A 142,913-nucleotide genomic window follows, 5' to 3' on the forward strand; every position below is an offset into this window, starting at 1 on the left:
CCACAACTATGCCCCTACGTTGTTTACTGCAAGAAGCCCCTTCCCATGTGGCTTAGGCTGACTTGCGAATGACCATTTACTGAGGACAAGCCCAGGCACAGGCCTTTAAACCCCCCCATCTCTGCCTTATAAGTGATTAACTAAACTGCCTGTTCCCACTGATCAATCAGGACAAAACGCTTGTTAGCCAAATCTTGGTTCCTCCTCTTCTCTCCTTACCCGAACCTGAGTCCCCTCTGAGGAAACCTCTGATCCCCAATCAGCCACCCCATCGCTTGCTTCCCCAACCACTTCCTCCTGGCCTTGTTTCCCCTTCCCTGTGAAGGAGGGAGCAGTTCTGGCTGCTCTGAGATGCTGGGAGGCCTGCCGTTGGAGCAGTGGGCACCTCCCACCTTGAAATGGTTCTTCGTGGTGCAGTTGCACCTAGGTAGGTGGACTTGTCTTTGTTGCCTTCCACAGAGGATGGTTAGGGTGGGCAGGAAAGAATTCTCTGCTACAAATCTGCATTCCAGGCTGTTTCCAGAAGTGGGAATTCTCATGCCCTGAAGTCTGGGAATGAATTTCTAGTTTCCCAGCTTCAGGTGGAGTTGAAAATGAGTGAGGCAACCCACCACACCCATCTGGAGCCAGGAACTAGAGCCGTTTTTAAAGTGGCAGTTTCTCCATAAGATTAGCAAAAAAATGCACTCAGCACATTTCTTTCTCATATGCATTTGGCCATCTGAAATGGGAATGGTGGTTTTTGAAGCATGGATGTAGTTTTAAATTTTGAGTATTATAACCCTTAATGTAGCTTGTTAGAATGTTGACCTGATTATCTGGAGATTTACTAAACCTTTGGAGTGGTAATAATGAGTTGATCTATATGACTTTGCTTTCTAGGATGCAATGAAAGTACTATAATTAAAACCTCTGCAGTTGGGTGCAGCAGGCGATTGGCCAAAACAAATTCTTCCTTTTGGTTTTCTTTAACCAAACAAGGAAGTAGAGTGTAGGCTGAAGTGGCAAATTCATTTCAGAGCACGCCAGAGCCCTCAACGATAGAGCAGCCTTCTCAGGTGAACGTGTAACGTGCCTTGAGTCTTGGCAAGCCTGGCTACTGATGTGTGCACGTGACACCACGGAGCCACACCTAGGAAGATGTGGTTTCTGTAGCAAGATTTGGAAAACCAAAGTGCAACTTAATTATCCAACTTTGTTACAGAAAGAGCTTTGACCAGATGGCCAAAGACCTGATTCTCTTATGATCGAGACTTGGTTATAAAATTGCCCTTACTTGGTGCCAATCAGTGTTGGTCCACAGTGGTACTCCTCCAACCTCACTGAATAGTTTGGAGACTGAACTGAGACTGAAAATCTCCTTAAGTTGAAAAGGGCTCTGGGGCACCCGGAAATATCCGCACACCCGTGGCCATTCCCCTTTAAGGTGGAAAGGACTGCTGGGTCACGCGAGAGCATCCGCACACCCGTGGACGACCTCTTTAAGGTGGAAAGCGCTGCTGGGTTGCCCAGCAATATCCGTACACCCGTGGCCATTGTGGCTGTCCCTCTTTCTGCTCAGTCACCTCTGTGTTCCTGCATTCAGGCTTTGGGACACTCATGAGCAGCTTGTCCCCTGGGCTAGTGAGGAAGGAGTGGGAGGTTGTTCTGAGGCTCTGTCACCATCTGCCCTGTCGTGAGCTGGGCAAGGCAGCGGCAGTGACCCCGGAGGAGACTGGTCAGTGAGGGCTCCAGCAGGAAGTGCGAGGCTTGGGGTGGCTCTGCCAGTCGTAACCAAATGTCTTCCCTCTTATTTCCATGATTCCTTCTAGTTCTGCGCCTTGCACTGCAGAGTCTCTGTGTGTCTATAAATACACATTAGTTACGATACAGGTGCCTCTTTCCCCTCTGGGGCTGGGCCTGGGGAGTAAAGTGCAAGACCCCCTTACTGCTGGATGCCCACCAGCACGAGGCACTGCCTGCCCTGCTAACTAATGCCTTCAGCGAGTCCTGGAAGTCCCCTCCTGAGCACCTGGCCTGTTGACAGTGTACACGGGAGACAGATGAGCTCCCCTTGCCCCACCCTGAGCAGAGACTGGGGAGGCGGCGGCAGCAGTGTCCCCCATGGTGTATCCTCGGTGCATGGAGGAAAAGTCTGTTCATGCTTAAAACAGCCCATCCTCTCGAAAGCAGGGGGACAACCACATTTCCATCTGGAATCTTAAAAAAGGGCCCTTCTCTTTGAGAGAAGAAGAATGTGGCATGTATGTGTGTACCTCCTTTTTTGTTTTTTTGTTTTTTTTTTTTTTTTTTGAGACGGTCTCCCTCTGTCACCCAGGCTGGAGTGCAGTGGCGCAATCTCAGCTCATTGCAAGCTCCGCCTCCTGGGTTCAGGCCATTCTCCTGCCTCAGCCTCCCGAGTAGCTGAGACTACAGGCGCCTACCACCACACCTGGCTAATTTTTTGTATTTTTAGTAGAGATAGGGTTTTACCGTATTAGCCAGGATGGTCTCGATCTCCTGACCTCGTGATCCGCCCACCTCAGCCTCCCAAAGTGCTGGGATTACAGGTGTGAGCTACCGCACTGGGCTGTATGTGTGTACCTCCTTACAAGTCTTGCCCGACCTTTGCATTTAAAAATTATTGAAAAACTTAAAGATGTAACTGACAAGAACTTTATAGGTTTCTCCAAGTAAAAATTTGGAAAAGTTAAGTGAACCCATAATGTGTTTATTAGTCCCACACTTGGATTTTAAAGGTGGGTAAAACATCTCCCAGTTCTTCAACCTGATTTCTGTGGAATCATGAATGAAACGTGCTGAAGTTGCCGTGCGGATTTTGTTATGTGGCGGTGACAAGTGGGGCTGGTCACTAAACAACTGGAGGGATCCCTGTCCTTTCTGTGCTCCTGTTGGACACTAGGCACGTGCTTGGCTGTTTTCTGTGTGTTGTGTGGGCAAGATGAGGACAGAATTTTCAGAAGCTCCACACGGTGGTATCTTCTCCCTTTTCTGTTAAAACGTGTCTTCTGCTGCTTCTACATAGACCGTGTTTCTCTTGCCTGTCTACGTAAACAGTGTTTAACAAAAACTGTATTGTAGACTTGTGAAGCTGAATTCCACATTATAAAGCAGATAGAGATGACTGAACATTGTTTTGTGGAAGGAAGGTTTAAAATGATTTTTAGCTTTTTCCCTGAAAGAGGGAATAATTTTAACTTTTTCCCTGATATAGGGAATAATGAAATGGGAAAATAATTAAATTTTCCAATGTAATTGTTAGATTATATTTAATTATTTGTTAGATTATTCATGTATTGCAAGGGATAAAGGAACTAGATCACCTCATGCACCCAAATGAAAATTTAAAGGGTATGGGCGAATTCATTTGAACTCTTTTAATCTTTTTTTTTTTGACAGTCTCACTCTGTTTCCCAGGCTGGGTGCAGCAGTACAATGACAGCTCACTGCAACCCCAACCTTCTAGGCTCAAGTGATTCTCCTGCCTCAGCATCCCCAACTGCTGGGATTTACAGGCATTCATCACCACACACAGCTTATCACCTCTTGGAGACTAGCTTTGAGTTTGGGCATTCAGTGAACTGTATTTTGGTTAATTCCCAAAGTTTCTCACTGTTTATCTTTAATTTGCTAGAAATCTAAATGTATTGTGAAATGCATCACATTTCCTTAGCATTCACGGATTCCCTGTTAATGGGGCAGAGACGGAGAAGGGCAGAAGGCATTCGGACATCAGGGTTGCAGTTGAGTGCTTGCCCCGAGCACACTGGAGCTCTGGGCTCTGTGGCCCCACGGGGGTCCTCTGTCCACTGAGGGGGTCAGGTTACCTGGAAGGTCCCTCCAGCCTCTGCGATTTTGCCCTTTTCAGGTTAACATCTCGTCTTTGTCCTGGGCAGCATTGCCTTTCATTCACTGACCCACGACTGAACAGCTGGTCAGTGGCCATTGCTGCTTCCTTCAGCTGGGAGTTGGTGACGTGATTACATTTCCATGAAACTTGGTTCTTGGTGTATTAAGGGTTCAGTTGTGTCTTGATTTTTAATCTGCACCTCTGAATTGGTCTTTTGATTGCAAAGAGTTTGCTTCCTGGATTTGTTTCTGAATATTTCTTGGATAAGAGAAGAACCTCGCTTATCTGTGTGTTCCTTTAATGTGTTTTGGCAGGCATTTAAATGGGTGTCTTAGCCCTTAGCCCATTTTCTGTGTGTGGTGGATTCATTCGAATCATTTATGGGAAGTCTCTCTTCCATTAAGGCCAGAGGACGTGGGGTGCTGTCTCCCTACACTAGGGGGAAATGGCATTGTTCTGCCCTCCTCCCTGGGAACCCTGGGGTTTCCAGGTCTCTGGGCTTGGCTCCCACACTGCGAGAGGGGCTGTGGCTTCTGGAGCCCGTTTTGTGCGGAACTGACTCCTTCACTTGCTTTATTCCCCACCATCTTTGCTGCTTTATGACACAGGGATGAGGGAGTCGGGCCCGGGGGCCACGCCTGTGCCTGAAAGGCTCGATGCAGAAACTCCTCATGGGAAGGATGTTTCTTGAGGGCAGCTTGGAGTCTTTTCCTACTTTTAACAGAGAAGTAGCTATTCACATAGTTCTATTCTGCTAGTGATGTTTCAAACTAATTGGTGTAGAGTTATGAAGATGTCCCAGACACCCATGATCCACTCCAGGCCAGTGCCGGGCATTGTGCTCAGATGCCTTCAGACCACATTCAGATGCCAAAGATTCTTGCTTGGTTATTCTCAAATTTACGAGAATCTAAAACAGGAGCCACGGTGTGGATTTTCTCTTGAGCCCCCATGCCTTTGCTTTGTATTTTGGGAATGAATGACTTCATCAAGGGGAAAGAATTTGAGGAAGGAGCCTCTGAAGCTAGGGAGGGGGTGGGGGGGCAGGGAGGCAGAGGGAAAAGGAGCTGTAGGGGGAGGAGCCAGGCTGGGGCTTCTCCCCATGATGCTCCCCCACCCCTGGCGCGAGGCCCCAGGGATGGATTGACTTTCCCACAGGAAATGTGTATGAGGATTGCGTGTCTGTTTCATGGGCTGGCCATTTGGATTGAGGGAATGTCCGTCTTGTGATTCCTTATTGATTCGAATGTCGAAAAGCTTTGTGCTCAATACACAGGGGTCTCTTGGTGCGATGGGAAATGTGATCGCAGCCGCCTTCGGGGTGGGAAGGGCCCTCGAGACCCTCAGTGGTGGCCGGTGCCGGCCTTCGCCTCCCTGGGTGAGCTGCCCTCAGGGTGGGAAGGGAGGTCCTCGGTGGTGGCCGCTGCCGGCCTTCGCCTCCCCGGGTGAGTGCTGCTCCATCCCCAGTGTCTCCGACTCCTTGCCTGGCACCTTCCTGGTTGAAGGCCGTGATCCATCAGCCTTGTCCACGCATGTCCTGCAGACTAGTGCTGACTGCAGGTCCAGGGGTGGTCAGAGGAGGCCAGAGGAGGCCCTGGTGATGCGAAGCTATACGTTTAATGGTGGCGCTGCTGAGTGCATGAGCCGCCTCAGCCCAAGAGTCTGGGTAGGAGCGAACCGCGGGGTGGAGGGAAGACTGGACAGATGGGTGGTTTCCTCGGCCCTTGGGAGCATGGCCAGGTCCATGCTCAGACCTCCTGGCTTCTCCCATATTTCCATAAATAGCAAGGGAAGGACTCGGGGCACCCAGGGACCTCATGTGTATAAGCTGTGTCCTCGCGTGGCCCCAGCTGCAGCCAGTGACGTTATTCTCTTTAACCTCAGGCTTATTTTGTATAAAAACACAAAGGAACAGAAGTAGTTCAGGGGCCTCTAAAGACTTATGTAATTGTTAATAGGCCTACTTTTATGATTTCTTATGTATTAAGGGCAAATCATGAAACAAATTCATTTCTGTTTGAAGAAATCTTTACCGTTCTCATTTTTGTGGCAAGCAACATTGATTCTTTGCTTAGAGCGTTAGTGCCCTCCTGCCAAGCGCCGCTGCCTGGCGTGTCCTCGGCACACACCTCTGTCCATTGGTTTCCGTCCACCTTTCCGCCTAGAATTGTAGGAGGGGCGCTGGGATCTTAGGGCTAGAAAGAAACTGTGAAGACCACTTTTAGGGGCGGCTTTTAGTCAGGGCTCTCCAGAGAGACAGCCGGGTGTGTGTGTGTCTCCAGAGGGAGGCTTGCTGCAGGGGCTACAGAGTCCAAGAAGCCCCAGGACCCACAGCCTGCAAGCTAGAGCCCTGGGAGGGTGTGGCTTGAAGACTTGAGAAGCGGAGGGTGCACATCCCACCCGGGTCTGAGGAGCTGAGACCCAGGAGCACGGGCGGCAGAAGACAGATGTCACTGGCCCATCAGCCAGACAGGTGGAGTGAGCCCAGTCTTCCCCGCCTTGCTGTTTTACTCGAGCCCTGGGTGGATAGAGTAGTACCCTCCATACTGGTGAGGATGGGTCTCCACTCAGTCCAGAGGCAAACATGCATCTCACACAGAAATAATGCAGAATCAGCCATCTGGGCACCTGGGGCATGCTCAGGTCAATGCACAAAACCAACGCCGCGCGTGGCCCTGATGTCTGCGTGTTCACATCATTCCACGCACATTTCTCAGTCATCTCCTCGGTGAGTTTGTAAGGTCGTTGTGTGGTTCTGGGGGTCTTTGCCCCGGGTGGTGGTGGTGATGACAGGCTCCCCAGCGTCCCAGCTCAGGTGCGGTAGGTGATGCCACCAACAGCTCCTTATTTCTCAGACACTTGAGCGGATGCTCTGTGCAGCCAGTTCCACCTGCAGCAGCATCTGTTCCCTACGCTGATTCCATTCGGAGTGTGTGCCTGCCTTCTGTTGGGGTGCAGCCTTCTTTCAGGGAGGAACTGTGTCCTGTTCGCCTATGTCTCCTGTGGTGTATCTCATGGCTGAATAAGTACCTATAGGTTACCTCAGTGGCTGAATGATAGGTTCATTGGAAGGAAAACTTTATACTTTTTTTTCTTTTTGAGATGGAGTTCCACACTTGAATACCTAGGCTGAAGTGCAATGGCACGATCTCGGCTCATTGCAACCTCCCCTCCCAGGTTCAAGTGATTCTCCTCCCTCAGCCTCCCAAGTAGCTGGGGTTACAGGCGTCTGCCACCATGCCTGGCTAATTTTTGTATTTTTGTTAGAGACGGGGTTTCGCCATGTTGGCCAGGCTGGTCTCAAACTCTTGACCTCAGGTGATGTATCCACTTCGGCCACCCAAAGTGCTGGGATTACAGCCATGAGCCACCACACCCAGCAACTTAATTCCTTTTTTTTTTTTTTTTAATCATAATGGGCTTGTTAAATGCTTAAGTTAATGTTTATTTTTAAAAATGTCATCTGTGACCTTTCAGCTTTTCATAGCACTTCTCATGTGAATATTTAAATAAAGGCCCTTTAGTCATGGGGGAGAAGGGGTTATCCCTTTCAGCAGAGGGAGATGGAGGAACGGGCCCTGGTGTGTCTGAGCACAGGCAGTCACCCCAGCCTTGGTGCTTGCTTAGGTCTGTTCTACGTTCACCGTAGCAGCGCCCACTCTGATTGTCAGCTTAAAAATAAGCTTTTTCCTCTTTCTAATCAGAACAGTTAGTTTGTTAACCATCACGTTAAGGTATTGAGAATGATGGCTTTCAGGCCTCAGTTATGACACAAATAGTAAATGCAGCTGACCCTGAACGACATGGGTTTTGAGCTTCGAAGGATCACTTATGTTAATTTTTTTTCTAACCTAACCCTTATTGAAAAAACCTGGCTTTGTGGAGGGCCGAAGTTTCCTACATGCGGTTCCATAGGGTGGCCGCGGGTCCTGTGGATACGAAGATTTGGGTAAACTCGGGGGGTGTTCTGGAATCCATGTCCCTGTGTATACAGAGGGACAACTGCAGCTTTTTAAAAGTTTGTGTCCTGCCTTGTCCTAAAAAGGCTCCAAGGTGGATGCAAAATTATTTCATTCTTTTGGTTTTCTTGGTGGGATACTGATGTTTATTCTTCAGGGTCTAAAATCCTGAGTGAACAGAGTTAGTGCTTCAGGAACAAAGCCAGTCTGGAAACACATATTGAGATATCCACCTTTTCTTCATGGTTTCACAAAAGGTCGTGATCATGTTTTATTCGGTTGAACCGTAGGAAACTGCTAATATTTGCTGTTTTTGGCCTACAGAATGGCAAATTCGTACGATATTAAAAAGAAAGGCTTCCTGGATGGGGAAAATAGGAATCAGTAAGAACCTGAAGTTGTCTGTCAGTTGTCTGTCATGGCCTCTGAGTCACAGGTAAATAAACCTGCGTGAGGGGACGTTGGCTGTACAGTATTTTCCTTCTGTTTTAAGACTGTCAGAAAAAGGTCAGTTCTATTGCGTTGGGTCCCTGCACCTCACCTTTGCTGCAGAGGGGACTTGCCATTATACCTCTTGCCCCCAGGGCCCAGGAGGCTGATGCCACATAGAAGACCTGCAAGTCAGTGGACATGAACAGGCACCGGACACGCTGTGCACCTTGGGATGCATCTGAGAAGTGCATGCTTGCAGCAGGTCTGGGGTGAGGGCATGTTCCCTCTCCTCTCCCTTCTCTGGCTTTGCAGGCCTTTGAAATTGGTCCTGGAAAGTGAAATTAGTTAATGCTGATCAGCTCGAGGTCAAAGCCGGAATCAGGCTCATCATTTCCTGCAGTGATCACAGCAGCAGGTCCTAAACTCAACGTGACCTGAACCCGGAGAGTCGAGGTTCCGCCCTGCTTTGTGACTCGGTTGTGTGCGGTCTTGAGAAAGTGAACAAGGATTTTCTTGACTCTGAGGGGACCGAAGAGACCCGCCCTTCACTAGGGGTCTGTGTGAAGCAGTGGACCCTCCAGTCAGGAGGCAGCAGGGACTCAGGAAAGCCCCACATGCCCTCCAGTTCCCCTATGTTGAAATGGTTTGTACTCGGCCATGCCGGGTCATTTTGGGAGGTAAGTGGGCGGTTCACATGGGGGTACGCAGTATTCTTAGGTGTCAGGTGCGAGAGTTGAATTTGTAGAAGCTGTGCAGATAGGAAAGGGCCTGGCAGGGAGTGCTGTTTACACAGAGCCGATTTAATGCGAGGTCTGCGCTCTCCCTAGGTCCGCGTCTGACTGGTGTCTCCCAGTCTGCAATGGGACGTTCACGTGACTCGGCGCCATCGTCCCACTCTGTGTAGACGTCTGAGGATCTGTGCGTGGCTTCTCTGTTAGAGTGAGTTATGCTAATGAACTGAGAAACAGTGAACAAACCCTGAATTGGTCAGCACTGGTTCCACGGCCAGTTCTGCCGTGGTTGGAGTCATTCATCATAACGTGTGCTGGACTCCTATGCTGAGCTCTGATTTTCAGAGGCCCTTTAACTTGGCAGCTAACCAGCGGCTTCCTTCAGAAGACATTTGAGTCCCCTTTACCTGCCAGGGTGACCCTGGGAGTTTGAAGATGAGTGAGACAAGCCCTCCCTGTCTTGTGGAATTTACTGTCCAGAGGGGAGACAGATGTAGATGGTGAAGGAGGCCCTATCAGAGGTCAGCGCATGTCGGTTTTATTTCTGTAGCACTTGCTGTGTTCAGGCTGTGCCCCGGGCCATGTGCAGAGCATCTGGGGACCCTGCCCATGGCATCCCAGGCACAGCTAGCATCTGTACCATCTTCATACTTGACCTGAGTTTTGGGGGAAGTACCGAGGATGGCTTCTACCTTTGCTGGAGAGGGTTGGAAGTCAGGGCAGTCCTCCACACGGGAGATGATCTCCAGCTGAATCCTCAAGAAAGAGAGGTGGTTCCCACAGAGGCAAAGCAGGGCAGCATGCACAGACCTGGGTGTGGGGTCTGGGGCAGGTGCATCTGAGTGGGGTCTGCTGGGAGACGGTGCGGGTGAGGTGTGAAGGCAGTTCGAATTTACAGGATATATTATCACTAAGGCGATGCTGGGGAAACAGATAAAATCGGGACTCTAGGGTAAACGTGGACCTAGGGTTACCCTGGGCGTGGGTGTTTTCAGGCTCTGAAGGCAGAGATTTAGGAAATTGGGCAGAGTTGAGCCCCAGATGAGGACGAAGGGCTACCCTTGGGGGGGATGTTGAATGAGACAGGGGTGGAAACCCAGTGAATGTCCTGGGGTCAGTCTGGTAGGAAGGCAACAGAGGAGACCGGTGCCCTCAAAGGCCCTATGGGTCCTGCCTCTCAAAGTGCTGGGATTACAGGCATGAGCCACTGCTCCCTACCGTTACTGGTAAAATTTCTAAGCTACTGTCTCATACCCACTCCCATATATTTTTTTTTTAAACCAGGTTTATGGCTGTATTTTTTCCAAGGGAACCAAACAGTTACCTGTTTGAAGTACAAATAACACGATGTTTAAAAACCAAAAATGTCAATTTGCACAGAAGTTTCCAAATACCCAGTTGGTTTGAGCCTTGCATTGCAGTGCCACTACCTGCTCTTAAATTTCTACACGATGTAGAGATAGCGAGGCAGGGACGACTCGTACATCTTCAAGTTTTGATTCTACTAACTTGGGTATATTTTCAATTATTTTGGCACACCTGTGCGTGTGGCAAGCAATGCCAGGGTATTTATTTTGAAGCTTGTCAAAGGAAGAGTTGGGAAGATTTTCACATTTTTAGAATTTTCATAGTAGTTATAATTTACAAAGAATGTAAAATTGTGTAGTCATTATTTTGCTTTTTTTCTAGATGTGTCCCTAAACAGGGTTGATAACTAATTCTACATCACAGGATTCAGAACTGTACCCTGTTGGAGCTGATGCCTGTAATGGAGGAATTCTGCCTAGTCAGTTCACTTTAAGCGTGTTTAAAAGGTTTTCTTTATCCTAGTTGGAACCTGTGGCTATAGTTTGTTTTCACTGCTGAGGAATATTCCATGATGGAAACCGTAATTCATCTGTTTTTCATATCGATGGGCATTTGGATTATTTTGGGAGGGTGTGTATGTCTATTCAGCCTTCATTTTTTCAGGATTTTTTGTAGAAGATAATGTAACAGTGTAACATCCTCTGCTAGGGAGCCAACAGGGACCCTGATTACAGCCACACAGACACTCACGCCTTGTTACCAATACACAGAACCATTTTCTTAAGTTGAAACACAGTAGCAGAACCTGAAGCCATGTGAATGGGTCCTCCGATCTTACACTTGGAATTCACTTTTTATTACTCTGTCTGCTAATTGGGAAGCATATCAATTATACAGAAATCTGAGAATGTATAATTATACATTTATAACAGAAGAAAACTTATTTTTAATACCCCAGAACACATGGCTATGTTTTTCCCTCATGCCCCACCACTGTTTTCTTTGCTTGAAATGCGAAATGACACTTGAATGCAGTTTTCTAGTGACCGTTAGACTGGCATAGTTCTTCAGAGACAGAGGATGTAAAGCACATGGAGAATTTCTGTTTGTGGAATGTGATTTCCTGGTGGCCTCATTCAGGCTGCCGCCGCCTTCCCCTCTGGCCGCCTGCACCGTGGGATGTCTGAGGAGGTCCCTGTTTCATCCTCTGGAAGTTCTGAAAAGGAAGGAGAGGAGGGCGTGCGGGGTGTGGTACCTTTGTGTTGGTCCTTCGAGCTTTTCTTTGGAGTCTCGGCTGCCTTCCTGGTTGCTGCCTTTATGTCCCTAGCTCGTGGCTTTGTCCTTGTGTCTAACAGGCAGACAGATGGAAAGGGAAGTTGTATTCAGCCAACAGCTTGATCTTATTCTCAAGGCTGAAATCGACTGGGTATTTGGAGATTTCTATGTAAATTGGCATTTTTGGTTTTTAAACATGGTGTCTTATTTGTACTTCAAATGGGTAATGGGTTCTCTTGGAAAAAATATAGCCATAAAGCTGGTTTAAAAAAAAAGGGGGGGGGAGTGGGTGTGAGAGAGCGGCTTAGAAATTACACTAGTAATCACGGGCCGTGGTGGCTTATGCCTGTAATTCCAGCACTTTGAGAAGATGAGGCAGGTGGATCACCTGAGGTCAGGAGTTCAAGACTAGCCTGGACAACATGGTGAAACCCCGTCTGTACTGAAAATATGAAAATTAGCCGGGCATGGTGACACAGGCTCCTGTAATCCCAGCTACTTGGGAGGCTGAGGCAGGATAATCGCTTGTACCCGGGAGGCAGAGGTTGCAGTGAGCCGAGATCGCGCCACTGTGCACTCCACCCTGGGCGACAGAGCAGAAACTCCATGTTAAAAAAAAAAAAAAAAAAAAAAAAGAACCACCCCGGTGATGGAAACCTGACTGCATCATCTGTGATGGAGATGGCAGATTATGTCGTTTTTAGTGACAGGATGAATTGGATATATTTGCCTTCCCGTCTGAAGCCCCAGCACCTGGTCGGGGCACCCCTCCCTTCTGAAGTCCCCAGCACCTGGTTGGGGCCCCCCTCCCCTTCTGAAGCCCCCAACACCTGGTCAGCGGCGCCCCTCCCCTCTGAAGCCCCCAACACCTGGTCGGAGGCGCCCCTCCCCTCTGAAGCCCAAAGACCCTCCTGGCCTGTGGTGCTGCTGCTTCAAATGCTGCCCTTGGCTGTTTTTGAGGAGTCACTGGCACCCCAGCAGTCTGTATGTGTCACTTCTTCATGGATCCGGGGTGAAGTCGGTGAAGCTCATTTGTCTCGTCTTCCTCCTCATGTGCCACATCTCATCTGTTGTCTGTCCAAGTTTGTGTGTGTGTGTGTTGTGCATTCTCAGGCTGTACTCAGTGCTTAGGTGACAAGAACGTCTTAGAGCAACGGACTGTCTGCTCCTAAAGAATGCTGTATGTTAATCGAGACACGGTTTACTTGTGGGGTTTAAATTTCCTGGGTGTGTTGGAGGCAATTAGGGGGAAACAAGGTCTAAACAAAGCCCCTGGGAATGAGGAAGGCAATAATGAAAACAATAACTTTATACACACTTAGCAGTTGATTTAATTTGAAGGTGAATTTTGCATTTTGGGGACTCCTAAAGCTACTGTTCGTAGGGATTCCTTGATGAGCTTCTTGTTTTCTGTCAAGTAGAAAGTAAAGTGGATCGGTTTTGCCTTTAATTCTGACTAGAATCTACTTCCCTTTCCCCCCATTCACATTAGGGTGGGGATTGGACTAGAAGAGCTGTAGGATCTCTTTATTTCTGATGTTAAAATGAATTTTTTTCTTTACTCTTTTTATTGGTGAGCTGCTATTTTTTCCTTCAATGCACTGTTCTTTGGTTTGGGAAATGTGCTATATTTGTACCGTGCTTGAAATGTACACAATGGTTCTAAATTGCTACTTTAAAGTTAGATATAACAAAATGTCATCCATAAATCAGGCACAGTCTGAGGCCTGGAGAACCCCTCTTGTCACTTCCAGCCGTATCTCCTTCCCTGGCCACGTTGCCGCTGGCCACGTCTCCTCCCCCCACCATGCCGTGTCATCCCCCCACCATGTCACCTCTAGCCACATCACCTCTGGCCTCCCTGCCTGCCTCCCTCCCTCCCTCCTGGTGGCCTCCGTGGCTCCTGCTGACTGCCCTCCCGAGGGTCTGTTCAAGGCTCTTTCCTCGTTTTCTGCTCCTGAGTGGGTCTTGAGGCCTGGATATTTCACAGGATGCAAAGTTTTTTCCCTTCCAGCCGTGGGTCTCTGGGCAACAATTCCAGAGAGGGCACTAAGCTCTCCTTACCCACCTGGGGGCCCTGAGCCCTGACCGCCAGGGCTTTTCTGCAGGGTGTGGGGCAGACTCATGCATGAATTGGACTGAAAAGGTGCTTCCAGGAATGCTTGTTTTAAGTGCACTGGAGCAGAGATGGGGAGAGGGGATCACTTGGTTTGCTAAGAATTTGGTCCTGCTCACAGCCAATAAGGCAACATAAGCACCTCCTAAATGAAGCATTCCACAGACTGATTTTACACATGACAGTTGTGGTGGCTGGAAAAGGCTTCACACAATGAGTGAGGTTGAGCTGCGTTTGAAGGAAGAACAGGTCCCTGCCGGTGGAAATGAAAGATAAGGGTGACCCAAGCCAGCAGCAGCAGCGGGGCTGGGGTGGTGTGGACTCCCCATGGATGGTGGGCATCATGGATGGTGGGCATGGCTGAAATGCAGGAGAGGGCAGGGGTGTGAAGGAACAGCAGGGCGGCATTAAAATCCCCCTGCAGAGAGGGGACTTGACTGAGATACTATCACATGTATACAAGACAGATGATTTGAGGATTTCTGGGAGCCTGTGGGAAGAGCACGTGGTCATCATTAGTTCTCTGGATCTCTTTTTATGAAGTAGTGAAAACAGTCATGCCTCTGCCTATCTTGTGAGCTGTTGCCAAGATCAAATTGGATAATCTTTAGCGAGCCTTGTAAATGCAAAAGGTTATGACAGACTGTTCCAGCCCCCTTGTCTCCACGCTCCTTTCTTCCTCGGTAACGTGAACCCTGCTGGGTACCTCACTATCTGCCTGACTTCCCCTCTGTAACGTGAGCCCTGAGCACTTGCTGGGTACCTCGCTGTCCACCTTCCTTCCTCAGTAACATGAGCCCTGAGTATTTGCTGGGTACCTCGCTGCCTGCTGTACAGCTGGGTGTAGCCTTGTCAAACGCACTTGGCTGGCACATAAGCAGAAGTGCTCGCCGGGCCTTGGGAGTGCTTTCTGACATGTGGGTGCCTGCTTTTCCCTGCTAGGCTGGAGCTGCAGGAGCCCTCCTAGACCAGACAGAGGACCAAGGCTATGGCCTTGGGGTGGCGACTGGGGGAGCTCCCTGGGTTCATTGTGTGGGTGAGAGCAAACTTCAGTCCCGCTGCAGCACCGGGATTCAGGGTTCCTTCTGGAATGTTCTGAGTGAGAAACAGGAATGGTGCACAGGTTCATCTTCTGAGGATTTTATGGTTATCTAGGGAGAGCACTGGTGCCTCTGAGCTATGAACCTGCAGAACCACTTCTTCCACTAACAGCTTTCTTTATGTAAAGAAAGACGTACAAACAATGCCACTTCAGATGGAGGTATTTCCAGGTGTGGCCTGAAAAATGAACAAAATGACTTTCATCTCCAGGAAAGCACCTTATTCCCAGTGATAGACATTTGAGCTTTCCAGTGAATATTAAAGTATAAAAATCTTGTGTCCACCACTTTCTCATGTGATCAATGGTGATATTGATGTGGGTTGGTTGGTTTTTTGGTTTTTTTTTTGACACATAATGAAATGTGGAAGCTGCTCATAACTCTGAACTAGTGTTTTCTAACCAATGTGATTACAAATAGTGTGCTGGTAAAAGCCAGCCAAGTGCAGGACGACTTAGAAGGAATTGGGGCAGAAAAGCCCATTGACCAGAGCACAGACTCCGCATTGCAGACAGCCTGTACGGAAGTGCCGCTTGTTACATTTGGCAGCAGAGAATACCTAAAATGTTCTGAAAACACAATGAAAATACTTCGAATTGTATATCAGCATGGGGTCAGACTTTCTTCATAAACTTCAACCACGGCTCTGCTACGCACTGAATGCAGATGCAGGCATGAGAACCCTGCTGTCTGAGGTGCAGAGATGTTAGGGGTTTTCACAGCAGCACAAACTATTGCCACACTGCTGCTTATTTTGGAAAATGGTTTCTTCTTTAAAATTGTTAAGATGTAATGACTTTATCATTGTAAAATGAACTAAATTATTTCTTTTTGTGACCGAGTCTTGCTCTGCCACCCAGGCTGGAGTGCAGTGGTGTGTGACCTCAGCTCACTTCAACCTCTGCCTCCTGAGTTCAAGCGATTCTCCTGCCTCAGCCTCCCTAGGTAGCTGGGACTACAGGTATCCGCCACCATGCCCGGCTACTTTTTGTATTTAGTAGGTTTCATCATGGCCAGGCCGGTCTCAAACTCCTGACCTCAAGTGATCCACCTGCCTCTGCCTCCCAAAGTGCTGGAATTACAGGCATGAGCCACCACTCCTGGCCTCATGAGAAGGCTTTTTGTGATCTTCAATAAAGTGCAAAGGGTTCCTGAGACCCAAAAGTTTGAAAACCACTGGCTTAAACCAACAAAATTGTCCACGATTCTTCAGTGTGTCTTCTGTTGATGGAGAAAGGACGTAAGGGTTGCTTTGCTTTTTTCCTTTCGCAACTCAATGGTGCTGGGACAACTAGGGTATCCACATGGAAAAGGATGGCCTGGACCCTTCCTCACCCTACACACAAAGCTCAAAATGGATCCAACGTAAGGAGCCGATTGTGAGGGATCAGGGCCTACTCTTAAGATCTTGTGGGACCTAAATTGCCAAGATAAAGGACCTGTATCTAAATATAGTGACATTTTGAGTTTCTGGGGTTGTGACTTTAACATGGGAATCTGAGGCATGAGGGGCAGTTCAGCCTATGACACCTTTAGGGGGCGAATCCTGGTGAAACTGTTACGATGGATTAGGCAATGTTTCCTTAGATGAGACGTCTAAAGCATAACAAGCAACTGATGGGAAAAAGACGGTATCAAAATTAAAAATGTTCATTTCAGAGGATACTATTAAAGTAAAAAGACAACCCACAGAACAGGATACATTATCCCAATAAGGGCCTGATATCAAGAATATATTTTAAAACTCTTAATAAAAAAAATCCAATTTAAAAATGGACAAAGGATTTGAATACATTCTCCAAAGAAATAAATGCCTTAAAAAGCACATGAGATGTTTAACAGAATTCATCTTAGAAATGGAAATCAAAACCACCGTGAGATGCCGCTTCACAACCACCAAGATGGATAAAACCCCAGTATTGGACAGTGACATGTTGGTGAATTTGAGAAAACTGAAATCTTTAGTGGGAGGGGAAGTAAAATGGTACAGTTGCTTTGGAAAAGTCCGGCAGTTCCTCAGAAAAGTTAAGCATAAAATCACCATACGACCCAGCAATTTCACTCCTAGGCTTATGCCCAAGAAAATTGAAAACATTTTTACAAAAAAAATCTTATGCAAGAATCTTCATAGCAGCACTATTGGTAATAGTAGAAACAACCCAGGTGTCAACAGATGAATGGATGAAGAAAATATGTACACAATGGAATATCACTCAGCCGTAAAAAGGAACAAAAGAACATGTGCTCCAACCCGAACGAGCCTTGGATGTGAAAGATGCCGGTGCCAAAGGTCGTGCACTGTGAGATTCCACTCACCTTGGACGTGAAAGATGCCAGCACCAAAGATCATGCCAAAGGTCACGCACTGTGTATGATTCTCCTCACAACAGGTGTCCAGAATGGGCAAATCCAGAGAAACGGAAGACAGCTGGCGATTGCCAGGGGCTGGAGGAAGGAAGGAGCATGTGCTGACTCTTAATGGGTTCAAGGTTTCTTTGGCCGGTGGTGAAAAAGTCCCGGAACTACATACTAGTGGTTGATTGTTGTGCAGCTTTGAGAATACACTAAAAAGACTGAATTGTATCCTTTAATATTGGGGCTTTTATGCTTTGTAAATGGCATTTCAATTTAAAAAGGAACTCCAGAACTTCTTTGGTGTTGATATTTAGAATGTGAAAGAGACAGTATCCAAAACATGTTACTATGTAACTCACGTCCCCAGAGAGTTAAACTTCATTAAAGGGTGTGTTTGAGCCTAGGAGACACAACGATCCTATACTATACGTTATAGCTCATCTCACTGATTTCTATCTCACATAACAAGCATATTCAGGGAAAACGGACACGTAAACGTGAGCTGAATGCTATGCAGAGGCACATTCCTCTTACCGGGATGGTCTTTAGTGGTGCAGTAAGAGATGCAGTCATAGCAACATTAGTTTAATTTCCATGGCAACAGGAATTTGGCACATTGATGAGTTAGATGTCCCTGCACAGCTCCTAACAGGGTTGCCCATTTCTGTGTGGTGTCTGTGTACATTCTTGCTGTGGAAATAAGTGATAGCACCTGCACAGACTCTTGCTCGGAAACGCGCACGAAGCTGGTGAAAGCAGAGGACAGGGGAGAGGGAAGCATGGCTCAGCCCTGGCAAAGGAGACGGTTATTCCGAATGCGGAAGATTCAGGAACACGATCCTTGGGAAGACTGGTGATGTTCGTGGATCTCACCGCTGTCGGGTTGTATCTGCAGCCAGTTACTGGAGCTGTCAGAAGCGCATGTGTTGATATCGGTGTCATCACTCAACGCTTCTGACTTCCTGTTGCTGAGGATGATTGCATGTGGTGGAAGCAAAGTGCTGACTTAGCACAGATCATCAGATCCCAGTTCTTTTCTATCAAGGGGGGCAGGGTTAGAACCTCCCTCCCCACTCCCCAATCCCATTGTTGAAAATAATAGTTAGCTTGGGAGGGTTTTTACTCCAAAGGTTGAAGCTGTGCATTTCTAGAGCCTGGGCTGTCAGCTGTGCTGGCTGGGGAATGCTGGGGCTGTGGTCGTCTGGCCGCTGGCAGCCCTGCTGGTGGGTCCTGCTTCTGACGCCGTTCATTTCTGAAGCTTGCTTTCCCTGGTGTTGGAAGTAGCAGCACTGGAGGAACGGCCTCCTTCCTACAGCGAAGCTCTGCCAAGAGAGAAGACACGGAGCGTCTGTTGAGGGATGTGACGTTTGGGTCACCGCACCATGCGTTCTGCTTCTCAGCGGTGCCTCCTGGTTGATGTTACCATCACCTGGCATTACCCAGGAGGTAACTCGCAGATGCCACACTGATGGAAAGCTACGGCAGCGTGGTTCGAGTCCAGGGCCAGCTGGAGCATATCAGCAAGGTTGGGCTTGGACGTATGTGCTCTACCCAGTGGGTGGGTCTGTGGAGCTGGGGTGTCGTGAGAGCCAGAGGGTCCTGGTAGAACCCTGCCAGACGACAGGAAAGAACCAGTGGAATCGAGGCAGGGAGCCGAAGGAGCTCAGGAAGGAGCGAGCCGTCACAGGGCGGGAGGCTCAGGAGCCAGCAGGTGAGTGGGATGTGGCCTCAGGGTGCTGCTGGGTTGGTGAGGAGCCTTCTGTGACTTTTCTGAGAGTGGAGTCGGTTGTACGGGTGGGTGCCGGCTCCCGCAGATAGAAGAGCCAAGCGTCCTGCAGGAGACCAACATGTGCACTGGGAGTTTCCAGGTGCGTGTCCTGGCACGCGGCCCAGAGGCCCCTGACAAGGTTCAGTGCACCAGGCACACAGTGGACTGTTGGTGCCTGACCCAACGAGGGAAGGAGGGAGGGCCGAGACACAGGTGCGGAGATGCACGGGACGGGGTGCAGTCAGGTGGAGAGTCATGCTGTGGGGTCCGGGAGAGACGGGTTCGAGAATAAATGGGACGGGGGTAGAGTCAGGTGGAGAGTCATGCTGCTGGGGCCTGCGAAATGTGTTTTTGCTTCCATCTGAGAAGCTGGACCTGAGCATGTCTGTGCTTTGACATTTAATCTGTGCACTATCCTCGGCAGGGTGTGTATCTCTGTGGCAGAGGACACCCTGGGCACAGTGGATGTCAGTGGCCGTGCCTGGACTCGGGGTCCGTGAATGTTGCGTGATCGAACGTGTTTGGTACATTCTCAGCTCCTGCCCAGGTGCCTCCCAAACCTCTGGTGTTGTGGCTCCCCACGCCTTTCCCATCTGCGTGTAGCATGACCACCACCTTCCTACCATGTGTTTGTCCTACCACGGCTGCCGTGTCTAACGGACGCTTTGCTCTCCAGCTACTTTCCTATAATCAAAACCCTTGACTTTGCTTGTGTTTCAGAGACGACAGGGTATTAGTCTTTCATGATTGCTCTGAGGATTTCAAAAAGCAAATATACCTTACAGGATGCAAGATATTGGAGACAGTAATTATAGATGACTTTTCTCAGTCTTTTGATTGTGGTAAACTTACATAGCACTCGAACCATTTTTAAGTGTATGGTTTGGTGGCATTAAGAGTGTTCACACTATCATGCCGCGATCATCGCCATCCATCTCCAGAACTTCCCGGTCTCCCCACGCTTGAAACTCGGTCTACCAAACACTAGGTCTCCTCCTGCCCCAGCTCTGGTAAGCACTACAGATTGCTTGCAAAATAGGCTTTCTCAGTAAGAGAAGGGGCAAGGAGAAGAGCTCTCAAGACTATCTTGAGATTTGAGGAAGTGTTTTAGGTTTTGCTCACTGGTTCCCAGTGTAAAGAAACTATTGAAGACGTGGGATGACGAAGCTGGGCAGCTTTCCCACTGTGATGGGGGCACTTGCCCTCAAACCCACCTGAGATAATCACTTGAGGATGGTGCTGCCTTGTGACGGCTCTGAACTTGGTCTCCTTGAACGTTGCCAAGTGCATAAGCTTTGGCGGTTACCGTCTAGTGTCTGCGGGAGACCTAGAATTTGAATGTTGTTGCCTTTAGAACACACTCATTCTTATAACACTCTACCTATTCTCATCAATAGGAAATATGCTGTGTCTTTTTGTTTTTTTGGTTTTTTTTTGCTTTAATATTCTGTGTTTCAGTAGCAGTAGTTGCAGCGGACGCTACTTCTAGTTCATGGTTATTGCCAAACACAAGCTTCTGGAAACTGTGTGAAAAATGAAGGGGGAAAGTGGCTTTCTGCATAAGGCTTTTTTGAACATCTTGTTTTTTTCTGGAATATCTGTCGTGGTGTAAAACATTTCCGTATTTAGGGGTTTGTAATGTGTTTGATAGTGGTTGGCTTTGAAACCCCATGTTTTTGCATGTCGTGGGGCTGCTTTATCGTGTTATTCTATGATATAGCTAGTTGTCAAAACTATTGGTTATTTCACTTTAAAAACCAAAGCAGCTTACATTATGAGTGTGATTCCTGTAAGAATGTAATTGTAAAATTGATTTGTGTTCAATAAACTTACTGGAATGACTAAGTTAGATCAGTGGATGAAAAGATGATAAGAACATGTCAGGTCTCTGGGCCAGGAAGGACTTCCAAATAATACACGTGATACACAGTAATTTCTTAACAAAAGATTAGATTTAGTACATAACTGTTTAAAACCTCTGTATTTTCTATTATAGCCATTCCACAGTGCCCACGGGGTTGGGTTGCAGGACTGCCTATGGATACCAAGGTCTGTGGGTGCTCAGGTCCCTGGTATAAAACGGCATCGTGTTTGCATATGACATATGCACATCCTCCTGCAGACTTTGTTATGTCAGGGTTGCTCGTAACACCTATACCATGGATATGCCATGCGAGTAGTTGTTAAACGATATTGTTTAATGAATAATAAAGTCTGAATGCTTAGTACAAACACCTTTAAAAAGTATTCTTAAACTATGGTTGGTTGAATCCACAGGCCTGGAACCCTGGGATAGAGTACAAACTCTAGAAGCAAAATGAACAAATAAAGAACTTGAGGTCAGCAGTGACGGGTGTGGGATCACACTGAATCTAGTGTGTTCTGCTGTGTCACTACGGAGTCTAAATGGAAACCATTTTTAGCTTAAGGTAAAATAGGTAACAGGAAACACTACAGAATGGGCACGAAGGCTCGCCCCTCATTACCACGTGTTACAGCCAAGTGTCTGCCTCCTGGGGAAGGATCTGTCCTGTGAGGAGACTAGACGTTGATGATTTCCGGATGTGTGAAGGGAAACGCCCTCCGAGAAGCGTGGTTTTGGCCGGAGCACATCAGACGAGAGTTAGCGTGGCATGGAGTTGCCACAGTGCCCCTCATGCCTGCTGCTTCTCTCCTCCTCACCGCTGGCCCTGACTCTCACCAAGGGAGGAAAGTTCAGCTCCAGCTGAACCCCACACAGGGCTTGTCGGTCTCTAGGGCGGGTGCTGCCTTCTCCTGAACAGGCTGTGGCAGAGGAAGGTCTGGCCGTACTTGAGCTGTGAGAGATGCTCTCAGAGATCCAGCATCCTACAAACCCAGGTGCTGAAGGTTCCTCCTCCACCGTCCTGCAGGGAGAGGGGTCTGTTCCTGCTTCCCCTCAACCTGAGCTGACTTCTTGTCTGTTCTGTACACCTAGCTCTTAAGAGCATTTATTGTTAAAAAATAATCATCTAGCAGACAAACACCATAAGGTGACAGCCTGGGAGGGTAGATGGGGCTTGGAGGGTGGTTTCCTGAGCAACAGGGTTCAGTTTTCTGTTTTGGCGTCACTCGACCCAAGGCCCCCAGATAATTGAAATATTGTCAGCAAAACACCCATGTTGTATCTAAGTTTTTTTTTTTTTTTTAAAGGAATGGGTGCAAACTTCTAACAGGGACCTGACAAAAGAGGAGGATTTCTTCTCTGCAAAGTGAAGGTCGGGGCTGGTTGGCATTTGCCATCTGTGACTAGCAGGGACCCAGGCTGCTGCCCGACTCCTGACCCTGCAACTCCTGCCCCTGTTCCCACCAGCAGGAAGAAGAGCGGGAAGATGCCTTTTCCCCTTTAAGGGGATGAGGTGAGAGTTGCGCCTGCCATTTCGCTGGTCCCTGGGGTGATTCTCCAGCATGGATGGGAGTTGGGTTTGGTGGCCTGAGCCCTGTGAAGCTGGGATTGCTGTTCCCTGAGCAGCAGAAAGCCTGGACTCTGGGAAGTGGGGTCAGAGGGTAGCCTTTGCTGCTTCCACAGGAGGGGGCCCCTCATTCCAGTTGACATCATCACTGCAGAGGGGGGTGTGGGCTTTCATTGTCCATTGATAAATAGAACGTTCTTTTTTTTTTTTTTTTTTTTTAAAGCACATCAAACCCTAATTCTTTCAGCCTTTACTAAAGTGGCATTTTGTAATTCCACATGATTGCATTATACATGCATGAGAGAATGCTTCCTGTAAACCAGAAGCGTCTGAGGTAATTCTTGGCCCATTCAGTGAGTTCATTTTCCCAAGGTTAAAAACAGCCTCAGGAGGGGTTGAGGACGCACTGTGACAGTCTCAGGAGGGGTTGAGGATACAGCCGGGACACAGCCTCAGGAGGGGTTGAGGATGCACCGTGATAGTCTCAGGTCCTGGACATGTGCCCAAGGTGTTTGGGGCACAACTTGGTCTTACACATTTTAGGGAGATGTGAGACATCAATATATGTGAGATGTACGTTGGTTTGGTCCAGGTTTCCAGGTCACAGGTAGATCAGAGACAGATGCGTTTCCGGTGAGCCTTTCCGGAGAAAGCAGTAAGACCCGCATTTATCTCCGTGTGCAGATGGTGACTTTGAGTTCTGCCCTCTGTCCCTGAGGAATTTCCTTGTGGACCAACGGTTGTGAGGGAGGTACATGCCTTTTTTTTCTTTCTTTTTTCTTCCAGTCTCTGTTAGGAGCCTGGGAGGCAAGTTTGCCCTAAGCCGTTCCCCACCTTGTCTTCCCTTTAGCTTAGTGATTTTGGGGTCCTGAGATGTACTTTCACTTCACACTTCTGAGCACACTGGCACTCTAAACAGTGTTGTACGAGGCCGTCTAACTGATTTAGAAGAAGAAACTATTTGGAAGGACTTGAGAACCTTTGTCCTTGAGAGAAACAAGCCTTTGTTTATTTGCCCCGAGGCTGTTACGCTGTCCCAGGGCGGGCGGCCTTAGAAAGCTGTGCCTCTCTGAGCGCCTGCCTGTGGAATCTGGTGACTTTGAAGTGAATCCAGCAGCTACATGTTTTGGAAAGCAGATTGTCTCTTAAAGTGTTGGTGATTATGATTCTAACACCGGAATTTCAACGTCTACTTTCCACCCTTCTTTCTTTGTCTCCTCATACCCTGAGGATGCTGCTGCATTTGCCCTTAGGCTTCATTGAGGGAGGGTCAGTTCTGGCCCTTTCTTTAGATATTGACCTTGAATGGACAGAATCGAGATTCAGAAAAATCCTTGAGCTGTGAGAGTGTGCGGATATCTATGTAAGTGGAATTCATGTGTCAAACTCAGTAAGAGTTTAAGAAATATCAATTCTAGGCTGGGCATAGTGGCTCACACCTGTAATCCCAGCACCTTGGGAGGCTGAGGTGAGTAGATTGAGTTTTGAGCCCAGGAGTTTGAGACCAGCCTGGGCAACATAGCAAGACCCTGACTCTACAAAAAAGTAGATAGTGGTGGTGTGCACCTGTGGTCCCAGATAGTCGGGAGGCTGTGGCTGGAGGATCACCCAAGCCTGGGAAGTTGAGGCTGCAGTGAATCGTGATAGCACCACTCTACTCATGGTACACTGTGCCTGAGTGACAGAACAAGAACCCCTGCCACCACACACACACACACACACACACACACACACACTATCCTAAATGGACAAAAATGAGACCTTTTAAGTGGAAAAACATCCTGTTTGGTTGCTCTACTTAGGTAACTGTTGACTCACTTGCCAGTAAGAAAGTGCAGTGACCAGTTCTGCTGGGACCACCTGTTAAGGCTACTCTGGGCCTCATGGTTTGAGAAGGGTCTGTCCAGGGGAGAGTGGGAGTGGCTTAAGGGCCTTAGAAGCCAGTTCTTGTGGTTCAGCGTGACTGCGGGTGTGGAGCTGGGGGCAGGGCTCTCCAGGGCATGAGTGGGTAAACGGATGGGCTTCCAGGATGAGCCCCTGTGACTTTGCCTGGTTTACATCCGTCCAATACAGATCCACAGGCACTTACTTTAGAAGCTTCTGCCCGGGCTGATGGACTGGCCTGGGGCCAGAGGGTGCCTTCTGGTTTAGCAAGAGCACTTAGTCACCTAGATCTAGGATTTATGGCACTACAGGGGACTCGTCACACTCGGAGCAGCAGCTATCTGCATTCTAGACTTGGTTCTAGGCAAAGTATTTTGAGGCTGTTGGTACCCTGTGTTCTGTTTATCTGTAAAACAAGTTAGAGTTGTAACTAGTTAAAACCTATTTTTAAAATTTTGCCACAGAATATGGCAGTTGTGGTAGAGCTTGTCCAGAGGCCCCAACACTCGGACGCTGCCACGTGCTGGGGTTGCAAGCTTTGCCTGCATCGGCTGCTCCTCCTGGCGTGTCTGTGTTCTTGACACAGGAGCCCATCGAGGCTCGGCCTGTGGGACTCCTGCAGCCATTTGTCCTTGTTCCTCTGAGGTTCCGCAGACTTCACGGTCCCATGGCAGAGCGTACGGTATCTACTTGCATCCTGATTTCCCCAAACCCCAGGACAGGCCAAGAATTCCTTACACACAAATGCAGAGGGCCCCGTGGTGTGGATTTGCGAGTGACACAGTCTTTCCCCAGCTCGGCCTTCGCCTCCAGAGTTGGCTTTAGGGCGATAGAAGCTTCCATCAGACTGGGGGGCCCTGAAGCTTTGGTGGTAGGAATTGGGTGACCAGCACGGATGATACCCCATTTATATTTGTAGCAATAGTTGTTAACACGACCACGAGATGTGCAGAGACAGGAAAAAAAGGAGGTTTTATTTTCAGAGTAAGTCTGTGCTTTGGGAAATGTGGTCTCGGGGGAGCTGTAAGCACGCGCCCCTCAGGAGCGGGGGAGGTCGCGGCGTTAAACGTTCCGGTTTTTGTTCGCTGTGTGTGTTCATCGGGTTCATGGAATGTCTGAACGTTTACAGGGAAAATGGGGTTTCTTCATGCGGTTCATGGAATGTCTGAATACTTATTGGGAAAGTCTAGCACACGCATAATGAGTTAACCTGTAACTTCCATGTTTGCCTTGGGGCTAGCGTAACGTTTGAAATGAGGTGGACTCAGCGTGTCATGTACAAAGGTGAGCTTTGGGGCACAGACGTTTATGCGCAGCCTCAGTCACAGCCAGGACTGGCTCAGGGTCTGCAGCTTCTGGCGGGAAAGGACACGAGGCCATTCTGTCCAGTCGGGGCTGCCAGCAGGGTCCCAGGGTGGGGTTGTCTGGTCGGCCAGGGTCGGAAGTCCACCCGGGTCCCGTGGGCAGCGTTCCTCTAAACCAGGCTTCTGTCTGATGGCGGAGGAGACTTCAGGCTGATTAACAAACTGTACAGGAGTTAGTGTCATGGGGCTTCAGGGTCGACCTTCCTCCCTGTGATGCCGGTTACATTTCTCTCCGGGCCTCATTGTAGCCACAGAGAACCCACCTCGTCTGAGAGCAGGGGGTGCCATGTTGACATAGTAATTTATTGTATTAACCTTTTTAGTACTATTTTAATAAAAGCCTTTTTTTTTTTTCTTTTTAAAGAGATAGGGTCTTGCTGTGTTGCCCAGGCTAGTCTTGAACTCCTGGTCTCAAGCAATCCTCCCATCTCGGCCTCCCAAAGTGCTGGGCTTACAGTTGTGAGCCACTGTGCCCAGCCTACAGCCATGTTTTTAAAACTTGGCAGTTTAAAAACATTACTCCTTTCACCCCCTCCAGCAGGCTGGTTGGCCTTGTACAAACTGGGGTGTCAGGACCTTGGTCCTCCTCTTATTTTTCCCTTTCTTTGGCCTCAAGTTCTGATGAGAACAGCAGTTACAAAATGGGCATTAGGTGATTTTTCCTGTTACTAAAGCCAGAATTCTCACTAGTTAGAGATGTTTGTCCCCAGGATCCCAGAAAGCTGTTTTTGAATCAAGCCCATAGCAAATAAATAAGGAACTAAAGCCTCGGTCCTCTGTTTAGTATCTGGGGAATGTGTTATTGTTGACACCCTTTGATCTGTGCTCACGTGCTGCATCTCGTCACGGGAAGCAGAGTAGCCCTGTGGAATAAAGCCTGGCTCACGGTGGCACGTCGGGATGCTCCGGGCTGTCAATCCCTTAGACGGCGGCAGACATGGAGACTCGGCATCGCGTGCAGAGCCCGGGCAACCGTGGTGCATCCTCCTTAGAGACCACACAGCCAGTCAGCAAGGTGGACATCCAGGCAGATGGCCCTGACGGGCTCACCGCGCGGTGGTGAATTAGGAATTTGTTAGCAAAGAAATGAAACTCGCCTGTGGGTCCCAGCTACTTGGAAGGCTGAGGCGGGAGGATTGCTTGAGCCAGAAGGTCAAGGCCGCGATGAGCCATGATTGTAATACTGCACTCCGGCCTGGGTGACAAAGCGAGACTCCGACTCAAAAAATAAAAGAAAGCAAGCTAAACCTTACTCTCCCTAGCAGGAGGGAGAATTTATCAAAGTAACTGCAACAAAAATCTTAGATGATGATGTAATTTCAGTGGCTAAGTGAGCTGTCCAGCCCACGTGGCTGGCTCACAATGCAGCAGACAACGATGCTGCTGCAGCTGCCCTCCCACCCGATCGCTCGTGTACATTTTGTGTTTTCCCATATCTCTCTTTTGGATACGTAGCTCGCTCCTTTATAGCTAAGCATCAGTAAAACGGGTTGCCTATTTTAAGACCTAACTATTGTGTCTTTTAAGGACAGAAAATGAAGCAGGTGACAGGAGCTTGGCAACGTGGTGAATGGAATTAGATGAATATTTAATACTTGGTACCCCTCGGATCCCTTCTTCCTCTCTCATGCTTAACTACAACTGCCGCCTCCTAGGACAGAACACTTTCAGTTCTGTGAGTAGGAATTAAACTTTTTCTAAATCAGAAGTTTCAGTTCAACAGTATTTTACATGAATGCCCAGTCCCTAAGTGCTCACTGTACTGGTGTGTGGTGTAGAGGAAGGAACGTGGGCTTGGGGCTGGGTCTATGGTGCAGTGTCCTGGTTCCCACCTGTGAGATGAGGACCATGAGATGGCCTTAGAAGGTTCAGACTTGTGGGATTGAATGGATCTGCCCACTCCTGGGAAGCCTCGAGTCTAACTCGACTTGGCCTGGTTTTAGGGAGATGCCAGCAGCGCAGTCCTCACAGGTCACTGGGAGGGGCTCTGGCACCGTCCCCTTCAGGTATCTCATGAGCAGCCCAGCTTGCCCATCTCAGAAGCTGCTGGTCGTGTTCTCGTTCCTGTTGTTTCTTGCCTATTACTTAGGTTCTGTTCATGTGGGGACCTAGGAGTTCCACAGTGAGAGGAGAGCGGCTGAGTCGCCTTCCTGCCTGGACGCCAGCCCCACGGAGGACCGTAACTGCTTGAGGTTGGCTTCTGCCCCCGGCCTCACCTGTGGACGCATTGATGCAGTGGTACTTTCTAAGCTCTGGGGCACACAGCGCGGTTGTGTGGATCCACAGGACACTGTAGCGTCCAAGCACGTGCTCCCAGAGGAGAGGACCCTGTGGGCGCTGATGCTGGGAGCTGGCCGAGAGTCCAGCGGGTGAGACTCCCTGGGACGTGCACAGCTGCCATCTGCGCAGCCCCTCCTGACGCCCAGATGGTCGTGCGATAAATGCACAAAGTGCATCTCCAGCAAGAAGCCGCCAAGTGTCCACATCCGGGATATCCACCACGGTGGCTTTTTGGTGTTAATACGATGAATGTGAGCAGCAGGTGGTCTGCGTTCTGGGTGTGTGTGACTGTGCCACTGCAGTTTTGTTCTCATGTCTTAATGAGCATGAACGGCTCCTGACGAGGGTGGGTAAGGATGCCGTGATCAGAGACTCGGCAGTATTGTAGCTTGAGGAACCAAGGAGGTTTTCTCTCTTGCCAACCCTTCAAGGGGAGGAAGTTCCAGGCTGGTGACTACTCCATGAAGTATTCAGGGATCCAGGTTCCTTCCAGACCCCTGCTTTGCGTTCCCAAGGACACGGCTGTCCTTGCTGTGGTTGGGACTGGGTGATTACCACGCTGCCGGGGTGGGAGGTGGGGGAGGCTTGGCTTAGGGTGAGAGTGGCCATGATTTACCTAATCTACATAATGACAGGGAGCTGGGAGTAAATTGTAGCCATGTCCTGGAGGATAGATGATGGATGTTGGTGAACGACTGGCTGCACTCACCGCAGCTGGCCCAGGGATGGGAAGGATGGCTGATTGTCGTTCAGCGGTACCTGGTTCTTTCAGATTTGACTTCCTTATGGATTTTCTGCTATAAAGAGGAGAGAGCCTGTGGTTCTAGGCCAAGCATCTCATCTCATCTCATAACATCTTGTATCCCTTAAACCAACATTTATATCAAGTTTTAGAAGTTCTACAAACTGGCAAGCATTTCTCAATCTGGTTTAACCATTGGATTTTATATCTGTGTCTGCATCTCTATTTACATCTATGTGATTATTTGACACTCTGTAGTACATTTGTAATAGGTTCTATTTGGTGGAAGTTACTTTCAACAAACCCTTGCTGCTACTAGAATTTTCAAGGTTACAAGTTAGAAAGGAGAGAATAAAAACCACATCTTCTCTAATTTTAAAATTTGCTCCTCAAATCACACCAGAATTACAAATACTACAAATTACAAAAGCAGCCAGATTCAAGGTTAAGAGATTTCTGGGTGATTCTGGCTAATCAGCAGTATTTGCTGAGGTGTGTGCAGCAGAACAACATGCCAAGAAGCCCGGGATGGAGGAGAGTTGGGAGGCCAGGCTGTGACTTCAGAGGTGCTGTTGCCTCAGGGAGAGGAGCTAGATGCAGAGAGGATAAGTGGCCGCAGGTGCGACCACTGCCGTCCTTGCTGCGGTACAGGGGGCCTTAGTGAACTGAGTTAATGAAGTAGGTGAAGTCCATGCAGGTGTCAGAGAATCCAGGCCAGACGCGACGGGTGGAGGCTTGGCGGAGGTGAGGAGCCAGACAGCCTCGCTAAATGTGCAGTGGCTCACTGCAGACAGCATCCATCAGTCGCCAGACAGACGGGCTTGATGTTCAGTTCTTATGACAGCTGCCCTTATCCTGTCTGCCTCCACCTTCTGAGGCCTATAGGCGTCGCAAATGTGTGTTTTTTAAACAGATTTGGATGACTTGCTTTCTGCACAACACACCTGGACAGACGGAGGCTGGTTCTCCACAATGGCACCAGGGACTTGGCAGGGACTGGTGGGACAGATCCTCAGGGCACAGCACCAGCTCCCTGGGAGAAGACGGTGCTTGCGGGATGAGGAAAAAGAGGCATACAGTGCTGAGGCGTGAACTCTAGGTTGCTCTTAGACATGACACACATGCCTTCTGGAAGTTTCCACGAAGCACCGTTAAAGCCACCAGTGTGGACGGGTCCTGAGATCAGGAGACCCAGAACATACTTGTATTTGAAATCCTTCAGGTACTGCAATCTCTTCAAAGAGGATCACAAGTCATCTCTAATAATGTTGTAAAATTATTTTTTTATTAAGTGCCATGGCGTTTTTTTTGTTTTTTGATTTTTTGTTTTTTTGGTTTTTTGTTTGTTTTTTTTGTTTGTTTGTTTGTGGGGTAGGGCTGGTGTGTGACAGTAAAACAGATGCAGTGACACAGCTGGTGGGTGTTGGTTCTGGGCCCCAGTTGGGCAGTTGTATGAAAAGAAACTGAAAAGTCTCCACAGTGGTATGAACTGAAATACCTGGATTACGTGTTTTCCTGTATTTAACATAAATGCACACGTTTGTATGCGAAACACACATTTTTCTATACGTAATAAAATTCACACCTTCAAGTATTTAGCATAGAAACAGCTGTGCAGCATCTTCTCCCTGCCTACAGCCACCCGGACGTTCTGAGTGGAAACTGCGCTGCTGTGGGCTTTGTGAGTGGTGAGCCGTGCACAAATATGTGCTGCGTTTGCTGTGTCCGCTGACGTGAGCCCTGGTCATTCCTATTTCAGGTGGATGCTTTCCCTTGTAGTTCCCTTCTCTTGTTCTGTTGGTAAGTTCAGTAAACTCGGGACCAATGGTGAGAGTAGATGTAGAGGAACACGGTGTCGGCAATTAAGGAAAATCCATGCCAGGCGTCACAGGAGGAGGAGGCATATGGGGTTCTGCTGCCTGTGTGAGCCATGACTGGTGAGGGCATCTGGGCAGTAACTCATCTGGGCTACTTGGAAATGCAGATTCCTGGGCACAGACCTGAGAGGCCCTGGAGTGACCACCCTCCAGGGATTCCGCCCAGACTTGGCTATCTTGTCTCTTGGCAGGTCACCCGTGTCCGGCTGTCTCATTGACATGCCCGGCCATCGCAGTTAGCTGAGTCATCTGCATAGCTGGTGTGGGTGTGCCGATGGGTGTACGGGGCTGGCCCGTCTTCCTTTCTCCCCCTATGAAGTGTTTGAAGGTCTGTATCCTACCCTGTTCTCTCCCTGTCCTCAGTGGACAAGCAGGAGGTTCATTTTCACTTGCAGATGAGGAAAATTCTGAAGTCTCGTAAAGAAGCCAGGATCTTCTTCAGAATCTTCTTTGTTCCAATCAGCTCTGATATTTTCACTTGGAAAGACTTTTCCTCAAACACTTTGCCTTCGTTCTGTATGAGAAGTGCTGTAGACTTTCCTGTTGTTTTAGTAATTGGTATCTGTTCTGGTGTCCATCACAAATGTATATATTTTCATTCTGAGACACGCTGAGTCAGCCTTTGTAGTCCAGAGGGATTCCATGTGCATTCATAGAAGCTTCCATCAGAAACCACATTCCAAATAGCTGTGGACATACAACCTGCTTGTGACTTTGGGAATTGCCAAAGTCCAATTCTATCCTGATTTGAGGCTTTAGGACCTTTAGAAATTTTGAAATTACAAAAAGAAAATGTGACAAAATTAAGTGTATTTAAAACAAAAGAGATTTTATACTGTGGGTTTTAAGGGCTGTGATGCACTATTTGGTTATCTTTTAGGACGTCATGTTCCACTCAAATTACAAATACATTAAATAAAAGGCGATGCCTTCAGAACATCTTGGATTTCGTCTTGGTCTTCTGCCATTGAAAATGTGATTTCTTTTTTTTTTTTGAAAATGTGATTGTCTTAAACTGTGTGTCTAGACCATCTCATCTGAATTGCTTTGGAAACATCTGCACGGGCATCTTTCTATTCTTGGGTATAGAGAGAGAGACATCATTATGCTTTAAAATAGCAAAAGTCCCATAGAGCAGTTTTTCTTGAACTAATGAGCTATGATTGGAAATCAATGTGTGTAGGAAGTTATAGAATCTCTCAGCGAAAGTGATTATTTAAAATAGAAATTGAAGGCCGGGCGCGGTGGCTCAAGCCTGTAATCCCAGCACTTTGGGAGGCCGAGACGGGCGGATCACGAGGTCAGGAGATCGAGACCATCCTGGCTAACACGGTGAAACCCCGTCTCTATTAAGAAATACAAAAAAACTAGCCGGGCGAGGTGGCGGGCGCCTGTAGTCCCAGCTACTCGGGAGGCTGAGGCCGGAGAATGGCGTGAACCCGGGAGGCGGAGCTTGCAGTGAGCTGAGATCCGGCCACTGCACTCCAGCCTGGGCGACAGAGCGAGACTCCGTCTCAAAAAAAAAAAAACATAAATAAATAAATAAAATAGAAATTGAGAGAATGGAGTACATTCTTGGTTTTTAAAATAAAATGCCAATAGAGAACGTTTTGTTCGCAAGAATGTAAAATGTTACGTCCTTATTTAGAATTTAAGAATAGTAATTTGCTTGTGAGATCTTTGTGACTGAGGTTTGAAATCTTAGCTATGGTTTATCATCAATGTTTTATACATATGCACGTATACATATGTATGTAAGGTACATAAAAGGAAAATAAGCATGTATATATTGACATTTATATACACTTCTATAATGTGTATACTTCTAGCCACACATAGGTCTAAGTGACTATGATTTGATGACCATGAGGGTAATTAAATAATTTTCCTGCACTTAGCCTTGCTTTTGCATCTGAGCAGGGACTCTGTGAAGTGCACCTCCTGCGTTCCAGGCCTCACACAGCCTGTGCCAGGTTTTGGAAGCAGGAGTTTGTCTGCAGCCACTTCGGAAAGCAGGTGGTTACCAGGATTGCCTAGAGCTCCAGGCTGTCTCCGGTCCCAGCCTCCCTGGGGTAGAAGCTGCCCCACCAGGGGCCTGGACATGGACGTTAGGGCCTGGAGCCAGGAACTGCTCTGGAAGGGAGGGCTCCTGTCACTGCTGAGCATGAGAACCGAGGACAGGAGCTGGAACCAGTCTCGGGCCACTGCACGGCCTCCCGGAAGTGCTTGCGGGAAGCCCCAGCTGCCCTGTCCTGACCCCACAGCCGGCACCAAAGTCTGTGAGATCCCCTTGGCCCACCCCTCAGGTTCTTAAAATGGTTAGGGTGTCCTGGGCTGTGAGTTTTTAAGTCTAGGCTAAAAAGTCCTGGGACAGACTCACAGGGTTCTTTATGTAGAAACGATGAGTGTGCTGGTGACTCAGAGCAGGCACTGCACCCTCACTCCAGGGTCCTTTGCGCCAGGTGGAAACGAGCGTGTGGGTCACGCAGAGTCCCTGCATCCTCACTCCAGGCATTGCTCTTTGATTTCTTAATTAAAAGCCTTGAGAACGAAAATGGGTTCTCCCCAGAGTAGAGTTTCCGGTTACGGAGGCTCACCTGTAAATGCCGTGCCAGGTCAAATATGCTGAGATCTAGGCCAGGTCCTGCTTCCTGCCCATGGCCAAGGCAGGTACTTCATTTGGGAAGTGACCTGGAGAGACATCTGAGAGGCCTGCGTGTCCCCGAGGGATGAAGCTGCTGGCCTTCTCATGCTGCTCCGGCCTCCATCAGCTCCTTCCTACCTGCAAACTGCCTGCTTTTATGTTGCCATCATTGGAGACATGTTAGGGACTTCGTATGGAGCAACCCCCACAGGACCAGCAGATCGTGGAAAGGTGGGAACCAGGGCTGGGAGGGTGGTGACCATGGCCAAAATGAGAACCGTGATGGGCTTGGAGGTCCATCTTCTGTCTAAAGTGGTTTTTTTTAAATAAAACACTGTCTCAGGAGCAGGAGAGGGCAGGGAACAGATGGGGAGAATGTATCTGTAAAAGACTCATCTGATAAAGGCTGTTATCCAAACCATGCAGGACACTCTCAAAACTCAACAAAAAAATGAACAACCTGATTAAAAATGGACCAAAGACCTGGACAGATACCCCAACAAAGAAGATGCACAGATGACAAACCTACACGTGGAAAGATGGCCCGCATCTTATGTCGTAGGGCGAGGCGTCACTGTGCACCCAGCAGCCTGGTCAGTACTGGAACTCCCACACCACCGCGTGCTGGCGGATGTGTGGGCATCAGGACCCTCACTGATTGCTGGGGGAAGTGGGGCAGCTGCTGTGGGAGGTAGCATGGTGGTTTTCCGTGGAACTAAGCACTCCGACCACAGGAACAATCACAGTCCTGGACGTTTACTCAGAGGAGCTGAAAGTTTACTTCCATGCGGAAATGTCACACAGATGTTGACAGCAGCTTTATTTATAATTGCCAAAACTAGAAAGCAACAAAGATGCGCTTCAGTAGGTGAATGGATAAACTGTGGTATGTCAGAAACTGGGATATTAGTCAGCGCTAAAAAGAACTGGACCACTAAGCCATGAAAAGACACGGATCTTTTAAATGCATGTTGACAAGTGAGTCTCCAATCTGGAAAGGCTGCCTGCTGTCTGAGTCCAACCACAGGACGGTCTAGAAAAGGCAAAGCTGTGGAGACAGTAAAACGGTCAGTGGCTGCCAGGGGCTGGGGAAGGGAGGGATGAATGGGAGGAGTGTAGGGTGGAGAAGCAACTCCGGGTAGGGTTTTCATGGGGGAATCCATGCCGTTCCACGTCTGTGAAACCCACAGAATGAGCAGTAGCAGGCTCTGAGCCCTCTTGTGTGCTGTGGACTCTGGGTGGTGGTGCTGTGTTGATGCGGATCTGTCAGTCATAAAGACGTGCTGGCCTGGTGGGGGCAGGAGAACGAAGGAGGCTCTGCCTGTGCTGGGGAAGAAGATATGTGAGGACTCCGTACTTTCCTCCTGATTTTGCTATGAACTGTAAACTGCTTTTAAAAATATCTACTGAAAAGGCAAACAAAAAAGAGTGCTAGCCAGATAACATCTGTGTGAGGGTGTGGCCTGTGTTCTACGTTCAGGATTTTCCTGTTAGGATACACGTATCTAAATTATTCAGAAGTTAAATTTTGCCTTAAGTAACTCACTACAAAATTAATTACAGTATCAGCTTGAGCACTGCCAGGATAGCCAGGATCCTGTATCCTGACCAGCTTCTCCCCTTACAGGTACAGTGACGCCCATGGCCTCACCCCAGTGAGCAGCAGGGCTGGGACCAAGAGTCAGGCTTTGAGGGCCAGAGAGGAAGTGAGATCGAGGAGCCCGTGGCAGGGAGCCAGCAGAGTTTTTTTTTAACCAGTTTTCCTTATCGCTGAGGCCTTCTTAGACTTGGGGAGTCGGGAATCCCCACTCTCAGGCACCTCAGAAAGCAAAGGCTGCTCCTAATCCTCATGTTCCAGATGCCTCAGGGGAGGTACCTGGGTTGTTGGGTGCAGTTCCGTTATTTGCTGTTCAGTAGAATTTGCCCGCAGCATTTCTGGTTGTTTTTAAGAGCTGATGCTTGAGCTGCTTAAAATCACATATGGATATTCATTTACCTGTAAAAGTTAAGAATGGAATTTGAGTTCAAAGATTTGTGAAAATGCTCAAGTTTGTGTACTAATATATACATTACATTTGTGAAAATATCTAAAAGTCCAGGATTTTTATTGAACACTTCTCTTGATTTTTGTAATGTCTACTTGTCATATTTCCATTTGATTAATAGATGTCAAAGGGCTTAAATTTTGAGTGCCTGAATTCACCGAATTTCAAACTCCTTACATCAAATGTAATTAAACTGACTATAGCCAACAGTGCATGCTTTTATAAGTATTGATTAAAATATATATAAAAACACATATCCATGAACATGCAGATGGGGGCAACATATTAAATCATGAAAGTAGAATTAGTGTTCTTTGTTTTCTGAAAAGACAAATTTTTAAAAAACAAGGGAGTCTTATAACTTTTTAGTTTCCAACTTATTTGCCCTAAAGCGAAAGTTTAGCAGCAGAAGATTGGCAGCAGCAGAAGAGGAGATCCTGGGCCAGTGCAGGCTTGGGGAGCAGCCAGGTGAGTGCCGGAAGGAGCTGGCTGGAGGCAGAGCAGGGAAATGCTCAGGCAGGTCAGGATGGCCTCAGGGCTCAGCGAGTGAGAAAGGGTTCACATTTCCTGGAGAGCCCTCGTCTCTACCCACGGAAAACCCAGACTCCTTCCAACTGGGATGTGCATCTCATGTAAAAGTAGTTACGCCCAGAAAGAAAGCCAGTGGATATAGAATTTTTTTGTATGCAGAAATTACTTTAAATTTGTTTCTAACCTTATCCTTTTCTTCCCCCATCTTAGCGTCTAGTAACTTTCTGCAGGTAACGCACACATCTTAGGAGAGCGCTGTATTTCAGTTGCTGTTGGCTCTGATGTGACTTTGTGGTGTCTGAGGTTCTGCCCAGAGCGTGGCACTCTGCTGAGCATTGCTTGTTGAAGGCCCGTGTGGAAACTTTCCCTGTAAGGTTGTCGACCCCAGCAGTCTTGGTTCAGAAACGTTTGGACTTGCTGAGACTTCACACGGTCTTCTAAGCTTTCTTCCGTGACCTTTTCATTTTAGTGTTCCCCATAATTCAGATGTTTTCCAGAATGTAAGTAAGCTGCTGAATTCAGGGCAGTGGGTGCCCTCCATTGGCCCTGGGGAGAAGCATCACTGTTTCTCCGGGTGGAGCTTCCTGCCCGCCATGGTGTGCTCCAAGATGGAGCAGAGTTCTTTGGCAGAAGTAACCGTCAAAGGCCCGTGTCTCAGCGGCAGTGTGGCTGTGGGTGTGCGGCCTCGCGGCCATACCTGCCTCTTCCCGTCAACGGCACCAAGGAGAGGAGCATGGGGGGAGGCCTGGGATCTGTGCTTCCAAGACTGCGTCGTCCGTTTGTAACTAGACATGCCCAGAAAGTGTTGGAGATAAGCAGGAGACTGTGTCTGTCCCTAATGAGCTCAGGCGTGCCCTTGAGAGGGTCAGGTTTCTGTGCGGTTGATCTGAATTCAGCCTGGCTGTGGCAGTGCAGATGACTGCTGGGCTTTGGCAAGGCTGCACCCACTGTCCGTCTGAAACGACCCCCTTCCCAGGCTCGTGGTGCCAGCTGGGCGCCCAGGCCTGCCTTCCCGCCAGGACGGAGGCCCCGTGTATGTGCGGGGGGGGGGGGAGGTGGGTGGCCTGCTTTATTGCCATATCCAATGCCACGCAGGGTCAGCACTCAGGAATCATGTGCTGTGTGGGTCAGCGATTGAGTTCAGAAACCTGGAAAACTCAGCAGTGCAGGCTTTGGGCATGACCCGTCCAGCCCTGGGGCTCTTTCTCTGAATTTCCTTCCATGGCATCCTCCTCATCTCAGGGACCCCTGTCCCCGCACAGCTGTTGGCAGCTTCACAGCTTCCTCTGCCTCCCCTCCCAGGCCCTGGTGTGGCTGGGGCAGCTAGTGGCTGTGCAGACCCCACAGTCAGTAGATCGTTGGTGCCAATGTCTTGGGCCTGGGTTACCTGAGCCAAGGACTCCAGTGCACGGCTGAGCTCACCCTGAATGGCTGGATCGGAAGGCCTTGGGTTGCAGAGAGGGTGGTTGGATATTGAAGGACAATCTGCAAAGGAGAAGGGGAAATGGGTGTGCTGGATGGACAGCTGGAGAAGTCTGTCCAGAGCCTGGGACCCAGTGCAGACGCAGAGCTGGCATGGGGAATCCGGTGACACGGCCACCGTGGAAGTGGGCAAAGTCAAAGGCTTCAGACAGGCATGGAGGGGCTGGTCTAAAACGATCCTCCTTTTCCTTTAATCCTAGCAACTGCTGGCTTACGGGGTGGGGGAATGAGATCTGTGGTGGCGGCGAGGAGAGACAGGGATTTTAATTAAGCCCTCTTTCTGGGAGAGGGGAGTAGCCGTCTCTGTAGGACGGTGAGCATTGTCATCTCAGGCAGCTCAGGCTGCTGTAACGAAACCCCATTGACTGAGTGGCTTATGAACAACAGGAATTTGTTTCTCCCAGTTCTAGAGGCTGGAAGGCGGGATCAGGGTGCCGCATGGGGGGATTCTGGTGTGGGCCCCTTCTTGGTTCGCGCACGCCTTCTCTCTGGCCCTGACACAGTGGGAGGGCAACGGATTTGCTGGGCTCCTTTCTGAGGCACAAACCCCATTCACGGGGCTCCAGCCTCGGGACATCATCACCTCCCAAAGACCTCCTGACAGCATCACATTGAGGGTGAGGATTTCAACCTGTGTTTTGAGGGACAGGCGGGCAGTTCGTAACCGTCACCCTCTTTGTGTATTTCTGACTCAACATTGAGTCTGCATTCGGCTCTCCAGGGGACAGAACCTGTGTGGACACTGAGCGAGGTCAGAGCTGCAAGCATGTACACATCGCGGGCAGGGGAGCTGCCAGGGGTGCGAGAACGGGGTTTCAACGTCAATCGGAGCTGCTTTCCTGGCAGATGCACTCATAAGCTATCCTGGCAACATTTGCTTTTCACAAAGAGTCGATCAGGCAGTGGGGGCAGCAGATGGTATTGCCAGAAGCTTGGAACTGATGGGCAGCAGAGAAGGGGCAGAGGCCACGACCTTGGGGTGGGCAGCAGTGCCAGGTGTCTGCCCTCCAGGCCTCACGCCTGTGACTGTAGAGACCAAGCCGACCGGGGCTTGCCGGCCAGTGTGGCTCTCATGCAGGTGATTATTGGGGCTTTCTATGTAATGTTCCCTCAGCCCCATTCCCACCCCACCAGTTTCTGTGCCTAGCAGAAATCATGCTGTGTCTCCTTGATGAAGCATTGAGTTTCCTATGAAGGTGTAGAAATAGCACGATTTGGCTCATGTCAAAATACTTTGCAGTGAAGCTGCACAGAAGAGGATTCTAGGCTTCCATTTGACGTTTTAGACAATGCCTGAGTGTTACAGGACCCTTTTGCTTGTTAAAAAGCACCAGATGAGAAAGGCTACTGGTTAATAAAGGAGACTTTTTACATTAGCGCAGAGAGGGTGGCTTGAGATAAATTCAGCGTAACGTAGGTGTGTTTGTAAGCCGTCTAAAGGACCATCTCTCTGCTGGCGACACATGTTTTCCGGTATTGGTTTTGTTCTGAAAAAGGATGACTGGCATTCGGTAGAATCATTCCAAAATTCACCTGCAAGGCATCTACATGGTGCCTTGTTTTCTTCTGACATTCTGGACAGCACAAGGAATTATTCTTGTCTTCAGCACTAGCAGGAGACTTCTCCTGAACTCCTGCTCCTCTTTGGCGTTGTAGGTGTGAAGGGGTCAGAGTGACCCTGTCTTCATGGAGCTTTCAGATACCATGGGGACAGTGTGGCATGAGTGTCAGGCTCGGGTGGGACGGAGGCTTTCCCCAGAAAACAGCTGCCGGTTCCAGGACAGTCCTCGACCACTCCTCCCTCTGTTCCTCCATGTCATGTCTGAATTAAGGCTCTTCTATCATAGCTGGGGTGTCATGTTAACTGGAAGTGTGCTTTTGTTCTGGGAAGTAAATAAACTAATGGTACATTTGCCAAGGACTGAGATTTGATTTGATGAATCCAGTGGGGAAAAGGAGAAGGGGCTTGGCTGGGTGGGGACGTGTGTGATGGGAGTAGAAAGGAGGAGCCATGCAGGCTGGTGGGATGTAGGGGCCACGCCCGCATTTCCATGGGATCCGTCGATGTTTGTGCCATTAGACCTGAACCTCTGTGTCCACTTCTAAAACCTGCATAATGAGGAAACCCCTGATGGGCCTGAGTTGTTACTTCCCACAGCCATTGCTGGGAAGTGCCCCAGACGCCTCTCCTGGCTGGTGACGGCCCCGGACCTGGACACTGGGTTCGTCCTGAGCTCTGAGAGGGGCTTGGGCTCCACGCGCAGCAGGCACCTGTGCATCCCTTTGGACGTGAGATGTTGGCACTCGGCTTGGAGGCCACCGCGATCTGGGTGTGGTCAGGACTGGCTCATCCTTTGGGGAGACAGCACCTGCCCGGGGGCCCCTCTGAGGTGCGTAGCCCTGCACTGACCTCACAGGATGCCCTGTCCTGCGGGGACTTCCTGCCATTCCCCTGGACTCTCAGGCGTGGGAGCCAAGTGTGGTGTGTGTGTCCTGCTCGTGTGAAGACCCGAGGCACTGCGTGGGTTCGTTTCCAGGGGGCCGTTGGCATCTGGGGGCCTGTGGGTGTCTTTCCACTGGCAGGAAATAATGGGTGGCCCATGTTACCTTTTTTGTCTATTTTTGCCAAAAAGCCCTAATGCCAATGTCGCTGTCCCACTGTGGGAACCGCCCGTCTCAGGCTCACTGGCCCTCCTGTTTCTGGGCTGTTGCAGGGTTGTGTTGGGATAACTGTGTTAACTTCGTTTGAATTTTCTTCTTGTTCCTTTGGAATAAGTGTTGATAGCTTGTGCTGCTTGTTCACCCCAGAGGTGACGGTGTCCTTTAGGCCTGGCAAAGCACAGCGGTGCAGGGAGGTGCTGGGCCTCAGCCTCTCGTGTCGTCCGCAGCCCTCACCGCACGTCTGCTCTTCGCTCCTCGTGCACACGGCCGGGATCACGGGCTGCTCGCTCTGCTGTTTGAGATCCTCAGAAAAGGTGGTGTTTACACTGAAGGGAGAATTGGCAGTGTGCGGCTGATTTTAAATAGGAGGAAAAGACGGTAACAGAATGAGCAATGCTTAGCACTTAGTCTTAGGCTTGAGAAATTGTGTTTTAGAAGCAAGGTATCCTCAACTCCGGTTTTCTTCAAATTAAATCTTTTAAAGGGTTCACAAATATAGCTAAAGCCTAAAACTATGCAACAGAGGGCCTAGAGCCCAAGCCACTGCCACCTCTGACTCCAAGACACCTCAGAAACTTGGTCCTCCTCCTCAGAGAATCCCCCATCTGCTCCTCCCTCCACACTCCTCTTCCTCCCCCTCCCTTTCCCTGGACAGTCCTCCCCTCCCCCCCCCCATTCCCTGGACAGTTTTCTTCTTCTTCCCCCCTCCCCCTCCCTGTCCTTGGGCAACCTCCTTGGACCTCTGCTTGAAAGTCACTGGTCTGTGGGGCTGCCCATTTGACAGACGAGCATGCTGAGGCCCAGGCACAAGTGACTGACTCAGACCCACGCAGAGGCTGACCCAGCGCGGATGCCGTCTCCGGCCTCCCGTGCCACCGGGTTGTCCCTAATGGAAGAGAATCAATGCTGCTGCTTCACTGATCTCCAGGGAAAGCTGGTCGATAACAGGTTATGAACATGGGAATGTTTTGGAAAAGCCGTCGTCCACTTGTCAGCTCCATCTCTCCTGCCCAGAAGATGTAGGGAGAACCTGCCTTCAGCCCACCCTCATCCCGTAACAGAACAGAGGACAAAGGGGCAGTAGTCCCAAGTCCTGTCAGTGTCCTCTGGAAACCCCCGTTTCCCTCCTCATGGTGGAAGTGGAAACCATCCCGCTGGATGATCTTCCCGGGGAGACCCTCCACCCTGAAAGCGAGGAATCTGGTTTGAGCACACACATTCTTGGTGCCATCACTTTCTGCAGCTGAACCCTGCATACGTGGCCCATTAATCTTGCTCGTCCGGTGTTACTGGGTCCTGGGAGTTTCTGTGGGCTGATGGCAAGTGTTTACCATTGTGTTTAGAGAGGAGAATAGAACTTTATTGTGTCAAAATCAGATGATAACCATTGCCATGTGATTCCTTGGGTTGGTTGGGGCAGGGGATGCTCAAGCTTCTTCTGAGGGCTAAGTGCTTGTTTGAGAGAGTCTCACTTTGTCGCCCAGGCTGGAGTACAGTGGTGTGATCTTGGCTCACTGCAACCTCCGCCTCCTGGGTTCAAGCAGTTCTCCCTGCCTCAGCTTCCCGAGTAGCTGGGATTATAGGTGTGTGCCACCACGCTTGGCTAATTACAAAAATTTTTAATATAGGCAGGGTTTTGCCATATTGGCCAGGCTGGTCTTGAACTCCTTACCTCAAGTGATCGGCCCACCTTGGCCTCCTAAAATGCTGGGATTACAGGCTTGAGCCACCGTGCCCGGCCTGATCCTGACATCTTTTAAAACTGCCTTCACCTACCAAAAACCAGTCTATGCTTGAAAATCAGGCTTGAAGAGCCTAGGAAGGAGGAGAGGGATATAGTTCAGCTAGGTAAATAACTATGCGTATGTTAAAAATAGGGGCCAAAATCTACCCCAAATGTTAACTCTTCCGCTTTGCCTTTGCGTTTTATATCCATTTATGGTTATCCATTCAGTATCAAGATTTCTGAAGATTCTTTTGATAATTATGGACAAATTACTGTTAAAACTCAGCTGCATTTGTAACACTCTAAAGAACTAATTGGATGACATTATTTTTCTTGGAGGCATTTTGGATAGTTACATAATTAATGTTTATCTCTTTGCCAGATTTTTTTTTTTCCAGAACAGAAACCTGAAAAGAAACATTCCCTTGCATTAAGAGCTATTTCACTGTGTGACAACCAATTTTTGAATGTGAGAACAAGATCATCGTGTATTTTTGGGATAATTCTTGCTTAATAGTGATAATGCCAAGTGTTAAAATTATGGAACAATTTGATTCTTTGAAAATTACTATTTGCCTGCTCACCAGGTGGGAGCTGATGAGAACGTGGATGTAAAAATTAAACTGTTTTTAGCTTGTATAAAAAAAGTTAAAAAAAAAAAAAAAACTGTTTTGTGCTACTACTGAAGTTGCTTAGCTGTGGAAATGAGGTTATTGCAGGCACCTAGAATTTTATCTCCTTCACTTCCACAATGGGAAGAAATTCTCCAACAAGCACAGGAATCTGACTTTCTGATATTGAGACTCCTAGGCATCAAGCCCCATGGAAGGGGTGGTGATTACGTGAGCGTTGATGTTGATGTGGGCATCCTCTAAGCTGGACGCAGGGAGCAGGGAATGGCAGAAAGAATAGGCCCCTCAGGAGCCATGGGAAAATAAAGTGTTGGCAGCAGTGGTGGTGAGGGTTGGTGTCAGGGGCCAGGAAGAGGTGGTGAAGGGAGCATGTGCCTCAAGGCAGCCCTGGAACCCGCGGTCCCTGCAGTGAAGTCTTGTCTGCAGGGGACGTGGACTGCCATGCAGCGAGGCCCACAGACAGCCTAGACTTGGCTGCCTCAGAACTCTGGTGGACGTTGCAAATGGCCCCACAGCGTTGCAGTGCACATTCTTCAGACAGAAAGAAGACGCTTGGAACTGTTCCCGGCACAAAGCCAGCACCCTGTGAACAGTGGCCGCTGCTGTTGTGACTGAGTGCCGTCCAACTGGGGGCATTTGCTCTGCTCAGTTCACTTAATTGGGCCAGGAATGGGGTTGCCCGGCCTTCAACAAGTTTGACGGATTGAACGAGGACTCAGTCGATAATGTACTCTGTAAATATGCTCTCCCGGCTAGAGTGAGCAAAGCCCAGGGAGCGGGTGGTTTTTCAGTATTAGCCAGGTGTTTGTGGCGGGGCCAGCTGTGCGACTGCCAGAGCAAATGTGACCAGGAAGCCTCTGTCCCCCCAAGGTGGCCAGCGTTCCTGTTATACGTGCCGTAAGCAGAAGGTGGGCACTGCTGGGCAACTTGCTCATGTTCCTGTTTTCTGATTGGAAATTCAAGGTTTCTGAGCATCTTACATTGAATTTGTACATTGCTGAGACTGTACACATTTCAACACTTGTTTTTTTCTGCTTTTCGGATCTATACAACCTGGCATTTGGCCGTGGCTTCCAGGACAGGCTGGATGCAGAGTGAAGCCCTCTCCTCACTGTCAATGCCTGCCGATGTCTTTTTGTATAAACTTTGTATTTCTTGAGACTTTCAATTAGGTTTTTACATAACTAGACTTTTAAAATTGCCATGCACATAACTCTACCAGTTACAATCGTGAGCTAACATGGCTTTTTGGTTTTACTTTGATGAATGTTTAACATTTGCATCCTGGATGTGGGGGTGGAGGTCATTTATCTGCTTTTCATTTCCTTCTTGGTTCTACTTACCTGAAAGTCACTAAGGTGTGGAAGGCGTGGTACAGGGTAAACTGCAGGCCACACTGTGGCACGGTGGACAAGAGGCACAGGCTGCAGTGGTGTGCACAGTGGATGAGAGAAAAGAGGAGACTTCCATCCTCGAGGGAAACACACAACAATTTAAAAAACTGATCATCTAGCTTACATGAGGTCCAACAAATTCAGTTTGCAAAGTTTAACTTCCAAGTTAACTTAGTAATTTTTCCCCTAAGTCATTAATTTAGTAGCTTACGTTTAAATATATTTCTTTTGTCTAAAGCAAGTCATAAATTCTAAAATGAATGACTAAACATGTAACAATTTAGGCATACAGCACCTGAAGGCAAAACCGCCAGTATGCTAAAACATTGGACATAGATGCTTTAAAAATATAATGTAGCATTCTTGCAGTGCATGTGCTGTTAGCATGTAACTTGGTGAGTAGTTTTGAGCTATGTTTGTAGGAATGTGAATCTTGAATACTTCAGGGCACCACTGCAGATGTGTGCGTGAGATGTATAAATACTGAATGTTCTTCTCCCTTCCCTTAAATGAAAAGCATTAGCTCCCTTTTATTTTTATTTTTAATTTTATTTTTTTTGAAGTGGACTCTTGCTCTTGTTGCCCAGACTGGAGTGCAGTGGCACAATCTCAGCCCACTGCAACTTCTGCTTCCCGGGTTGAAGTGATTCTCCTGTCTCAGCCGCCTGAGTAGCTGGGATTACAGGGACCTGCCACCATGCCCGGCTAATTCTTGTATTTTTATTAGAGATGGGGTTTTGCCATATTGGCCAGGCTGGTCTCAAACTCCTGACCTCAGGTGATCTGTCCACCCCGACCTCCCAAAGTGCTGGGATTACAGGCGTGAGCCACTGTGCCCGGCCAGCTCCCTTCAGTAATGATTTATACAGTTTTTGCTTTTTGTTTTTTTGAGACAGGGTCTCACTCTGTCGCCCAAGCTGGAGTGCAGTGACGCAAATCTTGGCTGACTGCAGCCTTCACCTCCTGGGCTCAGGTGATCCTCCCACCTCAGCTTCCTGAGTAGCTGGGAATAGACACATGTCACCATGACCAGCTAATTTTTTTTTTTTTTTTTTTTTTTTTTTTTTTTTTGTATTTTTAGTAGAGACTGGGTTTTGCCATGTTTTCCAGTCTGGTCTTGAGCTCCTGGGCTCAAGCGATCTGCCCGCCTCGGCCTCCCAAACTGCTAGGATTACAGGCGTGAGCACCACATCTGGCCCATTTTTTTTTTTTTTTTTCCTTACAGGATTAGAAGTCGACTTTCAGAAAACTCTTCAACCTCGTAAACTTGATTTTCTACAATAATATGCCTCTAGGATTAAAACAAGATGGAAACAAAGAAGTATGTGTGGACTGCAGTTAAAAGTTTTCAACACAACATAGTTTAGGAGAGTTGACATTTACAAAGAGCAGGAGGCCCGTTCAGTGCCTTCTAGGCATTGGGAACGGCGGTCTGTGGGCGACCCTAACGTGTGCGGTGTCCTGAGACGTGATCGTGGTGCTCACGCTTTTACCGAGGGCCTCCCGGGAGTACCAGAGGCTCTTCTCCTGCAGTCGGCCAGCCGGGCAGCAGCTGCTGGAGAAGGAACAAACAGTAAAAGACAGATGTACACGGTGTTATTATGGCAGAGAGGTTAAAACCAGGCTCACTTTGTTCTCTCACTTTGTTCTTACAGTTTTAAAAAAACTAATAACGAAGTCCTTAAATATGTATTGCGTTTCAGGATTTTCAAGTAGTTGTGGGTGTGTCTGTCTCTCTCTCGCTCCCGTTCGGGTGCTCCCTGCGAAGAGAGCTCAGAGAGGCCACCTTTCCTTGTTGAGGTGACAGGGCCTGGAGAGGTGTGAACCCTGAGGTGGGGGGTTGACTGACTGGGGGGAGGCTGGGTCAGCGTGGGGATCCACCCCCACTCCACGTTCCTGTAGGGAATCCACAGTTCTAAGTCTTTGTGATATGGGTAAAATGAACCTGGAAGAGGTGTTATTTTTTCAGAAGTAAGTGCCATGCTATTTTTTCCTCATACTTCTCCGTGTTTAAGCAGCATTGAAAGATAAGGCACTAGTAGCATGTTGGTTTGGAAACAATCTTGTTGATTATTTTAAGTTGAATCTGATATTAAGGTTGTCTGGTAACAGAAGTTTTCCTTTAACAACATGGAACTCTGTTGAATCTGTTGCCCCATTGGCTGAGCCGTCTGAAGTCAGTGCGGTGGCACCTGAAGAGTCGGCTTCCGCTTGGAGGAAGCCGCTGGATTGGCAAGAGGCACCGTCCTTGATTGAGGGAGTGAGGCGCCTTTGCAGGGACCCCACTGCGGTTCTCTCCTGCCCCTGCAGCTCTCTCCTGCCCCCTGCTGGCTGGCCAAGCAGATACGCGACAGTGTGCTCAGCGTGAATGTTCACGGAGTAGGCCGAGGCTTTTGTTCCAGAAACATTGACTTCAGAAATGGCCCGCAGTGTGTGTTGAGCATGGCAAGAAAGACTTACGTGTGTCTTAAACCTCTTGAACAAAGCAAGTTGATGTTTCAAATGTATCTCGAAGGCTAATGACTTTGCTATGGTCAATATTCAGGAGAAAATAGGGTTTGATGAAATAGATAGGAGTGGCAAGTGAGGTGCTTGTGCCCCGTATGACTAAGCGATGTCCTGGCCATTCCACACCACGGCCTCTGAGCAGCCAGCGTGCAGATACTGGATCAATTTAGATGGGACTCCTGGAGCTGTCAGCCGCCCGGGAGAAGCACGAGGAGTTCTGTGTGCCCATGATCATGGTTCCTGCTACTGTGTCCAACAACGTGCCGGGTTCCGATTTCAGCATCAGGGCAGACACAGCCCTGAACACTATCACCAACATAAGTCCGTGTGCGCCCCGCCAGGTGGCGCTGGCTGACTCTAACCTGTGGGCCCCCGCCCTTTTTATCTACCGAGCGCTAGAAACAGCCTTTTACAAATATCCTGAATGAGAGCTTCTGGTTATTTCGCCGCCCTCCCCCCCCCCCCCACGAAAAGTAGGATTTTAGACTCTGAACATTTTTGATCTCACTCCCAAAAAGTTTTATCGCCTCTTCTTCTGTGTGGCCACCGGCGGGGACGTAGCCTGGCCAAGACCCCGGGAGTGCCCGTGAGTACCTACAGCGCTGAGGAGGGCTGGGCTGCAGTCTCCTGTGATTGCACCAGCATTAAAATCTGCTTTTTAAAAATTATTATTAATGCTGAGCCTAAATTTTCTTTGAGCCTCCAATACCCATTATGATGAACCCCTGCCTTGACGCTGAGGGTAGAAATTGAACTGAATATTTTGTAATTGTAGTCATTGTCCTGAACGCACCATTGCATTTGTTTTCTCTTTGGTCTTGGCTGTTGACCTCATTTTCCCCTTTGTAAAGTGGGGATGTTAAATTACATCTAAGGCAATATTGGGGCTAATTTTTTTGCCAAAAGACAATAATAAAACATAGAAATATATTCTTCTGTTTTTTGTTTTGTTTTGCTTTGTTTTCTTTGTTTTACTTTTCTTTTTTTTTTTTTTTTTTTTGAGACGGAGTCTCGCTTTGTGGTCCAGGCTGGAGTGCAGTGGCCGGATCTCAGCTCACTGCAAGCTCCACCTCCCGGGTTTACGCCATTCTCCTGCCTCAGCCTCCCGAGTAGCTGGGACTACAGGCACCCGCCACCTCGCCCGGCTAGTTTTTTGTATTTTTTTAGTAGAGACGGGGTTTCACCGTGTTAGCCAGGATGGTCTCGATCTCCTGACCTCGTGATCCGCCCGTCTCGGCCTCCCAAAGTGCTGGGATTACAGGCTTGAGCCACCGCGCCCGGCCTGTTTTACTTTTCTTTGTGAGACAAAGTCTTACTCTGTCACCCAGGCTTGAGTGCAGTGGTGTGATCTCGGCTCACTGCAGCCTCGACCTCCTGGGCTCAGGTGATCCTCCCGCCTCAGCCTCTCGAGTACCTGGGACCGCAGGCACGTGCCGCCGTTTCCGGCTACAAGAAATACACGCCTACCCCCACGTTTGTGTGTCACACTTGGTGATTCACGTGGGAGTCTGAAGATCCGTACCTAATGCAGGAAGTATTTCATTTTTAAAAAATTTGATGTCTAAAATTTTTCACTAATTCTCAAGTTTTAATTTTTCTTGTGCGACTTAGTTCTCACGAACATTTTTCAAAGTTTTCTATTTTGTTTTTGTTTTTTGTAAACCCTTGGCATGAAACTTATTTCTAGCGCTGGTAAATAAAAAAACAAGCTTTTAACATACAGCTCATATGGTAAGTAATGCTTAGCACTCGTTTCTTGCTTTTCTGAGCGTCTTAAACTTTCTTCACTTCCTTTGTGAAGGAAACCTGTCCAGGTCTTCCCGTGTTCACTGGCTTTGGGGGCAACGTTCACCTTATTTTTGGCAGTCACTAATCTCTGACCTAGATGTTGCTTCTGCTCTGCTCTGCTGGTGATGGGCGTCACGGCTTTGCTGCTGCAGGGCTGGCCCGGCTCTGGGCTTACCTTCGTGCTGGGAATGTGAACATGAGTGTGTTTCACAGAGAGGATTCCAGCATGGCTTTCACTGTTCTTTCACCTGCTTTAGCTGGATTTTTGGGTCTGTGAAAGTTGGGTGTGCAATGGGAGGGATTGAAGCTTCTTTTTTCACTAATTGTTACCTAATTGGAACTTACCCAGAGGGAATGGGTGGAGAATTTGAGAGCAGTCACTGCAGTTAGATGAGCATCTGAAGATGTGGGACAAAGCTGGTGTTGATCACCCTGTGACTTTTTTATTTTCAAGTTTCCACACAAAGCATAGATCCTTGTGGTGTGTGATGTACACTTTCAGGCATGAAGAAAATCTCCCTTTAATTCCAGGGTCCTCCGCTATAAATAACTTTTTTTTTTTTCAGATTGTAAATATGTAACAAACGTGTAGGGTCAAAATTTGAAAACCAAAATACGTGAGCCAGACACCCCGCAAATGATCAGTTCCACCCGCTTTGACTTCCCTTGGAGGGACTGTGTGATTTATTATGCGATTGTTTTAAATTCAGTTTTTCATTCATTCCAGTTTCTCAAAGCTAGGTTAAACAATTTCATTTTCTTTTCTTTTTTTTTTCTTTTTCTTTCTTTTTTTTTTTTTTTTTGACAGGGCCTCTGTTTCCCGGGCTGGAGCGCAGTGGTGCAATCACGATTGACTGCAGCGTCGACCTCCCAGGCTTAGGCGATCCTCCCACCTCAGCTTCCTGAGTAGCTGGGACTACACGTGCTTGCCACCATGCGTGGCTAATTTTTTGTATTTCTACAGAGACGAGGTCTCCCTGTGTTGCCCAGGCTGGTCTCAAACTTCTGGGCTCAAGCAGTCCCCCCGTCTTGGCCTCTCAAAGCCACAGGGGTTATAGGGATGAGCCACCGTGCTGGGCCTTAAGTTAACGGATTACAATAGAGAAAGAACTGGAGTGTGTAGTTAGTTGAGCCTCCCGTTGGCCAGGCACAGCCACCTTGGTAAGTGTTTGTGTGTGTCCTCATTGCCCTTCTGATCCCGAGCTCCGAGGAATGAGGCTGTCTTGGGAGTGCCGTGGTTCTAGCCTCGTGATGGGTGAGTGACGCCGGCTGATCGAGGTCACCCTGGCGAATGCTGCAGCTGCTCGGGAGCTGGGGCAGGGACGAGAAAGCCGCTGAAGATCCCTCTGTGGACCCCTAAAGGGAGAGGGGTCGAGATGTGAACATGGCAGCTGTTTTCTCCAGAGCCCTGTTTACTGATGGCCAAACAGGGTGAATCCTGAGAAGGTTTGGATTTGGGTCTGAACTGGGCTCGCCTGGCTGTAGAACACAGGAGCTGGTGGCGAACTCAGGAAATGAGGGCGTGAGGCGACTTGACGTGGATGGCTCTGGGTCCCTCCAGCCACTGTCCTGAAGCCGTCGGAGCCTGAGGATGTGTGGGAGTGAGCGTCTCTTTCCTGTCTGGCCAACACCCTCTGTGACCCGTGACTCATGGCCCGGCCCTGGGCAGCATTTATGTTTGAGGTCTGTGGATGGCTCCAGTTGTTCAGTAAATTTGGTGATTCTCATTGGGGTGATTGTGCCCCAGGGAATGTTTGCGCCATCCAGGGAGGTTTCTGGTTAGAACTGGGAGAAGGGATGCTCCCAGCACCTGGGACTGCGGACAAGGGACGCTGCGAAAAGTTCCTCCAAGCACAGGGCGGGCTCCATAGCAGGAGTCTGGCTCAGGACGTGGCCCTGTTGTGGTTCAGAAGCCCTGGGCGGATCTGATGTGGTGAAGTCGTCATCGTCACTTGTGATTTCCTTCTTGCCAGCATTGATGCTTAGCGGACGCCACAGCCCCTCAGAATCTATGTGGCGCTGGTGAGTGGGTCTTTCTGGCAAAACAGAATGAATGAAATACCTCAGAGCAGGTGTTACACATTCTCAGGATATGGCTGCAGGGAGTTTCGGTTGGACTCCTTTCACTCTTTAGTGCTGGCTGGTGCATTACTCTGTCCTGTAAGCTTGATCAGGTCACATCAGAAACAGTAGGTGCGTGCCACGCTGCTGTCAGGTTTCGCGAAGGTGGCGGTGACTACAGCCTTGTGAGTAATTCCTTGTCATAGTGGCCCTACTAAGGACCCAGGGGCCCGGCTGTGTTTGGTCTTGAGAGCTTTATGCTTTTCTGGGCAGGGTCTCTCCCCATCTTGAAGTCTTCCCTCCCCTTTTTTGGAGACTGAAGGAAGGAAAAGAGGAGCGACAGGGAAGAGGGGAGAGAGGATTTGCAGCAATGTGGCCATTCCCACAGATTTCAAGGCGGAGTTACGGAGCCGAGACACCCCCACCTGCCCTCTTGTGTGCCTCAGGCCCCTCCTGGCCCCAGGTCACCCACACCCTCTGGCTTCCAGCGAGAGCTTCTTGGAGAAGCAGCCAGCTCCCCGCGGCCAGTCTTGGTTAGTCCTGGGCTAGAGTATTCCACAGTAAAGGAGTGACATCACCTGTCTGAAGAGCATAAGGAGCCCCCCACGTGGTGGTGCTGACAGGGCCACATCCTGGGCACCAGGCCAGCCAATATCCCCAGATGAGTGTTTCTGGCTTGGAAGCAGGCTGGCATTTGGATTGAAGTCCTGCAAAAACTGCCATGGCCAGAGCCTGCAAGGCAGAGCCTGTACAGAGCAGCCCAAGAGCTGGGCATGTGCTGGGTCTGGGTGGACGCGGAGGACGTGCCATGGGGCACGGGGGCCCCTGCTCACAGCTCACCTCGTGGTCACCCAGCACTGACCCACCCATCTTACCCTGCTACCCACCATGCTGTGAACTCACCTGCCACGCATCTGCACCCACTGTCCGAAGCCCTCGGCCCACACGGGCTCCTGGCCTTGGGATGCTTTGGGTTGCACCAGGGCTGCAGAGCCTGGCTCTCTCACTGTCCAACTCTCCTGGGGAGATGTGGGCCCCGCCTTGCATCCCAACAGTAGCATTTCTGCAGCAGATGTGGGGATATTCACAGTAAGAGGGACACGTCCAAGCCATAAATAGTTGATTTTGCCACCAAGTGGATGACAAAAACACCTTGCTGTGTGGGGCCGCTTGGAGCTGGGAACAGTGGGCGTGTGGACCTTTCCTGTTACCTTGGTTAACACCCTGAGGTGGAGCCTGAAAAAGCCCGGTGTACACGGGCTCAAGAACCGCTCCCCTTTCTGACAACAGAGCCCATTTCCCAGTGGAACCTCAGAGCAGCAACTCAGGTTCTTGCTCGCCTGTGTGGCTTTGCGTGTGACTTCCCGCCGGAGAGCAGAGATGTGGCATGGGGCTGAGTGTGGCCCACCGGTAATCCAGCTGCCGGCCTCCTTCCCTGCCTGCGCGTGGAGGCTGCCTCTGCACGATGAAGGCAGTCACTTAGTGTGGTCCTTACAGCTGTGTGCCCCATCCCACTGATCGTGGACTGCCTACAGAAAGCTACAGGGACTGGCTTTGCCTTCAAATGTCCTGACCGCCCTGGCCTCGCTTACCCACGATGAGATGCCGAGAGCTGAGCTGTCCCGCTCGTGACTAACTTGCCGCTGCCTGCAAGCTGCTCTGTTGCCGGCCTCACACCCACCCTGCTGTGCTGCCTGCACGCCTCCCCTTTCAAGAGGACCTGGGCTGTGCCCAGGCAGTCCCCTGTGTTGCTAAGGCCTGTCCTGCTCCCACATGGCCTCCAGAGCTCCCCTTGGTCCCCTGACCCACATGAACCGGCTTCCCCTGATGACTCAGGTCCCTGCTGTCCCTTCCTGGACCTCAGTGGAGGCCCTGGGGCTGGCATGTGAGCACCCAGCACCCCCGCTAACTGCTTGGCCCTGCTGCTTCAGGCTTACAAGAGCACGTGCGACATGGCTGAGGCGCAAGGCCACCACCGGGAGCTTTGCATCCCCCTGTGTGTGGTGCCGGCCACGATTAACAACAATGTCCCAGGCACAGAAATAAGCCTGGGCACCGACACTGGCCTGACTGCTGTTGTCCAGGTAAGAGAACCCCGTTTCCTCCCATTGCTTTCTTTATTTTATTTTAGCAATTTGTTTCTTCTGTGCTAAGAATGAGCCAGATTTATTATTACTCTTCCCCCCCCCCCTTTGTTAGCTTGGCTTTATGTCAGTCACACTGGCCAGAACAGGGTAAATTTTTTAGCTTCTCTGCCTTAGGGAGAACCTGTCTTTATTGATTAAAAGTGAGATGATATATCCAGTCCTTGGGGTTGTGTTTCTATCCCACCTAGACTAGGGGAGTTTTGAGCACCATTTCTCTGGAGCCGGCCTCTCCCGCCTGCGTTGAGTAGCGAGGCTGCAGGGCCAGCTGTGGGAACCTGCAGGAAGGGGTTTGAGTGCCTGGTACGTACGAGCTCTGGGACAGAGCTGTGCCCACTGGGGGCCGCTGCCTGGAACCACAGCCTTCCTGGTGAGATGAGAGGATCTTTAAAGAGCCGAGATCATGCCCTCCTGGGCAGGCAGTTTCACCAACATGTGCTTTGGGAGGAGTGGATTCTGCCGGTCATGGGCGTGGTGCTGACACCCGCATGGTGGCCCCTCCGGTCCCTGATAAGCTGACCCACCTCTATGGTCATGAGCTGGACATGAGGACCTGTGGGAGTTCCACAGGCCTTTGCTGCAGAGAGGGTCCTCACTCGGCTGCAGACAGGACAGTGGCCACCTTGGCATGTGGGGTCATGTCAGTGGATTGGCCGCCGGGTGTCTCCTGGAGAGCAGCCACTGGCCTTTAGCTTCGATGTTCACGTCTGAACCAGCTCCGGAGTTTGCGGTGGAAACTCCCAGCCCTGTTGGAGACTCCTTAGTTCAGCTTGGCACAGAACCTCGGAAAACAGCAGTTCTGTTCCGGGTTCTTCCTTCAGAACTGAGTTCCAGTGCAGGGAAGGGAGCGGAGGGGTCGTGAGGTCGGCTGCAGCCTCCTGTGCCTCCCACTCGAGTTGAGGGCCATCTCTCTCCTGGGCTTCTCCCTGTCGCCTTCCCTGGTGCTGTGCTGGCCTCGCAGAGGCTGGCCTTGGCTCGTTCCCTGGACTTTCTTGGGCCCCCGCGCTTGACCCCTGTTCACTGAATGCCATTAGGGTCCAGCTATCGCTGGCTTCGCTCTCCTTTAGCACCTTGTAGATGTCCACATATGCTTCCACCCTCGCACCCGGCACGCAGCGCAGCACTACCCCGGCCAGCGGCTGTGCTTTGCTGCAGGTCCCTTGCTGTAGCAGGGATGGGAGCCCCAACCCCTGCCCCGTCTGGCCACCGACTTCAGCAGAGGCTCGGCTGCCGTGAAGGATACCAGTCATGGGAAAACTGGCCTCCCTGCAGATTCACAGAGCAAGGTGGTTCTCACAGAGAAGTCAGTGGCTTTTTTCTACCTTAACACTGTAGCCAAACGCCACCTTATCTTTCACCACCAATTTATATTTCTTAACACCCATGGAGCAAAGTGCTGGTGATGTTTGAACTGTAGCCTGGGGCTCTCGCTCCCATGGGACTCCTTGGGGAATTTCCTAGCAGGATCGTGTGTGTGCCCTTGCAGGGGGTTGTGTCTGCTGGGCACATCCCATTGTGTGGCAAGAATGGCTGAGGTCACAGGCTCTGCCTGACGAGTGCCACTCACAACTGCTGTCCACGCAGGGCCACGCTTGGGATTGGCCGCCTTCTTGTCAGTGCTACTTTGACTAATTGCCTGAGGCACGGCCGGAGTGACTTGCTATTTTTAGAAGCTAATTCAGGCTTCAGATGCCATCTAGGTAATGAGGAGAGTGTTCAGGAAAGCTGTATCTAAGCTCCAGCAACGGCAGACTCTTCCGTCCCAGCTGTCACTGCATTTACACTCAGAGGAGCACACGGTTGGGGGCATGGCTCAGCTGTCAGGGCTCCACTGTTCCACACACCCACAGCTGCAGCCTGGCGGGACCAGAACTCAGACACGTTTGGGCACAAATCAGCCTCTTGGGAGAGCTGCTTTGCCTGCAGAATTCTTTTGCCATTAAGCAGCTGTCATTCTTTGAATGAGTGACAGTAATTCCCCACCTCAGGGTGGGCTGTGGGGGAGATTCAGTTGGAAAAATAACCCATGAGGCTTTGTGCCTCTGGAGGTCCTGATGCCCCACCCACATTTTCCTTCCCATGCCCGGGATGCTCTAAGACAAAGGGCAAATCTGAAAGCCTTACTGCATCTTAAGTCTTAGATCACAATGAGAGAGAGACCCAGTACAGGTGGAAAAGTGAAACCCTCAGAATTCTGCACTGGCCCTTCAAGAAGGCAGTTACAGGTTCTTTGGACCCTTGACGGGTTTCTGTCCTCTGTCCTTCCTAAGCACAAAGACGGGAATTCTTCCCATTGCCTGTTTCTCCCCCCATCTCGGCTTCTACACAATGCAAAGTGGCCCTCTAACTAGAGCCCGTGTTCAGTTTTGAATACATCAACCAATTATTTTGGGAGGAAAAGAATCTTCCAGAGAAACGAAGTATAGGTTGGAATGGTTTAATCAAGCCTGTGTTTATTCAACAAAGTGTGCTTTGAAATTTCATTCGAAGTACTCAAGTGAAAATTTCCCGTGGGTGTTAAACTTTAGTGAACAGACTCTCATGTGGCTCCTAGTCTCAAGCCCACACCCCCACTTCATCCTTTTACTCTTGGGTGAGTCCCACGGAGGCCGGTTAGGGAATCCTGCAGGATCAGCCCTTGACCCAGATGGACGGACGGATGGCTGGATAGACGGACAGCTGGCTGGCTGGCTGGGGAATACTGTGCTTGTGTCATTCAGAGACAAGCATTTCTTGAGCGCCTTCTGTGGGGGGCTCGGCCGGGTCCTGCTGATGGTGCAGTGGTGTAAGCCCAGCCCACAGTTCCTGCCCTCATGGAATGTGCAGCCTAGTGAGGACTGCAAGTCACATAACCACGAGGTAACTGCAGGGAGAGACACCGGGGTGATTTCTATGAAGAGAGGACATGGGGTGCCCCGAGAGCCCCTGACAGAGGGAACTTTGTGGTCCTAGAAACCAGGTGATGTTTTCCTAAGGAAATGGCATTTCCCTCTGGGTCAGAGCTGAGGAAGGTGCCTGTGTGTGTCCCGTGGCCGCTGTGACCCTGACCACACACCTGGGGCTGGAAAATAATCATCACTCTCCCACAGTTCTGGAGGGCGGGAGCCATGGGCTGAGGCCAGAGTGTGTGCTCCAGGAGAGTCCCTCGTGGCCCATTCAGGTGCCCAGAGCCCCGGGCCTTGCACGCCTTGTTCCCTGGCACCGCCTCCTCCCATGTGGGTGTGCAGCATCCTACTCCAGGGCCTCTGCACCCCTCATCTGCCGATGCAGGTGGTGGCACTTAGGGCCCACCTGGGTAGTCCTCAGGATTCACCTTTATCACCGCATGAGGGAACATTCCCAGGTTCCAGGCATTAGGACCGGGATTCCTTTGGGGGCTGCTCTCCCGCCCACCACTGTGCCTGAATGTGATGCACATAGCGGCCAGCATATGCAGAGGCCCCAGGAGGACCTGGGGTGGCTGGAGCTAGAGCGGACCTGGTGTCAGAAGTGGGCGGGGCCAGGGATTCCAGAGAAAGGCTTAACGTGTACTTGAAGTGAGCAAAGGGTTTTGAATGAACCAAGAACTGGATCAGATTTATGCTTTTTATATAGATGGGTCTCCAGTCTGTGTGAACAGATTGGAGGGGGCCAGGGTGGGAGCTGAGGCCCAGGCAGAGGCTTTGCAGAGTGCCAGAAGAGGGCGCTGTAGCCCGGACTGAAGTGTGGGTGGGAAGGCAGCAGATGCATTTCTCTGCTGTTTTTCTCCCTGCTGAGCTTGGGTCCTCGTGGAGGGCGGATGGCAGACATTTCACTCTGGGACCTCATGCCTATGCATCCGAAAGACCCCCAGGCGCCTGGGTGTAAGAACCATCATCTGCCTTGGAGTAGAGTTTCTATAAATGTAACATTCACCGATGGATGGAAGACGGCCACAACTCTAAAATCACGCTTTTCAGAAGAAAATAGAAGAGCACAGCTGTTCCCATGGACAAAGCTGGCAGGTGACAGCCCCGTAACTTCTCAGCTCACACCTAACAGTGTCCGCGTCTGGTGAAAGCTGCTTCAGCAGGGACAGTCGAAGAGCAGCATGGAGTGAGCTGGCTTGTGGGGTCGTCTTTTCAGGCTCCTCCTATGGGGCCTGGGAGAAGGGAGCGGCAGATGGCCAGGTCCCCACCACAGGTCATCGAGGTCACCTCCAGGTGGCTGGTGGGGGGGGGGAGGCATGTTCACATCCACTCCGAGGCACATCCCGGCTGCTGCACACCCTTCACCCCTGTGCGATGCTGGGACCGCATGCTCAGGTGCGGTGTGGGGCCTTGCTGCACTCACTGGTAGGGGAGCTCTGGGATGGTGGGTGCACCCTGGCCCTGGGCTGGAGTGACTGATCTCTTCTCTGACCAGACCTGCGACCGCATCAAGCAGTCCGCCAGCAGAACCAAGCGGCGCGTGTTCATCAAGACCATGGGCGGCTACTGTGGCTACCTGGCCAACATGGGGGGGATCGCGGCCGGAGCCGATGCCGCATACATTTTCGAAGAGCCCTTCGACATTGAGGATCTGCAGGTATGTGACGGGGCTGGCCTCAGGGGACCGTCCCCTTGGGATCCTCTCGGTGCTGCGGAGCAAATCATCGTGTCTAGGGTGGTTTGCTTTTCGAGGGGGCATGCAGACGGAGGTGCTACCGAACACGCCACGCTTGATGCCCTTTGCATCGACCAGGTGCCTCTCCCGAGTGTCAGGTGATGGCGGACGTGCCTGGTTGAGGACACCTTCTAGTCTCTTGTGTGAAACACAAGCTTGTTTTTTTGATGTAGTCTGTTGTGTAATGTTTTCTCCCTTCTGTCACAAACGATTTGAGTGCCTCCACTGACAGTCACCACCCACGTCTGCGACTGGCTCTGGAGCTGGCTGCAGCTTCTTTTAAGTCTTGAGGCCTTTGGTGCTGCATCTGCCTCTAAACTGACACAGACACGGCCGTGGTTTCTTGGCATCTGTGGCTCTTTTAGGGAAGGGTGTCGCCGACCCCGGGGTCTGCCCTTGCTTCGACGGCACAGCAGAATCCAGGCCTGGACCCTGCAGTGTTCAAAGTTGCTAAACTCCATGCAGGAGGACAGGCCTTGGCAGATAAAATGCAACTGAACAATTGTCTTTAGTTAGTTATATAAATAAATATATGTTACATATTGCTCTGTCACCCAGGCTGGAGTGCAGTGGCACGATCTTGGCTCACTGCAACCTCCGACTCCCAGGTTCAAGCCATTCTCCTGCCTCAGCCTCCCGAGTAGTTGGGATTACAGGTGCATGCCACCATGCCCACCTAATTTTTGTATTTTTAATAGAGATGGGGTTTCACCATGTTGGTCAGGCTGGTCTTGAACTCCTGACCTCGTGATCTGCCCACCTTGGCCTTCCAAAGTGCTGGGATTATAGGCGTGAGCCATCGTGCCCGGCACCGTTGTCTTTTAAAAAGTTAGGATATTACTTGTTTCTGAGCCAAATAGATCAAGTAAAAAGGGCCTTGGTGTTGTCACTAATTATGTGACATGTGAATCATGAATTTCTTCACTGTGTCAAAGTGACTACTTGTGGAGTCGTTCACTGCATTGTGATGTTTCTGTCAGCAGTGGGTCCCATAAGATGATAATGGAGCTGCCCCAAACAGGTGTACTGTTTTTTTAATCTTTTATAAAATTTATATATATATATATATATATATATATATATTTTTTTTTTTTTTTTTTTTTTTTTTTTGAGACGAAGTCTTGCTCTGTAGCCCAGGCTGGAGTGCAGTGGCCGGATCTCAGCTCACTGCAAGCTCTGCCTCCCGGGTTCACGCCATTCTTCTGCCTCAGCCTCCCGAGTAGCTGGGACTATAGGCGCCCGCCATCTCGCCCGGCTAGTTTTTTGTATTTTTTAGTAGAGATGGGGTTTTGCTCTTTTCTGCTGAGAGCGCCGAGTAGAACATTGTCATGAAAATAAATAAGGAGCAATAGAGCCGTGAATGAGCGCTAGGCCAATCACGGAATTATCGTCTTCAGAGGGACCCTGTTGATTCTGGAAGGCGTTTCTAGTGGCTGCCATGAGGGCTGCTCACCGTGCCCTGCGCTCAGCATTCATCGCTGCAGACGTGCTCTCCCCGCCTGGGGGAGGCTCCCCGAGACCTGAGCCGTGAGAGCTTGCAACCTCCTTGGCCACACTCACCGCCACACTTGGTTGGCACTTCCCGCCCTGCAGGGCCTGGCACACAGTGGGTGCTTAGCATAAGTTTATTGCCTGATTAACAAAATACTCTTTTCCAGTCCAATGTGGAGCACCTGACGGAGAAAATAAAGACCACCATCCATAGGGGCCTTGTGCTCAGGTGAGTGAGAGACCAGGGCTGATCTTACGGTCACTGTCACACCGCGGTTCTTAGGTTCTGGTGACTTTGGGCTGGATGAGTGGTCATTTCTTTGCCGCTGGAGTGCACTACACACTGGGCATATGCAGAAGAGAGTTGTGGTGCGTTGCTCTAAAGACTTTCTTGCATTTAGACAACTAAAACTTTTGCTTTATAGTCTTACTCTATTAGATATCTCGCAATCATTTCTCTAACACCTGATGTTTATGAAGGAAGAAGGAAATACAGTCATCCCTCTTAGCCTCAGGGAATGTGTCCCAAGACTCCAGTGGGTACCTGGACCTGGGGATAGTACCCGCCCCCTGTATACATGAGGGGGTGGGTGCTGATAACCATCTGATAACCAAGGCGGCTACTGAGTGACTCAGGGGCAGGAGGCACAGACAGCATGGAGACTTTAGGGCACAGGGATGATTCACGTTCTGGGTGGGACAGCAAGACAGCACAAGATTTCATGACTCCCTGTTAGCCGGGCTTAGGTGAAATCGACATCCTGGGTCGGTTTGTTGTGTCGCATATGTTGTCACTATACAACAAAATAATCTGGAGTATACGCATACTCCCAGTTAGCTGGGAGACTTTTTTTTTTTGAGACAGTCTTGCTCTGTTGCCCAGGCTGGAGTGCAGTGGTGCAATCCTGGCTCACTGCAACCTCCACCTTCCAGGTTCAAGAGATTCTCCTGCCTCAGCCTTCCGAGTAGATGGGTGTACAGGCGCCCACTACAACGCCCAACCAATTTTTGTATGTTCAGTAGAGATGGAGTTTCACCACGTTGGCCAGGCTGGTCTCAAACTCCTGACCTCAGGTGATTCGCCCACCTTAGCCTCCCAGCATGCCAGGATTACAGGCGTGATCCCCACCGTGCCCAGCCAAAACATCTAAACTTTTAAGTCATGCCAAACAGCAGCAGCTTTAGGCTTCTTTTGTTGGTGCGGTTTGAGTAATGGGGATTTTAAGGGAACTGTCAGCTTTCATGAAAACAGTGACACCCCCATCACTTGGAAATGCTTATTCAAACTAAACATGGCATCAGGTTAAAAACTGGAGCGTCCTAAGATTTAAAAAGGATTATCAGACATGTAAGATACTTGACACTCACCCTCAAATCAGAATGACCTGGAATAAGCTGCATGCGGGCACACGCATGTTATGAGTTGAGCCTGGGACACAGCGGTCCAGGATTCCTAACTCCCACGCACTCCTCCTTCACCACCTCCTATTCTTTATACTTTTAAACCAGAGCCCGTGAACTTATTTCAGAGAGCTCATGAATCGCCTGAAATGATGAAATAGTAGGCGTCTGTGTGACTTTGTCAAAGAATCCACAACGGTTATCAGATTCTTAAAGCTGTGACCCATCCCCACCCCAGATGAGTTTACGAAATCTTGATTTAAGATTTTAAAATATTGGAGATGGTTAGTTGACTCGTTCCATTTATTAAAACCCTTCTCTTACTGGGCAGGGGGGAACACTTGATACTTTTGCTTAACAGGCTGAGTTCAGGCTACAGGAATCACAGATTTTGTTTTGTTCTGTTCCAGCTATCCCTAAAGACTTAGAAACAAAAACATGAATTCTGTGAAACAGAAATCATCATTTCTATTTCACAGCAAAGTGTTACTGTATAACTGATATTTCATATGACTCTAACCACCAACAGGGTGGGGCACCTTCTCCATTTGATAGAAACTTTGGAACCAAAATCTCTGCCAGAGCTATGGAGTGGATCACTGCAAAACTCAAGGAGGCCCAGGGCAGAGGTAAGGGGTCCGGGGAGGGAGGCCATCTGCCTTGGTGAAAATGCTGTCCTATCGGGGAGAAGTAGGCTGCTGGTTCCTTCTTCAGTTCAGTACCGAGCTGCGTGTGATGTTCTAACTCCTGCTGGTCTCTGAGCATTGCTATTTAACCAATCTTGGATTCCTGGGTGTGCATGACATGTTCTCTTTTATCACTGCTAGATTCAACCTGAAGTTCTTTTGTGCAGGCTTTTTGCTCTGGAAATCCTGAGCATCAGCCCACAGTTTCCCTCACAGTTGAAGTGGGGTCTTCTATTTCTTGGATGTTTGGTAGGACAACCTCCTTGTGACCCCATCCATCAGAACTTCCAGTTTTGAGGAAGATTTGGCTGCTGAATGAATTGTTCGTGTTTGTAGAACTATGCATGTTTTTCCTTAAATCAGTTTTGTAACTTACATATTCTAACAATCTTTAGATAAGCTGAAAAGTTTTAGAAAACATGACACATTACTCTTGTTAATGGTTCCAACGTGGCTGGTCCCTACTCATTCCTGAGTGGTTATTTGTGCCAGCATCTTTCTCACCCCCACCCCCCTCAGCTTTCTTCAGTCATACCAGACGTGTGCTTTTATTAGGGCAAACCATTATCACTGCCAATGTCCGAGTTAGAAGAATGACAGTCTACAAAAAACAGTGATGTGAATAGTTTCAATCGGTTTGTCTTTTTGAAGAACTGACTGATTCTTTCTACATCCATTTTCTCTTGCTAATTTAGCTACGGATGCTTCTCGTGCCTCAGTGTGTGTATATGTGAGCATCAATTTCTTATTAGTGTTTTGCCATAATTTAAGGTAATTTCCTTATTCCACTATTTAGTGAAAAATTCTCTCCACTGAGAGAAAAAACAAAAGCTGCTTTCCAGGAAGCCATCAGGGTGATCCCACAAGAGCAGAGCTGTGCAAGCCCAGGCCGGGCGCTGGCCACACTGCACAGCTGTTCTCAGCCTCCCCCAGGCTTCCAGGCCAGGTTCAGCACAGTGCCCAGGAATCTCACCCCGTGATTCTGCTCCCCCAGCTGCCCATGGGACAGGGCAGTGTTAATCTGTTTTTAAACCTTTTATAGGAAAAACATTGACCACCGATGATCCCGTTTGTGTGCTGGGAATCAGCAAAAGAAATGTTATTTTTCAACCTGTGGCAGAGCTGAAGAACCAAATGGATTTTGAGTAAGTCGGGGTCTTATTGCCTTAGCAAACCCAGCCAATGTGAGTACAGGACAGGGGAATGGCCATTGCTGTTGCGTTCGGCAACTCATTCAGGGGTTTGAGGAACTAGCTTTTCTGAAGCTCAGTTAAAAAATACTAGGTCTTGGCCAGGCACGGTGGCTCATGCCTAAGATCCCAGCACTTTGGGAGGCCTAGGTGGGTGGATCACTAGGTCAAGAGATTGAGACCAGCCTGGCCCACATGGTGAAACCCCGTCTCTACTAAAAATACAAAAAGTAGCCTGGCGTGGTGGCGCACACCTGGAGTCCCAGCTACTCAGGAAGCTGAGGCAGGAGAAACCGCTTGAACCTGGGAGGCAGAGGTTGCAGTGAGCTGAGATTGCACCACTGCTCTACAGCCTGGTGACAGAGCAACAAACTACCACTAGGTCTTTGGGAAGAATTTTTAGAAATATAAAAACAATGGTTTTGTTTGATCTTGAAATTGGCTTTATCATCTAGTTGATTCAGCCGACCCTACAACCCCCGTGTTTCTGGCAAGACCACTTGCTGTGCTGGCCGTGGCATCTCCCAGCCTCACTGCTGTCCCCCCTTCCCTCCACAGGCACAGGATTCCCAAAGAACGGTGGTGGCTCAAGCTGCGGTCCCTCATGAAGATCCTGGCCAAGTACAAGGCCAGCTACAACGTGTGAGACTCAGGCCAGCTACAGCACGTGCAGCCCTGGAGCCTCTAATCCAGTCCCACCTGCACGTGCCTGCAACCTGGACTCACCGTGGACCATCTGTTTTTGTAATACTTAAGTTATTGATCAGCACTTTATGCAGGTATTGACATTAAAACCTAATCAGTGAGCACCTGTCACCGCCCATGTGCCCCACCAGCTCCAGTGTGTGCTGTCTGTGGACTGTCTCATGCTTTCAGATGTGCGTATTAAACATTTGCCTACAACTCCAAGTAGGGTGGCTACTAAGGGTTTTCTCAGCAGTTTTGTGGGCAAAGATTATCAAAATATTTTTATAGGGATCACTGAACTATGCGCAAGTCATAAAAGGAGAACAAAGCTAGTAGTTTACACAGGACAAGGGGAATGCCATGTTTACTTACTGTTACATATTTGTCACGTGTCAGTTTCCATCCAGAGCAGCAGGCCAGGACCCTGGGCCTGGACCCCAGGCTCCTGCTCTCCTTAGAAAGTAAAAGAGAACACATGAATCTTATCTACTCAGCCTCTTGATTGCAATCCTAGCTGCATGTTAAAACCACCACGGTGGGGGTTTGAAAAATCTGATAGCCAGCTTCTCGTCCAGTCCAAGCCACGGTCCTCACTGGGCCCTAATTTGGAACTCTCCAATGACTCTTGCCAGAGTAGACATGGGTGCTGGGGTGACAGCCCTGCCACCCTCGTGGGCCCCCCTCCTGTAGGGACAGTGTTTCTGCCTCAGTTCTAGACTGCAAGAGACCACAGCTGTACCTCAGAAACGTGGGCGGAGAGCTGTATGGAGGGAGAGGAGACACCAAAAACCAGCTGTTTGGGAAATCGGAGTCCAACGGCCAAGAGCTGGCGTGGAGGCTTTCCTTTCTGGCTCTGTAAAGACGAAGCGAGCACTTACTCACCCCAGCCCCTCTGCTTCTCAGGGACTGCTTCCATTCAGCCGCCCTGTTGAACTTCCGTCTGTTAGGAGGATGCTCCCACAGGGCCTCGGTGTGATCAGTTTCATGAATCAGCACAGGCGGAGGTAGGACACCTTTGTGTGCCTTTTCATTCTACTTCTGCTTTTTAATAAAGGCCCTAAATGCTACTTAAAATAATGACTCAAGCAGAGGTTAAGTCAGAGTTGCCCTTTTAGATTCTTAAATATTCTAGAACTAATGAGGTAAAACTAGCCTTTGTCAGTAGAAAGTAAATTATATGTGGTGCATCTTTGGCACTTTGTGCATAACTATTTCAATGAATGTCTTCCTTGTTGCTCTTAAGACTGACTTGCCAGTCAGTGGCAAAACCTTAAGAATGACATAATGTTCTTGGAAAAAGCAGTAGCATTTCTGACTTTTCATATTCAGCTCTAGAGGCCGATTTTCTCAGGGGCTCCTGCACAGTCGGGCGTGCCAGGGCCACTCATCTGATGATCCAGGATGGGTCCTTGGCGATTTTGGGGTTCTCGGGTCCGAGTATGGCCAGGCCGTGCATGCTCTTCCCAGTGCCGAGAACCCGAGGGGAAGGCAGGCGAGGTCAGCGAGGACTGGCTTCTGCGTCAGTGCCGTTAAGGCCTCCATTCCCAGACACCGTCTCCCCCGCTCCTCACTCACCTATAGCTGACAGTGAAGAGCTGCTCCCTGTGGGCCTGCTTCATCTCATCTGAGAGGCCGTACAAGAAGAGGTCCATTCCTAGAAGACAAACTACAGGCACAGTGGGCTGTGCATTTGTGTCCCGGAGTGAGGCACCCCCTGCGAGGTGGGGAGTAATAGCCACCCCCCTCCCCCCGCCTTGGCTATTAGGAGCCATGGTGGACTCACAGCCTGTTTAGGATATTGTGAGTAGTATCATCTGCCCCTCTGGAAATAATGAACTGAATGGGAAACATCCAGGCCCCGAGACCCACTCAGGAGCAGAAAACGGGGAAGGAGCCTTGAACAGACCCTCGGGAGGGCAGTCAGCAGGAGCCATGGAGGCCACCAGGAGGGAGGAAGGAAGGCAGGAAGGGAGGCCAGAGGTGACGTGGTGGGGAGAGGAGACGTGGCCAGAGGCAACGTGGCCAGGGAAGGAGATACGGCTGGAAGGAAGTGACAAGAGGGGTCTCCAGGCCTCAGACTGTGCCTGATGTATGGATGACATTTTAACTAAGATGTTATATCTAAAGTAGCAATTTAGAACCATTGTGTACATTTAAAGCACGGTACAAATATAGCACATTTCCCAAACCAAAGAACAGTGCGTTGAAGGAAGAAATAGCAGCTCACCAATAAAATAAAAGTGAGTCAAGAAAAAATTCATTTAAGATCAGAAATAGATCCTACAGCTCTTCTAGTCCAATCCCCACCCTAACATGAATGGGGGGAAAAGGGAAGTAGATTCTAGTCAGTCAGAATTAAAGGCAAAACTGATCCACTTTACTTTCTACTTGACAGAAAACAAGAAGCTCATCAAGGAAATCCCTACGAACAGTAGCTTTAGGAGTCCCCAAAATGCAAAATTCACCTTCAAATTAAATCAACTGCTAAGTGTGTATAAAGTTATTGTTTTCATTATTGCCTTCCTCATTCCCAGGGGCTTTTTTAGAGCTTGTTTCCCCCTAATTGCCTCCAACACACCCAGGAAATTTAAACCTCACAAGTAAACCGTGTCTCGATTAACACACAGCGTCCTTTAGGAGCAGACAGTCCATTGCTCTAAGACGTTCTTGTCACCTAAGCACTGAGTACAGCCTGAGAACGCACAACATGCACACACACGAACTCGGACAAACAGGTGAGATGTGGCACATGAGGAAGACGAGAAAAATGAACTTCACTGACACCCCAGATCCATGAAGAAGTGACACACGCAGCCTGCTCGGGTGCCAGTGACTCCTCGAAAACAGCCAAGGGCAGCATTTGGAGAAGCAGCACCGCAGGCCAGGAGGGTCTGGGGGCTTCAGAGGGGAGGGGTGCCCCCGACCAGGTGCTGGGGGCTTCAGGAGGGAAGGGCGCCCCAATCAGGTGCCGGGGCTTCAGACGGGAAGGCGCCCTGACCAGGTCCTGGGGGTGGCAGGACAAGCCCTGGGTCCCCTCGTCACTTTTCACTCCCTACCCCCGAATCTCGCCCTGAAGTTGCAGCAAGTCCAGGTATTCATTTACCCATAAAATTAAGTATCTGTGAGTAACACAAGTCACTAATCCACAGATATCCGAGTCCACAGATATCTCCCAGAGATGCCACCATCCATTCTGGTAGAAGAGCAGCCCAGGGGCCCACACTGCTAGGAAGGGAGACTGTCTTCAGCCTGACGCTGCAGAATTCTCAACACAAAGTCTACCTTCTGGAACCATGCATCTCCTACAGAAGCAACTAGCGGCATACAGGGTTTTTAAAAATCTGTTTTTTCTTAAGACAGTCTCACTCTGTCACCCAGGCTGGAGTGCAGTGGCACAATCTCAGCTCGTTGCAACCTCTGCCTCTGGAGTTCAAGTGATTCTCCTGCCTCGGCCTCCCGAGTAGCTGGGATTACAGGCGCCTGTCACCAGGTCCGGCTCACTTTTTGTATTTTCAGTAGAGACAGGATTTCACCCTGTTGGCCAGGCTGGTCTCGAATGCCTGACCTCATGTGATCCACATGCCTCGACCTCCCAAACTGCTGGGAATACAGGCAAGAGCCACGGTGCTTGGCCCATATAGCTGTTTAAATTTGACTAAAACTAAATGCAATTAGAAGTTCAGTTTCTCATTTGCACTTCAAGCATTCAGTTACCCACAGGCGGCCACGGACCAGAGGCTGGTAGAGATGTCACACTCCACACTGCAGAAGGATCTACGGACGAAGTGGCTCTAAGATCATCTCGGCATCTTTATATCGAAGCTACTGAAGTTTTACTCTGCTTATTATAGACATCAGCATTCTCTCATTTAAAAATGTCAGTGCTATTGCAATGATCAGATCAGTGACTTCCCAGCACCTCTTCTCTTCCTGTACAGATAACTGCAGAGCATCTGCACTCTGCCTCCACACTAAGGGACAGCAGAAGCCTCCGTGTAAAATCGGGGAGAAAAAAAAATGAATCCCTAGTCCCTCTCTCCCTACAATTTTGTGAAGCGTCTCTTAATATTCAGAATAACAGCCGGAGTTACAATAAACAAACATCCCTTGACCAGGAAGCAACAGGGAAGCAAGAAAAGGAAGATGCGAGGACCCTCCATTCCCTCTGGGACCCCAGGCCCAGCCAGGACTGAGAAGGGCAGCACAGCCCGGCAGACCTGCACACCTGATGCAAACCGTGCACATGGCTTCCCTGGGACTCGGTCCCCCACTCTGCCCTCACTGGCCGCTGTGGCTCTGGTAGAGGGAGCTCCCTGAACCCCAACACCCACAGTCAGTTTCCTCCTTGCAGGTCTCAGCTCTGCTGTGACTGCCTCAAGTGCCTCCCTGATGCTTCTCATCATCCGGGTACGGTGCCCCCTCTATCCCATAGCCCTTGCTACCACCCACCCCACCACGAAGCCTGGCACACAGCAGGTGCCTGAGATGCCCCAATGGGCGGGCATGCCAGGGTAGGGCTTGGAGTTCCAAGGGCCATGTCCCGCATACCACCACAAGCACCGCGGAGGCTGTGGAAGGGGTCCAGGCTTCAGGCCTGCACTCAGCTTCTCCCGCCTCCGAGGCCAAGAACCTAGCAAGGGAATGCAGCCGGAAGCAGGATTCCAAACCCCCTTCTTGTTCCTCAAGAGGAAAGGGGCCTCAGGGCAAAACCCCACAAGTGCCTTCCTCCTGCCATGCTGCCTGTCATAGCACCGACACTGTCACAGCAGGGAAACCACTCCTGTGAGGAGAAAACCAAGTACCACAGGAGCCACGTCCACTGGCAGCGTCTGCTGAGCCCAATTAGTGACAACAGCAGCCGGGCCCCCACGCAGCATGCACCGACTCTGACCCGCCTCGCACACCACAAGGTCCTGAAGCTCAGCTTCGACTCATCAGGGGCCTCTTCCAGGAGAGCTCGGCATGTCTACCTTCCCTGGGCTCACAGAAAGCTGAGGGACTCAGCCCCGAGTGTGAACAGAGTCAAGCTCCCACTAGCTGTGCAGACCTCCTTCCCAGCCCTGGCCTGGGAAGGGGCCAAGCAGAAACAGCCATCTTTTGCCCGCACAGGTACAGAATTCAGCCAGCTCTCTCAATGGAGTCATGACAGGTCAACTCCAGGCTCCTCAGGGCTCTGGGGTTCACCTCGGGCCACTGCACCTTTGAAATGTGGCTGCAGACTCCTCTAGGCTGCTCGGTGTCACAGCCCATTTCATTCAGACACTGCAGGCCCCAACCCGTGGTGTCACTACCCAGGACACCCCTGCCGGCATCCTCCGAGATGCTGCTGCAGCTGCTGTGATCTGAGAACAGCCACGTGCAGGCATCAAAGGGAGGGCTTCTCAAGTCTCCGAGAGCAGTGGCTACAGCTTCGGAAGACGTTGCACTGAATCCTCGGTGAGCCTGGCTCGGTCTGCAATCTAAGCCGGGTTGCTGGGGAGATGCACTCTGTTGTAACTGATGGAGGCTGTTGGTGGCAGCTCTACCAAGACCAAGGATGGCAACTAATCTGAGATTTACAATCCATACTTTCTATCTGATGTTTACAAGGAAAGCATCGTGCAAGTTCCAGTAGCAAGAAATTTTCTATAATCTATCACATCAGGATACAGCAGAAATGTAAGTTAATAGGGTCTATGCAGAAGAAGAGATGGGTCTATTTCAGGAAAAGTGCTTGCTGGCTTTTTTAGAAACAGAGTGAAGTCCCTGCCAAGTACAAGGTTGTTTATACTTTTGCTTTGGAAACAGAGGGAAAGTTCTTCCTTATTATTCAAATACATTAACTACATTTAAGTGTTCTGGTAGACTAAGTATTCAATATTCAAAAATAAGTAATTGTTTGGTCTATTTCATTCCTTAAATGTAGCTTTCAAAAACTGAAACACCTGGCCAGGTACGGTGGCTCGCGCCTGTAATCCCAGCACTTTGGGAGGCCGAGGAGGGCAGAACACGAGGTCAGGAGATTGAGACCATCCTGGCCAACATGGTGAAACCCCGTCTCTACTAAAAGCACAAAAAATTAGCTCGGCATAGTGGCGGGCACCTGTAGTCCCAGCTACTCAGGAGGCTGAGGCAGGAGAGTGGAATGAACCCTGGAGGCGGAGGTTACATTGAGCGGAGACAGCACGACTGCATTCCAGCCTGGGTGACAGAGCAACACTCCCGTCTCAAAAAAAAAAAAAAAAAAAAAAGTGACAAACACCCCATGTCTGCCCTGGCTCCCACCATCTTCATGGAGTGGACAGAGCTTGGGAAAAGCTCACTGTGGAGGCCCAGAAGGCCGGGCCAGGCCTTTGCTCAGCAGATGAGAGGGTCAGCCACCCTAGGGAAGAAGCCCATATTTGCTATGTTACTGACAATATCCACATAAGTTTCTATTTTGCCTCCCACACAGACCTGGGATCCATATTTGAGCAAGCGGCTCATGCCAATACACCCTCCATGCCATCGTTTTCCTGACCTCCCCAAGAAGAGCTAGGCCAGGCAGCGTCCCCACACAGGCGCTGGGGCCCAGGAAGAGTCGGGTCCTGCCCCCTTCTCCCTCGTCCCTGCACTTGGCTTGCTGTGGAAGCCCAGCAGTGCTGGCTGAACCCACGTTCACCTGGGGCATTCAGGAGAAGCCTCTGCAGAAATCAGCTGGGAAGCAGGGCTGTGTGTGCTGGCAGGTCACTTGAATGGATTTGTGCAACTGAGTTTTCAACACAGGTGCTGCCAACCAAGTCCCTCAAGCCCTTCGTGAGCCTAGAGGCACAGAGCCATTTGCTGCACTCTATCTCTAACCACCCTGCACAGAAGCCCAGTTTATCCAAAGGACCATAAAATTGTGCGTGGAAACACTTGAAGTTTGGCATAATGAATTAAAAGTGAAGTCACCACATCTATTTTCCATTAATCCATGTATTCAAACAAGTGTCTCTTGAGTATGTGCATTGAATACTGTGGAATTAGGATTTAGTCCATGCCCTCAAGAAATATACATCACAGAAGGAAAGGTATAGCTTGTAACTGTAACGGTGGTGAACAGGCAAGAAATAAACATCATAGAAGAAAAGGTACAGCTTGTAACTGTAACAGTGGTGAACAGGACAGAATTTCACAGGCTCATCAGGAACCACCAAGGAGGAAGCGATGATTCATTTCCATCTGCAGTAGATAAATGTTTCCTGGACAAAGTAACTTTTCTACAGTGATATCTGCTCCTTATTGTTTAGATCTTGCTTGATAGGGTATTAAAATTACCACTTTCTATGTGCTGCTTATATAAAATACATCATTGTCAAGGGAGGTTATAAGTTATAAAATAACTTAAATACTTCACACATAAGCCTGGGCTGTAAATGGTGGAAGGGAGTGGGATGATGTGTTCCCGTATTCTTGAGACACAGAAGGGGCAAGACCCTGGTTCCCTTCTCCTCCCCACTGCCCTGTTCCCAGATAAGGGGCAGAGGCAAGGCCGCCGTGCAGCCCTAGAGCTGGCTCCAGGGCCAGGACACCACGCCCAGCCTCTCTGCGCCCCATGCGAGAAATACAGTCTGGGGGGCAATCACCGAGTTACCTGGCGGTGGGGAGAGTCCTTCATCAAAACCTGTGCTTCCAGGAGCCAGGACAAAGCAGGAGCCCCCAGGAAAAGTGTTCCAGGTGCTCCTGAAACCTGGGCACAGGGTCACAGCCTGGCAGGAAGCACTAGCGATGCAGGTCTGCCCAAGACTGGGAGGATGGCCAGACGCTTGAAGGCCAGACTGTCCTGCAGGAGATGACCACTTCTCTCTCCAGTTCGTTAGAGTCAGAGTCTGGGCTTCAATTTTGTATCTGGAGTCTCACAGTACAGAAATATCACAAAGGGATTAGACTTCGTATACTTACCCCAATGTTTTTTCAGTTAAAAAAAATCGTGTTTCTTGTGACTAATTCTAAATCCAACAAAGAAAAATAATTAAGTGTAAAAACACATGCCTACAAAATGTCAACCACAATCTCTTTACCCATAGAGATCCAAAATTTAGTTTACGTTTTCTTCAATATTGTCTGATTTCTTTTTTTTTTTTTTTAAGCCATTACTGAGGTGTCTCCTCACTGCCCCATGAGGAGGTTCATGGGCTCTTCAGGGCTCTTTGCTGTTTTATCGTTTCTTAGGTTTAAGGACAGGATCATTTTCCTACACTTCTTTGCTTCCTTGATCACCAATTTTTCACAAGGACGCCATTGTGCATCGGAAAACCTAGCAAGTGAACTTCATTAAAAGTGAAAACAATAAGGACATGTTGGCTGCTATGACAGCATCCTCAGTCACCGAATCTCCCTGGGGGACCACGCCCCAATCTCCTTGTAACCCCAGCATGCAGGTATCACTGTGGCTGACAGGACTGGCCCACCCTGGGGGAGGCATGAAAGCAAAGAGAAGGCAGGCGACTCATATTTAGGAAACTCGGGTGATCCTCTTGAGTCATGTTTCTCAGGGTGTCAGGGGACCAGCCACATACGGGGAACCTCCTGGCCTGGCAGGTGGCAGATTCCTGGAACCCGCTTCAGACAGGTTAATCAGAGAATCTAAAGGCGGGCGAACTCTGAAAAGTATCTGTAAAGGAAGGACTCAAGCTCTGCTGTGAGCCCACTACACGTGGGGTCACACAGGACGCAGCTCCCAAAAAGCCACCCAGCGTCCAGTCTCCATTCCACCCTCATGGGAGGAATACCCGTCAAGTCACAGAACACGGGCTTCAGTGAACGCCTTCCCGCGCCACCTCCACTGTCGCCCAGCCCTGCATGAGTAGCCGCTGAGTAGGGGACACAAGCCTTTGCTCCTGACTTTGCTCCTGACCCTGCCCCCGACACGCGTCACATTCTCACGGAAATCCCAGTAGAGTTCAGTCGCAGCCGCCTTTCCCTCACAGCACCCACCTCTTCCACAATCGAATCCCAGGCTTGTCCTAGGCCCTGCTGCGCATGACACCATCTCTGGCACCCGGACCTCAGACTGTCCTCACGCAGCCACCCGCACCTTCCCGACAGAGGGATCCGCACGCCCCGGCAGCTGCTACCCGTCTCTACCAGGACATTTCAGAGATTACTCAGCAAACTCGATGCCCTTAGACTGAACACGGCTCTTCCCTCACAGACCCTGTCACTCCAACACGTCACCATCTACCGGCCACATGCAACAAGCCTCTCTCCCTCCACACTGTTGCCCGTTGGGCCTGGCCCTCCGCCCTGTCCACACTTCCATTCCAGGACATTCCTCTGGGATCAGCAGCCCCAGACTCATCCCCAACACCTACCGCACTGAAAACAAACTTCTTCTTGACGCATCAAACAAAACACAGAAAACCACCCTCAACAAGCACGTACCTTGAGTCACAGAGGAACACTGTGAGCCCTGACCCTGGAAGGGATCTGTGAATGTGAGTACTTCTAGCCCTGTCCCGACCTTCAGGGCCTGGCAAACCCACACGCAAGCTCTCCTCTCTCTCCAGCTCCCAGCCAGATTCTGCCATTTTCCTCAGCTTTAAGGCAACACCCAAGGCTTCTCACATGGCCCAGAAGCCAGCCCTCGATGGCCCCATGACCTCCCTCCTGGGGCTCATACGGCTGGATGCTCCCTCCCGCAGAGCTCAGGGCTGGTCAGTATGGCCCAGGGGACCGGCCACCTTGACACTGGGTGTAAGACCAGCACTCCCACGTCTCTGGGGAAAGGAGCGGCCCTGGGCAGGGATGCACCTGGCAGCCCCAGGGAGGGGCCGGGTGTGGAGGACCAGGCCTCCGCCCGCAGACATGTCAGCACAGCATCCTGGAGCAGAACCTCCAGCCCAGCTGAGCCTACAGATGGCCACAGCCCTGGACAGGGACAACATCTTCACAGTGACCCAAGGGGACTGGGCCAGAACCGCTCAGCAGGGCTGCCCTGAATTTGCAACCCGTAGAAGCTGTACAGTCATACGTGTATGTTGCCTTAAGCCACTAGGCTTTGGGGTCACTTGTCACACAGCGACGCACAGTGGATGCGCACGGGCTCCCAGGACACGACGGCCTCTGCCGGCCTCACCCGGCCTGTCTCATCTGTTCCCGCGACATCACGTTTCTCAGAGCCAAAGGCTGCCCGGGCCCCCTCCTTTCTTCATAAAGTCATTATAAGCTCACAATACAAAGTGAAAAGCAATCTGTAAAATACAATGTATGACGTAATACAGGGTGGTGAATGCACAGGTGTACACGTGCGAAACAGGCACATGCGTGAAACAGGTGGATGTACACACGAACAGGTGTACACACATGAAACAGGTGCATGCATGAAGCAGGTGTACACATGTCAAACAGGTGTGCATACATACGTGAAAGTACCAGACATGAAGGGCTGTCTTTGGGAGCCTGGTTTTTAGGCATCTCCCTCACCCTTTTAGCATCTGGCACAATCACAAACACAGCACACCACAGTACTGAGGGGAAGCCCCAGCTTCTCAGGGGGGCACATGAGGCTTTTTATGTATGCCACAGGTTGCATCACTACTTTCTAGAACTTCAAGGACCCCCACTAAGAGGACTGGGTCACCAGCCCACACGGACCTGCCCCTCGGATGGTGTGGCTGCTTGTAAAACAGAGGCTGAGCCCCACCCAAAGACCTGCAATACCTGTTATTCAATCAAGACTTGGCCATGGATGAATGTGAAGATTTTTATTAAATGTGACTCTGGAACATTCAAAGGACCGTAGCTGAATGCTTTCTGCAGCCCACGGCATGTCCAGATGCTCATGGAGAAGGCCAGGGCGTGGGAACCCACGGAGCCCCGACAAGGCAGACTCGGAGCTGTGTGGCGCAGTTAGCACCGATTTTGTTTTGACACTTGCCTTTTATATTCAGATTAAAATAAAAAACAAGACACACAAGTAGCTCACATTCTATTTCAATTCTCTGGATTTCTGTAGTAACTGGGCCCCTTTCCCTCTGGTTTCCCAGGCAAGAGTTAAATAGGCCCAGCTGGGATTTGTCAAAGTCTGGGCCTCTGTTGTAGAGTAAGTGAGGGGGGCAGGGAGGGGAGCGGGGGATAGGGAGGGACAGAGGGAAGCAGAGAGAGAGAGAGAGAGAAACCCCCGAGGGCTGGAGGCAGGAGGGATGCTCCCTGGCAGCCTCAGGCTCCCCCTTCCTAGGTATCTGAGGGCTGGCATCATGCGTGCAGTGCCGTCATATGATTCGGCTGACAGATGCCAGAATTACAATAAAATGCTTAAGGAGAAGAGTAAGCACTAGCATCTTCAGATTAGGATAGTGTCCAAGTTTCATGCTTGCCTTGTGTGACATTCTATAAATTGTAAAGATAATGCATTTTCTTACCAGCCACGCTGTTCAGCAAATACTAACTATAATAAAGGCCAGACAGCATCTGAGTACTGAGCGTGTGTCAAGCCCGGTGAGGTAGGATTCATTTACTTTGATAGAGAAAGAAACAGGCTCTGAGAGAAACTTCCTGAGGCCAGGCAGCCATCTCCAAACCCACCTCATGCCTCCTGACCCTGAATATAGAGAACCCAAGTCATTCACGTGAATAATTTACCCACATGCATGTCAGATTGAGATTCAGCCCCCAGATCTAATCATCTCTATACAGAAATGTGTCAAGGAAGGTACAATTCTATGACCTCGAGCTGGGGGAACAAAGGCAGGCACCCTCGACACAGATGTGCGGTGGAGGCGGGCGCCCAGCGCAGGGGCAGGCAGGAGCACGTCCAGCCCTGCCCAGTCACACAGCCACCCTGCCATGCCAGTGCAGGGGCCGCCACCGCGTCTTGGGGAAAAACAGCTTCTCCTGCACAGGAATCTACCCCTGAAAGTGTGTTCCTGAGAAGGTGTGGACCAACATCTCAGAAATCAGACACTGTAACACACTTATCTATACAGGCTGCCTGTGTCCGGGAATCACCAATAATTCCCATCTCACCATCAATTATTTCTGGTAAATATTGATTCAGTTAACTGAGTCAACACAGGAACAAAATAATGGAAATGTCAGTGAATCTGCTCCACCTGCTGAAGAGCTGGGACTAATGATGAAACGGAAGGAATCCTGGAGAACGCAGCAGGACCCCAGACCCCGCGGACCACCCGGTCCTCCCCCACGGACCACTCCAGCCTCCTTCCACAGCAGAGTTAGTCGTGGGGCCAAGGAGTAGTTTCCAAGGAATCTCAGAGGTTCTCAAGGTCTTCAAAGTTTAACGGGAATTGAATATTTGCATCTGAGTCCCAGGAGCACATTAAAAGTAAAATTTCTCCTTTACACTAGGATATTGAGCTTGGTTCGGTGGCACTGGCTATATCTCATGCTCACGAGATGTTTAGAGGCAGTCATGCATCTCAGGTGAATCATTTTAATAATGAAAGAAGTGCTTGGGCCCTCAATCCAGGATCGCAGACCCCATCAACGAGGGTCTAACCAGGACAAGCCTCAGCCTGGAACGGCTGGTGTCTGTGGGGGCAGGGAGGAGCACCAACGAAACGCAGGGACAAGCCCCACACAAGTTCGGCATGTCCTACCCCATGCAGTGGACATCAGCCACAGGGATCTTTTGTTTTTTGTTCAGGAAGGAACATATAAAAAAGCCCGGGGCCCAGGGCCTGGACTCCTCAAAGCTCCCCACAGAGCCGGGTTAATTGCCATCTTCCCTCATGTTAAAATCAACTATATATGGCCGCTGAGGGCATCTCGGAGCAGGTGCTTTCTTGCTGTCTGGGGAAAGCAGGAATTCCAGGCCTCTGCCTTCCTACCTCCCCGGAGGCTCTGGCCCAGGTGAGCTCAGCTTCTCCCAGGTAAGGAGCACAGACCAGCTTCCCACATGTCCCTCAGGTCACACAGGAGCTGTGCAGACCCTTGTACCTTGGCATGAGCCCTTGCAACCCACCCCAGAGGCAGAAGCCCAGCCCTGTGGCCCCGGCCTGGCAGGAGGCAGCTGCTGGGGCCCCTGCTCAGGGTTCAGCACAGCAAGGTCCAACCACAACGGGTGAGACATCTGTCACCCGGCCATTCGTCTTTAACCTAAAACAGACACAGGGATTCGGCAAGGGGTTCCTTCCCCTGACAAACCCGTCCTCCCTGTTCTCATCTCTCCCTCCTGCCCTGTCATGGCCACCCAACACTGCACACAAGGCCTGACTCCCAGTTTCACAGGGAATCCAAGATAATTATGATTTTGAGAAACTGGGAGCTACATAGAAAGTGAGTTGGGAAAGCCAGTGTCCACTGATCCTCCACTCCACACAACCGAAACCCCACAACCAGCCACTGCCTCAGCCCCACCCTCTGGAAACCCCGCATCCACACCAGCCACACAGGATCAGGACAGGGAACGAGCAGGACTGTGTCTTGGGAACTTAAACTCTGGAAGCTGAGTTAAATCAGTGCCGCTCAAATCTTGTCACCAACGATATTGTTAAATTGGGAGATTCCATCTCTGGGGATCTGGAGGGAACCTGAGGCTCTGCACTGAGTGAGGTGAGCGCTCGTGCTGGAAGGAGACATCAGGGAAAGCAACCGAATCTGGAGTCGCAGCTGTCTGAGGCTTGGGTTCCACAGGGAAAGTGGCACCAGGGCCCTCAGGCAGTGGCGGAGCTCCCAGGAGGCAAGTCCAGGCGCAGAGACTCGTGGATCCAAAGCTTGCTCCAGTGACAGGAGGGGCTGCTGCGCTGACAGCCACGAGGCAGGCAGCCTTCGAGCTCCTCCAGCTGCCATCCTGCAGGCAGGGAGGACAGTGCCCAGACCACCCCGTGGGCTCCCCCAGCCTGGCAGGCTGGTACTCTTACTCCAGCCACTGACAAGAGTCCCCATGTTCCAAGCTAGGTTGAAACAGTGCCCCAGGCTTTGGGACACATGCACCCCTGCAGGGCCATTCCTACCCAACACTGATGGCTATTCCCACACATCCCCAACCCACAGCAAAACTTAAAAATGAAAGTCGGAAGATACAGCCCGGAAACCAATGCTCAAGAAGCAACTCCAGGGTGACTATTCCTAGAGCTATCGCTACTGAACATCTTTACATTTCCAGGGACTTCCTAGAGCTATTGCTGTTGAAAATCTTTAAAATTCTTCATTTCAAAATTAGCTTTCATTACACTGTCTCCCTATTCTACCAAGACTCCAGAAAACAAAACCATTACAAATTCCAATTCTATCTTATAGCAAGTTAGAAATGCACACGTTTCCTCAAAGGATTCTATGTGTTTCTGTGGCAATATCCTTTCCATGCCCCACGCTACTGCCCGCAACAGGGAAGGCTTTTCCAACCCAACACAACCCAGGGGCCCTGAGACATGCCCCTAATGAATCGTCTGCAAACTCCATCTTCCATAAAAACAGTATTGAAAATGAGCTTACTCCAACCCAATCCGGGTAGCCTGAGACAGGCTTGCCCTAACGAATCGTCTGCAAACTCCATCTTCCATTAAAAACAGTACTGAAAATGAGCATATTACCACCTTTTAAAAATTACTGTAAAGTGGACAGTGTTCAGTTCTGTGAATTTCGGCACAAATATTCCCATCATCATCATCATCACACAAGCAGAACAGTCCCACAGCCCCAGACCCACTCACAAGGCCTCATAAGCACACTCGCCCATTCCCAGCAACCACCGTCTCCATGTTCTCCATTCCCACGGGTCTGTCTTTTGCGAGTATTGTCGGAGGGGCAGGTCACAGCACAGCAGGCTCAGCCTTTCTCTTTCCTGGGCATCGTGCCTGGAGGTGCACCCAGGGTGTCCTGTGATCAGCAGCCCGGCCTCGGGGCTGCTGGGTGTTTCTTATTCCACGTATGGCTGCAGCACATTGTAACCTCTTTTGGGCAACTATAGACAGTGCTATTAACATCTGGGCACAGTTTTTCTTCAACAACAGCTTCTGTTTCTCTAGGGTAAATACCCAAGAGTGGGGTCACCAGGCCCCACGTTTATGTGAGTTCAGTTTTGTAAGAAACCACCGAGCTGTCTGCACCATGCTGAACCCCAGCATCGCACAGGAGTCCCGACTGCCTGTCCTCACCAGCACCTGGGGCTGTCGGAAGACCTTACGTCAGGCGCTCCAGCAGGGGTGTGAACAAATTCACTGCGGCTTCGGTGCACATCTCGGTGCAACCAGTCACGCTGAAGGTCATTTCAGATGCTTTCGGGCCATCCTCCCGTCCTTCTCAGCGAAACATCTGTTCAGGTCTCTGACTGCTTTTAAGTCAGGTGATTTGTTCTCTGTCATGAGCCACGGGAGTCCTGTGCATTCTGGATACGAGTCCTTTGCCGGCTGCATGGTTCACAGACATCTTCTCCCCCTCTATAGAAAATGTGTCTCTTCAATTCCCTAGGGGTGTCTTTTACATTAAAAGTTTAATTTTGATGGGTCTTACCCTACTTGTTTTCTTCCTTGATTATGGATCATGGTATCATGGCTAAGAGCTCTCACCCTAGGTCTCGACAATTTCCGTTTCTTCTACAGGTTTTGTAGTTTGGCATTTTACATTCAGGGCTATGGTCCACCTTCATTTTCATACAGGAATTTCTCCTTGTTTTCACACTTTTGCATATGGCTGTCCCATAATTCCAGCAAAATTCGTTGAAAAGACTCAAATTCCACTGAATTGCTTTTGCTTCTTTGGGTCTGTTTTGGACTCCAGTCTGTCAGCTGACCCGTGTGTCTTCCTGAGCATAATTTACAACTTTAGTGGCCGTCTCTGGAAAAAAGTAATTCTGTCTGGAAGCAAAAACCACATTAGAAATGCTCTAATAAGATTCTTCCTCTTGTCAGGAGAGCAAAGCCACCGCCCTAAGCAGGGTGAGGCCTCAACAGCTCCCAGACAAAACCTTAACACACAATGGGGAACGCAATTCATTTCAAGATAGTTACCAATGGCCACAACCTGAGACCAGCGCAGCCATGAAAACTGCAATCATTTCACAACAGAATGAAATTCATAAAGAACCGCTGAGAAGCGTGTGATAAGTTACATAAATCACCGTACCTTAAATTCTGATGGTTGACTAGAACAGAAATAGCTTCACGGTACAGTTCAAACAGGAGAAATGCAGGTAGGGGTGGTTTCCACACCACACAGGGCCTGCAGGAAAGGGACCCTCTTCCTCTAAACGGGAAATCCCGGGAGTGATGAGATAAACCACGGTGACAGGCATGGAACTGTGCAAGCCGGAGTCGCGGCCTGGGACCCACCACGGAGCCTCTGTCCATGAACGATGAGGCTCGACTGTCAGGCTGGAGGCAACTGAGGCAGTTATCAGAGGACAAGAAAACGAGCGCACGGTGCAAGGCAAAGGTCTGAAACTGGGCAGCAACTTCGAGTCAAGTTGGACAAATGGACTCAAAGTACAGGTTCTAAAAACACCACAGCGAACTGTTCCTCGGCCTTGGAAAGGCTAAGTGACTAATGCCCAACACTGAGCGTCTGCTACCAGAGACGACTCTGGTGACACAAGGCCCAGCTCCTCCGAACCCGCGCAGAACCTCAGCGAGGAACTTTGCTGGTATCTTACGGCATATCGACATGTTCCTTTAAAATCTGGTATTTCATCAACAATGCAGGTGCCAGCTTTGACTCATTCACATTTCGATTAAACAAAATAATTTACACCCTGACCACGCCAGGTAAGAGTTTACTACGATCTTTAAACAGAGCCAGAGGCTACAGTTTGCTCCTACACAACACCACGTCTCTACAAGTTCGATGGGTTTATTACTTTCCATGTCTTCACTTGCCTAGTGCTAGAAAGCAGATTAAAAAGAGAAGGAACCCAGAAACACTACTGAATGAGACTCAAATATCTTGCAATCATCCTGATGAGATGTTTATTAAACAGAAGTGTTCTCACCTGTAGAAAGCAGCACACATCAACACGCACCGAGAACTGTTGCCAGCATTCCAGATCACTTTCCCTTCCATGGCCACAGTGCAGGGAGATGGACCACGCACACCTGCAGACCCACGGAAAGCGGGGTGGCACGGCGGATTCTTGTAGCGAGCAGGCCAGGGTGCACTCAAAGTGCATCTCTTTCCAGAGGGCCGCCATGGAAAGTTACACATTTATTCCAAGGTTTAGCGGCGCTGCACCAAACATTTCTGTAAGATTCTCTAAGCAAGCTTTTCCTTCTGCCTAAAATGGCCCAACAAACTGAAAAAGCTCTTGGAGCTGGCAAAGACTTCAGTATCTCCTTAACTACTGTCATGCGCGTCCGTGTGAAAAGACCACCAAACAGGCTTTGTGAGCACAACATGGCTGTTTATTTCACCTAGGTGCAGGCGGGCTGAGTCTGAAAAGAGTCAGCGAAGGGAGGTAAGTGTGGGAGCGTTTTATAGGATTTGGGTAGGTAAAGGAAAATTACAGTCAAAGGGGGGTTGTTCTCTGGTGGGCAGGAGTGGGGGTCACAAGGTGCTCAGTGGGGGAGCTTTTTGAGCCAGGATGAGCCAGGAAAAGGAATTTCACAAAATATCATCGCTTAAGGCAAGGACCCGCCATTTTCACTTCCTTTGTGGTGGAATGTCATCAGTTAAGTCGAGGCTGGGCATTTGCACTTCTTTTGTGATTCTTCAGTTACTTCAGGCCATCTGGGCATATATACGTGCAAGTCACAGGGGATGCGATGGCTTGGCTTGGGCTCAGAGGCCTGACAACTATAGTCTTCACTTTTAAGGTGTAGGGTAAGATTATATAATCCCCAACTAGGCTCCTGATGCTGTGTGTGGCATCCAGCAACAGCACGTTCCATTCCCAGATTAAATTTGAGTCAAGAGTCCACAGTGAGAACGATTTCTGGTGAATGAAACACCAGGCAGGACGGCGATTCCGCTGGGCAGCTCTTCAGACACAGCCCAGGAGCTGGGGGGAGACGAAGAGGCCGACTCGCGTCCACCGTGCTCACGTCCCCGTCGAATGCCCCCCACTCCTAGAGGCCAGGACCCAAGGGAAATCTGACCTGAAAATGGGCAAACCCTCACTTTGGCAGAGGGACAGGGACTCGGGGCCACACCTTGACCTCAGAGCAACACAAGTGCAGACACAGCACCCCAGGACACCCTCCCCACCCAAATTCAAGGAGGAAAACCAACGCCCCGCCCCCTTGCGGAAACCCAGGGCTGCTTGAGCAGACGCCTGCCGCGCACCGTGTGCAGCCTCTCCCGTCCACGTTCCGGTCTCAGCACCTGTGCCTCAGCCCTGGCACTGCTCGCCACACCCACAGGTGTGCCAGGAGAGGCAGGTCCTAAGGTCTCCACTGCACCAAAGCCTGTAAAGCCAGGGGACCGCTCCCTCCAGCAGGAGTCCAGAAGCAGTGACTGCAATAGCATCACGGCATGAGAATTTGCCCCTCAGTCTCTGAGTCTCCAGTCTGTTGCCCACCAGGGTCTTCTGCCAACGGCGAGGCCCAAGCTGGGCGTCACATTTGGTTCTGACCATTTCCCTTGTCAAGATCAATACTGCAAATATATCCAATTCATCCTGTCACTAAAAACAAAATAATCCGCCATCTCCATCACAGATGACACAGTCAGGTTTCCATCACCGGGGTGGTTTTTTTGGTTTTTGTTTTTTGTTTTTTTTTGACATAGAGTTTCTGCTCTGTCACCCAAGGTGGAGTGCAGTGGCGCGATCTCAGCTCACTGCAACCTCTGCCTCCCGGGTACAAGTGATTCTCCTGCCTCAGCCTCCCAAGTAGCTGGGATTATAGGTGCCTGTCACCATGCCCGGCTAATTTTCATATTTTCAGTATAGACGGGGTTTCACCATGTTGTCCAGGCTGGTCTCGAACTCCTGACCTCATCTTCTCCACCTGCCTCGTCCTCTCAAAGTGCTGGAATTACAGGCGTAAGCCACCATGGCCTGCCATTACTGGTGTAATTTCTAAGCCACTCTCTCACACCCACTCCCCCTTTTTTTTTTTTTTTAACCAGCTCTATGGCTATATTTTTTCCAAGAGAACCCGTTACCCATTTGAAGTACAAATAAGACACCATGTTTAAAAACCAAAAATGCCAATTTACATAGAAGTCTCCAAATACCCAGTCGATTTCAGCCTTGAGAATAAGATCAAGCTGTTGGCTGAATACAACTTCCCTTTCCATCTGTCTGCCTGTTAGACACAAGGACAAAGCCACGAGCTAGGGACATAAAGGCAGCAACCAGGAAGGCAGCCGAGACTCCAAAGAAAAGCTCGAAGGACCAACACAAAGGTACCACACCCTGCACGCCCTCCTCTCCTTCCTTTTTAGAACTTCCAGAGGATGAAACAGGGACCTCCTCAGACGTCCCACGGTGCAGGCGGCCAGAGGGGAAGGCGGCGGCAGCCTGAATGAGGCCACCAGGAAATCACATTCCACAAACAGAAATTCTCCATGTGCTTTACATCCTCTGTCTCTGAAGAACTATGCCAGTCTAACAGTCTCTAGAAAACCTTATTCAAGTGTCATTTCGCATTACAAGCAAAGAAAACAGTGGTGGGGCATGAGGGAAAAACATAGCCATGTGTTCTGGGGTATTAAAAATAAGTTTTCTTCTGTTATAAATGTATAATTATACATTCTCAGATTTCTGTATAATTGATATGCTTCCTAATTAGTAGACAGAGTAATAAAAAGTGAATTCCAAGTGTAAGATCGGAGGACCCATTCACATGGCTTCAGGTTCTGCTACTGTGTTTCAACTTAAGAAAATGCTTCTGTGTATTGGTAACAAGGCGTGAGTGTCTGTGAGGCTGTAATCAGGGTTCGTGTTGGCTCCCTAGCAGAGGATGTTACACTGTTACATTATCTTCTACAAAAAATCCTGAAAAAATGAAGGCTGAATAGACATACACACCCTCCCAAAATAATCCAATTGCCCATCGATACGAAAAACAGATGAATTACAGTTTCCATCATGGAATATTCCTCAGCAGTGAAAACAAACTATAGCCACAGGTTCCAACTAGGATAAAGAAAACCTTTTAAACACGCTTAAAGTGAACTGACGAGGCAGAATTCCTCCATTACAGACATCGGCTCCAAAAGGGTACAGTTCTGAATCCTGTGATGTAGAATTAGTTATCAACCCTGTTTAGGGACACATCTAGAAAAAAGCAAAATAATGACTACACAACTTTACATTCTTTGTAAATTATAACTACTATGAAAATTCTAAAAATGTGAAAATCTTCCCAACTCTTCCTTTGACAAGCTTCAAAATAAATACCCTGGCATTGCTTGCGACACTCACAGGTGTGCCAAATTAATTGAAAATATACCCAAGTTAATAGAATCAAAACTTGAAGATGTTCGAGTGGTCCCTGCCTCACTATCTCTACATCGTGTAGAAATTTAAGAGCAGGTAGTGGCACTGCAATGCAAGGCTCAAACCAACTGGGTATTTGGAAACTTCTGTGCAAATTGACATTTTTGGTTTTTAAACATCGTGTTATTTGTACTTCAAACAGGTAACTGTTTGGTTCCATTGCAAAAAAATACAGCCATAAACCTAGTTAAAAAAAAAAAACAAACAATACGGGAGTGGGTATGAGAGACAGTAGCTTAGAAATTTTACAGTAACGGTAGGGAGCAGTGGTTCATGCCTGTAATCCCAGCACTTTGAGAGGCAGGACCCACAGGGTCTTTGAGAGCACCAGTCTCCTCTGTCACCTTCCTGCTAGACTGACCCCAGGACATTCACTGGGTTTCCATCCCTGTCTCATTCAACAGCCCCCCCAAGGGTAGCCTTCATCCTCATCTGGGGCTCAACTCTGCCCAATTTCCTAAATCTCTGCCTTCAGAGCCTGAAAACACCCACGCCCAGGGTAACCCTAGGTACACGTTTACCCCAGAGAGTCCCGATTTTATCTGTTTCCCCAGCATCACCTTAGTGATAATTTATCCTGTAAATTCCAACTGCCTTCACACCTCACTCCCGCTGTCTCCCAGCAGACCCCACTCAGATGTACCTGCCCCAGACCCCACACCCAGGTCTGTGCATGCTGCCCTGCTTTGCCTCTGTGGGAACCACCTCTCTTTCTTGAGGATTCAGCTGGCGATCATCTCCCGTGTGGAGGACTGCCCTGACTTCCAACCCTCTCCAGCAAAGGTAGAAGCCATCCTCGGTACTTCCCCCAAAACTCAGGTCAAGTATGAAGATGGTGCAGATGCTAGCTGTGCCTGGGATGCCATGGGCAGGGTCCCCAGATGCTCTGCACATGGCCCGGGGCACAGCCTGAACACAGCAAGTGCTACAGAAATAAAACCGACATGCGCTGACCTCTGATAGGGCCTCCTTCACCATCTACATCTGTCTCCCCTCTGGACAGTAAAATCCACAAGACAGGGAGGGCTTGTCTCACTCACCTTCAAACTCCCAGGGTCACCCTGGCAGGTAAAGGGGACTCAAATGTCTTCTGAAGGAACCCACTGGTTAGCTGCCAAGTTAAAGGGTCTCTGAAAATCAGAGCTCTGCATAGGAGTCCAGCACACGTTATAATGAATGACTCCAACCACGGGAGAACTGGCCGTGGAACCAGTGCTGACCAATTCAGGGTTTGTTCACTGTTTCTCAGTTCATTATCATAAGTCACTCTAACACAGCAGCCACGCACAGATCCTCAGACGTCTACACAGAGTGGGATGATGGCGCCGAGTCACGTGAACGTCCCGTTGCAGACTGGGAGACACCGGTCAGACACGGACCCAGGGAGAGCGCAGATCTCGCGTTAAATCGGCTCCGTGTAAACAGCACTCCCTGCCAGGCCCTTTCCTATCTGCACAGCTTCTACAAATTCAACTCTCGCACCTGACACCTAAGAATACTGCATACCCCCATGTGAATGCCCCACTTACCTCCCAAAATGACCCGGCACGGCCTAGTACAAACCATTTCAACATAGGGGAACTGGAGGGCATGTGGGGCTTTCCTGAGTCCCTGCTGCCTCCTGACTGGAGGGTCCACTGCTTCACACAGACCCCTAGTGAAGGGCGGGTCTCTTCGGCCCCCTCAGAGTCAAGAAAACCCATGTTCCCTTTCTCAAGACCACACATAACCGACTCACAAAGCAGGACGGAACCTCGACTATCCGGATTCAGGTCATGTCGAGTTTACGAGCTGCTGCTGTGAACACTGCAGGAAATGATGAGCCTGATTCCAGCTTTGACCTCGAGCTGATCAGCATTAACTAATTTCACTTTCCAGGACCAACTTCAAAGGCCCGCAAAGCCAGAGAAGGCAGAGGAGATGGAACACCCCCTCACCCCAGACCTGCTGCAAGGACGCACTTCTCAGATGTGTCCCAAGGTGCACAGCGTGTCCGGTGCCTGTTCACCTCCACTGACCTGCAGGTCTTCTATGTGGTATCAGCCTCCTGGGCACTGGGGGCAAGAGGTATAATGGCAAGTCCCCTCTGCAGCAAAAGTGAGGTGCAGGGACCCAACGCAATAGAACTGACCTTTTTCTGACAGTCTTAAAACAGAAGGAAAATACTGTACAGCCAACGTCCCCTCATGCAGGTTTATTTACCTGTGACTCACAGGCCATGACAGACAACTTCAGGTTCTTACCGATTCCTATTTTCCCCTTCCAGGAAGCCTTCTTTTTAAGCTGAGGCTTGTGGCTACGGACACTAATGACACCAAAATCAGAGTAGGCAGGTACAGTCAAGTCATATGACTTCTCCACTAGAATATGCACAAATGTTCATCAGCAAATCTGATCTTTGCTTTACCTCCCTCCCATGATCTAAAAAGGAGTTCACCACACACACCCCACTTTGAAAACATAATTCATACTTGCATTCAATTCTGGGCATTCGGAATAGACCTAATGGGGAATTAAACCTCTCCTCCAACCCATTACTTAGTCTTCTTAGAGGATGAAGGATTTTGCATAACACAAGGCAGCATATAAAAGATCTTGTATAGAAACATACTTTCAAGTGGTCCTCATTATAATAATTCAACTAATATACAAAGGACCCAACACACAGCACAATGTCTATTAGAAGAATGATTAATTTGTTTCCCTAAAAATCCTAATATCTACACAGAGAAAATGCCTTATACACATTTTATCATTCTTTACAAATATAGTCATACAAACAAAGGAGTATCACAAAAGCAAAAGAACACATTTGGTTTGACTCGCAGTTCTAAATTTAATATAAAATTGCTAAAACCACCAAGACAAACATGACTATGAAATATTTAACGACCTTCACCTAAATTCAAGTCATCATTCAACCACCAATACCTCTGCTCTCCTTACAGGAACTTTCCAAAAGTAAATTCTGGAATTAACAGGACAAATTTTTCTGGTGATAGAAATTAGGAATAAATTGGTTGAAGGCTGTTTCCTTGGCTATCAAACTTTTCCTCAATCATATTTTGTAAAATAAAAGCATCAAACCGATCTTTACATTAACTTACAATCTATCAAGCAATACTGGAGCAAGCTTTAAATATTAGCCACATTCTGTCAGGGCTGACTAATATTAAATCAGCATCAGTCTCATGTCTTACAGCATCCACAGCTCGTCTCCTCAAAACCACTTAAGATTTCATAATTAACTCAATTAAACAATGGAAGTCATCCCCTTGATCTTTGACATGAAGGGACAATTTTCCCCCAAAATAGTACCTCTTTCCTTGACATGATTTAATCTGTGCTTAGAGTATTTAACAGGATTTCTTTCCTTCTTAGAAAATAAAATATACACCTTTCCAATAGGAAAAACACTAACTGATAATGCTATAGCTTAACCAGGTCCATAGCGTTTTTTTTGTTTGTTTGTTTGTTTGTTATAAAGTTAAAGAAAGAACCTAACTGCATCTTTGGACCTTATGTGAGGTAGTGTCCAGGGTCACTGGGACCCCTGCTTGGTCAGTGCAGCTGGGTACCAATTAAAGACAGAAACCCAAGCGTTCAAATCCACTTCCCAACGGTTCATCCTAGTGGAAGCCATGGGCACAAAGGAATGCGGCATTCCACAGAGGGCTTTGGGGATAGGCTGCTTGAGAACATGAAAGTGGCTCACGTCCCCGAATATGAAGCCAGTGACTGGTCCCAGCTTCAGTGCAGCACCATCCACAGAAGCCAAGGTCCAGAATCACCTGAGTGCCCGTCAACAGGGGATGAAGGGAACGTGGCCCGAACATACACAGGAACAATACTCCACCACACAGCGGAGAGCCCTGTCATCCGCGACAGCATGGATGGAGCTGGAGGACATTACGTTAAGCAAACGAGCCAAGCAAAGAAACGGTGCATGTTCTCACTCATAAGCAGGAGCTGAGAGCAGATCTCATGGAGGCCAAGAGTAGGTGGTCAACAGGGCCCAGCAGAGCCCACTCATAAGCAGGATGGGCAGAGGCTGGCAACGGGCACAAACACACAGCCTAATGGGAGCACAAGACCTACTATTGGTAAATCAGCAGGGGGATGGCAGTGGGTCATCTACTGTGTATTATCAAAACAGCTAGGAGAGAATAACGTGAGCATTACCAGCACAAGGAAAAGAAAATATTTCAAGTGAAAGACATCCCAAGTACCCAGATTTGATTAATATAGGGATGAATCAAGATATCACATGCACTCAGAAAATACGTACATATATTATGTATCAACAAAAACCAATGACAGAACCATTTGTGAAGCACGTGCAGGAGAAGAATGGGAAGCCTGACGTGGTGTGGCTGTGTGTCCCCACCCAAATCTCATGCTGAACTGTAACCCTGTGTTGGAGGTGGGCCCTGGCGGGAGGTGATTGACTTATGGGGGTGGTTTCTAATGGTTGAGCACAATCCCCCAAGTGTTGTCCTCATGATAATTCTCCTGAGATCTGGTTGTTTGGAGGTACATGGCACTTTCCCCTTCACTCTCTCTCCCCTTCCAGCCATGTGAAGGCATGCCTGCCTCCCCTTCACCTTCCACCATGATTGTAAGTTTCCCCAGATGTAGAAGCCTATACAGCCCACAGAACTGTATGCCGATTAAACCTTTTTTCCTAATTACCCAGCCTCAGGTAGTTCTTTATAGCAGTGGAAGAACAGTACAGTCCTCAGGACCAGCAATGTTTTCCTTCTACCCAGCGGCCAACAAGGGTCCCACACCCTAGCTGGTTTTCCGATGTCTTTGAAAGAATGCTGAGGCTGTTTTGGGGGTGCTAACTTTCCCCATCTCTGGCAAACCAGATGGGGCATCCTATTTGCCTCTTACCTTTCTCAGAGAAACCCCACCTCTGAAACAGCCTCCGCCAGGGGCCTCCTTCAGCAACAGCAAAGCTGAGTATTCCTTGCACTTCCCTTCTTCTGAACAAGTAAACATCTTAAGCTTGTTTTTCCGTCTTTCCAGCTCATTGAAAAAAAATATCTTGTGCTTTCTATTTTCCTCACACACACACATAGAAGAGAAGAGGCATGAGGGCAGGGGCTCTTGTTTTCCCGGATCTGAGCCTGGCCCTCAAACACTAGTCGAATTCATACTAACACGATATCCAGAGGCAGAAATGCAAATATCCCCACCACTTCAAATACCCTAAGGATCTAACAGGCTGAGTGGCCCATGTAACTATGGTTTGTGCTGGGCCATTCAACTGGTGTCCAAATCCCTGTCCAAGCAGGCTCTTTAATTTCGGGACTTTTCAGACAGCTGTTTTGTTGTTGTTGTTGTTCTGTTTTGTTTTCATTAAAGGGATCTATTACAGTTACAATCAAGAATATCCCAGGCCGAGTGTGGTGGCTCATGCCTGTAATCCCAGCACATTGGGAGGCCAAGGTGAGCAAAATCACCTGAGGTGAGGATTTCAAGACCAGCCTGGTCAACATGTTGAAACCCCGTCTCTACTAACACAAAAATGAACAAGCCATGGTGGCAGGCACTTATAATCCCAGCTACTCAGGAGGCTGAGGCAGGAGAATGGTGTGAACCAGGAGGTGAGGCTGCAGTGAGCCAAGATGGTGCCACTGCATTCCAGCCTGGGCAACACAGCAAGACTGTCTCAAAAAAATAAAAGTAAACCAACACGCCCACTTAGTTCTTCACCAATGTCAGATACATCAGTTAAAAGAAAAATAATATGAAAGCATGATTTTAAATTTCAGTGTTCAATTTAACCATATCTTTTAAGAAGATATGAAGACAGAATTTCCCCAAGGATCAGTGGAGAAAAAAGCAGTTAAGAAAATTTTAAAACCTCAGGAGAAAAACAAGTATGGGGTAAGACCTCGAGGCAAAACTTTTTCTTTGCACTTTGATTTCAAAAGAACAGAGATGCCCAAAATATGAACTCTCTCATCTGCATTTTATACTGCTCTATGTCCTTTGAAAGGCTGGAGATGGGATCCCAGGTTCCAAAGTGCCTGGCCATGGCTCACATCAGGCGGCATCTTTCACAGCCTTTTACCCCCCTGACTGTGTCTAGAGAGCTCTGTGGCCCAATTTACACAAAAAGGTCCTAATTTACACACGTTCATCACTTTGAACAAAGTCTCAAGAAATGAGACAAATATTGACACTCCACAGAAGCAAGTATTCTCTTCCGAAAAGTCAAGTGTCAGATTCCCATGAGCCAGAAAACTTGGTTACAGAAAGCACTGGCTGATTACTGGTTTAGTGTTAAATGCGTTTAAAATGTTAAGTGATCCAGTGCCCATCCCAGTGGGTGGGCGCGTTGAGCTGGCTGCAGTAGTGATGCACACTGACCACGTTCTTTCCTTTGGTTTTGCTTCAAGCAGCGCACCCCACACTCAGGAAGAAACCATAGGATGGCATCGAGGTCTAGGACAGTTCTAAGGAGAGCTGCAGGCCAACTGTCTGGTCCGCAAATAGTCTCTCATTTCAGAGGAAATCACTGAACAGAGTTCATAACACATGAATTTCAAAAATTTGTATTGCTAATTTCATCCTATTAGAACTTTTGAAGAATAGATGTGCACCTGCTCCAAGTCAATGAGAAGACAGTCCCTCACAGGTCCTCGGCCTCCGCCTCCCACCTAGAAAACGTCAGCTCAAGCCGATCACAGCACAGTGTGATTTTCTGTAAATAATGTGCACGCCTGCATCTGAGCTGAGGTGTGAATGTCTGGAATGTGCCTGCCAGACCCAGGAGAAACTGCAGCAGCTGTGGGAACACAAGCCTCTAAGGATCCGATTTGGAGGGAACTCAAGGCAACTAAAACTAGTTCCACTGATTTTTCTTGGCAAGGCTTGACCAGGCAAACTGTTGTCACTGTTGCTAATTCATGGTAATTTGGATGGGGACTTAACAGTAAGTAATTAGAGCAATTACTGAATTTGCTACTCAATTACAATGGCACAGATTCCTGAGAATGGAAGAACTGTTGCCCAGCAATAGAGCTCAACAGGTCCTCCCCACGCCCCAGAAAACATGGCATTTCCACCCACCCCTGCTTTGGTCCCCTGGTCAACACCCTCCTGATCTCGGACATCTGATGGCATCACTCCCCACAGCTGGAAACACCTGACCTTTTGTCACCCTCCCATCTGCCCTGCCTACCTCCAGCCCAGCACACTCAGGGATGCCCACATACAGGACCAGGAAACCAGGGTTACCCTAAACCAGTGCTTGCATTCGAAGTCCTCCACAGCAGGACAATCACCAATGGCCAATACTCCCAGAACCTTCCACCTCAAAACGGGAGCACATTTGGATTCAAGTTGACAACACTGCATTCTCTTTGCCATGTACACACGGAGGCATGTCAGGTTCCACCTAAAGCTATCATCAGGCTCCACGCTGGCCAGGAGCCCAAGCCTAGTCACTCTGCATGATCTCAATTCACCACCCACAGAGAAGCCTGCAGTTTTCTTCTGGTGCACGGTGTGGATGGTGGATGCATTTCCCCTGAAGACTCAGAGATGGGAGTCTGGCCAAGGAGGCCAGTGAGCAAGGCCCGGACGTGCCCCTCTGCTGTCTACACACTGTACCCAAGTCTAGCAGTGCTGACTCTGTGGTGGGATCCATCTGGGCCTTCAGAGGACCCGGGGCACAGGAACCGTGCAGCCTGGCTGCCGCCAGAGGCCTAAGGCATCCCCACGAAGCTCTCCAGCCAAGGTGTCCTCACCACAGGCAGAACCATGCAAGAGAACTGCCTGCTGAACTGGAAACGTCCCAATCTGCTCAGTCAACACTGAAAGACAACAGCCACCTACAGCTGCTGAGCCCCAAAACGTGGTCACTGGGCCTGAAGGGCTGAATCTGGAATTTAATCTGTGAAGTTCTTTTCAAATGTGTTTGGACATGTAATCAAATCTTTATTCTAATTAAATTTAAAGGAGCCTCTGGCTATGGGCTCCCTTGTCGGGCATCACAGCTCCAGGGAGTAAGAATGGGAAGGAGAGGCCCAGAGCCTCTCCACATTCTCCACGCTAATTCAACACGTCATCATAAGGAAAGGCACTCCAGCAGGAGAGGTGTGCATGGGAAGAACTGGGTTGGCCCCGACACAAGTATGATCCCCATGGCATCACAGCTGCCTCAGCCAACAGGCAAAAGACAATGATGCCCACCTGGACAGGCCACGGGATGTGATGACGCACCCCAAGCCCTAGTCCCACAGCAGCCAGAGACCACCTGCTGCTCATCCCAGGTAAAACAGGCAGAGCTGCCCGAGCCCTTAAAAAGTGGAAGAATTAAGGCAATTCCCGTGATTCCTATGACACACATGACACTCCTCACAGACAGACACAGACTTCGTTGTGAAAGTGCAGAGGACGGTGCAGTCCCTAGGTGGGCTGCTTCTTCCAATGATCGGGGAAGAAACCAGATCCGTTTCCTTGTAGGAGAATCATTTGTACCATGATTAGACAGAAGACAGAAGGTGGCTGATGTTATCAAATCACCAAGCACCACACGGCTGCTTCTTCAAGGAGGACCTGGAAACTCGCATCCACCCGTGTAGAGGCCGCAGTGTTTACAATGGAGACACGGGTGACTGAGGTCTGGTTTCCTCAGGGAAGCTAAATTTGAACTTTCATCACTGAGGAATTGGTCATTTACAGTCACTCACCCTCAATGCAGAAGAGGGCTCAAGACACTGCACCAGACTTCAACACTCAGGGTTAGGGTCTGGGTCAAATGCACAAGTTTTACAAAATGTATTTACTTGGGATGCCAGAAGAGATGTAGCTTCACAAACCCCCCACAACCAAGGGATTGCTTAGCCCCTTCACCAGTGGATCTCACCAACGGATGACACATCCACACCTCGTCCACGGCAGCACAGAAAACCACTTGGATGACGGCCACTCCCACCAAGCTTCCTGGCTTTGGTGTTTATAATCTGCATCTCATACATGAGATTACACTCCTCCAAACAACAGACATTGCAACTGTCATTTCACCCAAAAGGGCTTTAGGAAATGACACGTGGCCCAGGCGCCAGAGGTCGCCGGCCGCCTTACTCTAGCCTAATTCCTTTGTGCCTGTATGGAGGCTTCACAGATACAGCCCAGTCACATTAATGACCGTATGAGAAGCTCAGGGCATAGACGAACTCAGTGCTGAATTTTTCCACGTTTATCACTCTTTTGTTTTATCCAGAAGACAGCTGAGAAAAGCTGGGGCAGATCATCTCCTCGAGTGTAATGACTCCAGCCACTTCTCTTCACCCCAGGTCACCCCTGTCACACACTTTTAAGAAACCAAAGCAATTCTGTTCTCTTCACTCTGGGTTCCAAGTACCAAATCCCTCCGTTTTACCAATTAGATTATCAAGCAGCCATTTGTAATCTGGCATGCAATCTGATACAAAATTTAAAATTCATTTAGGTTGCCGTAATAGCTCCTATTTACGTTATAGACAAGGCATGAATGAAAACTAATCTGTTTGTTCATAGGACCAATTTTGTAAACAAACCAATTACTCAAGCAATGATTGTCTTCAGTCAGATGCAAATTTGCTCATAAAGGATTTTCCAGTAGGAATTTTTAAATCCATGGTCTGTATTTCCTGAGCGTGTCTCTGTACCTCCCTGAGTGCACAGCAGGACTTTCCAGGGCATCCCATCAGCAGGCCCACTGAACAGAGTAAGCCCGCAGCCCCCAGCCCAGGAATCAAGTCCGAGCCCCAGCAGCCCCTCATCCAGCCAGGGCTTCCTCACCCAGCACAGCACCCAGAGGTTTTCCAGGTTTAATGCCACATGTGCGTGGAAAATAGAGTGCTGGAAGGAGCACAGTGGACATTCTACAAATGCAAATTCCCTCCTGGAACAGCCCAGCAACCCTCTGTACCTTCCTCAAAGTACCCACACCAGGCAGGTGTAGAGAGTCTAATGGGGTGCCTAGGAATCAGCATTTAACATGATTCTGATGAATACAAAAGTTTGAGAGGCCGGTCAGCGAGAGGCTGCCGTGGCCTCCACTCATTTGCAGGCTCTGAAGAGACACAGATTCAGGTAACAGGCCAGACAGGACAAGGATGGGAGTGGAGGGCAAATTCCATGGACCACCAACCACCCCACCATCCCCACTGAGACTCTGATTTAAGGAGAGGCAAAGCCAGGGAGAAAAGATGCCCGCACCACGTGAGGGACTGAGATTTCACCTAAAGCGCGCAGTATGTGGCTGAGGGTGAAGGTTGGACAAGCCAGGAGCACAGAACGGGGTTCACAGGCCCAGAGGCGCCCCCCACACCCAGACCCCGCGCAGATCTCCCAAGCACTGCCTGTGTCTCCTGCCTGGTTTATTTCCTGCCCCCCTTCTACTGTGTTGGTTTCTCAGCCGTCCCCTGAAATGCACGACTTCCACCCCCCACCACCACACACCCCTCTCTACAAACTTGGTGGACTGAAAACAGCAGGGGTGGGTTAAGAGCTGGGCTCTGGGGCCAATGTCCTGCCTGAGACATTAGTTCCACCCCACCCAGTTGTGATGTGAGCCCCGGAGATTTCTCAAATGGGAGATGGGAAGGTAACTGAACCCACTTCCCAGGGCGGCTGTGGAGACTGAGATCACATATAGCCACACCTCAGCGTCCAGCACACGTGCGACCCTAGCCGTGTTGCTCCTGATGGGATTCCCTCTATGCCCCCTCTGCTACCAGAGCCAACTCCCAGCAGTAGCTGTGGAGGGTGCGTCCTCTATTCCCACTCCACTCACCTCCCATCGCTCCACGCAGTGACCTGTCACGCAGCGGCCACCAGCAAACCTGGCCCCACTGGAAAACCGACCCCCACCCCCCCACACTTTGGGGCGTCTTCCACTTGCAGTTCCGAAGCAGGCCGAGAAACTGCCCTCAAGGGCGCTCACCTGTTCCTTATTGCACGTAATGACCTGCTACGCAGGACCACCAGCAAACCTAGCTCCACCATCCAGGCTCCAGTGGATAACCGAACCCCTACCCCCCACCTTGGGGTGTCTTCCACTTGCGGTTCTGAAGGGAGCCGAGAATCCTCCCTCAAGGGCAGTCACCTATTCCTTATTGCACGTAATGACCTGCCACCCAGGGCCACCAGCAATCCCGGCTCCACCATCCAGGTTCTGTTGGGTAACTGCCCCCTTCCCCCACTTCTTCCTGCGGTGTCTGGGAGTCTCAGAAACTGCCCTTCAAGGGCACTCATCTGTTCCTTATTGCACTAATACCTCATTTACAGAAATCCACTTTGACTTCCAGCACTGCAGGTGTGACAATTTAGGAATCCTGCTTGCTTGCAAGCTCCAAGAGCTTGAGGTCACGTCCACCCCACCAGCATCCCAGAGACCCAGCACTGTCCCACTGTGTTTAAAATTCCAAAATACTCCTTCAAAATGCTGTTGGCATTTGGTTTGTGCATAAAATGCTAAAAACCTTCAAGTGAAATATCTTCAACGGTTTGATTCAATCCTAATATGTGAGTTACACATCTGTCAAGTTGTAAAGCCTCGTGCATTTATAACATTTTACATATGGTCAAATGGTTCATTAATATAAATTATGAGAATCTCTAAGAAACAGGTTTTTTTTTTTCTGGCATTAGATGACCAAAGGAAAACTGGGTTCTGGCTGGCTTGAGGGCCTGTAGGGGCAGATATATCTGTTGACACAACCAAGCTCCTTCCCAATGATGTGGCCTCATCCCAGGCCCCTCACCCGCATCCCTGCAGGCCCCTGGAGGAGCAAGCTGACCTGCCCACATTTCTCAAATGCACAGCTGTTGCTCACGCTGCAGATGGAGCTCAAGGCACGAGCAGGCCACCACCCTAAAAATACCACGCAGCGTCCACGCCAGGTGACGGTGGTTTTCACTCCATCCCAAAGCCCCATGTATGAGTTTACAGCCATGACTACTAAATGGATTTTTAAAACCTCAACATACTTTGTTTGCTTTCATGCAACAAAGTTAAAAGACTATCACTCAGATATAGGCTCTGAAACTGTGGAATAATTATTTGGGAACAGAGCCTCTGCCACATCAGGATAAGTACTTGGACAACACCCCGTGACCTCGGTCCACACAAACCCATTCAGACCAGAGGCCTCCCGCACTGCTCTGGAATTTCTGTAAAGGAGGTATTAGTGCAGAAGGGAACAGATGGGTGCCCTTGGAGGGCAGTTTCTGAGCCTCCCAGCCACACGGCCACATTCAGGCTGAAGCCGCCCCACCTCCAGAAACACTGTCCCTCGCCGAGGTGTGCCTGGCTTCTCCCTTTTTCCAGAACTCAACAAAATCTGAAAGGACAGGTCTGTGTAGAAAAACACAAACTACTTGCGATTCCTCTTCCCAGTTCAGGCTGCAGGAAGCTCATTTCAGCCCTCACCGTGTTCTGACTGTGGCTTGGTTGCCATAATAAAGTCAGAATTCTAGTCCCTGTCTCCTGGGCGGTGTGGCAGGCATACGTACCTTCAGTCACATGAGGAAAGGCGTGGTGAGCCCCCTTCCTTCAGTAAAACTGCACAGTTCCCCGAACCCTGATGTCATCCCCGTCACGCCACTGTGAACACCTGGACAGAGCACATTTCAATGCGTGCACCTTTGTGGGCTAGTTTTCTATTTCTCCACTAAATCACCCCAAATTTAGCGCCCTAAACACTGACTTATTTTCTCACATTTCTGGAAGCTGGAGTCCAAAACAGGTCCCACCAGCTAACGTCGAGGTGTCGACAGGGCTGGCTCTGGGGGAGCGACTGTCTCTTTGCCTCCCACAGCCTCTAGAGTCTTCCTCATCCCCTTGTCCATAGGGCACCCACTGTCTTCAGGACCCATGGGGGCCCTGGTGGCCCCTCAACAGGAAGACGCAGAAATGTCAGGAACCCGGGCTCCAGTGCTAGGGCCAAGCCTCCCCCACCCTCCCAGTTCCTCACGCACTCCCATGCGAGCTAATATAGATTCCACTTTAGTGTCACCAGTGTAAGTGCCCAGCTGTGAACTGGTTAACCTTGCCCACACAGACCCCAGGAATAAACTCACAGGCCATGGACCACTCCCCAAGGAATGAGTGACCACCTGCTTGGGGACCGCCATGGCCCAGCAGAGCCCTCTGGTGCCTCCCCATGGGCTCAGGGACCGGCGGCCAGTGTCTGCAGCACCAGAGGGCCCTGGATAAAAAAGACAGCTCCATGTCGGGAGGCATGCGCCAGCAGTTGGGTTCCCGGTACTTTAAGTAGCCCAGGTGGACAAGCCGTGCCGCGTGCAACTCCATCACCAGAATAACCACTGCACGTGGTGAGTGCACGGGTGGCCACCCCTCAGTCCAGCTGGCCATGCTAAGCACATCACCGCCTTGATGCCCAATCAGACTCAGCTGCTGGCACAGTCCAGGCATCGGCCCCCCAAGAACATTCTGGATCACAATTCACAGTAGTGATTGCGATCAGGGCCACACGTGGCTGAATGTATTTACAAGAGGACGCCATACCAATCTGGCTGGACTCAGAGCATTTCCCACTGTATATTCTTACAACACCATTTTATTTGCACTTTATTAAATTTTTGTGGTTTTTTCTGCCTATCTACTTTATGGGAGAGTTTCTTGTTCTTATGACTGCAGTGATACTTCAAGCTACAACTCTGAATGTGTAAAATTAGTTTGGAAGGCGCCTTATCGTTAAACATTTCACAAGCAAGCAGTCAGGGGCACCTAACCCGGAGGCCTGTTTTCTTCTCTGAGGCAAACCTACATTGGACTCACAGAAAATGGCAAACGGAGAGCGGCTGGATCTCCAGTGCCCATTCCTAGGGGGCCTCCTGGAGAGCAGATATGGAAGGAGAAGCCCTGGGCAGTGGCATCACCATACTAAAGAAAAGTGCATTTGGGTAAACATAAGCACCAGACTTAAGAGATTAAGCAAACCATGAAAAGAAACCACTAACCACAGCTTCTCCAAAACAGAACTAAACTCCCTTTAGTTTCAATTGGAAAAGCACAAGTGATGATCAGGATACAAAAAAAATGACAAAGTATGTGAACACAGGAGAATGAACAAGGGCCACTGTCTCTTCCTGTGTCAGTGGGAGCCTCGCATCTAAGCTGGATTTAGAAGGTTGTTACTTTGGGCTGAAAGTTATCTCCAACCCTAGTTAGTAGGCAAGTGGAGCAGAACGCTTCAATTATTTCAAAGTTTAGCAGCAAAGCTCTGCAACTCTCAAAACCATTTTAATCGGTGTGAATTTTAAAGTGACTCAATCTGTTGGCTGGAGTATCTAATGGCTTAGCCACGGGGTCATGTTGGAAAATTATTCCAATTGCTTTTGTTTTTCCTACTGAAGATGGATTTGAACGTTCTTGTAGTTTGCAGTTGGCTCGTTCTGATGTTTGGTCCTGAGGAGGCCCAAGTACCTGGAGAAGAAGAATCTGAAACCTCAAGACACTCGAGTGCTGTCTGGGGAGATGGAGACCCCAACCCGAGGTCCACTGACGGACTCAGCACGGGCGCAGGGCCGCCCGACGCAAGGGCTACTTATTTGCCGCTTACAAAACAACATAAGCACCCACCCTCAGGTGTGCACACACGCTCACCTCTGTCCGTACCAACACCAGCACACACCCCCAGGTGTGCACACACGCTCTGTACATGCCCACGTCTGTCCGTGCCAACACCAGCACACACCCCCAGGTGTACACACACGCTCTGTACACACTCACGTCTGTCCGTGCCAATACCAACACACAACCCCGAGGTGTACACACACGCTCTGTACACATCTGTCCCAGCCAACACCAGCACACACCCCCAGGGGTACACACAGGCTCTGTATACGCTCACGTCTGTTCATGCCAACAACAGCACACACCCCCGAGGTGTGCACACATGCCCTGTACACATCTGTCCCTGCCAATGCCAGCACACTCTGTATGCGCTCACATCTGTCCTTGCCAATGCCAGCATACACCACCAAGGTGTGCACACACGCTCCGTACACGCTCACATCCCTCCCTGCCAATATGAGCACACACCCCCAGGGGAGCACACACGCTCTGCACATACTCATGTCTGTCCCTGCAGCCTGAGTCAAATAGTCACAGAGAGGCAGAGGAGGAGGAAGAAGGATGCGATGGGCACTGAGGTCCTGGGCCGGTTCCCCTCCCTACCTCGGGAGAGACCCCTCACGTGATCCTGCCGTCACTCACCCTTCCGCCTCCATCCTCCCACATGGATCAGGAGGACGCCCACTGCACAGAGCTGTGATGATCATGAACAGAAGATGGCAGGAGCTCATGCCAAGGTGCTGAGCACGGGGCCTACGGAGTGCTTCTTTCTGCTGTGGCTGACATCAAACAAGAGGCTGATACGGCTTCCAGAGAGAAAGTCACTCGCTGAGACACTGAAACGTGTGACCTAGGAGCCTGTGAAGGTCGAAGAACAAACCAACAAACCAAACGGTTTTGTTTGTTTTTCAAACACCACAGCCTGTTTTTTCTTTTTTTTCTTTTTCTTTTTTTTTTTTTTTTTTTTAGACGGAGTCTTGCTCTGTGGCCCGGGCTGGAGTGCAGTGGTTGGATTTCAGCTCACTGCAAGCTCCGCCTCCTGGGTTTACGCCATTCTCCTGCCTCAGCCTCCAGAGTAGCTGGGACTACAGGCACCTGCCACTTGCCCGGCTAGTTTTTTTGTATTTTTTAGTAAAGGCGTGGTTTCACCGTGTTAGCCAGGATGGTCTCGATCTCCTGACCTCATGATCCGCCTGTCACGGCCTCCCAAAGTGCTGGGATTACAGGATGGAGCCACCGTGCCCGGCCCTTTTTTCTTCCAAGAGAAGGGGCTGCGCTGCCGGGAGGCAGTGCTTCGAGCTCTAATGGATGGAACCTACTAACCAGCGAAGGTGGAGAGAGGGCGCCCGTCTGAGAGGATGAAGAGGCAGCAAAGCACAGCTGGCCTCGGGGAACCGGAAGCCACAGAGATATCAGGCTGGGTGCTGCTGTCTGCCGGCCACTGGCTGGGGGACTGTACTGGGCCTGGAGGGACATCCCTGACACTCCACCGGATGCCAGGGGCACCCCCAGCCCCAGGTGAGAACCAGGGATCTCATGGTCAATGAGGCCAGCCTGTGGGCTGTAGGCCTGGGACAGCTCTGCACAGCTGAATAGAAAAGTTGGGTTCTATTTTGTGGGACTTTGGTGACACCAATGGCTGGTCAGTGCTGTCCGTCAGGAAGTGATTTGATGACAGATTAGAGAAGGGGCTGCCAAGGCCAGCGGGGCACTCGCTGCCTGGGTCCAAGGAAAAGGAAATAAAGGCTGGCGATGTGACAGTGTAGGGGAGCACAAAGGGAAGGAACTGGTGGAGACACAGGGCTGGCCCTGCATAGGGCTACGAGCAGGTACCTGGGGGTCGTCCTATTAATTCTTCTCACGGCACCAAGAGGCAGCTGTGAGGATCCCTCTCCTGAGGACAGAACTGCTCCAGAACCACACAGCGAGGATCCACAGAACCAAGATCCAGGCCAGCTCCACAGCGGGCGATCTCGACACCTCACCCGTGGTCCTGAGGCAGGGATCAGAGCCCCCTGGACATACAGACCCTCCCAGGAACTGCAGGAAGGGGAAGCAGAAGCCCCGGACCAGCGGCAGGACCCAGGGTTTCTGCCCTCCAGGTCACATGGGGACCAGCCACTGCACAGGTGGACACGCGGTGCTTTAACCTGCGCTGGGGAAAGGAGCCCTCGCTCTCAGGGTGGAGACCGCAGCTCGATCGGGCCGGCCTCCCTGCTGGGCACAGCCTGAGCCACAGGACCAAGGCCACAGAGGATTACCAAGGTTCACCTGGCCCAGCTTCCAGCAGCCCCCGAGGAGGCCACTACCCTCAGCTGAACAGCCCGGTCCATCAACAAGCCCCAGCCTCTTCTGCCAGCCCTGCCCCCACAAGGCCCCGCCTCTCGTATGCAAGCCCCGCCCCCAAGACCCAGTTGCCTGCAGCACCACCCCACTGGTTCCACCCCATTTCCTGCAAGCCCCGTCCCCAAGGCCCAGCTCACCTGCATCCCCACCTACTAGGCTCCACTCCTCACCTGCAAAGAGCCACCCCTCACTAAGCTCCTCCCATCACATGCACAGCCCCGCCCAACATAGCACGCCCTTCTAGAAACCCTAGACACACTAGGGTTTCTGCCGCCAAACCTGATGATTCGCTGAGTATGAGCACGAAGACTCAGTGCCCTGATCTGTTCAGTCAGGTTTTGCCATCAAATAGTTTGCTCTAAACTTCTGCAGAATCTTTCAGTTTTCTGAGCCATTTGGGTTTCAAAATTATAAAGAAGAAATTGTGGACCTATACTTACTTAGGTTTATATTAAAATGGATTCATTTGTTTTTTGTTTTGTTATTTGCTTAAACTTTTTCCTTTTTTTTTTTTTTTTTTTTTTAGTATAGTAACTAAAAATGACAACACTTCACATATTTGGCCAGCTGTTGGCTCTGTGCTATGCTTGATGTTGTAGCAAATGTAAAAGACAAACAGCTTACTGTCTAGAAAGACTGACGTGGCTGTGACTGGAGGCACATGGTGGATGCCATACAGAGGGCCAAGGACAAGGGCGGGAGGAGGAGTGGGAGCTGCTGCTGCTGGGGGGAGAGGGAAGAGCTGGAGAGGGTGGTGTGAGAAAGCAGCTGCCTCTGGGCAGGGCTCCAGAAAGGGAGCCAGGGAAGTGACTAGGGGGTTCCAGGCAAGGTCCAGGCATGGGAGTCCTGACAACAGACTTAGTGCATTTGTGAAATCCTGCAAAGGTCAGACAGACAGACACCTGAGTTTATAGTACTGGCTACTATTAATAAGGGGCTCACCCAGAGTGGTAGATTATTCTCCTTTATTTCTCAAATTCTATAGAAATGTACTTATTTTTGAGACTGGGACTCACCCTGTCGCCCAGGCTGGAGTGCGGTGGTGTGATCTTGGCTCACTGCAACCTCGAACTCCTGGGCTCAAGAGATCCTCTCACCTCAGTCTCCCAAGCAACTGGGACAAGGTGCCACCACGCCTGGCTCATTTTGTGTGTGTGTGTGTGTGTGTGTGTGTGTGTGTGTGTGTGTGTGTAGGTGTAGGTGTAGGTGGAAACTTTGTTGTCTAGGCTGGTCTCAAACTCCTGAGTTCAAGCAATCCTCTTGTCTTGTGTATTAGTCTAACCTCACACTGCTATGAAGAAATACCTAAGACTGGGTAATTTATAATGAATGAGCCAAAAAGTAAGGAAGTTTAATTGACTCACAGTTCTGCATGGCTGGGGAAGCCCAGGAAACTTACAATCATGGTGGAAGGCACCTCTTCGCAGGGTGGTATGGAAGAGAATGACAAGTGAAGGGGGAAGCCCCTTATACAACCATCAGATCTCGTGAGAACATACTCACTGTCATGAGAATAACATGGGGGAACCGCCCTCATGATTCAATTACCTCCTACCAGGTCCCTCCCACAACATGTGGGGATTATGGGAACTACAATTCAAGATGAGATTTGGGTGGGGACGAGGCCAAACCATATCACCTTGGCCTTCCAAAGTGCTGGGATTAAAGGTGTGAGCCACTGTGTCCAGCCATAGAAATTTACGATAAGTCATGTTTCTTGTTTGAGAAATAGCTATCATGAACGCTATTATTATTAAAGCTCTATATTATTAGAAAGCAGACATTTCACTGTATCTGCTGATTTTAAATGCATTGATCATCTGATATAAAGTACGGTAAGCTTGGAAACAAGTAATTTAACAGCGGTAGATGATGCAGGTCGTAGTGGGCCGCTTTATGCATGACTGTTGGATGGCAGGCTCCCTAGATTGGACTGAGGAGACCCGAGGTCTCACCTCTGCCAGTGACTTGCTGTGTGCGCTTGGCCAGGTGACTCATCGCACCTGGACGGAGGGAGTGGCAAGTGGCGTGGTGATCACAGGGACGTGGTATGTGATTGCGGGAGAGAGCTGGGCCGGCTGGCCTGACTGGAAGAGAAGACAGTTTCTTTCATACCAAAGAGTATGGACACTTACCAGGAGGCTTGCCTAAGGTAGGAGAAGATCTTCCACCCTGCCCCAGGAGTGGGGAGTCTCATCTTTTTGGGGGGCATTTCTATCCTCCCAGCCCCTCCAGCTGTTCTGGAAGCCCCAGCTTAGTGCTTACAGCTACCACCGAGAATCCATCTCAAACTAGGAGAAGCAAAGACTGATCCTGGACTCTCCCCGCTGTCGCCGGCTAGCCCACTCCAGCATTGCCCGTCCTGCAGGCCCGTGCTTCGCACTACAGGAGATTATATGCACAGAAACAGGAGGCACACAGCCGATGTTGGAAGGGGTGCTGTGTTACTGAGGTGCAGTACACAAAAGCAGGAGGCACTCAGCAGGTGTTGGAAAGGGTGCTGTGTTACTTAGGTGCAGCACAGTACCGTGGGAAGGGCAGACACCAGGGCGAATCCTGGCTCTGATTCGGGCAGCTTGTTTCATCACCCTGAGCCTCAGTTGTTTCATCTGTAAATGAGGATGAGAATACCTCCGTCACAGGATTCTATGTGACATGATTAGAAAATGCCTAGCCAAAAAAGAATAAAAAATTTAAAAAATAAAAAAATGGAAAATACCTAGCCAATAATAAGCACTCAAAAATATACATATACACACACACATTCTCATCGGCCTTCTTTAGGTCTTCCTTTCCTTGTTTGTAGGATAAGGGACTTGGACAGGATGGTTCTGTTCTCTCCAGCTCTGAAATACTGGCTTCCCGGCATCATCTAATTTCAGGCAGAAAAGCCAGTTTTCTCAGTGTGTCGAAGATCACCATTTCACAGGCTATTTTGTCTACGTTTAACTGCTCGTGTTTTTCAGGTTAACTCAGGTGACATCTCTTCCCGAGCTGTTCCTGACGGCCATGAAGCTCAGCCACAATGACACAAGAGCCAGGTATTTACACCTGGCCAGAGAAGACAGGAATAATCTGTTCAGGTACGTCGTGCATTGTAAGAACATGGTCTTGAATGTTTTCTTTAAATCAAGGATGTCCAATCTTTTGGCTTCCCTGTGCCACAACTGTCTTAGGCCACACACTAAATACACTAACACTAAGGACAGTTGATGAGCTAAAAAAAAAAAAAAAAAAAAAAAAAAATAGAGGACCTCAATGTTTTAAGAAAGTGTAGGGATTGTGTTGGGATGCATTCCAAGCCATCCTGAGCATGCGGACTGCAGGCTGTGGGTTAGACAAGCTTGGTTTAAAGCACTGACTGTATGTTACGTGGTTTAAATATCATCTCACTAGTATTTTTATTGACAGAGCATCTTGAAAAATAAGGAAAAGCTTACAGGGACTTACAATCTCATCAAAATACAATGTTATAGTCTGAATCAATGATTTACATTAGAGTTGGGAGACCCTGTGTTGGAGGATTGTGGTGTCAGAATGATAATTTCTAGTAGCCTGAGGTGATGATGCATCTGGGAACTGTGTCCGCAGCACTAAGATGAACGTTTTGTATTCTAGTCATTCTCCTTCCCTAGCGTTCTGTTCCTCCCCGTCCCTGGCCTTCTGTTCCTTATTCCTCCCCCTTCCCTGGCGTGCCGTTCCTTCTTCCCTAGCGTGCAGTTCGGCACCACTCCCATGGACAGCACCGGTGTTCCTCACATTCTTGAGCACACCGTCCTTTGTGGGTCTCGGAAATATCCGTGCAGAGACCCTTTCTTCAAAATGTTGAGCCGGCCCCTCTCCACGTTCATGAACGCCTTCACAGGTAAGACCAGCATCCTGAACGGAAACCGCGTTTGCCTTCACAGGTAAGACCAGCATCCTGAACGGAAACCGTGTTTGCGTTTGCCAGGCGCACCCACTGGAATTCAGTTAGTTTCTGAGAAGGGATGACAGGAGTGGGCAATTCATGTTCTAGAAAAAGTTTTACCTCTCTCTACTTGAAGGACGTCAGAAATTTCATTCTTCAGGAAAGCCACATGGTAGCGAGATTATAAAAACTAGCATTTGAAAAAAACGTACGTGAACTTTTCCCAGAAAGGTTCAGAACAATTTTCTCTTGGGGATATCACTACAATGCCAGGCCTCCAGAGTTACCACTAACATTGATGTATGACTTTTAGTAAGACTGACGCTAGTGGATAGGGTGACGATGAACAGTGCACTCTGTGAAGGAGTGACATCGAAGAGCAAGTTAAATCCATGCTCTTACAGAATGAGGTCATCTTTGTAGACGTGTGAAAGTCTCTGGAGACACTTGAGAGAGTTTAGATGTTCGCTGAAGAAAGACCTGGTGCCCGTCCAGTGCAGATCCTGAGACGGGATGGGAAAGCCAACACTCAAGGTGATGAGCTGGGACAGCTGCTGAGGTTGGGGGCCAGAGCATGGAGCCACTGCCCCATCTCAAGAATAGCTACAACTTACTGTCCTAGGACAAAGGGGAAATGAGGCTTGAGATTCAATAATTTTAGTAGAAATCTGTTAAATTTTACAATTTCACTTTTCCTTTGTACCCAGCTAGTGATTATACTCTGGATCCATTTTCCACACAAAATCCCAAGGACTATCAGAATCTCCTCTCAGTGTATTTGGATGCCACCTTTTCCCCAGGTTTACATGAGCTGGATTTCTGGGATGTCATGAGTGATTAACTAGTTGATACAGACTTTAGTATTTGAGTCACTGTCAGCTTATAATTATTTGTCCTCAGGCAGGAAGGATGGCGGCTGGAACATGAGAACTCCAGTGACCCCCAGATGCCCTTGGTCTTTAAAGGAGTCATCTTAGATGAAGGGAGGGTTTGTAAGTTTTCTTTTTTATGTTGTGTTCAGCTTACCTTACCCATGTACCGTACCATGATACAGACACATCTGAAAGATGGTTGATTTTTCTTCAATATTCTCATTATAGGTGACATGTTCTTGGATTAGCTGGGGTCAGTGCTGTGAGCAGAAGCCAGGGGGTAGCAGGGCCAGGCTGCTGTTCTTCCCAGAGTCTCAGACCATGTCTGACGACCCCCGCGTATGATCTGCAGTGAGACAAAAGCTATTTGCATACCACTATCAACACATTGTCTTTTTCACTCATTCTTGCCCAAGTACATTGTATACTTTCTAGAGGCTGCGTGGTGAGGTGTGTGACACACAGCAAGCTGGATACAGAGCAGATGAGGGAGTCCAGCTTCACCTCTGAGCCAGACACTACAGAGATTTGCAAAAAAGGCAACACAGCATCATTCTAAGTAGTTGGTTTTTTACTTTGTTATGAGAAGTATTTTTCAAACATACTTATATTAACATGTAATGATGGCTTACCTTAATGCATAAGTATTTTTTAATACTTTAATTTTTTAATCAACTTTAATTTAGAATATAGAAAAATTATATAAACACACACAGGTACCTACACAGGCAAAAAAAGCCTACATAATCAAAAGTTGTTTGGGTCTTCGTTAAAACCCATTTGTGCCTAGTGTTCCATTATTGGAATCCTAAGCTTGTGGGAGTTATTTATATCCTACAGCTCAAGGTCATTGCCAAGGTCTGATTTTTTAAAAAAAAAAATTGCAACCTCAGGCATAAATGGGTTAATTTTTCAGGGTGTAAAGGAGTCTTGAGACCATCTTGGATTAAGAGCTGCTGTCCTGGGCCCATGTCTTCATGTCCCCTTGTGACTTTGACAACCTGCCTGTGCTGGTGTCCCTGAGGCACACAGGTGGCCTGCTCTCTGATTTCTGTAGCCCCCCTCAGCTGGTGAACTATTTCTTACCTTTTCATTCTCAATTTGGTGGTCGTTTCTTCCAAGGAGTCTTCTTGAAACTCAAGTTGGGGTGACAGCTTCTCCCCACTTGCCTGGTGGCTGGTAGGCAGACCTGGTGATCCCTCCGATTTACAGCCCTCCGCTATGAGTTTGTTGCAACACACATCAAAAAGTCCATTGTTCTCAATCCTTGGATCCTGTGCATGGGTGATGAGTGATTGAATACAGTGTTAAACAATGCCTGCAGGGGTGGTTTTTTTTTGTTTTTTGTTTTTTGTTTTTTACCATTAGAACAGTTTTATTTGCAGAGTATTACAGGCATATGCACCAGAATGTGATCGATTGGCTATATTGTAAGTAATGTAGTGTGTGTGTATTAGTTTATATGTACATATTCTTATTTATTTACTTCACATTTCAAGACAGACAATGAGAGGATATTCTCCCAGCACCTTCAAAACAGATTTCTTCCCCACCACACGTACTCAGTGGTCTCTGGGGGTGACCCACTGTGCATCCCGGAGCTTACGTGGGAGCAGCTTAAGCAATTTCATGCCACTCACGATCACCCAAGCAATGCTAGGTAATATTTTGTTGGAAAAGTTTGATGGTGGATTGTGAAAAATTGACTTGTGTCCTTACATTTTCATGACATGGCTTCTCTCACATTTAGCGATGCTTAAGAAATATCTAACTATAGGTAAGATTCTTGGCCTAAGTTTGCCTATCTTACTTGGACATTGATTTTGGACATTTACAATGATAGCCTTCAGTGGGCTCAGCATGGTGGTTACAAACACGGTGTTTAGAGACCCCCAGAGGAGGGTCCTGGCCCCCAGCTTCTTGCTTCACTTCCAGCTTTGTTGCATGGAGAGTGGGGGTGCATGGATGGTGCCCAATCCGACCCAGGGTGTGTGAAGCTTCGAGCCTGTCCTTGGCACAGAGAAGTGCTCTTCCGATAGTGGAGGCAGTCACAGAACCTTAATTATATAATCACTTTCTGATACATCGCTTGTTTCTTATGTCACTAATATGAGTGCATTATCATAATAATATAGTTATATGTATTATATAAAACACTAATAATTTACATAGAAATGCTAATGTAAAAACATATTTGCAACATTATTTTATGTAAAAAGAATTATGAAAACTTTCAAGCACACAGAAAAGTAGACTAGGATAATGAGCCCCTAAACACTTATCACATAATAGATATCCTTTTCCTTGTGAAGTTTTTGGAAGTAAATTATGAATGTCATCATTTACCCCTAAATATTTGAATTTGTGACCCTAAAACATGAGGATTCTTTCTTACATGAGCTAATGCCATTTTCAGTTTTAATAGAATAAAGCATACTTTCTTAAAACTGCCTATTTCTTATTCCATATTCAAATTTTCTAGTTGGCCTCAAAGTGTTTGTGGCACAGGGTCCCACAGATCACAGCTGCTCAGCCCGGGTCTCTCCCGGGCCCCCTCTCGGACGGCAGAGGAGTGTGCAGGCCGGGTTTCCTCTGGGCGCTCTCACTTTCCAGGTGTCCTGGCTGCTCCTGTGTGGTGTTGGGTGCCATGTTCCTGTGTTTCCTGAGAACTGGAAGTTAGATCCAAAGACTTAGTTTGAGTCAGGCTGTGCCTTTTCAGGCAGAGTCCCTCGTGGGGAGTTCTGCATAGATGGCCACATCCTACCTTCCTGTGAGGCCTGCTTGCCTCCACTGGGGGTCTCACGCCAGCGGGGTGCATGCTGAGAGTCGGCCACTGTCTTGTGAAGATCTGCTTTCTCCTTTCAGCCACGGAGCAGCTGGTGCACTTGAGTTTCTGGTGTCCTGTGATAATGAGTTCCTCATCAACCTATTAATAGTTTTCATATTCATTGAGGATTATTGCCTGAATCATTTATTAGAGTTTGTGAAGTTTTCAAATTCTGTAATTCTTCATTCGTTTGCTGGACTTCTTCAAAGAAGAGCTCCACATCAGCTGGGTCTGTCAGGTTATCTTGAAGTATGGTTCTGTGGAAAAGGCAGGGGCGGCTGCTCTCCCTGGGAAGTCCAGTTTGAGGAGGAGTTAGGGTGGTGCGGGAGCTACCTCTAATGATGACAGAAGAGGCTGCCTTTTTTTTTTTTTTTTTTTTTTTTTTTAAAGACAGGGTCTGGTTCTGTCCCCCAGGCTGGAGTACAGTGGCATGGTCTTAGCTTACTGCAGCCTCAGCCTCCTGAGCCACCTCAGCCTCCTGAGTAGCTGGGACTACAGGTGTGCACCACCATGCCCAGCTAGTGCTTACATTTTTTTGTAGAGACAGAGTCTTGCCGTGGTGCCCAGGCTGGTCTCGATCTCCTGAGTTCAAACAATCTGCCCACCTTGACCTCCCAAAGTGCTAGGATTACAGGTGTAAGCCAGTGCGCCCACCATGGGGAAGAGAGTTCTTTCTTTTCTTCTTTTTTCCCCCCGTCTTTTGTTTTGTTTTTTAGTACCCCTGTGACGTCAGAGAAATATTTCTGTACATGTACATATTTGAGACTATGTGATCAGATGGAATTTATTTTTATGCCCACATTTGCCCCAGCTGTTGGCCCATTTTGGTCTCACTTCTTTGGTTTCTAGGCCCCCACCCTCACCTCCCTAAAGCATGCACAGCCAGGGCCCCCCTGCTTCAGAGGCTCAACTGTCTGTTTCCCAGGGAGCCCTGATTTCTGTGGCTAGTGGGGAAGGGCCTTTGGAGAGTAGCATCTGGACACTAGGGGTGGTGATTGTTCCTGGATTCTCTCAACCCCGAGAGTGTAAAGTTTGTTTCTAAATTCTAGAATGAGACATTTCTGAAGGTTCTTTAAGATACCAGTTCCCCAAACCTTAACCATAGCTCAGGCAACATAATAAAGAAAAAGATAAATTCTGTCATTGTAACCTTTTTCCTCTGATTGAATAAATGTATTATCTTTATTAACATGTATAACCTTGAACTTGTTGCCAAAAGTTGAGTTTTGTGAAATTGTCAGTTGGATTACTCTATTACTGTACTAGGGTTATAAAGTATTTTAACAAATACCTCATTTGGTTTTTGTCACATCTCTAGATGAAGTTTAAAATGAAAGATCAATGTTTGGCTAGGTGTGGTGGCTCATGCTTGCAAATCCAAGCACTTTGGGAGGCCAAGATGGGAGGATTGCTTGAGGCCAGGAGTTTGAGACCAGCATGGGTAACAGTGAGAACCCATCTGTAAAACTTAAAAATTAGCCCACCGGGCATGGTAGCTCATGCCTTAATTCCAGCACTTTGGGAGGCTGAGGTGGGGAGATCACCTGAGGTCAGGAGTTCAAGACCAGCCTAATCAACATGGTGAAACTCTATCTCTACTAAAAATACAAAAATTAGCCAGGCATGGTGGCAGGCACCTGCAGTCCCAGCTACTCAGGAGGCTGAGGCAGGAGAATGGCGTGAACCCGGGAGGAGGGGCTTGCAGTGAGTGGAGATTGTGCCACCCGCACTGCAGCCTGGGTGACAGAGCAAGACACTGTCTCAAAAAAAAAAAAAAAAAAAAAAAAGCTGGACATGATACACAAGGTGACCCCAGGAGACTCCTGTGCAGAGTAAAAATGAACCCCAGCACTAAACTCAGTCCCTGAAATCCCTGCAGGATTCTCCCCACCCCCCACCCCTGGGTCCACCTGCACCCTCCCAGAAAGAACAGTGACATCACCCCACAGCAGGGGATCACCAGCGGTGGCCGCCGCACCCCGGGTGGCTGGGCCACTCCCAAGGTTTCACAGGTGGAGCGGGAACCTGGGAACGTGCATTTCTATCAATTTCCAGGGGACAGGGCACCACACTTAAAAATACACAACACTAGGTCCTGAAAGGACTTCTATTCACTTGCACATTGGTGGGATGGAGCCCTACATTGCGAAGGGCTTTTCTTCACGTGTCATCCTTGAGCTCAGGGGCTGGCAGCACTTGGTGTGACCTAGTAGGGCGTCCCTTGCTGACTGCACACCCACAGCCAGAGCCGTCACAGGGATGATTCTCACAGGAAGCCCGCAGAGCTCCTGACACCTCGCTGGAGGGATGAGAAAGCTGAGGCTCTGAGGGGGATAAACTGATTACTGGAAGGTAACGACCTTAGTGAAGTGGTGAAGCTGCAGTGTAAACCCTAGTCTTATTTCATTTTAACTTTCAAGACTTCCTGATTTCCTCTATTACAATGCCTGTGCCTTAGAGTCACCAATGGGAACTTGAAGGAAAATAATGCCTGCTGAGGGCAGATGATCACTTAATTGCCTGGGGGTGGAGCCTGTGTGGTTCTAAGCCCTCCCTCTGAACTTCTGAATGGTGAGGACTGCAAATCAGCTGCCTCCTGCTGGGCCCTGCAGGGTGAAACCTGAGGAAGCCCCAGGAACATTCAGTGAGGGGTTAGGAGGGAGGAGAACATGGGTGGATGAAGAGCAAGAAGGAAATGCACCAGCATTTACTGGCAGGCTCTGTCACCCACAGGACAGGGACAAAGACCTGCAGTGTGGGCTTTCACAGCCTGGCAATGAGTGCTTTCAGCCTCACAGGTAAACGTCACCTGTTTCACCATCTCCTTAGGGCTCTCTAGGGCCCCAGCACACAGCTATTTGGGACAAAGGGCAGTTTCAGTGTCTTTCACTCCACACTCAAGCTACAGATTGTCCTTATATCTCAGGTATCCTGGGGATAATCCATCTCATTTCATTTGGTTTTGGGAGCCCAACCCAAGAACCAAATAACTTTCCTAAGGATTTCCAGGAGAAAACATCTTCCCACCAAAGAAGAACATTACCATTTGGAAAAACACCTCTTCGTCATTTGCAAAAACCCCAATTTTCAGGGAAGTGATAATCTTGTCATGAGAACCAAAGATAAAGTTGGAGATAACGAGGGAGTGGTTACATAGGAAATACGTGGTCATTACTCTGACCAGTTATTAAATCACTTTCTTCATATGACACACTTTTTAACACCTTCTTACTAAACCACAGTGTGGGTAAGACAGTCACAAGACCGCTTCTTCCTTGAGTCAGAGTCATCCCCGGCCCACACCAGGGCCAGCAAGAATGACTGAGGTCACCCTTATTTCCTGGCTACTTGGAGGAGCTGGATTTCCCAGTTTACAAATCTCAATTTCCTGGGATTCTGCTCTGATAAAATCTAAACTGTATTTAAAAAAAAAAAAAAAAAAGTAAGGAATAGGCTGGCCGTGATGGCTCATGCCTGTAATCCCAGGGCTTTGGGAGGCCAAGGCCGGCAGATCACGAGGTCAGGAGATTGAGACCATCCTAGCTAACAGGGTGAAACCCGTCTCTACTAAAAATACAAAGAAAATTGAGCCGGGCGTGGTGGCGTGTGCCTGTAGTCCCAGCTACTTGGGAGGTTTAGGCAAGAGAATCGCTTGAACCCGGGAGGCGGAGGTTACAGTGAGCCGAGATTCTGCCACAGCACTCCAGCCTGGGTAACAGAGCGAGATTCCGTCTCAAAAAAAAAAAAAAAAAAAAAAAAAAAAAAAAAAAAAAAAAGGAAGAATAGATGAAATCTAATGAAATAATCTCGGTCTATTCTTTTACCTCCTCCGTTGTCTGGAGAAATAAAGCTCCCTGCCTCGCCCTCTCTCACGGCACTGAACTGCTTTTCCTGAATTTTCCCACACTGCTGATTGCTCACTTGTTAATTTCGATGCATAAATTCTTTTTGAGAAATAAAGTCAGTTTGCCGACTGCTGCCACTGGTTTGTCAGAAAATGAGCTTACACTGTGCTGACCTCACTCCTTCTGCCAAAGCTCCTTCTAGGGGTCTCTCCTTTGACAATGTAGGGATTATGTAGGCATGGGGAGGTGGGATACCAAGGGGCGATTCTGTCAACGTGCTGTTCCCCCCTCCCCACCCCCGCCGGGTCAAAGTCATCGAGCCGGGGGCCTCTCTGACTATCTGGACTGTGCAGACCACCGTGTCTTCCGGTAGGGTCAGGGGAGGGCTTGAGATAAATCTGCAGGGCCCTTCACTCAACCACCGGCCCACTGTCCACCTCAGGTGCCCCAAGTGCCATCGCTGCCGGGTGCTATGTGGATGCATCCGTGACAAAATGGTTCTGGCGGAGCTTGTTCTGATCAGGAGAGACCCGAAAGCAAGAAACACAGTGAACAAATGCATGATGCCCATGGGTGGATGGCCGTAAGCACTGAGGAGAAAAATAACAAGTGGGGTGGGAGGTGTTAAGAGGGTGGGGAGGAGGAAGGGCTGCCATTGACAATCGGAGAGCCCTCTGCGTGGCTGGTACGGTGTCGGCCCTCCCTTGCACATCCCTCAGGGCCTTCGCAGAAACACCCACACGGGGACCTTCTACATACAGGCAGGACACGCCACCCATCGCTGTGACCACACTGTCCCTCAGAGGAGTCGCTGGCCAAGTGCATCCTGTCCACATGGAGATGTACTTTAAGATTCTTTACACAATGGATTTCAAAGACTTAGTATGGAAAACAGTGTAAAATATTAATAATCAACACAATAACTGATTATTATCAAAATAGTTGGCTGAATATAAAAGTGGTTTTTTTTTAACTTTTTTTTTTTTTTAGATAGGGTCTCTCTCTGTTACCCAGGCTGGAGTGAACCTGTGCAGTCACAGCTCACTGCAGCCTCCAACTCCTGGGCTCAGGCAATCCTCCCACCTCAATCTCCCACGCGGCTGGGACTGCAGGTGTGCACCGCCACATCCGAATAATTGTTTTGTATTTTCTGTAGAGATTGAGTCTCTCCATGTTGCCCAGGCTGGCCTCAAACTCCTGGGCTCAAGTGATCCACCTGCCTTGGGCTCCCAAAGTGCTGGGATTACAGGCATGAGTCATGGCACCCAGTGTCCCCCTGTCCCGGCCCGCCTTTCTTTAATGTGGCAAGTAGATCATTTAAAATTGCATATATAACACAAGCCACCCACGCAGGCCCCAATCCTGGGAGATGCTCCCGTTGGAGAAACCTCCAAGAAGCGGATCTGCTTGGATTTGCAAACAGCCTCTCTGGCCCCAGGGGGATCTGCTGTGCAGAGCTGCTCTGGAATCGGCTCTTCAATACCGCCCTTGAGTGTACTGTGCACCTCCTGACTTTCGACCAGCACAAAGCTCCTTATTAAACGCTGACAAAAATTCCTTCCATTCCAGGTGCCATAATGGATTCATTAATCTCCTATTGATAGGTTTTTGCTGGTTTTCCCACTTTCTACTATTCTAAGCACTGCTGTGAAGACTCTCCTTTTACCCCACCGGCCCGTGTCTGCCGCAGCTCACACGCTCTGCCTTCCAGCGGTAATAGCTGAGTGCCCATTTACCCGCCGCCCCAACACACTCAAGTCCCTGGGTCTCCTCGGCAGGGTGTGTCTGTGGGCATAGGGCTGCCCTGCCACATGCCCCACACCATAAGCTTCCATCTGTGGCCGCTTCTTGTGAGACCCTAAACTCATGACCTCCGGTCCTGTCCTCTCCTCTCCACAGAACCACCCTTATCGGAGACAGTCAGTCTGCTTCCCTCCACCTGCTTCCCAGTTCCCCTAAGGCAAATCCAAGGTCCTCCTCTGGGCCACCCTCCTCTACTGACTCCTCCCTCACCGTGGGGTCAGGTCAAAGGGCCCCAACTAGAGGCTCCCTGGGCCCTTTCATAAGACAGGAACTTTTCTTCTCAGGTCCAGCTACAGGCACATTGTACCCGCCTCACCGCAGGAGTGAGAGCTCCAGGGGCGGAAAGGGCTTGGTTCTTTTGCCTAAAGCCTGCCCTGACTCACCGAAGGCAGTCCGTTAATCTTCGAAATGATTACAGAAACACAGAAATAAGCCTGGGTGTGGTGGCTCAAGCCTGTAATCCCAGCATTTTGGGAGGCCAAGGCAGGTGGATCACTTGAGGTCAGGAGTTCGAGACCAGCCTGACCAACAAGGTGAAACCCCATCTCTACTAAAGATACACACACACACACACACAGAAAAAACCCAGGTGGGCATGGTGGTGCAAGTCTGTAATCCCAGCTACTTGGGAGGCTGGGACAGGAAAATCGCTTGAACCCGGGAGGTAGAGGTTGCAGTGAGCCCAGATCAAGACACTGCACTCCAGCTGGGCAACAGAGGGAGACTCCATCTCAAAAAACCCCCCACACACAGAAACAAAATCTTAATTGTAGTAAGACACAGCTGAAAAGATATGAAGGAATGACTCCCCGAGGCTACTGCATGCCAACCTTTCAATCATTTTCCATTCAGAAAACTTCAGATCAGATCATTTACATAGTTGAGACAAGGGGTCCTATATTAACGAATCTTCTCCATCAAAATCCTGGTCAAAGTCAGAAAACAATCCCAAAGGACTCTTGGGAGCATCTCACGTTGGAGAAACCTGGAGAAGTGGAGAAGCTGATCTGCACGATTTGCAAACCGCCACACTGGCCCCAGGGGGACCCGCAGCACCGGTGCCCTCCCCCTCCCCATGAGAGTCGGAGCCTCACTCAGACCCATACAGTCAGGATCTGCACCTCCGAAGGCTCCCCCAGGTGACTCTGGGCACATGGAAGCTGGGAAGACAGCAAATGGGCCCTGGGGTCGGGGGGGCCCAGCACAGTCCAGCCTTTTCTCTTTTGCCTCCTGAAGACTTTCACTGTAGACGTGTGTTAGGGAAGAGGGGAGTGAAGAAAGAGACAGGGAGAGAAGACAGAGACCGAGTGATGCCTCCATTCTGCAGAGGAAAACAGGGAGACCCTATCTCAGCACTCGAGACAGCCGGGCCAGGGCGGGACTTAAGAGTAAGTCTCTGCCTCTCCGTGCTCTGGTCTGCCATGTGTCTGGCTGCCTCTTCCATCCTGACAAGCACAATGACTGCAATTCCAAACAAAGGACTGGGAGTTGGGGGTGAAGATGGAGAGAACCGAGGAGTGGGGAGGGAAACGGCAGCCTCTGGGCAGCTACTCTCTAATAAACACAAACACAACACCAGAAAGGGCTTGTAGAAAAGAAACACAAAACGCAACCCAACTACTGACACATGGCCCTCTGTTCCATATTCACCCGCAGGTTCTTAGCAGAAAGGCAACTGTGAACTTGCAATCTGGTATCCTGAGGTTTGCCCTGACCACGTTGTTACCGTATCTTCATCTTTCTAATTTTAATTGTTTCTGACGGTCCATCAGATTGGTAGAGCTTGACAAAGATGACAAAATGTCTAGCTTCGAAGGGTCCTCCGAGTATGGCACACAAAGCGGTCTGCATTCATAGAAAATGATGCCATCACACAAATCTCCCACTGTGCCACGGGGTGACACTATCACTCATCATCTGCCTCCCAGACCCAGTAATTTCTGCAAAATCAATTACTGCACTTTACACTGAAAAGATCCCATCAAAGAATGTGTGTGCACAGGATGGTGAGGGGCGCCGGAGCTGTGTGAGGCGAAATGGCACTGTTCTCAGTTTCCCCTTCCATCCTACTGGGCTCCGAAGCATTGCTTCAGAGATTTTCCATTTTATCTTAAAATTAAATAATATGAACTCTACTGGGGGAAGAAAAGCAGCCCATCATATTGGTACTAAGCCTTCATATCATTTTTGCCATCTTGACTCCTATCGCTATAAAAAGTCATTTTCTGTTGCCCTCACAAAACCACCCAAGGAATATTGCTTCAGACACCAAAGGTGCCCACGAGGGGCTCAAGCCTGGTGTCCAATAAATATGTGTGTCATTGACCTAATGCATGTCCAGTCAATTGAAACCACACTTCTGACTTCGGTTCTAAGGTACTAATCTTGAAGTCTTAACAGTTTATACATATTGACCTGAGGATGTTGGGTATTTTGATTAGAGAGGGTTGAATTCCTCTAAAGGACTTCACGAATGAAGAAGACAGCTAGAACCCCTGGTTTCCTGCTCCTCAGTGGAGATTCCAGGTGGGAGGCAGGCAGCAAACACTTGCGTTCCTGTCAAGCGCCAGGCGTGGTGCTGGGCACGGGAAAGTCACCAGTGAAGACACAGCTACACGCAGCCCTGAACATCCCTGCTGCAGCCACAGGGCCTGGCCACACCACAGAGCTCTGTGAACTCAGGGAAGCTGGAACACCTCGGACATCCCTTGCTCATGCGTAAAGTGGGGATAAGTCAGTGACCAGCATCACTGAGGGCCTGCCACATAACAGAGAGTCACTAAACGCTAGCTATTCTCACTAGGATTGGAAAGGTTGATACTTACTCCATTTACATGAACTTTCTATAAATACTGTATTGATGTTCATGTCACCACAGGCAAAAAGGACGCCGCTTTCGCATCCAGCCCACCCTAAGGATGCACCTGGACTTCCCACTACACTCAGCTCCACCAGGCACCAGGCCCTGCAGAAGCCACAACCTGTGACGAAGACAATGAGTCACTCTTGGTGTGTGGCACAGCGTGACGTGGCGGTGGGCACTTAGTCATGGTCAGTCCGTGATCCAGAGCTGCGGAGCTTATTTTAGGGTGAGCGAAAATCAATTTAAGTTTCCAGACATGTCTTGGGACAACAGAAGATACCCAAAGAAGCAGGGGAAAAAAAAAAAAAAAAAACCCACAGCCTGAGACACAAGCTACCCAAAGAAGTAGGGGGAAAAAAAAAAAAACTAACCTGAGAAATACTTTCTTCATTCAAGGCCTGGGTAGTCAGGAATATAGGAAAGAGATTTTCAATTTTATCTTATAATTAAATAATATGAACTCTACTGGGGGAAGAAAAGCAGCCCATGGCGTTGGTATTAACCCTTAATGTGATTTTTGCCACCTTGACTCCCATCGCTGTAAAAAGTTACTTTCCGTTCCCCTCACAAAACCACCCAAAGAATATCTGTGTAATTTTGAGCTAGTTGGTTTTGCTCACTTTTGAGCATTAACTAGATTAAGGAGCTTCACCAAGAAACACCCCTGAAAAGCATGGTGGAGGCATGACATGATGGCTCATGTCTGTAATCCCAGCTCTTTGGGAGGCCAAAGCAGGAGGCTCACTAGAGGAGGCCAGGAGTTCAAGGCCAGTCTCAGCAGCATAGTGAGATCCTGTCTCTACAGAAATAATAATAATAATATTAATAATAACAATTAGCTGGTCATGATGATGCATTCCTGTCTTCCCTGCTACTCAGAAGGCTGAGGCAGGAGGATCACTTGAGCCCAGGAGTTTGAGGCTGCAGTGAGATATGATGGCACCACTACACTCCAGCCTGGGTGACACAGCCAGACATAAGTACTCTTCATGGTCTAACCGACAGTACAATATTTGGAATTAGGATCTGTTTTGCTCCTACCACAATCACGCACGCACCTCATGCCCTTACCTAAGTTATTTTTCTTTGTGAGTCTTTCTCCCCACTTCCAAAATGAGGGCATGCCTCTCTTGGGATCATGTATCTAGGCTTGGAGATAAGAATTGTAAAGCTCCTAGTATACAAAATATTTTCAACAAATGGTAGCTACGGTCATTTTAATATATGGAATTTTACCATAATTTCACATCTGACAGATAATTCCCCTGAAGTTAATACTTGAATGGGAATGTGTTCTCTGATCTCTAGCTACAGGCAATAGTCTTCTACGTCAGGGAAAATCAAGTACTAATATAGAATCAGAATAAAATGGCAAAAAGAATGGGGGCACAACAGATAAATTCTCGAGGAATAACCTACTTACTGTAAGAATTTGTAAATCTGTGGCAGCTAAGACCAGGCCCTCTGAGCACATCTGGAGGTGAACTTCCTTAAAAGAAATGCGTCCAAATGCTCCAACAGGTTCAAGATCATATCTTGGAAGGGTAAAGCTCTTTAGAGTTTACAAAAAATTGTGACTTCGGCTCTGCCAAGGAAAGAATGCCCAGGCGACCTGCCGTAGCGGGCTTCCCCAGGGACAGCCCAGGTGTGACCCATGTGGGCTCGAGGCCACTGTATTTGATGCCACCTGCAGAGCTGAGGGCAGCTGTCTCCCATTAAGCCGAGGCTGTACCAACCAAGCCACGTTCCCACATAATATTGGTTTCCAAAATACCTTTTTCCCCAGAAGAGAAGAGGCGTTGACTTACAAACCTTCAATATGTGTAACTCCTCCCAGGTGGCAAAACCAGGGTAACAGAGAACACCGCGATTCTGCCACTGTATCCTAATCTCACGTGCCTGTACGCGAACTCCCAAGCATTTTAGCAAGCTTTTGGACATGGAGCTCAAAAGAATGACCCATAAATATTTTCCAATACATACAGCATCTTAATGTGTTTTTCTTTCTTTCTTTTTTTTTTATTTTTTGTAGACAGAGTCTCACTATGTTGTCCAGGCTGCTCTGGAACTCCTGGGCTCAAGCGATCCTCCTGCCTCGGCCTCCAAATGCACTGGAATGACAAGCATGAGCCACCGTGCAGGAAGCACAGCACCTAAATTCCAAAATAACCTTGAACCCCTGACCTTCCACCCGCCCTGGTGACTTCCAGAGATCGTTTCCTCTTCCCGTGCCAAAGGTTTCTCGTCTTTCGCGGCCCCGGTAAAGTCACTCAAGATGTTCCCTCTGCTTCTGAAGGCCTTTTACTGAGAAGCCACTCTGGGTCCTATCCCGACCCCAGGCGGTTCCATTCGTACTCGCACATCTCGGGGCTGGTTTAAGTCACGCTGGCCAGGCTATTTCCACTTCACTCTGGTAATTTCTCCAATCCCAGCGTCTGCTGCATCACCTTTTTTTTCTCTGAGAATCCAACCCTACAGGAGGAATGCTGATGCTGGGGGGGGGGGGGGCGGGGGGTCCTTTTACTAAAACGCTAACGCCAGAGCACTTCCCAGGGGCGCTGGGGGTCGGGCTGCGGCGCGGGGTCTGGCGCTGCCACCGGGGTCTCCCGCGGGGGGCGCTGGGCCTGGGGAGGTTGCGCTGCGGGCTCGCGGAGCGCGCGGCATACGGATGTCCGGGCCTGGGCACAAGGAGACGACGGACCTGGCATCACGTAGGCGCTCGCGGCGGGCGGGGCGGCGCCCACAGCGCCCCAACCTACAGCACCCGCGCCCGCCCCGCGCACTCAAGGGCGAAGGGAAGGTCACCGGGCCCGTGGGCGGGGGGCTCATCCCCGCTCCATCCTTGTGCAGTGCGCGGTCCCGAAACGGCAGGAAATCCGCCATCCGGGCCTTTCCACGCATCTGCGGCAGGAGGAACCGGGAAAATAAAAATCAAAACCCAGCTCGGGGTGCGTCGCGTCTCCAGCCCTCGCGATCGCTAAGGCTCCCAGGTAGCGTTCGCCTGGGAAGCGCAGATCTACCCGCCAGGGGCTGCAAGGATCGGGGCGCTCCACCGTCCAGGCACAGGCGCCCCCACGTGCACCCGGGGCCTGGGGCGCGCAGTCTCCACCACCTCCGGCCCGTCAATGGTAAATGTCCTCCCGGCGCGCCCGCGTCGTGGGCCCAGACTCTGGCCCCTCCTGGAGAGCCGCCTCTACATTGCAGGGCAGGGGAAGCCCAGAGCCCGCGCCGTGGCGCCGCTGACGTCCCGGAGTCCCCGCTTCCTGGTCCTTCCCGTCCGCGGAGGCTGGCGGGGAGGGCCTGGGACCCATTTTAGTTTTCGGTTTTGTCACGAGCCAAAAAGCGACAGCACATGCGAGGGCAGGAAACCCTTTTTTAAACTCTTCCAGCGGAAAAGCGACGGGCTGCCGGACCGCCTCGGAGTCGCCAGGCGGGAACCCAGAGCACCCCCGCCGCCAGCCGGGACCCCACCCACGTCGCGCAGGGCATGAGGCGACAGAAGGCGCGCGGAGACCTGGCCGTTTCTTCCTCGACATGCTGGGAGGTGACGTGGGGAGGAGTTAGGGGGCGGGGGCTACTTAGGAAGTGATCGCGCTGTACCCACGCTTCGGAAGGGAAGCCCGGCCCCTTCCTACAGCTCTGAGGGAGAACGACCCCCGAGGGCGCTCCAGGCGACCCCCTCTGCCAGGCTCAATTTAAAACATAAACTGGAGGGGGTGGAAAGCTCACTCTCTTCCGGATGGAGGTTCCTACTGCCGTGTCCCGTCCTCCTCCGCCCCACTCGGCAAGGACCCTGGGGCTGCCTTGCCGGCTCAGGCCGCCCCGCAGGGACCCCTGCCACTCCGGGTCACGGGCTTCACCCCAGTTCTCCCCATCGCTTCCCCGCTCGTCTCCCCGGTTCTTCCCATCGCTTCCCCACCTTTCCTCGGGTCCTTCCATCGCTTCCCCCCTTCTGCCCGGTTGCCACATCCACTTCGCCCTGTTCTCCCCTTCTCCGTCCGTCCCTCCCTCGCCGCCGGTAGGGGCGCGCGCACCTTGAACATCCCCGACGCTGGTCAGCATGCCAATGGCCTTGCGGGCCCCGGAGAGGTGCTTCAGAAACTTCCGCAAGGAGCCCTTCGGGGCCCGGGAGTCGTCCGCGTCCATGGCGAGAAGGCCGAGGGCAGCCGCTAGTCCGGCTGCGCAGCAGGCAGTGGGGACCCTGCCCGCGCGCGCCCGACTCGGAACGCCGCCAGGCCCGCGCCCCTGCTCGGCCCCAGCGCCAATGGGCGGGGCCCGAGCGCACTGGAGGGGCTGCGGGGGCGGGGGAGCGGCTAGGGGCAGGGGCACGGCTAGGGGCAGGGGTAGGGGCAGGGGCTGGCGGGGGGACACGTGTGGGCAGGAGGACCTACGCGGGGGTCGTCGTAGGTGGGGGCCGCGCTAGCGGTGGGGAAGGCCGCAGAGGCGGGGTTAGAGCCACAGGTGGGCGAGGTCCCTGCGGGTGGGGCCGCGTTGCTGGTGCGCGAGCCTCGCGGGTGGGTTGGAGGACTCTGGTTGGGGGCTTTAGAGATGCCCCGAGCACCACAAGTGGGGACAGGGGCAGCGTCCTGGGGAGCGGAGACTGCAGAGGGGCGGGGTCACATCGTTTACCGGGCGCGCCAGGGCGGGGCGGGATAGAACGCGGGGAGCATCTCCGGGGGGGGGGGGGGGCGAGGGAAACCCTGAGTGGGCGCGAACGCCAGGACGGGTGGAAACCCCGCACTTGCGGGGAGCGCCGTTGGCGGGGTGGGGTGGAATTGGGGCGCGGAGACCCCACCTGGACGCGGAGGCTCGCGCCCGGCCGCGCGCACAGCTTCTTGTTGCCGGCAGGATTCCTCCTGGGGCTGCGCTGGGAGCCTCGGGGCGCGGCTTCCTCGATCCCCGCCCCCAAGTTTTCTGTGCAGCCTGAGGTCGGGAAGGACGGAAGGAGAGTGGATCCTCCAGGTGGTGAGAAAAGCTGAGCACGGCGGGCTTAGCTTTGACGAAGCTGCGATTTCCCGTGCCTACGGAGGCTGTGGCGCTCCTGGGCCCCCAACCTGGCCCTTGGGGAGAAGAAGCCTTGGGGTGGAGGAGGGTATCGGGGCGCGACCCTCAGAGACGCCTGGGTGCGCGAAAGTCAGCGTGAGGCAGGAGGAGGCGCAACAGGACTAGCCTGGAGGGGAGGCGGGACGACCCTTCCTCCCCACGGACAGGCCCGCTGCTGTACGCTGTGCCGACCTCGGCCGGCTTCACTGGCCAACTCCACGTGCTGAAATACGCACACCCAATGGGATGTGCGGTTGCCCATCCGCAGCTTAACAGCCTGGTGCCAGTTACCCTGCGATGGGAGAGGGGGCAACCCCCACAAAAGCACGGGCTTATGGGGCCCCGGTTCCTTCAGGGCTCACCCCACGAAGAAGAGCTCCCAAACGGCCCCACTCGACGGCTTACCGGAGGACGGTCCTGTGCAGTGGGTGTTTGTTGAACAGATAAGAGACAACAAAAGAGACTAAGAAGAGGTTTGTTCTATGAACCAGGGAAAGTGAAGCAGTCGCAAAGGAGAGTCTCGCCAAAGGGCAATCCTGGGGAAAAGAAGGAGAGGCATGGATTTTTCTTGGATGTGTGCCTCATCCTGGGGCTCATCCCGCTGAGAATCAAATATTCATTGCAAAAGAGGGAAAAGAAATATGCTGCGGACTATGCTGGATGGTCTGATCTCTCCCTTGGCCAGAATTAACGGGGCAATTCCTAACCCCTTGTGGTCCTCAGAATCACCTGGCCTATGCACACCCCCACTAAACCACTGAAGTCCAGTTTCTGCGAGCGCAGCCAGGGAATGTGAATTTTTAAACAGGCCACCTAGGTTACTCTGATGAATGCAAAGTCGGAGAGCGCTGCTCCCATGCACTGAGCCTGAGCTTTATTCTATTAATAAAAAAGAAGAGGAGAATCCTGGGTGTCTTAAGGTGGCAGTTGAGTGGCCTTTGCCTTCTGGCGGGTAGGAGAGGAGACCGGTGCTCTAAGCACCCGCACCCACCGCTGGGCTCAGGATCTGTGCTGGAGAATAGAAGGGCTAATTTAATTACTCATGCCTTTTTAGAGCATAGTACATGTGGAGAAGGTGGGGCACGCTGAATTTTATTTTAGCCAAATACCCCTTATCTCCTTATATAATTGATATTTTATATTGAACATTAGGGGATGGGTCATTTGTCATCAAATTGCCTGTATTACAAAAAACGATAGATACAACCTAACAGTTCAAACATGATGAGTTAAATAAATGATGGTAAAAATAGACGCTGTAATAATATTTAATTGCTGTTACTGCTACGAGGATAAATGTCTACTGACGTGGAAATATGTTCAGGACATAGAAATAAGTGAAAAGGCAGTCCTAGACACAGTGTGAGCCTGTGCGTGTGTGTGTGAGTGTGTGTGTGAGAGTCTGCATGCATATGTAAATGTTTCTGAGCATTTTATTTCCTTTCTTTTGCTTAGTATAGGTAATGCTATTTTTCTCTCCGATGAACAGGTATTGTTTAGGGAATAGAAATAGTTAATTAAAAACAATAAAATTTAGAGTGTCAAGACCCCCAAGGTTACGGCTTATGTTGAACAGTTTGTCTGTATGTAAGGGCTGGGGTCAGGGCGGTCACTGACGGTCCTCACACATCTGTTCTCATGAGTTTGGCCCATTGCTCAGTCAAGGAATTAACATATATTAATATATTCCTGTAGCTAAGATGGAAGAGAATAGCTATGGCTCTTTTATAGTTTTTTTGTTTTGTTTTGTTTTTTGCAAGTCACGTATTTTAATGGTGCTACAACTAGAGGTATTTTTTTTTTAATCGTTGGCCTTAGCAATGAATCTTCTAATTCAAGAGGAAGATATTACATGCCGTGCTGACCGTACAGCTTCCACCCAGTAGGACCTGAGGTGTGTGTTTGTTCTTTATTGTCCCTTGACAGATTACTCCAAACTGTGGCCCAGCCACACCAGCACACAGTTATACCACAGGAATGATTACTCCTGGGGCCAGGAGTGCAGGCTTCACTGAGCCCTCTGCGCCAGGGGCTCTCCACGGCTGCAGCAGGTGTCTGCCCAGGGCTGCCGTGTCTTCTGAAGGCTCAGGCTCATCAGGGGAGGAGCTGCTTCCACACTCGCTTCTGTGTTGCTGGCAGGATTCTGTTGCTTACAAGCTGTTGGACTGAAGGCCCCAGTCTCTCCGTGGCATCAGCTTCAGGCCACCCTCTGCCCTGGGCAGGTGACTGGCTTTGCCAGAACTAGCACCTATCAAGAGCCAGGGGGAGAGTTCCAGTGGACAGAACTTGCAGCGCCCCCCCAATTCAATCTCAGGAGAGACCGCCATCTCTTTTGCCTGGTTCTATTCATTAGAAGTGAGCCGCTGAGTCCAGCCCTCTTCGAGAGTCTGTCTGTGAACACTAGGGGCAGGGGCCAAGGGGAGCCACTTGGGAGGGGAGGTGCTGCCTGGGACCTGCCTAGGACAAGGTGAAGGAGAACATGCATAGGCACAGATGCCTTTCCCACTTCCCCTCTGTGGTGGGCACAGGAGCTGCAGATGTGCCCGAAAGGAGTTGTGGCATCCCAGGAGGGAAGCAGCTCCCAGCCATTAGGGCACCAGGACCCAGTGCCCCAGCATGTCGGGCTGCACATTCCAGGGCTACCTGAGCTGCAGCCTCTTCCCCTCCCCTGCCGTCTCTGCCTGTGCATGGAGTGGGCGTCTCAAGTCTGCAGGGGCCAAACTGAGCTCAGGCCTCTGCACCCCCGCACAACCCCCACCGCTCAGTCTTCCTCACCTCAGCTCCTGGTGACTCCATCCTCCCGGGGACTCAGGCTGAAATCTTGCAGTGCTCCTCCACCCCGGCATCTAAGTCCCTCAGGAAAGTCCCTCTTGGCTCTTCATTGCATCTGGAGCCACTGGGGCCAAGCCACCACCTCTGACCTGGACCGGCACAGGCTCCCTCCCCATCCCCTGCTCTGCCCCCACCTCCACCCCACCTCCATGCCTTAGGTGTCCTCAGCTTCAGAGTCAGGGTGCACCTATCAGGATGTAATTCAGGCATATTCTCTGCTGACTCAGAGTCACAGGCCCCACACGGCCCACTGGCCTGTCCTTTGGTCCCATCAGATCCTGGTGCTGCCCAGAGGCCCATGCGGGCACCCGACAACCTCAGGCCCCCGACAACCTCAGGCCCAGCCTGCTCTTTCCTCAGGCCAGGCCCTCCTCTCCCTACCCACTCTGCCCACCTTCCTCAGGTCTGTCCTGAAAGGTCTCCGGCATGGCGAGGCCGAAGCCTGTCCCCTAGTGGCTGACATACAGTGGTGACACTCTCTGTGTGGGGGAAAGAAAGAGAGATCAGACTGTTATTTTGTCTATGGAGAAAGATGAAGACATAAGAAAGTCCATTTGGATCTGTACTAGGAAAAATTCTTCTGCCTTGAGATGCTGTTAATCTGTAATCCCAGCGCCAACCCTGTGCTCACAGAAGCATGTGCTGTATTGCCTCAAGTTTTAATGGATTTAGGGCTGTGCAGGATGTGCCTCAGTAAAAATGTGTTTGCACCTCCTGGGCTCCAGGCTGCCAGCTGCCTGCCCAGGGTCTGAATGTCCTACTGTGACCTGTTTCCTCACCTGGCCCAGAGGACAGATAGGGAAGGCTTGTTTTGAGGATTAGGCAGGGTAATCCCAGTCAGCCCTCATTGGCTTGCCTATCCTCCAGGTCTTTTTGATTTCTTTCTTCTCTTCTTTGTTATGAAACTCAGAGAATTGTCCTCAGCTTGTCTTCAGCTGGGGAGGTGGAAAGACTGGACCATGCCCTTGACTTCAGGGCCCTTTGTGTTCCCCTCCTCCTAGGGTTTTTAAAAGCATATACTTAGCAACACACTCTGTACCTGAGTGAGCTGCAGAGAACATCCTGCGTGTCCAAACCAGAATACTTTGTTCCCTGACCCCAGACCCTCATCACACCCCAAAGCCCAAATCCTTTCATGTGGCCACCTCCAGACAAGAGTCTGAACTCAATGCTTGTTTTCTGGGGTCTACACAGGACCATATGATGGGGCTACCTCCATTCTACCCCTGTGCCTCCCCCAATCCATTAGGGGCCTCAACTCCAGTGATTCCTAACTGGGAGCAAGGTTCCCCAGGCAAGGAATGCAGCCCTCCCCAGGATGCTGGCCTGGCCGTGTCCCAATGGACATCAGACCTGGAGCAAGAGGTCCAAGGCAGGGAGTTTCACCGCCCATTTCACCAGGTGTGGTGACCTTTCTGGGTTCCTAGCCTTTAAGATGGGATTTTTACACTGTGCCACAGTGGGGGAAACCGAGGCCCAGGGCCAGGAGCGGTAAAGAAAGAAAACCTCTGTGACTAGGAAAGGTGTCACTTGCCCAGCACAGCCGCTCCAGGATAGCACCCTTTGGGATGTACCGCTGAGCTGTTCCTGGCACGTGACATGGCACTGTGGTGGAGGTCAGCAGCCGGTGGAGTTGGGGGTGGGGGTGCTGGCAGGAGCAGGTAACTTTGGACCCACCATGGGGAGGAAGGGGACATTGCCCCTTTCCCCACACCTTGAGCACAGCAGTAATTTTCTTCTCTGATGTGTGTGGGCACCAATGCCTATATAGGTGTGGGTGCATCCTCCCCTTTTGTTGATGAAGAACCTTCCTGCAGCCGTTGGGGTGGGTTTGGGCACCACACGTGCCGGGCAGCAGGGTGGCGCCTGCGGAGGCTTGGCTACTCTATGTCTCACTGCCACCTCTCCAGGGGAAGCAGACCCTGTGCCCTAGTGCCCCTCATACCCAGTCCCTCACATTCTTCACTTGGCATCTCCCTGCCTGATTCTCCCAATTCAGCCCCTGCCAGGTTTCTCCAGGCCCTGTGGGCCCTGGGATGGGATCAAAGGAGGCAGCAACTGTGCTGTCTGCCTCTGCCTGAAGTCAGGGATCCCTGGCCGCTACTGGCATCTGGTGGGCAGGGTAGGTGGGGAGGTCAGGCCTCAGCTTTTCCACTCCCCAGCCTGCACTGGCGAAGTCACCAGGTGTAACTGGCCTGGAGGCTGATCTGTGTCCTCCACAGTCCCTTGATGCGTTATATTGAAGCCAATCCTTGTATGAATGACTTGACCTGTTGTTACCGCCCAGATCAAACCAGAAGCGAAAGACTCTTGCACTTGGGCCCAGAGCCTGGGGCTGAGGCCGCCATGACCACCCTGTTCTCTTCCTTCTGCGGTCCCTAGGAAGCTCCCAGGACTGAATGATCCCCACAAAACACAGTGGCCAGGAAGGGAGGGCTGGAGGTCAAATCCCCCCACCTCTACCACCACAACCAAGAGGCCCCATGGAGGTTGGCCCTGAGCTGTGGGTCCCTGTGGGATGTAGGTTCCCACGGATACTTCGGGGGGTGAGCATGGGTCCTCCTGGCTGATGGGAGACTGGTGGGCACTGGGTGTGTGGGGCCTGTGTAGGTGGTTTGGACAGCACTGGGCCTAGCCAGGGAGCCGAGGACTGGTGTGGCCAAAGTGGGTAGCAATATGTTGCCAGAACAAAACTACAGTGCAACCAGCCCAGCTGGTAGGGAACAGGAGGCCTGCGTAGCAGGACCGTCCATCCCTGTCCTGGCTCCAAGCCCAGACTGCCTGCCTGTATTGGACATTGCCTGGTCCAGGAGGCCTGGGCATGAGGGTCAGGTGGTGTGTCCCTGGTTTTGAGACTTTGGTGGCCCCTTGGGAGCTGAGTATCCTCTGGGCAGGAGGAGGGCCAGCGGTCCACTGTTTGCATCGGCCCCTGGGGCTGTGCCTCTACCCCAGCTTCTGAGCCTGCACAGGGACGTGGCCAGGGCTCCTCCCCTGCTCTATGGCTCCAGCTCTGAACAGCTCACTGATGACTCTGACAGCTTCCTCCCCAAAGCTTGGGTCCTCGTCTGTGGGAATGGGGTGTCCCAGGCCCCCTGCAGGCAGGAACCCACCCCCAGCCCCTCTGGTGGGCCCTCCTGGGTTTTCTTACCTACTGGCTTGTGAGACCCGGTTGGCCAAACTTGGTGTCCTATTTTTATTTTGGCCTTTTTCTTGGTGTGTGTTTTCTGTAACTACTGCTGTGTAGATCTTCTATTTGAGTTTTAGGTAGAGAATCTTGCCCACCAAGAGAGCCCCCACCCCACAGAGCCTCCACTTCAGCCCCCCCTGGGCTGGTCCTGCCTGTGCTCCGCTTGGTGTGAATGTTGAGTGTGATGGATCCACACGGCTGCTTGACCCTGCATCTCCTTCCTTCTTGTTGCTGAGGCCTGTTCTGTTCCCTCTTTCTCCACCTGAGCTGCACTTGAAGCCAAGATGAAGGATGAGAAGTGGTTGCTACGCAGGACCCTCCTGCAGCGAATCTGCTGTGAGGAGGCTGCACTGGCCCAGCCTGTCATTTCCTTCTCTAAGCTCATTCCAGAGGTCGGCCAGGGGCAGCCCGTACCTGCCTGCTCTTGTGGCCCGTGAATCAAGAATGGATTTTACATTTCCAAATGGCTGAACAAATAAAAAAAATAACAATTCATGACACTGAGAAGTGTCCATGTCCATAAGTAAAGTTTGATGTGGGTGCAGTCATGCCCATCTCTTCACAGGCCACCTGCAGAAGGCTGCTGTGGTGTAGCCATGGCAGAGTTGCATTCTTGAGGCAAAGATCAGTTGGCAAAGCTGAAAATACTGACTCCTGGCTCTTTAGGGAAACAGTTTCCAGTCCCTGGTTTAAAGGCTGTGTGGCAGGACCCCAGGATCTTGGTCAGCTTGTTCCTCCCTCAGGGCCTGCTGTGGCCTTCGCTGGTATGTCTGCAAAGTCTGAGTGCTATGGTGCCTCTCATGGGGGCATTGAGCTCTGTCGTGCTAGATTTCACGATGTCTGCCTCATGGTCACCTGTCTCACCAACAGAGACCCTGTGGCCAGATTCAAACTAGCAGGAGCAGTTGGTTTTTGGAAGCAGGGATACCTTCAAGCTGAGCTGCCACCCGCCCTGAGGTGGTCCCATGACACTCACTGTCTCGGTCAAGGTTGGGGCAGGGGTGGTGTCCTGGACTGCCCTGCGATGTGGATCGTAGTAGCCAGGGGGGAGAGGGGGTTGCTATTACTCCCCATATCATGGGGAGTGCCTCACCCCCTGCGATGTGGATCGTAATAGCCAATTACTCCCCCCTGCAATGTGTGTCCATTATTAGCAGTCTCTTTTATTCAGGATATTAGGAACAATTTCACAGGTTGTGTATACACAGCCTGCGACAGGAGAACGAACACCATCCTCTGCACCTCCGGATATTAGGAACCATATCACACAATGAGTGTACACTTTTTGGGAGATTTGAGGTAATGTCGCCCTGTGTTTCCCTGAATATTCGGAGACATATCACAGGGCAGTTGTACACCCACTACTCTCTTGGCAGGAACATCATACTTTACCTACTGGAAATTAGGAGCAATATCACAGACTGGGTATCAAGCCACTGTCATACTGGAAGTAATATCATGCTCTCCCCCACAAGTTATGAGGAATAATATCACAGGGGGTGTGTACCTTCTCCGGTAGTGGGAGTAGTATTATCATGTCTTCCTTTAGATGACAGGAACAATATCACAGGGTGGGCGTACACCCTGTGTGTTTTTGGAAGCAATGTCATTCTCTCTTCTTCTAGGTTTTAGGATTCATATCACAGGCAGGATGTACACCCCTTGTTATATTGGATGGAATCTCATCCTCTTTCAACCTGTATCTTTAGAAAACTATCCCATGGGGGTTGTCCATCCCTTCAATATTGGTACTAATACCATCTTCTCCTTTCCTGGACATAAGAAATAATATCACAGGAGGGGTGTACACCCCTTGCAACGTTGGTAGTAATATCACCTCTCCCCTGTGGTTATTAAGGACAAAAATCCCAGGGTGGCTGTACGGTTCCTACTTTATTGGGAGTAATATCATCCATTCACCCCCTGGATAAGAGGAACCATATCACTGAAGAGGTGTCCACCCCCTTCGATATTGTCAGCCATGTCATCTTCTTCCTGCCTGGATATTAGGAACGATATCCCAGGGTTGGTGGCCCTGTATACCCCCTGTGATATCGAAAGTAAAATCATCCTCTTTCCCGCTGGATATTAGGAACTATATCACAGGTGTATGTGCACCTTCTGGGATATTGGGAGTACTCTCAGCCTCCACCCCGCTGCATATTAGGAGCAATATACAGGGGGCAGGGTGGTTACACCCCCTGCGATATTGAGAGCAATATTCTTCTCTTTCTCCTGTACATTGGGAACTACATCACAGGGGCCTGTACACCTTCAGCGGTATTGGGATTCATGTTATCCTCTCCCCCACTGAAAGTGAAAAACTATATCACAGAAGGGTGCACACCCCCTGCGATATTGCCACTGGTATCATCATCTCCTTCCCAGGATATAGGGAACAATATCCCAAGGGGGTGTACATCCCCTGCAATATTGGGAGTAATGTCTTCCTCTCCCCCGCTGGCTATTACGAACAATGTTACAGGAGTGTACACCCCCTGCTCTATTGGGGATGATATCCTCTCCCTCCCTGGATATTAGGAACAATATCACTAGGCAGTGAACATCTCCTGCAATACTGAGACTAATCCTCTCGCCCCCTGGATATTAGGAATCATATCACAGGGGTGGTGTACATCCATCGCGAAATTGGAAGAAATATCATCATCTCCACCTTTGGATGTTAGGGACAATATCACGGGGGAGGTCTACAACCCCTGCGATATTGGGAGTCATATCATCCTCTCCAACCCAGGATATAAGAAACAAGATGACCGAGGAGATATACACCCACTGTGATAGTTTCAATAATGTTATCCTCTACCCGATGGGTATTAGGAATAACTCATAGAGGGGTGTACACTTTCTTCGATGTTGGGACTAATATCATCCTCTCCCCGCCGGATATCAGGAACAAATCTATTAATTATTAATATTAATAAATATAATAAAAATTAATAATAATCATCAATATTAATAATCATAAAAAAGATAGTAAAAATTAATACTGGTTAAAATGTTGACAATTAGTATTAATAATTAATAATAATATCACTATTAATAATTAATGATATCAGCAATTAATATTGCTTAAGTCAATAGTAAGAGATGTTGGTAATAAAATAATGATTAATATTAAGAACTAATAATATTGTTAAATGACATTAATATTAATAATTAATTTTAAGTGTGCATAATCATGTATGTAAAATAATTATCCATAAATAGTAATGGTATCCTATTAATTAATACTGTCATTGATAATTATTAAAATCAATCATTGATGTTTAATAACTAATCATATTATTACTCCTAATACCGCAAGGGGTGTACACTTACCTATGATGTCGTTCCTAATATTCAGGGACGGACAGCATGATATTAGTTTTAATATCGTAGTATGTGTACACTCACGCTGTGACACCGATCCTAATATCTAGGGTGATACAGTATGACATGACTCCCAACATAGCAACGAATGGACAGCCACCTGGTGATATTGCTCCTAATATTCACGGAAGAAGCATATGATATCACTCCCAATATCGCAGGGAGTGTACAACTCTTCTCGGATATTGTTGCTGGTATCCGGAGGGGGAGAGGATGATAATAATTCCAGTAGCGCAGGCTGTGTTCAACCGCCCTGTGATATTGTTATTAACATCCTGGAAGGGAGAGGATGATATGACTCCCCATAGAGCAGGAGGCGTACACCCAGCCCGGGATATTGTTCTTAATATCCATGGAGTGGAGAGGCTGATATTACTCCCAATATGGCAGGGGTGAACATTCACCCTGTGATACTCTTCTTAACATCTCAAGGCCGAGAGGTTCATATTACTCCCAGTATCGCAGACACTGTACATCCCCGTGTGATACTCTTCCTGATATCCGGAAGGGGAGAAGATGGTATTCATCCCCATATCGCAGGAGGTGAAAACACACTCTGTGATATCTTTCCTAATTTGCAGGGGGAGAGAGGATAATTTCATTCCCAATATTGCAAAAGATGTACACGCTCACCCCGTGAAATTGCCCTTGATATTCCAAGGCACAGAACATGATGTTACACCCAATATCACAGAAAGTGTACACCCCCCAGTGATGTTCCCATGACCCGGGAGGGAAGAGGATGATACTATTTTCAATATCGCCGGGGGTGTACACGCCACCGGTGATACTGTTCATAATTTCCACCTGGGAGAGGATGATACTACTCAGAATATCGCAGGGGTTATAAACACTACTTTGATTTTGCTACTAATAGCCAGGCAGAGAGAGGATGATGTTCCTCCCTATATTGGAGAGGGTGTACACCCGTCTTTGATACTGTTCGTGATGTCTAGAGGAGGACATGACATTACACAAAAAATCGTAAAAACGCTGTGGGTCCATCGTGGATTCTAATATCCAGGCAGAGATATTACACATCAGGTAGCGGGGAGTGTCTACTGCGGCTGTCATATTGTTTCCTATACCCAGTGAGGAGAGGATGACTTCACGACGAATATCGAGGAAGCCAAAACGCCCCCTGTGATATGGTTCCAAATACCCACGTTGGAAGAGGATGATACTACCTTCAATAAAAGGGTTGTCCAACTCGCCGGACATATTTTTTCAACTATCCAGAAGAAAAGAAAATGATACTACTCCGAATATTGCTGGGGGTGTCCTCCGTCATGTGATATCGTTCTCAGGGCTAAAGGGAGAGAAGATAATGTCATTCATTGAACTACAGGTGGTGCACACGCAACCGTGATATTGTCAGGGGGGTGAGCCACCCCCCGCGAGGTGGGGACCAATAGCCACCCCCTCTCCCCCCCTTGGCTATTGGGAGCCACCTCGCAGGGGGGTGAGCCACCCCCCGCGAGGTGGGGACCAATAGCCACCCCCTCTCCCCCCCCTTGGCTATTGGGAGCCACCTCGCAGGGGGGTGAGCCACCCCCCGCGAGGTGGGGACCAATAGCCACCCCCTCTCCCCCCCTTGGCTATTGGGAGCCACCTCGCAGGGGGGTGAGCCACCCCCCGCGAGGTGGGGACCAATAGCCACCCCCTCTCCCCCCCTTGGCTATTGGGAGCCACCTCGCAGGGGGGTGAGCCACCCCCCGCGAGGTGGGGACCAATAGCCACCCCCTCTCCCCCCCTTGGCTATTGGGAGCCACCTCGCAGGGGGGTGAGCCACCCCCCGCGAGGTGGGGACCAATAGCCACCCCCTCTCCCCCCCTTGGCTATTGGGAGCCACCTCGCAGGGGGGTGAGCCACCCCCCGCGAGGTGGGGACCAATAGCCACCCCCTCTCCCCCCCTTGGCTATTGGGAGCCACCTCGCAGGGGGGTGAGCCACCCCCCGCGAGGTGGGGACCAATAGCCACCCCCTCTCCCCCCCTTGGCTATTGGGAGCCACCTCGCAGGGGGGTGAGCCACCCCCCGCGAGGTGGGGACCAATAGCCACCCCCTCTCCCCCCCTTGGCTATTGGGAGCCACCTCGCAGGGGGGTGAGCCACCCCCCGCGAGGTGGGGACCAATAGCCACCCCCTCTCCCCCCCTTGGCTATTGGGAGCCACCTCGCAGGGGGGTGAGCCACCCCCCGCGAGGTGGGGACCAATAGCCACCCCCTCTCCCCCCCTTGGCTATTGGGAGCCACCTCGCAGGGGGGTGAGCCACCCCCCGCGAGGTGGGGACCAATAGCCACCCCCTCTCCCCCCCTTGGCTATTGGGAGCCACCTCGCAGGGGGGTGAGCCACCCCCCGCGAGGTGGGGACCAATAGCCACCCCCTCTCCCCCCCTTGGCTATTGGGAGCCACCTCGCAGGGGGGTGAGCCACCCCCCGCGAGGTGGGGACCAATAGCCACCCCCTCTCCCCCCCTTGGCTATTGGGAGCCACCTCGCAGGGGGGTGAGCCACCCCCCGCGAGGTGGGGACCAATAGCCACCCCCTCTCCCCCCCTTGGCTATTGGGAGCCACCTCGCAGGGGGGTGAGCCACCCCCCGCGAGGTGGGGACCAATAGCCACCCCCTCTCCCCCCCTTGGCTATTGGGAGCCACCTCGCAGGGGGGTGAGCCACCCCCCGCGAGGTGGGGACCAATAGCCACCCCCTCTCCCCCCCTTGGCTATTGGGAGCCACCTCGCAGGGGGGTGAGCCACCCCCCGCGAGGTGGGGACCAATAGCCACCCCCTCTCCCCCCCTTGGCTATTGGGAGCCACCTCGCAGGGGGGTGAGCCACCCCCCGCGAGGTGGGGACCAATAGCCACCCCCTCTCCCCCCCTTGGCTATTGGGAGCCACCTCGCAGGGGGGTGAGCCACCCCCCGCGAGGTGGGGACCAATAGCCACCCCCTCTCCCCCCCTTGGCTATTGGGAGCCACCTCGCAGGGGGGTGAGCCACCCCCCGCGAGGTGGGGACCAATAGCCACCCCCTCTCCCCCCCTTGGCTATTGGGAGCCACCTCGCAGGGGGGTGAGCCACCCCCCGCGAGGTGGGGACCAATAGCCACCCCCTCTCCCCCCCTTGGCTATTGGGAGCCACCTCGCAGGGGGGTGAGCCACCCCCCGCGAGGTGGGGACCAATAGCCACCCCCTCTCCCCCCCTTGGCTATTGGGAGCCACCTCGCAGGGGGGTGAGCCACCCCCCGCGAGGTGGGGACCAATAGCCACCCCCTCTCCCCCCCTTGGCTATTGGGAGCCACCTCGCAGGGGGGTGAGCCACCCCCCGCGAGGTGGGGACCAATAGCCACCCCCTCTCCCCCCCTTGGCTATTGGGAGCCACCTCGCAGGGGGGTGAGCCACCCCCCGCGAGGTGGGGACCAATAGCCACCCCCTCTCCCCCCCTTGGCTATTGGGAGCCACCTCGCAGGGGGGTGAGCCACCCCCCGCGAGGTGGGGACCAATAGCCACCCCCTCTCCCCCCCTTGGCTATTGGGAGCCACCTCGCAGGGGGGTGAGCCACCCCCCGCGAGGTGGGGACCAATAGCCACCCCCTCTCCCCCCCTTGGCTATTGGGAGCCACCTCGCAGGGGGGTGAGCCACCCCCCGCGAGGTGGGGACCAATAGCCACCCCCTCTCCCCCCCTTGGCTATTGGGAGCCACCTCGCAGGGGGGTGAGCCACCCCCCGCGAGGTGGGGACCAATAGCCACCCCCTCTCCCCCCCTTGGCTATTGGGAGCCACCTCGCAGGGGGGTGAGCCACCCCCCGCGAGGTGGGGACCAATAGCCACCCCCTCTCCCCCCCTTGGCTATTGGGAGCCACCTCGCAGGGGGGTGAGCCACCCCCCGCGAGGTGGGGACCAATAGCCACCCCCTCTCCCCCCCTTGGCTATTGGGAGCCACCTCGCAGGGGGGTGAGCCACCCCCCGCGAGGTGGGGACCAATAGCCACCCCCTCTCCCCCCCTTGGCTATTGGGAGCCACCTCGCAGGGGGGTGAGCCACCCCCCGCGAGGTGGGGACCAATAGCCACCCCCTCTCCCCCCCTTGGCTATTGGGAGCCACCTCGCAGGGGGGTGAGCCACCCCCCGCGAGGTGGGGACCAATAGCCACCCCCTCTCCCCCCCTTGGCTATTGGGAGCCACCTCGCAGGGGGGTGAGCCACCCCCCGCGAGGTGGGGACCAATAGCCACCCCCTCTCCCCCCCTTGGCTATTGGGAGCCACCTCGCAGGGGGGTGAGCCACCCCCCGCGAGGTGGGGACCAATAGCCACCCCCTCTCCCCCCCTTGGCTATTGGGAGCCACCTCGCAGGGGGGTGAGCCACCCCCCGCGAGGTGGGGACCAATAGCCACCCCCTCTCCCCCCCTTGGCTATTGGGAGCCACCTCGCAGGGGGGTGAGCCACCCCCCGCGAGGTGGGGACCAATAGCCACCCCCTCTCCCCCCCTTGGCTATTGGGAGCCACCTCGCAGGGGGGTGAGCCACCCCCCGCGAGGTGGGGACCAATAGCCACCCCCTCTCCCCCCCTTGGCTATTGGGAGCCACCTCGCAGGGGGGTGAGCCACCCCCCGCGAGGTGGGGACCAATAGCCACCCCCTCTCCCCCCCTTGGCTATTGGGAGCCACCTCGCAGGGGGGTGAGCCACCCCCCGCGAGGTGGGGACCAATAGCCACCCCCTCTCCCCCCCTTGGCTATTGGGAGCCACCTCGCAGGGGGGTGAGCCACCCCCCGCGAGGTGGGGACCAATAGCCACCCCCTCTCCCCCCCTTGGCTATTGGGAGCCACCTCGCAGGGGGGTGAGCCACCCCCCGCGAGGTGGGGACCAATAGCCACCCCCTCTCCCCCCCTTGGCTATTGGGAGCCACCTCGCAGGGGGGTGAGCCACCCCCCGCGAGGTGGGGACCAATAGCCACCCCCTCTCCCCCCCTTGGCTATTGGGAGCCACCTCGCAGGGGGGTGAGCCACCCCCCGCGAGGTGGGGACCAATAGCCACCCCCTCTCCCCCCCTTGGCTATTGGGAGCCACCTCGCAGGGGGGTGAGCCACCCCCCGCGAGGTGGGGACCAATAGCCACCCCCTCTCCCCCCCTTGGCTATTGGGAGCCACCTCGCAGGGGGGTGAGCCACCCCCCGCGAGGTGGGGACCAATAGCCACCCCCTCTCCCCCCCTTGGCTATTGGGAGCCACCTCGCAGGGGGGTGAGCCACCCCCCGCGAGGTGGGGACCAATAGCCACCCCCTCTCCCCCCCTTGGCTATTGGGAGCCACCTCGCAGGGGGGTGAGCCACCCCCCGCGAGGTGGGGACCAATAGCCACCCCCTCTCCCCCCCTTGGCTATTGGGAGCCACCTCGCAGGGGGGTGAGCCACCCCCCGCGAGGTGGGGACCAATAGCCACCCCCTCTCCCCCCCTTGGCTATTGGGAGCCACCTCGCAGGGGGGTGAGCCACCCCCCGCGAGGTGGGGACCAATAGCCACCCCCTCTCCCCCCCTTGGCTATTGGGAGCCACCTCGCAGGGGGGTGAGCCACCCCCCGCGAGGTGGGGACCAATAGCCACCCCCTCTCCCCCCCTTGGCTATTGGGAGCCACCTCGCAGGGGGGTGAGCCACCCCCCGCGAGGTGGGGACCAATAGCCACCCCCTCTCCCCCCCTTGGCTATTGGGAGCCACCTCGCAGGGGGGTGAGCCACCCCCCGCGAGGTGGGGACCAATAGCCACCCCCTCTCCCCCCCTTGGCTATTGGGAGCCACCTCGCAGGGGGGTGAGCCACCCCCCGCGAGGTGGGGACCAATAGCCACCCCCTCTCCCCCCCTTGGCTATTGGGAGCCACCTCGCAGGGGGGTGAGCCACCCCCCGCGAGGTGGGGACCAATAGCCACCCCCTCTCCCCCCCTTGGCTATTGGGAGCCACCTCGCAGGGGGGTGAGCCACCCCCCGCGAGGTGGGGACCAATAGCCACCCCCTCTCCCCCCCTTGGCTATTGGGAGCCACCTCGCAGGGGGGTGAGCCACCCCCCGCGAGGTGGGGACCAATAGCCACCCCCTCTCCCCCCCTTGGCTATTGGGAGCCACCTCGCAGGGGGGTGAGCCACCCCCCGCGAGGTGGGGACCAATAGCCACCCCCTCTCCCCCCCTTGGCTATTGGGAGCCACCTCGCAGGGGGGTGAGCCACCCCCCGCGAGGTGGGGACCAATAGCCACCCCCTCTCCCCCCCTTGGCTATTGGGAGCCACCTCGCAGGGGGGTGAGCCACCCCCCGCGAGGTGGGGACCAATAGCCACCCCCTCTCCCCCCCTTGGCTATTGGGAGCCACCTCGCAGGGGGGTGAGCCACCCCCCGCGAGGTGGGGACCAATAGCCACCCCCTCTCCCCCCCTTGGCTATTGGGAGCCACCTCGCAGGGGGGTGAGCCACCCCCCGCGAGGTGGGGACCAATAGCCACCCCCTCTCCCCCCCTTGGCTATTGGGAGCCACCTCGCAGGGGGGTGAGCCACCCCCCGCGAGGTGGGGACCAATAGCCACCCCCTCTCCCCCCCTTGGCTATTGGGAGCCACCTCGCAGGGGGGTGAGCCACCCCCCGCGAGGTGGGGACCAATAGCCACCCCCTCTCCCCCCCTTGGCTATTGGGAGCCACCTCGCAGGGGGGTGAGCCACCCCCCGCGAGGTGGGGACCAATAGCCACCCCCTCTCCCCCCCTTGGCTATTGGGAGCCACCTCGCAGGGGGGTGAGCCACCCCCCGCGAGGTGGGGACCAATAGCCACCCCCTCTCCCCCCCTTGGCTATTGGGAGCCACCTCGCAGGGGGGTGAGCCACCCCCCGCGAGGTGGGGACCAATAGCCACCCCCTCTCCCCCCCTTGGCTATTGGGAGCCACCTCGCAGGGGGGTGAGCCACCCCCCGCGAGGTGGGGACCAATAGCCACCCCCTCTCCCCCCCTTGGCTATTGGGAGCCACCTCGCAGGGGGGTGAGCCACCCCCCGCGAGGTGGGGACCAATAGCCACCCCCTCTCCCCCCCTTGGCTATTGGGAGCCACCTCGCAGGGGGGTGAGCCACCCCCCGCGAGGTGGGGACCAATAGCCACCCCCTCTCCCCCCCTTGGCTATTGGGAGCCACCTCGCAGGGGGGTGAGCCACCCCCCGCGAGGTGGGGACCAATAGCCACCCCCTCTCCCCCCCTTGGCTATTGGGAGCCACCTCGCAGGGGGGTGAGCCACCCCCCGCGAGGTGGGGACCAATAGCCACCCCCTCTCCCCCCCTTGGCTATTGGGAGCCACCTCGCAGGGGGGTGAGCCACCCCCCGCGAGGTGGGGACCAATAGCCACCCCCTCTCCCCCCCTTGGCTATTGGGAGCCACCTCGCAGGGGGGTGAGCCACCCCCCGCGAGGTGGGGACCAATAGCCACCCCCTCTCCCCCCCTTGGCTATTGGGAGCCACCTCGCAGGGGGGTGAGCCACCCCCCGCGAGGTGGGGACCAATAGCCACCCCCTCTCCCCCCCTTGGCTATTGGGAGCCACCTCGCAGGGGGGTGAGCCACCCCCCGCGAGGTGGGGACCAATAGCCACCCCCTCTCCCCCCCTTGGCTATTGGGAGCCACCTCGCAGGGGGGTGAGCCACCCCCCGCGAGGTGGGGACCAATAGCCACCCCCTCTCCCCCCCTTGGCTATTGGGAGCCACCTCGCAGGGGGGTGAGCCACCCCCCGCGAGGTGGGGACCAATAGCCACCCCCTCTCCCCCCCTTGGCTATTGGGAGCCACCTCGCAGGGGGGTGAGCCACCCCCCGCGAGGTGGGGACCAATAGCCACCCCCTCTCCCCCCCTTGGCTATTGGGAGCCACCTCGCAGGGGGGTGAGCCACCCCCCGCGAGGTGGGGACCAATAGCCACCCCCTCTCCCCCCCTTGGCTATTGGGAGCCACCTCGCAGGGGGGTGAGCCACCCCCCGCGAGGTGGGGACCAATAGCCACCCCCTCTCCCCCCCTTGGCTATTGGGAGCCACCTCGCAGGGGGGTGAGCCACCCCCCGCGAGGTGGGGACCAATAGCCACCCCCTCTCCCCCCCTTGGCTATTGGGAGCCACCTCGCAGGGGGGTGAGCCACCCCCCGCGAGGTGGGGACCAATAGCCACCCCCTCTCCCCCCCTTGGCTATTGGGAGCCACCTCGCAGGGGGGTGAGCCACCCCCCGCGAGGTGGGGACCAATAGCCACCCCCTCTCCCCCCCTTGGCTATTGGGAGCCACCTCGCAGGGGGGTGAGCCACCCCCCGCGAGGTGGGGACCAATAGCCACCCCCTCTCCCCCCCTTGGCTATTGGGAGCCACCTCGCAGGGGGGTGAGCCACCCCCCGCGAGGTGGGGACCAATAGCCACCCCCTCTCCCCCCCTTGGCTATTGGGAGCCACCTCGCAGGGGGGTGAGCCACCCCCCGCGAGGTGGGGACCAATAGCCACCCCCTCTCCCCCCCTTGGCTATTGGGAGCCACCTCGCAGGGGGGTGAGCCACCCCCCGCGAGGTGGGGACCAATAGCCACCCCCTCTCCCCCCCTTGGCTATTGGGAGCCACCTCGCAGGGGGGTGAGCCACCCCCCGCGAGGTGGGGACCAATAGCCACCCCCTCTCCCCCCCTTGGCTATTGGGAGCCACCTCGCAGGGGGGTGAGCCACCCCCCGCGAGGTGGGGACCAATAGCCACCCCCTCTCCCCCCCTTGGCTATTGGGAGCCACCTCGCAGGGGGGTGAGCCACCCCCCGCGAGGTGGGGACCAATAGCCACCCCCTCTCCCCCCCTTGGCTATTGGGAGCCACCTCGCAGGGGGGTGAGCCACCCCCCGCGAGGTGGGGACCAATAGCCACCCCCTCTCCCCCCCTTGGCTATTGGGAGCCACCTCGCAGGGGGGTGAGCCACCCCCCGCGAGGTGGGGACCAATAGCCACCCCCTCTCCCCCCCTTGGCTATTGGGAGCCACCTCGCAGGGGGGTGAGCCACCCCCCGCGAGGTGGGGACCAATAGCCACCCCCTCTCCCCCCCTTGGCTATTGGGAGCCACCTCGCAGGGGGGTGAGCCACCCCCCGCGAGGTGGGGACCAATAGCCACCCCCTCTCCCCCCCTTGGCTATTGGGAGCCACCTCGCAGGGGGGTGAGCCACCCCCCGCGAGGTGGGGACCAATAGCCACCCCCTCTCCCCCCCTTGGCTATTGGGAGCCACCTCGCAGGGGGGTGAGCCACCCCCCGCGAGGTGGGGACCAATAGCCACCCCCTCTCCCCCCCTTGGCTATTGGGAGCCACCTCGCAGGGGGGTGAGCCACCCCCCGCGAGGTGGGGACCAATAGCCACCCCCTCTCCCCCCCTTGGCTATTGGGAGCCACCTCGCAGGGGGGTGAGCCACCCCCCGCGAGGTGGGGACCAATAGCCACCCCCTCTCCCCCCCTTGGCTATTGGGAGCCACCTCGCAGGGGGGTGAGCCACCCCCCGCGAGGTGGGGACCAATAGCCACCCCCTCTCCCCCCCTTGGCTATTGGGAGCCACCTCGCAGGGGGGTGAGCCACCCCCCGCGAGGTGGGGACCAATAGCCACCCCCTCTCCCCCCCTTGGCTATTGGGAGCCACCTCGCAGGGGGGTGAGCCACCCCCCGCGAGGTGGGGACCAATAGCCACCCCCTCTCCCCCCCTTGGCTATTGGGAGCCACCTCGCAGGGGGGTGAGCCACCCCCCGCGAGGTGGGGACCAATAGCCACCCCCTCTCCCCCCCTTGGCTATTGGGAGCCACCTCGCAGGGGGGTGAGCCACCCCCCGCGAGGTGGGGACCAATAGCCACCCCCTCTCCCCCCCTTGGCTATTGGGAGCCACCTCGCAGGGGGGTGAGCCACCCCCCGCGAGGTGGGGACCAATAGCCACCCCCTCTCCCCCCCTTGGCTATTGGGAGCCACCTCGCAGGGGGGTGAGCCACCCCCCGCGAGGTGGGGACCAATAGCCACCCCCTCTCCCCCCCTTGGCTATTGGGAGCCACCTCGCAGGGGGGTGAGCCACCCCCCGCGAGGTGGGGACCAATAGCCACCCCCTCTCCCCCCCTTGGCTATTGGGAGCCACCTCGCAGGGGGGTGAGCCACCCCCCGCGAGGTGGGGACCAATAGCCACCCCCTCTCCCCCCCTTGGCTATTGGGAGCCACCTCGCAGGGGGGTGAGCCACCCCCCGCGAGGTGGGGACCAATAGCCACCCCCTCTCCCCCCCTTGGCTATTGGGAGCCACCTCGCAGGGGGGTGAGCCACCCCCCGCGAGGTGGGGACCAATAGCCACCCCCTCTCCCCCCCTTGGCTATTGGGAGCCACCTCGCAGGGGGGTGAGCCACCCCCCGCGAGGTGGGGACCAATAGCCACCCCCTCTCCCCCCCTTGGCTATTGGGAGCCACCTCGCAGGGGGGTGAGCCACCCCCCGCGAGGTGGGGACCAATAGCCACCCCCTCTCCCCCCCTTGGCTATTGGGAGCCACCTCGCAGGGGGGTGAGCCACCCCCCGCGAGGTGGGGACCAATAGCCACCCCCTCTCCCCCCCTTGGCTATTGGGAGCCACCTCGCAGGGGGGTGAGCCACCCCCCGCGAGGTGGGGACCAATAGCCACCCCCTCTCCCCCCCTTGGCTATTGGGAGCCACCTCGCAGGGGGGTGAGCCACCCCCCGCGAGGTGGGGACCAATAGCCACCCCCTCTCCCCCTCTTGGCTATTGGGAGGCATGGTGGACTCACAGCCTGTTGACCATATTGTGAGTAGTATCGTTTCCCTCTCTTGAAATAATGAACTGTTTCATAGACGGTTGTACACCCTCAGTGTATTGCTCTGCGGACAATCATATAATTAATTATTAAACATCATTTTAATAATTATCAATAATACTCTCAATTAATAGTTAACCATTAATTATTAATAATTTTTTGAATAGGTTGTGATCTACTCCAAGGATTAATTTTTAATATCAATGTCATTTATCAATATTAATATTTCTTAATAATTATTATGTTATAGCCAATATCACTTAGTATTGATTTAAGTAACGTTAATTGATGATATTATTTTATTATTAATTGTGTTCAGATTATTAATTATTAAATACTAATACTCATCATTAACTTTTTTAACCAGTATTAATTTTAGTATCTTAATTGTGATTTTTAATGTCTATGATTAATATATATTTTTATGTTTATTAATATTAATAATTAATAATCTTGTTCCTGATATCTGGCCGGAAGAGTATGATATTACTCCCAGTTTCGAAGAAAGTGTACAGTCTTAATTCTAGTAGCCAGGGGGTAGAGGATGACATTGAAAGTAGCGCAGTGGCCGGGCGCGGTGGCTCACGCCTGTAATCCCAGCACTTTGGGAGGCCGAGACGGGCGGATCACGAGGTCAGGAGATCGAGACCATCCTGGCTAACACGGTGAAACCCCGTCTCTACTAAGAAATACAAAAAACTAGCCGGGCGAGGTGGCGGGCGCCTATAGTCCCAGCTGCTCGGGAGGCTGAGGCAGGAGAATGGCGTGAACCTGGGAGGCGGAGCTTGCAGTGAGCTGAGATCCGGCCACCGCACTCCAGCCTGGGTGACAGAGCGAGACTCCGTCTCAAAAAAAAAAAAAAAAAAAAAAAAAAAGAAAGTAGCGCAGTGTGTGTACATGCCGTCGGTCATCTTCTTCCTTCTATCTAGGGTGGGAAAGGATGATATGACTCCCAATATCACCGTGGGCGTGGACCTCCACCGTGGTATTTTCCCTAACATCCAAAGGCGGAGAGGGTGACCTTTCTTCCGATTTCGCAGGGGTTGTACACCACCCCTGTGATATGTTTCCTAATATCCAGATGGCGAGAGGATGATATCAGTCCCAGTATTGTAGGAGGCGTACACTCCCTGGGGATGTTTTTCCTAATATCCAGGGACGGACAGGATGATATCACTCCCAATAAAGCAGGGGATGTACACCCCTTCTGTGACATTGTTCCTAATAGCCAGCCGGTAATTATTATAATTGTTTGAATAGGTTATGATCTACTCCAAGGATTAATTTTTAATATCAATGTCATTTATCAATAATAATATTTCTTAATAATTATTATTATTTTATAGCCAACATCACTTAGTATTGATTTAAGTAACGTTAATTGTTGATATTTTATTAATTGTCTTATTATTATTAAATATTAATTATTAATACTCATGATTAACTTTTTAAAGCAGTGTTAATTTTAGTATCTTAATTGTGATTTTAATATCTATAATTAATATTTATCATTTATATTTATTAATATTAGTAATTAATAGCCTTTTTTCTGATATCCGGCCAGGATAGGATGATATTACTCCTCTTGTCACAGAAAGTGTACGCTGCTCTATGATGTTATTCCTAGTAGCCAGGGGGTAGAGGATAGTATTAAAACTACCGTAGTGTGGGTATATCCCGTCGGACATCTTGTTCCTTCTTTCCAAGGTGGGAGAGGATGATATGACTCCCAATATCACAGTGGGCGTGGACCTCCACCGTGATATTTTCCCTAACATCCAAAGGTAGAGAGGGTGATATTTCTTCCGATTTCGCAGGGGTTGTACACCACCCCTGTTCTATGTTTCCTAATATCCAGATGGCGAGAGGATGACATCAGTCTGAATATTGCAGGAGGTGTACACTCCCTGGTGGTATTGTTTCTAATATCCAGGGATGGAGAGGATGATATCACTCCCAATAAAGCAGGGGGTGTACACCCCTTCTGTGACATTGTTCCTAATAGCCAGCCGGGGGGAGGAAGATATTACCGCCAATATCGCCGCAGGGGTGTACACCCCCTTGGGATATTCATCCTTATATCCTGGGAGGGAGGCGATGTTACTAGTGGCAATAT

General features: G+C 51.0%; 1 protein-coding gene and 2 long non-coding RNA genes across 12 annotated transcripts; 1 reads left to right on the plus strand and 2 right to left on the minus strand.

Annotated features, from left to right (window-relative positions):
- The first annotated feature begins 18,486 nt into the window (after window positions 1-18,486).
- LOC135964647 (ATP-dependent 6-phosphofructokinase, platelet type-like) lies at window positions 18,487-64,665 on the plus strand. Of its 9 annotated transcripts, XR_012417062.1 has the most exons (7): window positions 18,487-18,837; window positions 48,692-52,028; window positions 56,472-56,633; window positions 58,370-58,431; window positions 60,133-60,232; window positions 61,332-61,434; window positions 62,038-62,295. XR_012417062.1 is itself a non-coding variant. In XM_065518843.2 (6 exons), the coding sequence occupies exons 2-6, from the start codon at window positions 51,897-51,899 to the stop codon at window positions 62,123-62,125; spliced, it is 585 nt and encodes a 194-aa protein (XP_065374915.1). In that variant the 5' UTR covers window positions 18,487-18,837; window positions 48,692-51,896; the 3' UTR covers window positions 62,126-64,665. The 9 variants fall into 9 exon arrangements, 6 of the variants coding, with proteins under 6 accessions (XP_065374915.1, XP_073856394.1, XP_073856393.1 ...); XR_012417064.1 differs by lacking the exon at window positions 60,133-60,232 and having other exon boundaries at window positions 62,038-64,665; XR_012417065.1 differs by lacking the exon at window positions 48,692-52,028.
- LOC135964648 (uncharacterized) lies at window positions 58,407-97,896 on the minus strand. Its single transcript, XR_010577170.2, has 5 exons — window positions 97,752-97,896; window positions 63,742-63,832; window positions 62,906-63,019; window positions 62,539-62,619; window positions 58,407-58,545 (listed from the first exon to the last, which is right to left on the minus strand). It is a non-coding gene; the product is annotated as an uncharacterized lncRNA (long non-coding RNA).
- Window positions 97,897-102,831: 4,935 nt separating this feature from the next.
- Window positions 102,832-119,797, minus strand: LOC141406891 (uncharacterized). Of its 2 annotated transcripts, none has more exons than XR_012417066.1 (4): window positions 119,610-119,797; window positions 105,324-105,511; window positions 104,392-104,583; window positions 102,832-103,983 (listed from the first exon to the last, which is right to left on the minus strand). It is a non-coding gene; the product is annotated as an uncharacterized lncRNA (long non-coding RNA). The 2 variants fall into 2 exon arrangements; XR_012417067.1 differs by having other exon boundaries at window positions 104,392-104,600.
- Between the last annotated feature and the right edge of the window lie 23,116 nt (window positions 119,798-142,913).

This window comes from Macaca fascicularis, chromosome 8 (assembly GCF_037993035.2).
Source record: "Macaca fascicularis isolate 582-1 chromosome 8, T2T-MFA8v1.1".
Taxonomy (NCBI): domain Eukaryota; kingdom Metazoa; phylum Chordata; class Mammalia; order Primates; family Cercopithecidae; genus Macaca; species Macaca fascicularis.

What these genes read in the sequence shown, in the direction of transcription:
- LOC135964647 (XM_065518843.2), top strand. Translation starts at nt 51,897, where the DNA reads ATGGCTGAGGCGCAAGGCCACCACCGGGAGCTTTGCATCCCCCTGTGT. An exon ending in GCCTGACTGCTGTTGTCCAG is followed by an intron (nt 52,029 to 56,471) that starts GTAAGAGAACCC and finishes TTCTCTGACCAG; the next exon opens with ACCTGCGACCGCATCAAGCA. An exon ending in CAAGGAGGCCCAGGGCAGAG is followed by an intron (nt 60,233 to 61,331) that starts GTAAGGGGTCCG and finishes AACCTTTTATAG; the next exon opens with GAAAAACATTGACCACCGAT.